This window comes from Sminthopsis crassicaudata, chromosome 2 (genome assembly GCF_048593235.1).
Source record: "Sminthopsis crassicaudata isolate SCR6 chromosome 2, ASM4859323v1, whole genome shotgun sequence".
Classification (NCBI taxonomy): Eukaryota; Metazoa; Chordata; class Mammalia; order Dasyuromorphia; family Dasyuridae; genus Sminthopsis; species Sminthopsis crassicaudata.
The window spans coordinates 534,215,933-534,360,111 of NC_133618.1; the positions used below are offsets into that span (position 1 = coordinate 534,215,933).

Below are 144,179 nucleotides of genomic sequence, written 5' to 3' on the forward strand. Positions count from 1 at the left end.
TGTTTGGTTCTCTACCATTAGCACATTAACACTGACTAGTTGACTAGAAATGTCTTCTGGTCCTTTAGGGTATCCCTGTAGAGATATAGTAAGGATAAGGGCTCCTAGGGAGGAGGCAGAGCAACCCCAAACTGAATATGGGGAATGAGAAGGGAAGAATCTATAACTCTGGGGACCTACCTAGACCAAAAACCTGTAGAGAGAAAAGAAGTCCTTAAAGAACACAATACAGGAAATATAGGGATTGTGTCAAAATGGGGAAGCCTGATAATACTCTGAAGTCTAACATATTTCTTTTTTCATTTTACCTGAGACTTTCTCAGCTTCTCATGTCTCCCTTCTCTCCCACTCCACCCCTTCAATGTTCCCTTAGAGCTGATGGGGTAACTGAAGTTGAAACACTGAGAACAGAGATAGTAATAGGGAGCCCTGGCAGCTTGGGAAAGCCACGTCCCAGCTTGAACATACATTTGTGTTTTTCTGGATCATGACCATCCTCTCCATCAAGTTAAGGCGCCTACGAGCACTTGAAATGCCTTGCTCAGAATAGCAACAGCCAAAGTGTTGAAGTGTCTCTGAAATCCATTACACTCAAGAAAACTGTTGACACCCGGCTGTTCAAATTATTATAGTTCAGGACATATGTTATATTTCTCTCTATTATCTAGCAGTCATCACTCCAGTCTGGTTCAGCAGTCGCTGAGAGTGTTCCAAGCCAGCTTCATGTCCTCGAGAGAGCAGTACCCTCTGAAAGGATCTGAGAGTCTTTGGATTAGACAGGAGCTGAGTCCAATGGCTCAGGTCTGGGTGGGTAACAAGTTATCATGGTGGTGGTGGAAGAAGAAGTACGTTTGTTTTATGTAGAATCATGGACTCAGAAATTCTGAGTTGGAGAGGAACCTAGAGGTCATGAAGTCCAGCCTCCCCCAAATCGTGAAATTTACTTACGATAGCGTGGTACAGTAGAAAGAGTAATTTTTGAATTTAAGGACCTGGGCTCAAATTCTAGTTTTGTTACTTATTCCTTATAAGCAAATCATTTAACCTTTCTGTGCCTCAATTTCCTTATCAGTAAAATGAAAGAGATGGATTAGTTAATCTGTAAATTTCCTCCAGCTCTAAACCTACGAAAAATATTTCTGACAAGTAACTATCTGGCTTCTGTCTGATAACACGCATCCTTGTACCCCAGATATCACTGGGACCAGTGTACTAAGGTTTATTTCTTCTCTATGGTTTCTCAATTGATTGCTTTTCTTTGGGTGTTATAGTCTGAAAGGAACAACTTTACCCCTAATTCTATATGATCTTATAAGAACTGATTCAATAGCCTTATTCTCTAATTAGGAGGAAGTGTGATATACAGGAAGGAATGCTGGACTTAAAGTCAGAAAATTTCTGGGTTCAACTCCCAGCTCTGCCACTTTCTGGGAAAGTCACTTCATTTTCCTCTGTTTCCTTACCTGTAAAATGAGGGGATTTGACTTGATTTTGTTTGATTCCTTTCAGTTTAAAATTCTTTAATTCTCTGATTCCAAATTTCATAACCTCAGGGGTCAGCTAATCCAATTCCATCATTCTACAGATAATGAAACTGAAAACTTTTAGAAGTAAAGTGATTTACCCAGGATAACACAGGCAGTAGGTATCAGAGGCAAGATTTAATCTAAAGTGTCTTATCCCACCACTAGAGTGAAAAAACACTTCAGGGCTGAGAGTTTCTCTTTTGTATATCCTACATGGACTAGCACATATTTAAAGTATGTGACATTCACTTGCTGATCAAGTGATGGGCATCTACAATCCACTTCTTTAGTTTGTGCCCCCTTTCCCTTTAGTTTCTGGTCTCTAGTGCCATATACTTTTCTCAGTCATATACTTTTTAAAAAAAAACATCATTTATTTATTTTAACATTATTTTTGAAAATAATTTTGAGTTTCAAATTTTCTCCCTTCCTTTAGCCCTTCCTTGACCCATTGAAAAGGAAAGCAATATGATATTAATCATACATATGAAATTATGCAAAAAAATCTATATTAGTGATGTTGCAGAACAAAACAAAAGCAAAAAGAAAGAAATAAAGCCAAAAAGCAAGTTCCAATCTACACTGAGAGTTTATCAGTTCTCTTTCTGGAAGTGCATAGCATTTTTTATCAGGAGTATCAATGGTCTTGGATCATCGTATTGATCAGTTTGGATTGTGATAGAGCAAGAACTCTATAATTTCACAGTTAGGACACTTTTATAGATCGATGGGAACCAAGGCATTACTGTTGAGAATGCCCCCTTTGCACACCTTGCATTTCTTATGGGGCAAGTTCTTCTGGGGAAGGTGATATGTCAAAGGCTGTGCAGTATAACAACAGTCTGGAAAGTGGCTGTGGACACAGGAAGGCAGTTGCCAATAGCCTCAACCACTCTCTGATTCCATGACTGTCAATTGTGTCACCTTAGCTTGACCCGTCTGGGAATGATGCAAGGAAAATAGAACCTATCTTTGTTTCCTTGGGAGAACTGGGACTCTTAGTTAGCTCACATCTTAGTCCATGTTCAGATTGCAGACCATAAGTAATAGGTTGGCCTGAGTTGGTCAGATTGCTATAGGGACTAGATGCTGATGATACTTGGCTCTTATTTATCCAGAGAAGAGGGCCATAACCTCTCATATTCTGCATCCTTCTTGGTGACTTTGCCATTATCCTTGGCTTTGTGGTAAGAGATACCCTCATTTCCATAAGAAGTTCAAGTTTTTCAAACTTGAAAAGTTGCTTCATGATATTCTGATTGCTCATGGAATCAGGGAATATTGAATGGAGCGTAGAGGGACCTTAGTGATCATTTAGTCACTTAAAAGATTTAAGGTTGATCAGTTAGTTATTATCCTCCACTCTCAAAGAGGACCAGAATGATATCAGTATATTAGAGTCGAGTTACAGTGTATCCAACTGTGGCTGATCAGACCATACAACTTCAGAATGCTCTGCCACAGGTGGGATACAAATAGTCCATGTGAACATTTGGGCTGGCTTCTGTAACTTTGCACATCTTGCGTTTCTTCTGGGTCAGATTCTCCTGGGGAAGGTGATATCTCAAAGATTAAGCAGTATAACAACTGTGTGGAAAATGTCTTTGGACACGGGAAGCTGCCAATAGCCTCAACCATTCTCCCATTTCATGACTGTCTTTGAGCAGGAGATAAAAGGAAACATGCAAAGTATGGACTAGAGTTCCTAGACTGTCTAGAGACTTGATTGTTTAGATTAAAAGTAAAGCAAGAGAGCTAGATGAGATCTGTTTGAGCAGAAAAGCATGGCTCTAGCATTCCCTAAGTTGGCTTTCCCCATGTATTTGTGTTCCTCTAATTATGTGAAGTCTTTTATCTTGTAAACTCTTGGTAGTCTTAGGCAAAGAGCACAACAAAGGACTGGTGGATGATGATTCTATGTCAAAGTCAGCAATGAATAGATCCCTTAAAGCACCATCTAAGCCTTTCCTTATTTCTTTGGCTATGCTTGTGTCTGAGAACATGGAACCCTTTCATGTTGTCAGTTAGAGATAGGGTCAACCCAGGACTAAAATTCAGGTGTTCTGGCTACCATTCTTGGCACACTAGTATGATGTTATAAGGATTACTAACTTTCCCTTCTTGACCCTTTATGCTATAGATTCCCAACCCTTATTTGGGGGTAGAAATCTCCAGTGACTTTAAAATAGCATCATGAAATCTTTGAAATGGAATTCTTGAAAACAAACCATATCAATTCACTTTTACTTAAACAGCAGCAAGAAAAGCTGTCAGAAGGGGGGTGGGGAAGCAGAAAGGCAGGGCTGCAAAACCAATTCTAAAAAATTCTGTCTCTAGTTATATAGTACTCCCTTCCCAACAGATTCTGATCCTTTACTCTCATTCTTCCTCCTGGAAGTGAAAGATGATGGTGATATAGATTTGCATTCTAATTGTCAATATTTACCAACCTGCTCACATAGACTTAGATCATATTCACAGTATTATATATTATATGTAGGATTATATATTATATATTATATATAGGATTATATATTATATATAGGATTATATTATATATTATATATAGGATTATATATAAACACCTGGAAGTGATTCAGCTCAGTCTTTGCCTACCAAGCCCAAGTCATAGTGTCATTCTCCAAACCTCAGAATTTCTAGAGAATTTAAAAATGAGAAAATCTAAAGTCTGATTCTTATACCATACCAAATGACATGGTATCATTTAGGGGAAATGTAGTAGAAAGAGCATAGGAGTAGGAATCAAAAGGTTCAGATTTAAAATTCAAAGTATAACATGTGACCTTGGACCAGGGGTTTGTTTTGTCATCAATAACTTGAGAGTGCTAGATCATATGATCTCTGAGGTTTCTTCCTATGGTTCTGTGAAATCTAATGAGACATCATATGGAAGCTCAGTTCCATGAAGTGGCCTTTGCTGAGGAGAGATAGAGAACTAGACATAGACCTTGTTCTCCTGCCTTGCATTGTAGACCTCCCATTCCTTTGTCCTTCAGTTTCCTCATATGCATAGCAGGTACTAAGTCCCAGTTACCCCTCCCTCCTTTAGGGAGTTGATGTAAGAACCAAGTTATTACATGTAGATAAACACTACATTTAAGTGAAACCTCATTAATTTGAAAGGCAAGGGACTGGAAAAACAATGTCCTTTGAATTAACAAGGTTTAGATTACGCAATATCTTAAAATTAAAGAATAGTATGGTGCCTTATCTGCTGGAACCTAGCAGCTGGGTTAGAATTACACATTATTCTGAATGGATAGATATTAGGTTATTAAGTTTCCTAGGATTAATATCTCTCCATTATGGCATTCAACATTACTGAGAAGGAAAGAGCTGAATTTTCAAGAACTGAAACAGTTGCATAAGGGATTGAGGTCAGGTATGATTATGACAGTGAAAATGGATATATCTTGAAGCAAGAAGCCAACAGAAATTGTAATCTTCTTCCCTGGAGTTTTTTTTTTTTTTTTTTAAACAGGATGTTATCGCAATCTGGGAGGCAGTACAGTAGGGTTGTTGAGAGTAGGAAAAAGGCAGCAGCTGCTGCCAATAGTCCTAATGAGGGCATTAGCTTTCACTCAGCAAATGCCTGTGGGCAGCTTATAAAAGTGAGGCGATCTGAGGCCTCTGGGTTCCCCTAAGGTGTTCCTTACATTATGACTACAAGATGGAAGTGTTTAGGGGACTAGTGGGGAAAAAAGGTAAATGGTGTTTCTATATGGAAAAGCAATGTAACAGGGAAAACTAAGAGAAAGGGGGAGAGAAAAGGGGAAACTCTACTGTGTTGGGCTGTTAGTTAAGTATCTTGAAGTTTTGAGCACTATAGAGATGGAATTCTTTTGGGGGCTAGAGAAAGAAAGCTAAGTGAAGCCTCTTTGTGGAAAACCAACATAGCTGGGGGAAAACTAAGCAGAAGGAGAAAGGTTGGGAAAACTAGTATGTTTGGACTATACTACAATTGTCTTGAAGTTTGGGGTATAATATCAAAAGGCTGAGCAGCCTTCAAGAGCAGTGAAAACTCTGTCCCCTAATTATTAATAGCTTTTGATTCTTTATAACACTTATCTGTCTCAAAAAGACATATTTATATCAGACATCTTAAGACCCTCAAAGCCAATAATGGGCCTGGGACTTTGGCCCAAAATAAGATCATGTATGTTCAAGTGTTCTTGGTGGCACTTTGCTTAAAGACTGGGAACAGGATGAATCATTAATACTTCCATCCAGTCTAAGGATTCTGTGAAAAGTCATATATATGAATCTGCAGGATAAAATTTACCCTCTTTAGTCTGTTATTGTTCATTTGACCTACAGCCTATTTTTCTAACCTACTTTCTACTTTCTAATATATTTCAGTCTATTTATCATTCCCTGAATTTCCCAGGTATATTTCCACAAATGTACATGGCTCATGCTGTCACTGAGAATTCTCTTATCTTCTTTTCTATATAAATCCTACTCTTTTATTAAGTCTTACATTCATTCCCATGCAGACTTCCTTTCCCTCTCCAACCCACAATGAGTTTTCTTCTGAACTCCTGTACCACAGACTGTCATCAGTAGTTAGCATATACAAGAGATATCTAACTCAAGAATGCCCAGTTGCTGTAAATAGCAGTGCCCCAGTTGATGAATCACTTTCTAGGTCAGTGTATCCATACATAGGTTGCTTAATGGATAGGAATAGTGTACTTAGAATCAAGAGCATCTTTTTTCAGATCCTCCCCTTAGACACTTAATAGATATGTGGCTTTGGGAAAATCACTTAACTTTGTGGCTCAGTTTCCCCATCTGCAAAATGAAGGGACTGAAGTAGGTTGGACTTAATTATCTTAAAGGTCCTTTTTACTTCTACTTCTATGAATCAATGAGCTCAGTCACTTTCTGAGGCTACTTGCCCCAGAGAAGAGTTCCATTCTCTCTTAACTATCACTAGGAATTGCCTTTTATTATTCCTTCACTTTTCCTGTGTTACTTGAGTCACATTTCAAACATTACCCTCTCCCCTACTTTTGAATGCAATTTTATATATACACATACCACTTTAAGTTACCCTCAGCAGCCATTGGAGTCTCTGTCTTTACCATCTTCCATCTAATGTTAGTTGGACTTTTTTTTTTTAGCTTTTTATTTTCATAATATATGTATAATTTTCAACATTCATCCTTGCAAAACCTTGTATTCCAAATTTTTTATCCTTCCCTTCTCCCTAACCCCTACTTTAGATAGCAAGTAATCCAGTATAAATTAAATATGTGCAATTCTTCTATACATATTTCCACAATTATTATGCTACACAAGAAAAAGCAGATCAAAAAGGAAAAAAAATGAGAAAGAAAACAAAACGCAAGCAAACAATAACAAAAGAGTGAAAATACTATGTTTTGTTCCACACTCAGTCCCCATATCCTTTCTCTGGGTGCAGATGGCTCTTCACCATCACAAGGCCTGTATCTCTGGTGTTGAAAAGAGTCACATCCATCAAAATTGATCATCACATAATCTTGTTGTTGCCATGTGCAATGTTCTCTTGGTTCTACTCACTTTACTTATTATCAGTTCATGTAAGTCTCTCCAGGTTTTTCTGAAATCATCATGCTGATTGTTTCTTATAGAACAATAATATTCTGTAACTTTCATGTATTGTAACATACAACTATTGCCCAATGATAGGCATCCACTCAGTTTCTAGTTTGTTTTTTGTTTTTTTTTTTTGCCACTATCCAACAGGCTGCTACAAACATTTTTGTACATATGGGACCTTTTTCCTTTTTTAATGATCTCTTTGAGATATAGGCTCAGTAGAGACACTGCTGGGTCAAAGGATAAGCACAGTTTGATAGCCCTTTGTACATAGTTCTTTCCAGAATGGGTTGGATCACTTCACAACTCCAACAATGTATTTGTGTCCCAGTTTTCCCACATCCCCTCCAACATTCATCATTATCTCTTCTAATCATCTTAGCCAATCTGAGGTATGTAGTGGTACCTCAGAGTTGTCTTAATGTGCATTTCTATGATCAATTGTGATTTAGAGCACCTTTTCATATAAATACAAATTGTTTCAATTTCTTTATCTAAAAATTGTCTTTTCATGGCCTTTGACCATTTATCAATTGGAGAATGGCTTGTATTGTTATAAATTTGAGATAATTCTCTATATATTTTAGAAATGAGGCCTTTATCAAAACCCTTGGATATAAAAAAAAAATTCCCCAGTTTTCACTTTTCCTTCTAATCTTGTCTGCATTGGTTTTGTTTGTACAAAAGCTTTTTAATTTAATATAATCAAAATTATTCATTTTGTATTTCATAATGTACTCTAGTTCTTCTTTGGGCAAGAATTCCTTCCTTCTCCATAGGTTTAAAAGTAGACTAATCCTTTGTCCTAATTTGTTTATAGTATCAGTCTTTAAGTCTAAATCATTTCAACCCTATTTTGGTATAGGGTGTTGGGTGTTGGTCATTACCTAATGACCATTAGGCCATTTTATTTTCTGGCCATCTTATTTTCTAATTTTCCCAGCAATTTTTGCCAAATAGTGAATTCTTATTCCAAAAGCTGAGGTCTTTGGGTTTATCAAACATTAGATAACTTTAGTCATTTACTATTGAATCTTGTGAACCTAACCTATTCCTCTGATTGACACTCTATTTCTTAGCCTGTATCAAATGATTTTGATGATCACTGCTTAATAATATGGTTTTGCGTCTGATATAGGTAGGCCACTTTCATTTAATTTTTTTCATTAATTCCATTGAAATGCTTGACCTTTTGTTCTTCCAGATTAACTTTGTTATTATTTTTTCTAGCTCTGTGATTTCTTGGCAGTTTGATTGGCATGGCACTGAATAAATAGCTTAATTTAGGTAAAATTGTCATTTTTATTATATTAGCTCAGCTTACCCATAAGTACCTTGGCTTAACTTTTGACCCTGGCCACAGGAGCACCTGCCAGTTTTTTGGAGTTAAAGTAATGTTTACTCACTAGAGTCATAATCAGGATGGGGAAGGCAGAGGTTTTCTCCATGATTATGAATTTAAAGGGCAAACACAGTACTTATTCTTTTAATACTTTTTCACTTTTTCATTCATTTGTATCTATGGAGCATTTATGATATGTGAGGAGCTGTGCTAAATACTAGGAATACAATTACAAGCAAGCAAGACAGTCCCTTCTTCCTGGAGTTTCCAATCTAATAGGGAAAGGTTACATATAAAGGAGAGTTCTGGCCAGGAAGAGGTATTTTAGACAGCAAAGTTAGTGAATGGTGATTGAATATCTAGAACAATTGATTGTCATCTCCTTAGCAAGGCTGGCACTGTTGATTACTCTCTTAAAACTGGAAAAGGATGAGGCAATGCACAGTGTAGAGAGGAGATGGTTAAGAAGTGATGTGGTCTTCGACCAGGCAAAATAAGGTGAATGAATGCTCACCAATCAAAGCCCAGGATCCCAGGAGTGGGCCCTTCAATAGAAACAAAAGAGCTTACCACCTGGTTAACAAAATGAATGACTTCATAAGAATAATAGCCAAAAAAATGGGAAGGCACCAGATGGTAGACTAAGGTCAACTTTTTCTCTTCTGCCATGTCTGGCACTCTCACAACAGTGGTCTTCATTTGGTATCCCAGTGAGTCTGCCTCCCCTTAGACCAGCCATCTGAGGGCCTGCTTGCCCTGGGGATAGCTTAAGGCATTTGCCTCAGCCACAAAAATCCCTTGTTTCTACTGTGCCACTTAAAGTGCCAAGGATGCAAGGTGAAGATAACAGAAATGTGGTTCTGGCACTTGAAACTAAAACTCTGAGGCATTGTTATAAATTGTGGTCAGGTTCCAAAGAAATGGGAGCTCAACTACAGCATGAATTAAATGGGCTTTTGTGGGACTGCCCCGGGGAACCTAACCGCCCTGGCAGCATTGTTTCTATGGTTCCAAGTTCCAAATAACTGACTACAAAGGAACTTTTGAAGAATGCCTGATTTGTCAACTGGGAACTGCCTGTACAAACTACTTTGTACCTTGTACTGAGTAGTTATTTTGTGTGTGCATGTTATTTCCCTACCTCATTTCTAAGCTATCTAAGGACAAGGGCTGACTTTCCTCCTGTTATCAGCCTAGCCTGGGGCATAGAAACTGGAGGTTCCTGATAAATATTTGTAGATTGACCAATTGATCCTATAGGACCTCCTACCATCAAAACTTCCTTGTGGCTCATTCTCTACTGGTAATTTTTGCAACCTAGCAAATGACTATTAGAATTGGAAAGCCTGTTACCATCTGGTCCAACCTTGTCATTTAGAAATTTCTTTTATAAGCATTTATTATCTCTTCCTCCTACTCCCCCCCATACACTGAAAATTGAAAAAGAAGAAAGCTTTTATAATATACATAATCTAGCAATATACTTGTATATAATGATGTATATTTATGTATAATGATTGATATATATGATATATGTATAACACTATATATATATATATACACATGCATATGTATACTCATTACATATGTATGTATATATATATACATATTCATATTTCTGCATTTTAATTCCATCATCTCTCTGTTAAAAGGTACTTTTATTCTCATTTGACAGATAAGGAAACTGAGCCCCTAAGAGTTTTTCAGTGACCTATTCAAGGTCACTTAGGTTATAAATAACAGAAATAGGATTTAAATCTAGAATGAAAAGCATGGGTTTTGTACTTTCTATATTTTAAACAATGTGCTAAGTACTAAGGATATAAGTAGAAAAATCAAGACAGTCCCTACCCTTGAGGAACTTAACATTTTAATAGAGGGAGACAGCACATCTAGGGGAGTAGTAACAGGCAGGAAAGAATATATTGGCCTTCTAAGTCACAGGGAAGGTAAAAAAAAAAGTAGATAGTTGGGGTAGATGACTACATGATTGGGTGGGCTAGATAGAGTAAGCAGTGTGCATGGTCATCTGAACACTAGGTCAGAAGTTTCAAAGCTGATTGCAATAAGTCTCCAGGGGATGATCTTTGGAGGTCCACTGGTCCAGAAGGTTTCAGCAAGAAGATATATATCAAGTTGGCCAAAATAGACAAAAAGTCTATTGTCCTTCACACAAATCCTTTTAAATTATTTTTAAAATAAAGGAAAACCTTTTTCATGTTAAAAAAAAAAAATGAGCTCCTCACATGATAATAATTACATTATTAGTATCCAAAGAAAATACATTATGACCATAACTACTGTGATTTGAACACTCTAACAACTCTAAGGATCTGTATTCTGTTCATCATTATCACATCTATATTCTTTTTAAAGTAATATCTAATACGTGAATGAGTGAAAAGGCATTTATTAAGCACCAACTGTGTTCTAGGAACTTATAGTGGGTGTTGGAGATAAAAATATACTAGTGGATTTTGGGTCCTTACTCTAAAGGACTTCATGTTCTAATGGGAACTATAACCTAGAGGAACAGTGGTAGCCATAGAAGGGAGTCTTAGGGATTATAATAGATCCATAGTTGACTTTCTAAATCTTTCCATGAACAATGATAGCATTGATTTCTTTACTAGTCTTAAAGTAAAATGGACAAACTAAAGGGGTGGGTGGTTGGAGCATGAAGTACAATTGCATATTATTGGGCTGAACAGATGAAAGAAGGCAGGGAGTCCCTGATTTCTTGAGGATGTTTGGATGAGATTGGAAATTTGGAGGGAGGGGGGAAGATGGTGAAATGAATGAATGATTTAATTAATAATTAAATTACTACATATAAAGAAAGCACTGAGCCTTGAGATATAAACAGAAAAAGAAAGTCAGTCCCTCTTCTCAAGTAGTTAATATTCCAACAGGAGACCATACTGACAAGAGATTTCAGCTGCAAACTAAATTGAAGGGCCCCTTGGCAAATCAAATTGCAATCATCTTCTTCAGTGTCATTTTTTTGTTGATGAAATCATGTTTCCAATGTTGAACCATTTGTTACTGCTTAGGACTTTTTGGGTCTGTTGAAGCTGCTGAGGTGGCTGGGTGAGTCACATTTCCCTAAAAGTCATTTTCCTGGATGAAAATCATAGAAGTTGGGCTAAAAGTGGGGTTAGTGATCTGGAGGGCTGCTGTTAATCCCAGGGATTCTGAGATTACTTGCCTATTTTTGGCAGTAACTGGTCTTTCTCTACAAATGTGTACACTTACCACCACCTCCCAAACAGAATAACTGAGATCCAGAAAAGAATTCTGGTTTAACTTAAGGGATATAGAACAGAGTCAACAGAGCCTCTAGATACCTGGTCCAGAGGATTATAATTCATATAAGGTATGCTTATTATTATTATTATTTGCTGAGGCAATTGGGTTAAGTGCCTTGCCCAGGGTCACACAGCCAGGAAGTATCTGAGGCCAGATTCAGTCCTTGTGATTTCAGGACTGGTGCTCTATCCACTGCACCACCTAGTTGTCCCAGCTATGCTTATTTCTTTATGGATTTGAAGATGAATTCTCAGAACCCTCACTTTAGCTTTGTTCATTCCTTCCACCCTCCACCCTTCTAAGTTAATGGACCATATTGGAAACTCTCCACCTCTATATCAGTGGGGTCATACTTAGCTAGAAATTAGAACCAATGAACTATATAGATAAAGATCTCTATTGGCTGCATATTAACTATGCTTATTTATAACTTTTTATTATTAATAATACATCAACATATTAAATTCAGATAGGAACTATATTTTAATCCGCTTTTTGCTGTCTCTGGAATGTTATGGACTCCATTCTATCCTACAGGCAGTATGTTTGACCCTCTGCTGCCTCAGTGAATCAGTTTGGGAAGCTGGATTTGCCAACCTGGTGAGTCTGTTGGGATCCATTTCTGTCATTTCCTTCCTACATGAGCTTGAGCCTTAGTTTCTTCATCTGTGAAATAAAAGGGTTAGACTAGATGACTTCTAAGGCTCTTTTCAGTTCTAAATCTATTATCCTTTTTTAGCAATGAACCTAATTTTACTCAGAGCTGGTTAAATAACCAGCATTTTCTGAGATTTGTAGTTGTTCTTAAGCAGTCTTTAAGTCTTTATCTGTGTTGGGCTTAGGGATCAGAGAGAGGCCTTAAGTTACTTTATCCCTAGGTACATTTTGTTGATTTCTGTACACTCCTTCTCAGACATAAATGGGACAAGTATCATTCCAGGAAACGTGTTCTTTTATCCAAATCCAGATTAGTGTTAGTCATTCATGATTATAAACATCACAGCTGAAAGACAAAAGTTGGCTAATGTCCTCAATTAGAATAAAAATGAGCAAATGTGTGGATTGTCTTTTTATTTACCCTTCTACTCTTAAGACTGGTTAGATATGATTACCTTGATTGTTGGTTGGTTGTAGATGAACATCTATCTTCACTAGTGTATTTGCATTACACAATTTTGTCATTTCAAGCCTTAATCAACGCTTTTATGTCCTCTTAAATTGGCCAAGGCAGAAGTTTTACAAATAAATAGGCTTTAGGCTATAAATATAAACAGAAGAAAAATGTGTGAATTGTTCTTCCTTCTGTGGATGGTACAACTAGTTTGGTCCTTAGGTCTTTTTTGGTATATGGACATTCAAGGCTGATTGATCCTTGGCAAAATTGTAACGGTTTGAGTTTCTTTGTTTCCTGAAAATTCCCTTTTTGCTAACCCAACTACTAATTTCCAAAAATCTGATAAAGCCATTTATACTTATTTATTAACTAATTGGAACAAGGGACATTGTGCTGGATGTAGAGTCAGGAAAACTTGAATTCAAATCCAACTTCAGAAACTTTACTGGCTAATCCAGAGGAAGTCACTTAATCACGGCCTCAATTTCCTAAACCATAAAATGAGATAACAATTGCACTTACTTTCCAGGGATCAAATGAAATAATATTTGTAAAGCATTTAGTATCTGGAACATAGTAGGTGCTTAATAAATATTAATGAATGACAGTCTAGGGTTAGCTGCCAATGAAAATTTATCAAGCAACCAAGATCTTTATTGATTTATCCTAGTCCTATGTAAGCAATGTATAAAGCTAAATATAGCTTATAAATGTATAAAGCTTATAAATGTATAAGCTATGTATACATATACATATCGTATATACACACAGACATAACCAATACGTGTCTCAGGGCAGGACCCCATCCAATCTTTCTTAATTCCAAGGCTTGTTCTCTATTCATAGGAAAATGCCTCATTATTTGCTAGATTAAAGAGGCTAGCCTGTCTTTTTGTTAACTCTGATTAGGATATCTCACAGTTATATATCACAGACAAATAATGCATATTTAATAAGCACTTAGAACCAGGTACTGTTCTGAGAATTATGATACAAATATAAACAAAAGGAAAAACAGTTCTTACCATCAAGGAGCTTAATTGTTGGGGGGTGGGTGGAACAAAAAATTACTGAAAAATTAGAGAGGGAATGAAAGTATCCTCAAGGGTGTGAAGTCCTGAAAGTCAGAAGCACAGTTGGAAGGGAAATGAAATTATGGCCTTTATGGAGCCCTGGGAGGAACTCATCAATGGAAGAAGGGGATCAACATGGTGGAAGATGTTACAGGGTGATGAGACCCCAGGTAAGGGAAGTTCTATCATGAGGTCTAGGTTAGACTATTTAAAAACAATTAATCTTAGTCTTCTCTACTACCTCTACTTCATGAAAGAATCAGAAGGGGACCACACAGAAGTAGGGAGCATTTTCTATCTTTCTTTATTTCAAGGATTGCCATAACAAAAGATTAATCACCAAATGGCCAGCCTGTTGATTATGCTTCTCTACTTTTCTACATGTCCAGTCCTCAAAAATTGTACTCGGATCTGAAAGCATCATGTAAGGATCTACCAGAGAGAGTTTGCCTTGATGACACAGACTTTAAGACCCCAAAGCCTTCATGCCATAAGAAGGATTTGCAATAAACTTTATGATGATAATAAATAACAAAGTTAACTCTCATATAATGCCAACAAAAGTTGTGACGACAGAAAGTATCTAAAGATTCTAGAAAGATTTATGTAATTCAATGGATAAAAATGACAGTTTATTAAAGAACTGACTTTGGAGTCCCTTTATGGCACATCCTTACTGTGGGATCCCAGGCCATTTAACTTCTCTATGAGTTGCAGAAAGGTATATACCTGCATTTTTAAAGGGATCTCCTTCAATAGAAGTTCTCTGTGCAATGACATTGCAGATTCACCTAACCTTAATCCTTGACCATTAAAATAATAATAACAATAATAAAAGATTGAGACAACTATAGATTCATAAATCATAAAGGATTATTAAGACAAGCTCAGGATCTTTAGAAAACATCCTTTACTTTTGAAGGTAGAATCAATCAATCCATAAACATATAGTAATTTCTTACTAGGGACAGAGAAGGGCAGTTAGGCCGCATAAATAAATAAAGCACAGGGCTTGGAGTCAGTTTAGTCTCATGCCCTGAAGAGATGAGACTCAGACTCTTACCAGCTGGGTGACTCTAAGCAAATCACTTAACCCTGATTGCCTCAGTTCCTCATCTATAAAAATGAGCTAAAGAAGGAAATGATTATTTACTCCAGGATCTTTGCCAAGAAAAAACCCCCAAAGTAGGTCACAAAACTGAAACAACTGAACAATGGCAAATGTGCCAGGCCTTGTGCTAAATGCTAAAAGCACAGGGTGTAAGAGCTAGAATGTACTTTAGAAATAATCCAGTCAAAACCTCTTATTTTACAGAAAAGAAAATTTAAAGCATGAAGTGATTTATCCAATTTCACATTATTATGTAGAGTCAGGATTTGAACCAGGCCTTGGGACAATTTCTATTGCAATATTAGCTCTTTAAAGCATACTGAAAACATCAAAGAGAGACATTACTATGTTTTCTCATCAAATTTCCCTTAGTGGTCTTGTCAGAGACAAAATACTGGGCTAGAGGGAAGGTGACAATGTTGTATCACTGTGTTCCTCAGAATCATGAATAACAGAATCTTAAAGTTGGAAGAGCACCCAGAGGCTGCCGAATGCAACCCATTAATGATAAAGAATGAACAAACATGTCATTCTTCTGATCACTTTTTTCTTCTTATGTAATGCTCTAATATATTTTCTCTCACCCACACCAAGATCACCCATTTGAAAAGACAACAATTGTCACCCACGAGGCAGAAGGCAAGGTGCTTTTAAAAATATTCTTCCTCCCTCCTTTCCTCCATCCCTTCCTCTCTCCCTCCCTCCCTCCTTCTCTGTCCCTCCCTCCTTCTCTCTTCTCTCTCTCTCTCTCTCTCTCTCTCTCTCCCTTCCTCCCTTCCTCCCTTCCTCCCTTCCTTCTGTCTCACTGTCTCTCTTTAGCATTTTAATTACTCTTTTTGATTACTCATCAGGCCTCATACCCTGAGAAATGTCTTGGGATTTGGGGCAAGTAAGAGTTTCCTGGTGATTATTTTTCTGTTGAAGCATCAGGTTTGCCCATTTTTTCCTTACATTTATCAGTCCCTGACCAAGCTGAGCTTGTCTTTTAAAGGCAGTGTGTTTGTTCACTAATTCCAGTACATGGTTCCTATTCTTGAGTCTTTGTTCAAAAGCAGGATCTCCAAACAATGAACTGAATTGCTTAAAAGAAAATAATTTATTAGAGGAAAATACTTTAAAATGTGATTACATATTAGATATATATCAAATAAATAATTGCACATGTACTACTTTGAATATAAAATGCTACAATTATGCAGATAGGACAGATAGTTCTTGGCAGCCAGAAATCGATGAGGGAAGAATAAAGAGACACAGCCTATGAAATTCCTTTTTATTTACCTGGTGCAATTGGGCATGGCCTTCTCAGAGAAGGGTACAGGCCTGGGAGTCAATGGAATGTTTGGCAAGACAAGGAGAACAAAAGCACAGGGCTGAGGAGTTGGTGCCTCAAGTCTTAGCAAGTCTAGATTTTGCCCACTGGGTGAGTGACTAATTCTACCAGATTAAAATAACTCTTTCTAAGCCATTTTCTTTTCTACAATAATATACATGTGAAGTGATGAGGGCTAAGACTTTGTTGATGGTATCTAAGTGGTCATTTTCCAGTCCATCTTGTATATATCTGCAAGACTCATTCAACTTTCAAAAACATGTGGTTCATGCTCAAAAAACTTTCAGTGACTCCTTATTTACTCTGCTGTCTGACCTGTTTTACTTTCAAGATATCCCATTATTAGACTCCCTGATCACACAGTTGACTCATTAACTCCATTTTATAGTTATCTCATTATTCTCCAACTCGCCACTCAATAGACAATTGATTTATTCCTGCATTGGTGTTATTACTCTATGTGATTGCCTTATCCTTCCTCTTCCTTTATCTACTTACTCCAGTCCTACCCATTTCAAGTCTACCATCTGCAGAAAGCTTCCTCTGATAGTTCCCTCATCCATTGCTGATGGCTTCCTTCTCTGGACTATAATAGGACTTATTTCCCTATTACATGGAAGGTAACACTTGCATATGTTATCTTGTCATAGAGCAATAAAGCATTATACCTAGAAAATACCTTAAAGGTTGTCTAGTCCAATGATGTCAAACTCAAATAAAAATGGATCCCTGCAGGTCCCAAATGGAGTTAGTAAACCACAAAATAATAGCATCAATATTTTATTGTATTTTTAAAATTATGTTAAGCATTTCCCAATTGCATTTTAATGTGCAGAGCTTTGTGGGTGAAAAGCTCCCTCCCTTCAGCCCCTTCCTTGCTCATTGAGAAGACAAATAATATGATACTAGTTATAAATATAAAGTCATGTAAACTTTAGAAAAAAGCAAGAAAAATAAAAAAGTGAAAATAATATGCTTCAGCCTCCACTCAAGTCATTAGTCCTCTCCCTGGATAGCATTTTCATCATCAGTTCTTTGGAATTGTCTTGTATGCTTGTATTGATCAAGATAGCTAAATCTGTCATTGTTGACCATCTTTACAAAATTGTTCTTATAATGTTCAATGGTCTCCTTGTTCTGTTCATTTGACTTTGCATCAGTTCAATAAGTCTTTTCCAGTTTTTCTAGAACCATTCTCCTTGTCATTTCTTAGAGCACAATAGTATTCTATCCCAATCATCTACCACAACTTGTTTAGCTGTTCCCCAATTGATGAACATCCCCTCAATTTCTAGTCTTTGCCATCATAAAAAATAACTGCTACAAATATTTTTTGTGCATCAAGGAATTTTTCTTTAGATTTCTTTGCAATACAGTCCTAGAGGCAAATCTTTAATATTTTTGAAGTGCTCCGAGTTCGTTCTTCCTGGGCAAATTTATGGATGCATAGAATTTAAGCTGGATAAAACCTGAGAGTTCGTATAGTCCCAACCCCCCATTTTACATCCACTTGCCCGATGTCATACCCCTCCCTTCCTCATGTGAATTTGTGTTTTCACAGGGGCCTTGTCTAGAATGCATTAACACAAAGGAGAAACTCTAATGGTAGGAATTTTCAGTTACTATTGAAGGCAGTAGGAGATATTTTTGTATTGGGTGAGGGAAGTATCTTTCATTCGTTCTGGGATTATAGCCTATTTACAAATGTCCTGATTTGTGGGGGATGTAGATTTCTATTTCTATGCCCTAGGCACTCTGAGTTGATCTTCATTCCTTTATCATTCTAAGAAAAATGTGGATGAAGAAATAAATAAAGAGCACATTTGAGCCTGAGGATAAGGACTTAATTAAATAGACTCAGCAAAAAAGGAGGTAAGTAGTGGGAAAAAAATTACAAAAACCCAGTTGATTGACTAGTTATTAGAAACAAGCTGAATTCTTGACCTGGTTCTGCTGCTATCTTACTATAAGTCATTAGTTTAGATATTTTATCTTTTAGGCTTCAGGTTCTTCATCCATAAAATGAGGGGGTTTGGACTATTCTATGATTCCACTCTCAATGATAGAAGAAAGATCAACTGTATAGCTTTAATATATCCACCATTGGAACATCATTACTGAGGGGTCTGCCATGTTCATCAAGACCTCATTTTGTGAAGAAGAAAAAACAGGCACCTTCCCATTCTACACTACTGTTGATTGCCATTATCTGATTGAAAATAATGCTATTTGCAGGAATCTAGTGATGACTTTAGATTAAATTTCAACTACCAGCTATCTTATAGGCATAATTATAATAACAACATTAACAATAACAATACTTTCATGTTTCCAAAGCACTTTACAAATATATCATTTTGTCCTCAAAACAACCTTGGAAGATAAATACTATTTTTAGCTTTATTTTATGGACAAGGCAATTGAAACAGACAGTGGTTAAGTTACTTGCCAAGAATCATAGATCGATGCTGGATTTGAATTCAGATCTTCCTGCTTCTAGGCCCAGTGATTAAAACTATATTTAACCAAACATCTCCTTTTATGCCTTTGTTAACCTGATCCTGTGTTACTGCACAAGGCACGTTGTGCTGAGCTGTTATGATGTCCTCCATTGGTTCTTTCATGATGTCTCTTGATTTTCCTTCCCAGGAGCATCAATTTGGTACATGGGTATAGGAAATGGGAGACCAGGAGAGTCAGGAAGAGGTCTGAGCTCAAGAAAGGCTACTTAAGAGATAAGAAATAGGAAAGAAGTACCCCAAGTCAGATTCTAGATGGTTAGGCCAAAGGCTTTCAAAACATGTGTATCTACTTTTGGTAAGAAATAGTAGAAGAGTTAGAAATCTCCATCATCTTAATGGTTGACACACAATCTCTTTATCTACACACGCCATTTTTGCCTCATAGCACTTCTGGTTCCAAGTAAGTCCAGCAGGTATTATTTCTCCCTATTTTGCAATTACAGAAGTAATAGGTTCAAGAAAGTAGAACCATATCAGTTTAGTGCTGGAAGTACTACAATTTAGAAATAATTTATTCCAATCCTTTCCCCTTTGGATATGAGAAAACAGAATCCCAAGAAGCAAAGACACTCATTCATGGTCATGTTGCTAATGACCAGAAGAAAAAGACTAGACATTGCATCTCCTGGCTCTTGTTTTCTGAGACTTAGTTTATTTTCCAAAGGCCTGCAAGTCAATCATGATACGAACAATTGGGGGTGAGGGTTTTTTCCACTGGGTATTTTATGTAAAGGAATAATAATAATAGGGGTGCCCCACAGCTACTTTTTTAGTGAAAAGAGTTGGCTTGACTTCCTCTGAATCCAGATTTCATTAGTTAAAACATCCCTTTGTATGAACTTCCCAGGGACCCACTGTCCCACAGATGGAAATAAATTAATGGCTCTTCTGAGGGATCTCCATCTCCCAAGAACACAAGGACATCTATTGGTCAACACAAAATTTAGTACATACCTCCCATGAGCTAGGTCCTGTGCTAGGTGATACATTTTTATATCTTTATTATCTTTATATTATATCATTACATCATATTATTATGTTATGTTATATTCTATTATTTATATCTGTATTCCCAATCTAGCATTCTGCCTACTATGCCTGCCCTTCTGCCAACTTTTCTCTGACCTTGTCAGTCCCTTCTTTCCCCCCATATTACAGGTATGTGCAGGCTCTCATCTGGTTAACCACAGACCCATCTGCCTCAGAAGTTAAACAGTTTAGGTTGGGACGCTGCTGCCCTCACAAGAAACAGCCCTTTATTGCTCAAAAGGACCTAATTCTAATAAGGGAAGTGATATAATCTTATGTAAGTGGATGCAAGGGCTGTGGTAGGTGGGGCAGTGGACAGAGTGCAGGTACAGATCCAGCCACAGACACTCATTTGCTGGGTGATCCTGGCCAAGTCACTTACCCCTGTTTACCTTAGTTCCCTCACCTATAAAATGAACTGGAGAAGGAAATGGCAAACCGCTCCAGCATAAGCCCCAGCACAGGTCATGTAGAGCTGCAGACATGACTGAAAAATGACTAAATAACAAAGTAGATTCAAAATATATGCAAACAAAATGTGTGTGTGTGGGGGTGAGGATCAGGAAATGGATCATGTAGGAGGTGGCATTTGAGCTTTGAAAGAGCCAAGGGATTTTTAAAAAAGTGTGAGATGGGTGTGTATTCTGGGTACGGGGGACAGACGGTGCAAAGGCACGGACATGGTGGGGTTTCTTCCTGACCCAGATTCAAATGGCAAGGTTTAAGACAGAAGTGACACAAAGGAACTGTGGGGGTGGCGACTGAATCTGAGAGGGGAACAGCAGGAGGGTCTCTGACCTTGGGCACCAGATGGCAATCCAAATCTGTCTGTGAGATCATGAGCCGGTCACTTAACAGATCTTGTCTGTAAAACAAGGAGGTTCAGCCGGACAGCTCCATAGCTGTGCTGCTGGGTCAACTTCATCCGGAGGCTGACTCATGAATGCTTTTTAATTGTTTGAAAATATTTCCACTGCGGAGCACAGCCCCATTTTAATAAATAATAGCTGCCCTGACAGAGCAGATTTAAATGTCCAGAGCAGACCACCAGCTCCAGAGCAAATTTTCATTTATAATAGAAGTCATCCAGGGATAGTGACTGGCTCCAGCCGGACGTTACTGCCTGTTCCACTCTTCTGTCCTGCTGACCCGGGGAATAATAATGACTAGCCTTCATACAGCTCTTTAAGACTTGCAAAACACTTTTGATCTCCACAACAAGCCTGTAAGTTGGATGATATTATTACTCCCCTTTCACAGAAGAAGCAGACTGAGAGAGTAGTCTTGTCCAGGGTCACACAACCAATATGAGTTTGAGGCAAGATTTGAACTTGAGTCTTTGACATTCCAAATCTAGCATTCCACCCAGCTGTCTCCCTTCTGCTGACCTTTCTCTGACTTTGGCAGCCCCCTCCTCAACCTTTATACCTGTGGATATTTTGCACTAGGAGTGGCTTTCACCTTTGTCAACCACACATCCTTCTGCCTCAGAGGTGAAGAAATTAAGGGTGGGACATTGCTGACCTCACAAATGTAAATCTATGATAGAAGGTGAAAAAATATTCTTTTGGTCTGATAACTTCCTTTTCATTTCCTGCCTGGGTGGGAACTATTGTTAGAGAACAGGCAGTTTTGGTTCTACAGGTGTAGGTAAAGGGGAGAAGTGGCAGCAGGTGGCTGAAAGGTAAGAATTACTGTAGAAAACTCTTTAGGGTGATAGTCTTGGATTTCTGGAGCTGTTGGCAAACTGTATCTGGGGGGCATTCACTGGGGGCAGAGAGAGAGGCGGGGAGAGGGGAGGGAGGAGACACAGAGAGAGAGGGAAGGAAGGAGGAAGAGGGAGGGAGAGACAGACAGAGAGACAAAGACAGACAGAGAAGAATGAAGAGGGAGGGAGAAAGAGACAGACTGAAGCAGAAACAGGAAGAGGAATAGGGAGACAGGGAAGAATGGGGAGAGAGAGAGAGGAGGGGGAGAAAAAGAGAGAGAGGAGAGAAGGGGAGGAGAGAGGGAGGGGAGGTGAAGGGAAGTTGGAAGGGAGAGGGGAGGGGAAAGAGGGGAAAGATTACTCACAAAAGTTCTGTTGGAAACCAACAGAAAATCCAGAGATATTCATCATTACATGACATCATTTACTGTGCTCCCATTCAGCATGTGCTGCTTAACATTGGTGTTGCAGTAGCAGAGACTTGCTTAGCAAGTAGGACCAAATGTGTTCAGGGTAAGCAGCAGAAAGGATACCCCAAGTTGAGGAGGTAGTTGTTGTCAGAGGATGCTGACCAAGAGTTCCCATGTGGGGGCAGGCAGGGGTAGCTTCCTATTTTAACTCACCATTCTTGCTAATTAGGTACCAAGTTCTGTTTTTATGGTCTTGAAAGACTACAAATACTAAACCTGACCTCCTGGGGCAAAAATCATGAATAGTCTACTCTTGTTAGAGGTGGCTAGGTAGTATAATGGGTAGAATAATGGGTAGAATACTGGAACTAGAATCAGAAAAACTCATTTTCTTCAGTTCAAATCTAGCCTAGGTGTGTGACCCTGGACAAGTCTCTTAATCCTGTTTGCCTCAGTTTCATCACCTGTAAAATGAGCTGGAGAAGAAAATGGCAAACCAGTCCACTGTCTTTCCAAGAAAAGTCCAGATGGGATTATGAAGTCAGACTCTGATCTAATCTTTCTCTCACTTGCTGACAGTTTTCCATAGTCAATGCTTCCATTTATTCACTGTCCACACACTTACCAGTTCCTCTCAGACTTCTGTCCTTACTACTCCCCAAACCTTCCCTCTATGACCTAAGAGAACCCTCATCTCTTCACAGCTTTTGATGCTTTTCATCATCTCCCCCTATCCTTCTCCTCTTATTTGGCTGCTTCCTGAACCTCTCTCATAAGAACGCTGTGGGGCAAGGATCATGTTTACCTTCTTGTGTGTGTTTATTCTCAACACTTAACACAATGCCTGGAACATAGCAGATACTCAATAAAGGCTTATTGACTAATTTCTGACCCCTTCACATGAGTGCTGCCCCTTGGCTTTTTTCTTTATTCTCTCCTCTATTTGTCTTTTGAAATTTTGAAATAATATCTGTGTAGATGACTCCTATGTGTGTGTGTTTCTCTCTCGCTCTTTCCTTTTCTCCCTCTATTACTTACAAGACACTTCCAGCTGGACACTCTACCAGCATCTCAAATTCAACATATCCAGAACTAAGCTTTTCATCTTTTCCCCAAATATGTTCCTCTTCAGGCCAGTTAATTAATTCTGTTTTGGCATTTCCATTCAGCTGATCTCCCATGTTTGTAATCTTGGATTTCTCTTTTGATTTTCCTTCTTTTCCTTTTAATATCTGATTGTTACCAGATACTGTTGATTTTAACTATGCAAAATCTCATGCATCATTCCTCTCATTTTTATTCCCCACAGCTGCTTCCCTAGATTGTCTTTGTTGCTATCTAACTTGTCTCTTTACAGTTTCCCAATGCCATTCTCCTGCTTGCTTCTAATCTATCCTCCATATTTTTGCCAGAATGATCATCCTTCTCTATAGACTAGATTATAATCTTCCATTAAAAAATCAGTTGGTTCTATATTGCTAATATTCCCCCCTTTGCTTAAGACCTTCCACAGCTTGCAGTTTGTAGCCTCTCCAGTCTTACCACCATTACCATCATCCCATTTCTTATCCCACCATATACTCTAGTCCAACTGGACAGCTCTTTACTCCTAACATGAACTGCAATCTCTTACCTCTGTGCTTTTTTCAGTCTATACCTTATGCCCCAAATCTCCTCCTTCTCCATCTGTCCTATTGAAATACCAGCCATCTCTTAAAGCATAAATTATCTGCTTCCTCTGTGAAGATTTCCCTGATCTTTCTGGCTGGTAAAAACTTTTCACCTTATATGTTGTATAGTAATTTGCTTTGTATACTTTTAATGCATTTATCACATAATATTTGTGTCATAGCTATCTATGCTTATCACATCCCCTATTCAAATGCAGGTTCCTTGAAAGAAGGAACCATGTCTTAGAGTAGACCATATCTTAATCTAATTTTTGCTTTCTCTCCCACCTCTAACCACTAACATTATTGTTGTTGCTATTGTTGTTCAGTCCTTTCCAATTCTTGTAGACCCTATTTGGAATTTTCTTGACAAAGATACTGGAGTGATTTGCCATTTCCTTTTTCAGCTCATTTTACAGAGGAGGAAACTGAGGCAGGCAGGGTGAAATCACTTGCTTAGAGTGACATAGCTCCTAAGTGTCTGCGGCTAAATTTGATCTCAAGAAGATGAGTTTTCTGATTCTAAATCCAGCACTCTATCACTGGGCCAGTAGCTGCCCCATAACATAAAGCTTTTCACAAAATAGGTTCTTAATAAATATTTTAATTTACCTTAAGATTTTTTACTACTCCTATTATGTTTTTTCTTCTTTATAGAAACTCTATTCCTAATTAAGTCTAAGGTATTGATTTACTCAAATCTGTCTATTAGGATTCTACTGTTATCCTCCTCTCCTGTGTTCTAGCTCTGGCCCATAGCTATGTCCTCTGTCCCTGATCCCTAGGCTCCAGTTAGACTAACCCCTACCGTGCATTGTGCCTTTTCCCACCTATGCTCCAAAGCTAGCTCTTCTTCCTAGCTATTCACACAAATGTCCTTTCTATGTCCTGTCCTCTCAGATGCCATGACCCTGTCCTGGAAGGTAACTGAAGCTATTCTGATCAATCCACAAAAATAAGAGGTGATAATGGCAAAAATGGACTCCTCCCAGAGTGTTAGAGTGAGAGTTAGGAGGGGCATCATCTACTCCATCCTCCATGTTTTACAAGTGAGAAAACAAAGTCTAGAAACACTAAAGGATTTGCTCAATGTCACTCAGATAATGGCCAGAGAAGTCCCCAGACTCCAAATGCAGCAAGCTTCTCTTCTATCTTTTAAAATTGTTTTATTTTGTTTTAATTTCAGATGCACATTCTCTTCCTTCTTCCCTCCTCTCCCTTCTCCCATTGAGAAAGCAATAAAACAGAGTCCTTTCATGTGGGTGTCGCCCAAGTTAAAGTTCTTGGACTTGTACAACATGTAGAGTCAAGCAAAACAAACTCTTGCTTTGACCATGTCAAAAACAGAACAAACAAAACAAAACATATGACTCAGTCAATATTCTGAATCCATCCACATTTCATCATCAGTCCTGTGGAATTGTGGGTTGTTACATTGATGAGAGTTTCTATCTCTTTCACAACAGATTCTGCTATTGTATTATATTACTGCCATTGTATGAATTGCTCTGGTTCTACTCACTTCACTCTGCATCAATTTAAACAAGTTTTCTCAGGTTTCTTTGAAACTATCCCCTTGGTATTTTTATAGCTCAATAGTATTCCATTAGATATATAAATACCACAACTTGGTCAGCCATTCCCAGTTGATGGGCAATCCCTTGATTTCTAGTTCTTTGCTGCTACATGCACACAGACAAAAAAAAAAAAAACCTACTGTAAATATTTTAAGGGTTGTACATTATGATTTATTTTTAAATTTAATTTTAAATTTTTTTAAAAAAGAAAATTTTTTATATAGAAGTCATTTTCCCTGATCCCTTTGACCTAAAGTAGCCATGGTGGATGGCTTAGGCTATCAGATATGGGGATGAAACAGGGAGAGGGACACTAAAAAGGTGAGGATGGGCAAGAAAAAGGAATAAAGACAGAGCAGTGAGGGCAAACTTCACCTTGAAGTTTAATAGCTTTTTGGATCTAGTTTCTAATTGCTTGTGCTAAGCGTTAGAGATACATAAAAAGGCATTCTTTCCAGAATGGACAGATCTCTGACTCTCTTTCCCTTGCATCATTCTGCCTCCTAGAAAATAGCATCTTTAAAAAAATAATATACTATGTGCCAAACACCAGGCTAAAGACTTTATTATTATTATCTCCTTTGATCCTCTCAACATGTCTGGGAAGTGCTATTTTACAGGTAGGGAAGTAGAGACAAACAGAGTTTAAGTTATTTGTTCAGAATCACACAGATAGTGTAAGAGTTTGAGGTTATATCTGAACTCGGGTCTTCCTGAGTTAACCTGAACATTTTATATCTTAAACCAAAGGCATGACTAATGGCAGGTAGATCAGAAAAGTTGGAAGAAGGAGGCAAATGTGAACATATGGGGCAGAATAGCATGTTTATACATTTTAACTTAGATTACACAGGTCAGCTTCTAGTCTGTCTTTGGAACCACTAGGTAGTTATAATAACATTTCCCAGAAGACTCAACCTTGCCCATTACTTACCTAATAACATAACCAGCATTTATTAAGCTCCTACTGTATGCCATGCATTTTGCTAAGTACCAAAATACATAAAGGGAAAAAGACAATCCCTTGCCTATTTATAAGAAAAAGATTAGGTGGAAGGAATGAAGGCTTTGGAAGAATGGAGGTAAGTCCAAGTATATAGAGGTATTTAAAGGGTAAAGATAGGAACATTACTTGTGATTTCATTGTGAAAGTGAAAGGATAATGAGTCAAAGCCTTCTTCCAATGTTAGGTTGTATCTTCTCTGCATTTACAATCTTAGAGAGTTACCTAGAGGATCGTATGCCTTGCCCACAATTATACAGCCAGCATGTAATCAGATAACTGCACTTGAACCCAGATTTTCCTGGCTCTCTAGTGACCACACCATGCTGCCTGCCTCTCATGCATTATTCATTAAACACTAAGTAGACAGACGTCTATTTTCTGTAGGTATTTTGTGTTAATGGATCTCAGACCTATATAAATGTAAATAAACTGGAGAAAGGGAAATTTCCATCTAGGATGTTGGGGGTCTCCTCATAGGGCAATTCCCTCAAATGTTGTACTGGGGTTAAACACCAGAGAGGCCATGGTGGATGACTTGGGCTATCAGATATGGGGATGAAACAGGGAGAGAAAAGATGAGAATGGGCAAGAAAAAGGAATAAAGACGGAGCACTGGGGGCAAACTTCACCTTGATAATTTTGCTAAGGGCTGGTCCTGGGCCCAAGTCCCCTCTACAGCTTCAGATCAAAAGCAAGGATCTGTTGCTTATAGCCCCCCTCCAGCCCTGCATCAATCCCTTCTCTTGGCTCCCCCCCTTTTTTTAAACCCCAGAGAAAGGAGAGGAGAGACCGCTGTTCTCCATCTGAGAGCATAACTTACAGGGAAACTTGTGAAAGGACATTGATTTATGATCAAAAAGGTGAAGGGAGGAGGGAAAGAATCAGGAAGAAGGGGGCCAAATAGAATAAAAGGAATACTTAAGCCTTAAAAACAGAGGCTTGTCTCATATTCCCACCTAGTTGTAGCTTTAGAACCTTTCATGTAAAACTGAAATGGAATCAGGAATGAGGCTAGATCACACTGGGGCTTGGGTGTGCCTCCTAGGCCTGGATTAAAATTAATAAGGGTATTGATCCAGACAATTTATTAATGGCCCCAGTGCTCTGAGAAAAAGAGCTGCCCTGGTAAGCAGCATGAGCCCCTAACTCCATTTGGCTCTGGCCTTCTCGGCTTCCCTCAATTCTTCTCGACTCTGAGCCCAGCAGTTTTATAATTGGTCTAACATGTTATGATTCAAACAGAGAAGATCCAATTAGCAGGCGTCTCCCCTGACCTTTGTTTTGGGGAGGTGGAAATGAAAATGAAGGACTTGAAATGGGAAGGGGGTGTTAAATTTTTTAAGTTTGGAAGGAAGGGAGGGAGAAAGGAAGATGGGAAGAAAGGAAAGAAGGAAGAGAGGGAAGAAGGAAGGGAGGAAAGAAAAGAGAGACATGGAGACAGAGAGGCAGACTGATAAAAAGAAACAGAGAGACATATGGACAGAGAGATGGACACAGATAGAGATACAGACAGAGACACTGACAGAGAGGCATATAGATAGACAGAAAGATATGAACAAACAGGCAGATAGACAGATGAACAGAGAAGCACAGACACAGAGAGACAGACAGAAACAGAGACACAGAGACAGACAGAAACAGAGATACAGAGACAGAAAGACAGAGACAGACAGAGAAAGAGAACACTTAAAGAAGAGACCTAAATCTTTTTGGCTCTCTGATTAATAACCTTGTCATGCCGATCACAGACTCTAAACAGTAATGCTGGTTGCAGCTGAATTTTTTATACTTTCTATTAATCTTTAATGATAGCTTGGTCACCTAGTCTCTTTTATCTTGTCAGATAAATGTATGGTTAACAGGATAATGAGATTTCTAAAGCTCCCTTCTAGCTTACAGCTATCTGGCACTGGCGGTGACCCTTGACCCCTGCGAGACAGCAACACCGGGGCGCTGGTAATTGGTAGGTGTGCTGGGAATGTATTGGAAGCTGACGGATGGTTTAAACTTTGATTTGAGGTCGGCTGGGTCACTCAGCTCTGGAAGGCAAACTCGGTTTTATTATCCGCTGCCTCTGATGGGGCTATAATTAGATTTAGCTATTGCTTTATTAATAAGTAATTGTTCCCCCCATTGCCGTAGGTTAGCAAATGTGTTCTGTGGATAATTTTAGGACACCACTCTGGCTTTATTAATAAATATACATCATCCACATTAGGCCGGGGGTGGGCGCCCGTCTGAGTTCCTGAATGTCCTGGGGATGGACTTGGCTTTTTTAGGAGTTCGGTTATTATATTGTTAGATAACACGGTGACCATGAAGCTCTACAATGGCTCTGGTGCCTTGTGATGACAACCAGCTCGGCTGTATAATATAACAACTTCTTATTTTTACTGATGGGTCAATGTCCTGAGGGAGTAAAGGGGAAAAGAAAGTATTTCTTAATTTTTCAACTTAATGAAAGACTATGAGATAGTCTTTCTATCAAATAGATAGATTTATTGGATAGAAAATTGGAGATATGAAGAACTTGGTCCTAGTCCCCTCTGACACACACTGGCTTTGTGACCCTGGGGAGCTCATTTAAACTTTTCAGTGATCTGGGCCAGTGATATCAGACTCAAACAGAATTGGGAGCCATCTAACTGTACATGGGGATCCCCACAGGCCACGTTTTGACTTGAAAAAAAACCACATATTAGTATGATCTATGCTCTATTGCATTTTTATTTATTTATATCCATCCATATTACTTCTGCTATTATGTTATTTGTTTATAGATAAATTGTATTTATTTGTATTATAAAAATGTTTTTGAAATATTTCCCAATTACATTTTAACTGGGTTTGGGCCATACTCTAGTGTTATGGGCCTCGTGTGGCCAGTAGACATTGTTTTTGACACGTTTAGACAACTCTTTGAGACTATAAGCCTCAGAGCAGCTCCCAGCTTGCAGTGGCAGAAGGAGTTTGCTTCTCTGGGAGTTCTCTATGTTGATGGAATCATAAGTGTGGTCACTATCTTTACTGATATAATCAGTGTTTTTTGGATACCTACTAAATGTGCTATGTGCTCTGGGAATATAAATTAAAAGTTCCATTAAGTTCAATTTCTATAATTACTGAAGGAGTATTTTCTAAACTTTATACCCATCCCTCATGTACCTGAAGGGCAACCAAACTGTACATACCCTTTGATCCATCATTACTAAGTCTTTATCCTAAAGAGATATTAAAAAGGGGGAAAGGATCCATAAGTACAAAAATCTCTTTGTAGTGTCAAAGAATTGGAAATTGAGGGGGTGCTCATCAATTGGGAATGGTTGAATAAGTTCTGATATATGAATGTAATGAAGTACTATTGTTCTATAAGGAAGGAGGAGAAGGTGGATTTCAGAAAAATCTGAAAAGATTTATATGAACTGATGATGAGTGAAGTGAGCAGAACCAGGAAAACACTGTACATAGTAACAGTTAATAGCAACATTTGTAGTGCTCAATTATGACTGATTTAACTCTTCTAAGAAATACAATGATTCAAGATAACTCCAACAGACTCATGATGGAAAATGCTGACCATATGCAGAAAAAGAATTATATAGTCTGAATGCAGATAAAATATACTAGTTTCAATTAAGATTTTTCCCTTTTGTTTTTATTCTTATTTTACAACATGAGTAATAGTTCTATAGTCATATGTTTAATTTGATTGTATATATATATATATATATATATATATATATATATATATATATATATATATATATATAAAACCTGAATCAGATTGCTTGCTGTTTTGGGGAGGAGGAGAAAAAGAGAAAAATATATGGAACTCAAAATCTTATAAAAGTGAATGTTGAAAACTATCTTTACATGTAATTTTTAAAAATAACATGCAATTAAGTGGAAAAAATAAATTTTGTATCCTTTTGTATTTAGAATTTGTAGTTTGTAGGTAAATGTATACTTGCTCTGCCTTTGTTTAGCTCCAAGAAAGGCATTAGTTTTCCAAATAAGCCCTATAATATTGACAAATGTACTGATCTTACTGTTCAGAATAATTTTCTTCTGCATGTGATATAGGCATGGTATTTATCATGGCACCTTTTCAAAGCAACCTAATTAATTCTGAATATACTTACCTCATCTACTGGTCATGTCCTCCTTCTTTTGTCTCTCTTTTAGTATCTGATATTTCATACCAGGGACAACTATGTGGTGTAATAGATAAAGCACTGGGCTTGAAATAAGGAAGATGAGTCTTCCTGGGTCCAAATCCAGCCTCAGATACTTACTAGCTATATGACTTTATGCAAGTCACTCAACTTTCTTTGTCTCAATTACTCAACTATAAAAAGAGCTGGAGAAGGAAATGGCAAACCTCTTCACTATCTTTGCCAAGAAAACCCCAAATGAAATCATGAAGAGTAAGACATGAGTGGAAATGACTGAACAAAATTGCAAACAGTGGGAAGCAAGGTAATATAGACAATAGACCTAGAATATAGTTCCAGTTCTACCTCTAAATTACTGTGTGGACTTTCATTTCCTCAACTGTACAATGGGTCCACTTGGCATTCAAGAAAAGTAATACCACTAGTAGCTTTGTACCCTAAGAGGTCAGTGACAGAAATGCCAGAGTAGTCATAGCAGTTATTTCTAATAACAAAAATCTAGAAACAAATTATATATCCAATGAACTGAACAAATCGTGGCACATGGCACATGAGTGTAATAGAACATTATTGTGCTCAAAGAAATAATGGAAATGAAAAGTTCAGAGCAAGTTGGGAAAACTTTATGAATTGCTACAGAACAAGAAAGCAGAACTATTTGTAGAATGAGGTGGTTAGCTGATAAATGACATTGTTGGATACCAACCTTAACTTTATGGGGAGGACTGGGATATAGTGGAAAGAGAGCTAGCTTTGGACTGCTACTGCCTGAATGATATTGGACAAGTCATGTAAACTCTTTGGACCTCAGTTTTCTCATCTATAAGACAAAGGGAATGGAACAGAGAGACAAGCTCTAAAATTTCTTCTGTGATTCATGAATATGCATAATGGTCACAATAATGTAAATGAAGAAAGCATTAAGGCAGCAAAACTCAGGTCAAATACACAGGACAATAATGTTTCCAAATCATTAAAGTCAGGGGACATATCTTTTCTGTTAACAAATGGCAAACTATACAAATGGATATTCACAAATATTCTACTTCACTTAACTTAGTTTTCTTTCTTTCTTTTTTTTTTAAGAGAAAGTATTATGAGGGGTTGGGAAGTAATTAATTTATTCAAGTTAAATACATCAATAAAATAAAATGTTTTATAAGCAAACAAAAAAGAAATGAATAGGTTGGATTAGAACTTCTAAATTTCCTTCTAGTTCTAATACACTATGGTTGTATAATTGTATAAGAAGGACAGTCAAAAAAAAAAAAAGAATCATTACTTACTCAAAATGAAATCCTTTTTTGAAACGAGCATGGGGGAAGGGGAAAAAGGAAACAGAATATGGTCTGCATAAGTGAATCTCATCACAAATTCCTCTGATCTGGATTCTTAGATTTATATAATTTTAGATCATTCAGTAGACAGTAGGCAGATGCCCCAGGGCTCCCAAGATCAGCGGGAGCTAATTTGTTGTGAGGTTCCTCTTCTTCTGTCTCTTTTATAGTCAAGAACAGCAGCATGGCATTGTTGATGGAGTTGTGAAATAATCCAACCATCCTGGAGAGCAATTTGGCTATAAAACCGCACACACCTTTTGGTCCAGCAGTGTCACCACAGGGTCTATATCCTAAAGAGATCATAAAAAAGGAAAGGACTTATGTATGCAAAAATATTTGTAGCAGTCTCTTTTTTTGGTAGTGAAAAGGAACTGCAAATTGAGTGGATGCCTATCAGTTAGAGAATGGCTGAACAAATTATGGCATATGAATGTAATGGAATACTATTATTCCAAAAGAAATGATCAGCAGGATTATTCAGGAAGTTCTGGAGAGGCTTACATGAACTGATGCTAAGTGAAGTGGATGGAGCCAAGAGAATATTGTGCACAAGGACAGCAAGATTATATGATGGTCAACTGTTGATTGACTTGTTTCTTTAGCAGTGGAGTCGTTTGGGACAGTTCCATTGGACTTGTGATGCTATTTGTGTTCAGAAAGAGAACTGTGGAGACTGAGTGTGAACCAAAGCATGGTATTTTCACCTTTTGTTGTTATTTGCTTGCTTTTTTTTTTCTTTCTCATGATTTTTTTCCTCACTTTTGGTTTGTTTTTTCTTGTGAAGCATGGTAAATATGGAAATTTGTTTGGAGGAACTGAACATGTTTAGCTTATGTCAGATTGAATAGGGAGGAAGAAAAGTTTGGAATACAGGGTTTTGCAGGGGTGAATGTTGAGAGCTGTTTTTGCATATTTTTGGAAAAATAAAATACTATTAAAAAAAAAAAGAACAGGAGCATGGGAAGCAAAGTGACAGCTCCCTTTCCTCATCTCTAACTCAGAGGCTAGGTCTGTTCAACGGGTGCACTTGGAGTACTTGAGTGGGATTTGAAAAGAGATATGAACCTTATCTATCAAGTGGCAAGACTGAGAGGAAAATGGTGGAGAAAGCGATAAAAAGAATCTTCATTTTCTAGTTTACCAATAGATATTTCTAATTAATACTAGGTATCAGGAAGAGCTTTTGCTTACTTTTATTGGCTATTTTAATTAAGCACATGATTTATCACAAAAAGGGAGAAACAGGGTTCATTGGTCCTATGTTCCATCCCATCAGGATCCATTAATTTTATTAAGAGAAACAGGTTCTATTTATTTTTTCAGAGCAGAAAAAAACATTGTGACACTGGAAAATCACATCAAATTAATTCTGTAAACATTTATTAAGTGCCAATACAATGGTAGGCTAGGGGTTACAAAAACAAAAAAATAAGGAAAAAACCCATATCTGCCTTTAATTCTATTAGAGAGGGAAAACAATATGTGCAATATAAATAAATACAAAATATCCTTATGTCACATCAGAACCCAACTTTTACAATGACTTTCTCTTAATTTCAGTCTCAATATTCAAAGACTAGGATATTCTCAATATCCAAGTTCAATATGGGAATGTAAAAATGGCTAGTACCCCCAAAAATCTCCCCCACTCCCAAAGAAAACCCCCTCATTTCATTCATTATCAGTGAAAGGAAGCCAAGAGAAGAAATAACTGTTCCAACCTTGTTTCCCAGTCCCTCCCAAGACATGTCTCCAGAACTAATCATGACCTGACATCTTTTTCCATGCTTGAGAGGCCAGGGAGAGAAGCCTCCGAGTGACTCTCCTCCATCCTTGTGAATGTTCTTTCCATTTCGGAGTGGGGCACCCCACATGAAAGGCTGTCATGACGGCTCCAAAGTCACAGATGTTGGTTTCATGAATGGCAAACCATAGCCTTAGGAGAAGGAATGACAGCAAAGAGCTTGAAAGAGCATACAGAGGCAAAGGCAAGAGCACAGATGTTCCCTTTCAGCTGGCACCCTTAAGGAACAACAATGAGGACCACACAGTGGCTTTGTGTTACACAATATACTCTGCCAAAGAACCTCAGTGGCAATAAAATGAGCAACCTCCTGACATAAAATAGACAGTAGGATGAGCCTTGGGACAAAGAATTATCCTGGCAAGAGAAGGCCCCACTCCATGATTTCTTTAATTAAAAAAAAAAGACTCATATTTACATTTTTATATATAGTTTGCATTCCATCCATCATCTGTGGGAATACTCAGAAGGAAAAAAGCCAAGACTGCAGAATAGAACTTGGGTTCAAGTTCTTCCTCGGAAGTTTACTTTCCTTAACCTAGCTGGGACAAAGCACAAAAAGTTCCTGAACCTTTATTTCCATATTGGCAAAATGAGTTTGGACCAGCCTGATGTCTACGACCCTCTGAACTAAAACTCAAATTATCCATGAATCTTCCTTACTTAAATTTAGATCTAGATTTGGACAGAAAATTAGCAATTGTTGCTCTGGAGGTAGAATGATCTAGAGCAATCGAGAGTGATCTGATCAAATTTCTTATTTTATCTGGGAGGGAATGGGCCCTAAATAGCGCAGGTGCAGATTCTAACTCTAGTCCCGTGACTGTAATTTTAGCACTATGTCTGCCCCATTGCATTGTCTAACTCCTTAATTTCACAGATAGAGGTGAGTCTTGACCCATGGGCACCCAACTAGTGCATAACAGAACTGCACTTTTTGACCTATGTCCTTAGTTTCTAACTCCACTGCTCTCTCCACCATTAAAAAGGAGTTAAACAAAGTGCTATGTCAAGTCCAAGAGGGAAGATTATTAGCAGTAAAGGAAAAATCCATGACAAAGAAGTAAAAACAATGGGAACCCACCAGTTTTCAGCAGCTCAGCTCTTTCCTGCTGTGATGTGTGGGGGTTAATTCATGAAAAAACGTCCCCATCCAACAAATCAAATGCTAACTAGTCACTCAATGAGGGTATTTCTAAGATGATATCCAATAAGGGAATAACAAGGGAGTGGGGAGGGGGAAATAATGTATTTTTGGAGCTTGTCTGAGGTAGGAAAGTCAGTGATTGCCCTCCCTATCTTCTGCATAGCTCTAGTGGCAAGGTAATGGGGACAATGAGGAGAACACATATCTCATCTTCTTCCCCATATTACCTTGCTTCTTCTGCTAAATGCATACAATTATAAATGCCCACTCATAGCAGTAATTACTATTAATAATTATATAGAGATAAAATTTTCAATTCCCCCTCTACACACCCTTGGGCTCCTATTATGATGAAGAATGAAAAAAATGGCACAGAGATACAAGAGGCAGAGTGTTAGCTGAAAAGAAGCCACTCTGGATGCAAACAATTGCTGGTTATGTCTCCATATTCCATAGTCTCAGAGAGAAGCTATCTCCTCTTTAGACCTATTTCCTGCTCTGTAAAATAAGGGATGTGTGAACCAAATAAACCTGCCATATTGACTTGGCTACCAATACATCTTTTGTTTTTCTTTCCATTCCCATCTTCCCCAAAATGTCCCTAGTTAGAAGACCTTCACTCTCCATCTCAGCTCCATGTTTCTAAGCTTTCTTTTTGATATTCAGCTCTGAGGACATTTTTCTTTTTCTTTCTACTTCTTTTATAGGAGGTCAAAGGTGCCATATCCAAAGTCAGACTGAACCATTGATTCAGTGAAACCATCTCCCAGATCAGTTTATTATCAAACTATGGCAAAATGTTGTCTTTATGTTCAATAAACAGTTCCTCAGCTCTACAAAATGAAATATTCCTTTCATTATGAAACTGAGATGCAATTTATCTTGTGTCTTAAGTAGTATAAATAGACTCCATGGCAGTCAGCAGAGGGATAATCACACTGTTTATATTCACTTGCTTGGCACAAGATGTGCTGGGGGTGAGCATGGCTCCAAATCAGACTCTAAAGGTATATATTACCACTGAGGGTGCCTGTGCTGGGTATCTGTTCTCAGATTTATGCTGCCAGGACTGAGGAAGAGGGGGCGTTTGGTGGTTCAAAGGCCTAAGAGGCAGAACTTAGGCAGAATGAACAGTCATCCACATGGTTTGATTTGACAGGGACCAGAAGGTCTGCCTGTCCCTAAATATCTCCCTTACCACCTGTCTCTGTGCTAGAAATTCTCACTGGTATGGTCTCTCTTGGAGACATAGACTGGCAAAATGAATAGAGCTCTGGTCTCAGAGTTAGGATGACCTGGGCTCAGGTCCTGTCTTTGTTATGTACTGACCAGATGATCCTGGGCAAGTCACTTAATTTCGCTTTATAATCTGTAAGACTGTAACATTCAGAACAACTTCATTTATTTGTGATTAGAGGTAATTTCCTCATTGAGAATCCCACACACAATAATCACTCTACAAAGAAAGATCACTCTTGCAAGGCAATGCAGTATGATTGATGGAGGGCTCACATTGGAGTTGGGAAAATGAAGATTTCATTCCTGCCTCTCACTTGCCTTAGCTCTGTGACCACATATAAGTTTCTTAACTTCTCAGAATCTTTAAGGCTCCAAGTTAGAGATAATAATAATAGCTACACTTAACATAAAGATTTAAGCTTTACCTTTATAAAGATAGGCCCTCGACATATTTTTCATAAAGATATGCCCTAGACATAATCTCACTGGATAAATTCTGCCTCACTGGAAGGACTGGCCATACTGGGAATTCCCAACATTGCCATTATAAAGACTTTGGATCATGTTTATACTTAAGATCATAGGAACTAAAAGGGACCTTGGGGATTAGTTAGTCTAACTTTCTCATTTTACAAATGAAGAAATTGAAGTCTAGATAGGTGAAATAATTCCTCCAATGTCACACAGAGGTCACACCTGGAATTTAGCCCAGGTTTCAGAAATGACCCCCCCCCCTTAAGATTACACAGGTATAAAGTATCAGGGCTGGGATTTAACCCAAGGCAAAGAAATGGGTCCCCCAAGTTTATACAAGTATAAAATGTCAGAGATGGGATTTAGTGTAGGCCAAAAGCCAGGACTCTCCCCTGGGCATTGTCTTTAAGGAAAACTCTATCCAAATAGTGCTAGGTTACTTAGTAGAAAGAATATGTTAATTTATTAGCACATTAGTCTATTATTTCCTTGATAGAGAAATCCTCTATGAAAGGATGAGGGATGGTTGTATAAATGTGTCTTGATTGTCCATTTGCATCAGTGAAAGGCGATTGTAGACTGGAAAATCACAAGTCCAGATCTCCTGTTCTCACCTCTCAACCCCCAATAATTAGCTAAAGAACATCTAGAGGAAGAAGACCAGGATTAGGAAATATATTGAGATAATCCTATAAGTGAATTGGTTGAAGGAAATGAGAAAATTTAGTCTGGAAAAGAAGACTTATAGAGTACATGATAGTCATCTTCAAATATCTGTAGGGTTGTCATAGGGGAGAAAAATTCGAGTTGTTCAGTTTGGCTCCAGAGGGAAAAATTAGAACCTGAATAGCAGCCAATTTGGGTGCAATTTAAAGAAAACTTTCCTAATAATTAGAACTAACCAAAATTGAAATGGCCTAACCTGTTTGGAAGTATATTTCTCTTCTCATTAGAAGAATTTAAGTGAAAGATGAATGACCACTTGCTGGGGATGTTGGAGAGGTGACTCTTCTATTGAATATATTATTGTGGGGATTCCTCTCTTATAAAGGTTAAAGTAGATGCCCAATTCTGAGATTCTATAAGTCTGTGATAGATGAATAATTTTACTTTAGTTTTGTTTCCAAACTTCTAGAAACATTTGATGATCCCTCCATCATTAACCTCATCCTTGTCCTTAAAACTTTAGTTTTAATCTTGAAGTCCCATTTCACCTTATACTTTTTCTAGTCTTCTCTCAGATTCTTTGGAGCTTTTTATGACATTTTTCATGTCTTTTCCTGCAATGGGGTATATAACATGAGCAAAAGCCATGGAGGAAAGGGTAGGAAGAAAAGATGTGGTAGAGGATTGAACCATTTGATTCAAATAAAAACAATGTGATGGAGAGTAGTGTGATATCATTGTTCTCATTTTACAAATCAAGACAATAAAGGTAACACATGAAAAGAGATAAGAACACTTAGCTGTTCGCAATTAGGTCAAGTGTACAGAGCCTGATTAACTATAATGTATTTTAAAATGATTGATATAAATCCTGATCAGCTATCAGTAATCTTTACAAAATGAGAGCAATAGGAGGTAGATAATTGTCTCAAATTTCAAAGGAAGAAGAAAGGAAGGAGGAATAGGTAAAGGAAAAGGAGGAAGAAAAAGGAAATAAAAAAGGAGGAGAAGGAGGTGGAAAGGGGGAGGAGTAGGAGGAGAAGAGGGGAAGGAGGAATAGAATTCTCCAAATTACGGCTCATTACCAAAGTTGGACCAAGGAAAGTAACAGGATATCTATGGAAAGTTGTAAAAACACCTACTAAGTATTGATACAATCTGAATTTGTGGTGAAATTTTCTGCAACAGTGAAATCAAGACTCTTTTGAGAAACATCCTGAATGTAGCATCATGCCTGTGGACTTAGCTCCCTCATCTATAAAATGAGGGGCTTCATTTGGAACTCCATCCCTTCCAGTTCTGTATTCTATGAGAAAAACTACTACAGTTTTAGGGATTTAGGGAGGGAAAGGTATAGGAGCATTTGAATGCTAGGACACATCTGGAAAGTGGGACTGAGTAGAACTTGGGTGGAGAGGGTCATGGAAAATAAGATAATAAGGCAAAGGAGCCCAGTGGTCTGATCTTCCAGATGGTGCTGGTACAACACAAACTTTGGTGTCTGCCAGTCCCTTTGTGAGCTGGGACATCAAAGGTGGCTCAGTACATTAATTGCATTACAGAACAGGGGATGTTGCCTGTCATGGATTTTCTTCCCCCCCTTCTCTCTTCCTAGCTCTGTTTTTCATAAAGTGGTCCTAAAATGACATAGAAAGCAGCTGCTTAAGCAATTTTGCCAATTAATGGGTCTCTGAAATTAAACCGCCTACACAGTCTCAATGAGCTTTCTCCAGGAGGGAATTCAGCAATTGTCTTCATGATAATCAGACTTGACTTGCCTTCACACACATTAATAAAAAAGCAAACGTGTTCAGAGAGATGCCCTTTCTTGGGGAATATCGACAATATCGTAATGAGGCGCCGCAAAAATGATATCGAGGCATGGCCGTGCATGTTCAAAACAATTTACTTCTATTAGAGGGAGCCGGCATTCGTGTCAGGCACCGGTGGGGAGATGCTCGGTGCCTGGTAACGGAATATAAATCCAAGGGGCCTATTAAGGCCAAGGAAGGAAGCAAGACAAATAAAAAGGTCAGGCTGGGTTTGCAGAGGCAATCTGTAAGGACTTTGCAAGAGGCAGTTCTGGGGGTGGGGTTCCTCAGTCCTTAAGCTTCCCTGAATCTGATGCAGCCTCTCAGCCTCACCTAAAGAGGGATTTAAGACCAAACGTGGGGCTTGGCTTCAAAGTCCAAGTCTTATTTGCAGCAGAAGGAAAAAGACCCAGGCTGATAATTAATCCCCATTTCCTCACTCTGGTTTCATGGGGTTCAAGGGGTGAAGATTTTTCAGGCCTTTCAGTGGGATCATAGACTCACAGGATTAAGTCTTTAATCTAACTGCATTTGGACACTCCCTCAAAAAACCACAGAGGATGGAGACACAGGGAAAGGAGATTCATAGCTATTGGCTTGGGCCAGCTTACACTAGTATCTTTGGGGGAAGAGTTTGCCTTGTCAGAGAAGGGGAAAAGTGAGAGGGATTATTTCTGGGCTAGGAGAGACTGAAGCAATGCTTTATAATTTAGGATAGTGCTTCCTTTGTACAGGTGAGCAACACAGGCTTAGGACTAAAATTGCATAACTGGACAATAGAGTGAGGCTTGCCTTCCCCACATGCAGCTTCCATTGTGTCCCTTGTCCCTTGGAGGGGATTCCCCCTTCTAGCCTTCTTCAGGCATCCTATGCTTTCATGTTGTTTTTTTCTCCTCTCAACTTTATTATGACAAATAAGGGAATTAAACAGGGTGATCTCCAAGGTCAGTTTCATTTCTAATGTTCCTATTGATAATGGTCAATCCCCAGCACAAGTTTCCCAGGATCTGGCAGCTAGAACAGAAAAAAGAAAAGAAAATTTATTTTTCAGAAAAGGCAAGTAAGATATCATATCATAGAAATTGCAACTGCGAGGAATCTTAGAGGCGATCTGAACCATGGCCGAGGAAATGGAGGTCTGGGGGGAAGTATGCTGCCCTTAACACTTTAAAATGCAATTTAGAAATATTTAACAAAATAAATAAAAATGCACTAGAACATAAATAATGTCAACATGGGGTTTTCTAAGTCAACATGCAGTCCATGGTGGTCCTTATATATAGTTCAGTTGCCCAGAATCCCATTTCTGTTTGGCTCTACTTCTCAAGAGAAATGATGAATCTGAGTGAAAATGGGAATTCACCTGAGGGTCTCAATCAGAGATAAGAGAAGAAGTTCTGGGTGATGTTCAAAGTCAGTGTTCTTGGAGCAGGGGATGAAACAGTGGTTGCCCTTAGGGGCATTATATCCACATCACCAGGATGTAAGGGAAATGTGACTTAGTTCAGTGACATCTTAGACATTGGTAGAGGCTAAAGCAGCCTTAGTAGACATCCTTGACCTGGAGACAAACCTTACATATCCAGGTGTAATAATATATACACCTTTAATCGCTAGAAGTTTTGGGGGTCCAGACTTCTGAGGGGACTGGAGATAGTTGAATGAATGAAAATAATGAATGAATGGCAAAAGCATTTATCAAATACTTGCTATGTGCTAATTTTATTATTGTGAATAGTTCTAAAACTGAGAGGATAAGTTCTGTTTTGTGTATGGGTATGTATGTAGGTGAAGTGAGTAAAGGATACTCCCCCGGGGATAGGTAGGCTAGTTGGGGAGAAGGAGATGACTAGAGAGGAAGAAGTCAAGTTTCCTCCTGAAAGCTGATTGCTTTAGGATTAAGTGATATAAAATATGTAAAATGCTTTGCAAACTTTGCAATGCCATTTAAATATATGTATGTATACACATATATATACATACATATGTATATAGGCATATAGACATGCATGTGTATGAATATATGTGTATATACACACATATGCCAATAGAAGTATGTTCCCATTGACAAACAAATGTATCCAGACAAAGGTGACTAGAATGGTTGGGGGCAAGAGATCACCCCACATGAGAATCTGGTGAAGGAACCAGGGATGTTTAGCTTGAAAAAAGTAAAGCCCAGAAAAGCTATTTTTCAAGTAATTGAAGAATTTCTATATAGAAGATACATGAAACTTGTTTTGTCTGACCTCAGGGGCAGAATTAAGAGTAATGGATAGAAGCTAAAGAGGAAGATTTTAGCTGAAAGCAAGGAAAAGCTTCCTACCAATTTGAGCTGTTTAAAAATGAGATGGGCTATGGTGCTTAGCTGCCCATGACAGAAGGTCCAGAAAAGCCGAATGGCCACTTGTCATATTGTAGAAGAGATTCTGGGGTTAGACAGGAGATGGATTAGAAAGTCTTAGAGATTCCTTCCAACTCAGATTCTATAAAGCCTTTAGGGGTTGGGATGGAGCACCAGGTGCTCAGTTGCATTTGGAATCTAACTTCTCTGATATAGATGATTTTCATTTACTAAGTTCAATCAGGACTGGGTAGGAAAGTTTTCTATTTGCAGAAGGGAGCAGAAATAATGTAGAAGTAGTAGAGAGCTGGTTGTGGGCTCTCCTGGCTAGCGTGTCCACTAAGTGCTCAAACTAAGTAAATAATAATAATAATGAAACTAAATCAGGTCCTATAATTTTAGCTTTAATTTCTCAAGATTTTTGTGATTACATCCAACAGAGACCACATACTGAGCTTCCCCTAAGAAGAATTGTCAGTCCTCAAGTGTCTGCTTTCTAGAGAGGAATCTCTTCTATTAATCCATGGGAATCTGTCACCCCCAAACTATATTCTGATAGATAGTCATTTGCCCCCAGAATGTGCCAATCATACTACTTTTGGCTTCTTAAAGCAGGTGTCACTATTTTTTTGGTTATATACATATATTTTTTAATAGCATGTGTTGATTTACATTCAATCTCCATAGTTCTCTCTCTGAATGTGGATGGCATTTTCCATCCAAAGTTTATTGGGATTGCCTTGGATCTCTGAACTACTGAGAAAAACCAAGTCTGTCAGAGTTGATCATCGTGTAATCTTGTTGTTACTGTGTACAATGTATTCCTGGTAACTATGTCCAATGGGCTATAAAACTGTGCATATCCTTTGACCCAACAGTGCCATTTTGGGGTCTTTATCCCAAGGAAATCTTAAAGGAGGGAAAAAGACCCACATGGGCAAAAATGTTTATAATAGCTCTTTTTGTGGTAGCAAAGAATTGGAAAATGAGTGGATGCCCATCAATCGGGGAATGGCTAAATAAGTTGTGGTACATGAAGGTTATGGAATATTATTGTTCTATAAAAATGACGAACAAGCTGATTGTAGAAAGGCCTGGAAAGATTTACATGAACTGATGCTGAGCAAAACAAGCAGAACCAGGAATATATTATACACAGTAACAGCAAGATTGTGTGATGATCATCTATGAAAGACTTGGTTCTTCTCAGTGATTCAGTGATCCAAAGTAATCCCAGTAGATTTTGTACAGAAAATGCCCCATCTGCATCCAGAAAAAAACTAAGGAGACTGAATGTAAATCAACACATGCTATGTTCACTTCCTTTTTCTGTGTTATTTTTTAAAATATCTACCATTGTTTTTCACTTTTGCTCTGATTTTTCTCTTTCAACATGATTCATAAAATAATGTATATTAAAAATAAATACATTTATTAGGAAAAAACAATATATTCCTGATTCTGATCCAATCTGAGAGGTATGAGGTGGTGGGAGGGCCACTATTGCCTAGATTAATCAATAATTCTATCTTTTACACATGATCTCGGATGCTGTTAACCAAATGAAAAAGTACTGAAGATCTCACTCCCAAAAAGTATGGAAAATAAGGTGAATGATGGGAATGTTACATCGTAGTGATGTGTAAATGTTTCAGGTTTGTCCTTCTACTATGGCCAAGTCACTAATTTCTTTTTTTTTTTTTAATTTTTTATTTTATTTTATAATTATAACATTTTTTGACAGTACATATGCATGGGTAATTTTTTACAACATTATCCCTTGCACTTACTTCTATTCAGATTTTTTCCCTTCCTCCCCCAACCCCCTCCCCCAGATGGCAAGCAGTCTTATATATGTTAAATATATTACAGTATATTCTAGATACAATATATGTGTGTAGAACCGAATTTTTTGTTGCACAGGAAGAATTGGATTCAGAAGGTAAAAATAACAGTTTACATTCATTTCCCAGTGTTCCTTTTCTGGATGTAGCTGGTTCTGTCCATCATTAATCAATTGGAATTGGATTAGCTCTTCTCTATGTTGAAGAAATCCACTTCCATCAGCATACATCCTCGTACAGTATCATTGTTGAAGTGTATAATGATCTTCTGGTTCTGCTCGTTTCACTCAGCATCAGTTGATGTAAGTCTCTCCAAGCCTCTCTGTATTTCTCCTGTTGGTCATTTCTTATAGAACAATAATATTCCATAACATTCATATACCATAGTTTACCCAACCATTCTCCAGTTGATGGACATCCATTCATTTTCCAGCTTCTAGCCACTATGAAAAGGGCTGCCACAAACATTTTGGCACATACAGGACCCTTTCTCTTCTCTAGTAGTTCCTTGGGGTATAAGCCCAGTAGTAGTATGGCTGGGTCAAAGGGTATGCACATTTTGATAACTTTTTGGGCATAATTCCAGATTGCTCTCCAGAATGGTTGGATTCTTTCACAACTCCACCAACAATGCATCAGTGTCCCAGTTTTCCCACAGCCCCTCCAACATTCATCGTTATTTGTTCCTGTCATCTTAGCCAATCTGACTGGTGTGTAATGATACCTCATAGTTGTCTTAATTTGCATTTCTCTGATCAATAGTGATTTGGAACACTCTTTCATATGAATGGAAATAGTTTTAATTTCATCATCTGAAAATTGTCTGTTCATATCCTTTGACCATTTATCAATTGGAGAATGGCTTGATTTCTTATAAATTAAAGTCAATTCTCTGTATATTTTGGAGATGAGGCTTTTATCAGAACCTTTAACTGTAAAATTTTTTTCCCAGTTTGTTACTTCCCTTCTAATCTTGTTTGCATTAGTTTTGTTTGTGCAGAAACTTTTTAATTTGGTGTAATCAAAATGTTCTATTTTGTGATCAATAATGGTCTCTAGTTCTCCCTTGGACACAAACTCCTTCCTCCTCCACAAGTCTGAGAGGTAAACCATCCCATGTTCCTCCAATTTATTTATGATTTCGTTCTTTATGCCTAAATCTTGGACCCATTTTGATCTAATCTTAGTATGTGGTGTTAAATGTGTGTCCATGCCTAGTTTCTGCCATACTAATTTCCAGTTTTCCCAGCAGTTTTTGTCAAATAATGAATTCTTATCCCAAAATTTGGGATCTTTGGGTTTGTCAAAGATTAGATTGCTATTTTTATTCACTATCTTGTCCTGTGAACCTAACCTATGCCACTGATCAACTAGTCTATTTCTTAGCCAATACCAAATGGTTTTGGTGACTGTTGCTTTATAATATAGCTTTAAATCAGGTACACTTAGACCACCTTCCTCTGACTTTTTTTTCATTAGTTCCCTTGCAATTCTTGACCTTTTATTCTTCCATATGAATTTTGTTGTTATTTTTTCTAGGTCATTAAAATAGTTTCTTGGGAGTCTGATTGGTATAGCACTAAATAAATAGATTAGTTTGGGGAGTATTGTCCCAAGTCACTAATTTCAGCTCAAAGGACAGGCTTGTCTCTTTTCTAGAAGAGAAGAGCAAAGGGATTCTAGAAAAATCTCTCCACTCTCCAGCCATCAAGTAGAAGGAAATATTGTTTAAAATAAAGAAGTTCATGGTAAAGAAAAAAAGCATCTGAAAAAGCAGCAGCAATCTGGGCCATAGCCACAGATTGGAGGGTAGAAGAATATGGCATAAAGGGAAAAAAGGGGTGGGGGCAGTATGGGGGAGCTGACTCACAGAAGAAATGGATTGATAGGACAGGTAGATGGTAAAGGGTAGAGACTGCTGAGCCTGGAGTCAGGAAGTCAACATCCTGAGTTTAAATCTGACATTCACTAGCTGTATGATCTTAGGCAAGTCACTAATCCTTTTTGCCTCAGTTTCCTCATCTGTAAAATGAGTTAGAGAAGGAAATGTAAAAAAATGGGTTCACGAAGAGTCAGACATGACTGAAATAACTGAACAACAAATGAATAGATATGAAGCTTTTAAAAGATGAACTAGGTAGACTGAAAAAGAAGAAGCTTTTTGTTCTTCACAGCTGCTGTCAGGTGTGAGATCATTCAATAAGGGCTAAAGGAGATGAAATAACAATAGAGTCAGTGACTGTAACCTGAGGGGAAGTGAAGCCGTGATGTGTTGACTATATGTGTTGACTGACCATTATCAGTAGAAAAGTATAATAAGTTTTCAGGGTACGTACCTAAGACATGATGGGGAACCTCCACTTGTCAATCTTACATCTTCCCACTTCTGATGATTCATGTGGATGCAAGTTATACTGCCAGAAGGAATCTAGAAAGCAGGGTTTAGGATTATCAGATCTTGGACAAAACTTAAAAAACCTTAAGAGCACAGATAGTTTTTTTGTTTTGTTTTGTTTTGTTTTGTTTTTTGTCACTGCTGCCTGCTGAAAGAAGTTGGCTAAGGGGATAAGGTCTTAGAATGGGAATTAAATTAAGCCTAGACCAAGGTTTAAGATATTAGGATGGTGGGCTATTGGATAGAAATGAAGGCCAGTAAATATATATTTTTGTGGGGTGCATTAATCAGACTCTGGGGCTTAAGTATATAAATGTAGTTATACCTAATTCTAATCTAACTACCAATTTTATTAATAACACAAACCACAAATGGAAAAAGGATGCAAAGAGACATGTGCTTTCTGCTTCACTGTTCAAATCATAGTTGTATCTGTGGCCTATTTCTAGACAAATGAAGCCACACCTATGATCCCAGCCTGGGAAATGAATTCTATCTAAACTTTGGACCAATTAGTCCAAGTAGTCTAAAGGAGATAGGATCTCTATAGTTTTATACTGAAATGAACAAAAGGAGCTGGAACTTTTAAATTAAATATACTCATGTAGGATAAGCAGAGCCCAGGATCATTTAACTATATCAATCATAAGTAGGTTTGATAAGAATAAACATAAAGTTTGAAAGAATTCCTTTTATGGATTCATCAGTCATTCTAGCTGTTTCTACCTACATATTTTTCTTCTACCTCTGGGACCAGGGACCTAGTCTAAAGAGTCTGCATCCTGCAAATCTATTCAAAAGAACTTCAAGGTAAAAAGCAAACTTTTATGCCTAAGTAAATCTACAAAGCTGAATACCATAGAGAGTAGCTGTACCATAGACATAAAATAGTTATGAAGATGCTCAGAAATTAATAGTAGAAAAGTAATCTGAGAAAGGAGCCAAAAATAAAACCATGGCCCCAGATATGTATGTTCAAATAACCATCACCACTACTACCACTATTATTATTATTATTATTACTACTACTTGTGTTCTTGTTGCTGTTACTGTACAATTATTACTACCACTTCTACTACTACAAAAGACTCAAATAGAACTGTGATCTCATAACTATGAGTATTTCTTCCAACAATTTGGACCTACTCATCCTTGAGACTGTCTCTATGTGTCCATAAGTATATCATGGACTTTCTAATCAGCATGCCACAGGTCTTGGTATTGCAGTGATCCCAATGATGCACATAGTCTTTCCTCATTTAACAGCTCATCTTCCTTTCACTCACACAGTTCTTTGCTGACAATTTTTATGGATCATTTCACTTTCACAAAACCTTGTTTGTAATATTTATAGCTTGTGCACACTCACACTGTGTCTCTCTGTTTTCTTTTGAGTAATCCTGTCTTTGAGTTTTTGGAAGATCCCAGTGTCTCCATAGCTACTTAATAGTACTCAAAGAATATTGGTACTAAAAACTTCTCTGAAATTAGAAAAACTTGAGGCTGTTAAAATAACTTAGTAAAAAAGGTGGCCTAGCTATATCAGTTCTAAAACTATATTATAAAGCAGTAATCATCCAATCATTTAGTACTGACTAAGAAATAGAGTAATCAATCAGTAGAATAAGTTAGGTACACAAAATACAATAATCTACGACTATAGTAATTTAGTGTTTGATGAACCCAAAGATTCCAATGATCATCCATGATGGACTTGGCTCTTCTCAACAATGAGGTGATTCAAGGCAATTCCAATAGACTTGGGATGGAAAATACCAATTATATCCAAAGAGGGACTGGATGTGGATTGAAGTACAGTATTTTTACCTTTGGTTTTTCTTCCTTTTGGTCTCGTTTTTCTTTATACAACATGACAAATATAGAAATATGTTTAAAAGGATTGTATATACTTACCCTATACCAATTAGTTTGCTGTACTGGGGAAGGTAGAAGGAAAAGGAAGGAGAAAATTAGAAGACAAAATTTTACAAAAATGTATGTTGAAAACTATCTTTACATACATTTTGAAAAATAAAATACTATTTAAAAATAACTTTCTAATTTAACAAAGACAATGCAGCCAGCTGTCTTGCTGCTCACTTCTAGGCCCAGTTCATTATTCATTTGCAGTTTGTCCAAGACATTGTTGGATGAGCTCTATGGGCTGTCCATCCAACTGCACATTTTAGTCTGGATTCTTCATCCTCTTAGTTTTTACTATTTGGATAGTAAATTTAATAATTAAATATTAAATTAAATCTAAATTAAATAATTTAGAACAATTATATGGTTCTGAAATGATCCAAGGTTTGATACAATTAGGAAAAAATTTGGAGAATTTCATCATCTATAGTAAATCTCTCCTTACTTGTATCTCCTATATAATAGCTAACACTTTTAACAAACATTCTTCTCCATGTTTTAACCTTTTTAATAATAATGAACCAAGGATAATAGGAAATCATTGTCTCTGTCAAAATTTTGGAGAAATCTTGTATTATTTTGATAAACTCATGAAATATTTTGTTAGAAGATAACATTTAAAGGAATGTTTTACTCTGTTGAATAAAATTTTAACAGTCAACAAATAATAAGTGAAATAGGATTTTACATCTGTTATGCTTTTTAGTTAATTATGATCCATAAAAACATGATTTTTTCATGTTGTTTGTGAATTTATCATTTCTAATTTTCTTTTCACTGATGTCTTCAATGCATCTATAGATTATTCAAATCAAGTTGAGTCTACTATGTTCCAGGTACTATGCTAAGAGCTGGGATGCAAAAAAATAAAAATTTAAAAAAATTTAAAAAAAAACATAAAACTTTAAAAATCTGTCCCTGATCTCAATGATTTCATAGCCTACTGAGTTTAGTTTTTTTCTTTTTTACATTGATAGGAACAACAAGTATATATACATGATTAATTATTGATTTTCTTTCAGTCATTATTGTTGAGAAGGGGCTAGATATGAGAAAGAGCAATAATAAAATCTGAGTTGTTCTTTTATGCTCTTAATATACTACCCTTCTTTATAAACTTTGAAAATTAATCCCTTAACACTCTTAAAATTGCATTGCATAGCACAAATCTCCTGTATACAAATCTCTTATCTAACTTAGCCTCTTTCTCCCTCTTTATTTTCTCCAGTGTCATTACCACTTCCTATTATCAACACATCTGGGACAATAATGTAATAAAAGTCTAAATGTGGTAGCTATATTGTCCTTGTTGGTGAAAAGAGTTTGTTATAAAAATCTTTGCAGATCTTTTCTATCTTTCATCTTTTTGTTGTCATCTATCTTACTTCATTACTAAATGCTCCCAGGATGATTCTTGTTTTGCTGGGTCTCCAGCCAAATTCTTTAAATTGGTTTTTATGGTGTACTTCTTTTTACTGTCTTATAAAGAGATACTGCTCATAATCTTCTACCATGATTCTCTTTAAATTTTTACAAATGGGCTTATAATCTAAACCAGCATTGCCCTTGGCTGCCATATCTATCCACTTGGCACATAAGTAGAGAATTTCCTGACTAAAGCAATTTCCAGGCTTTTTGGTCTTCTCTGTTTGGCTGTTTATCTAGATTGCTTACAGTTCTGTTTGAAATTGTGGTAATTAGTGTTGATGTCCTTTCCTCTCTCCAGTTCCCTTTTTCTCAGCACCAATAACTGACTTAAAAGGGCAGGTTGGAATAATTTAAATTGCATAACATATAATTTTCTTTTGTTTATTCTTCTAATTTTGTATTAGTTTTGATCTTAATTAAATTCAGCAAACATCTATTAAGGACCTTTTCTTTGTGCCAGGCACTGTACATGTTGCTAGGAATACAAAGACAAAAAACATAGTAATCCCTGCCCTCAAGGAACATACTGATCATTAAGCTAACAAAATTGTGGTTCAAGTATACACATAGCTGAAACAAGAGGTGGCTCCTACATCAAGAACAAATAGTTTTCTGTCAAAATATAATCAATTTCATTTCTGTGGGGGCAGCTAGGTGGCGCAGTGGATAGAGCCAGCCCTGAATTCAGGAGGACCCGAGTTCAAATCTGGTCTCAGACACTTAACACTTCCTAGCTGTGTGACCCTGGGCAAGTCACTTAACCCCAGCCTCATAAAAGGAAAAAAAAAAATTCATTTCTGTGATGTTATATAGGACAATGCCTTCTGATTCTTGAAAAAAATGTGCATGCTGAATATAGGTACAAGGCTATACTGCCCAGACTAAAAGATTTGAACATCTCTTTTTTCCTCAGTTATTGACATATATTTTTTAACATTTTGTTCCAACGTTGATATTCCCACCTTATGGATGAGGTTACCAAGTATCAATGAATATATTGATTTGTGGCATACTATCCATTTCTGCATAAAATACATCATTCCCATATTTCATGGGAATTCATCCCATTCTCAAATCTTTAGGCACTCTCTATTTCCTCTAGGATAAAATACAAAATGCAAACTTTTCTGTTTGGTATTTAAAACACTTCATCTGGTTCAATATTATCTTTCCAGACTTATGCACTTTGTATTCTAGCTCAGAAGTTCTCACACTTTTTGGTGTCAGGACCCCTTGAGGATCCCCAAAAAGCTTTTGTTTATGTAGGCTATATCAATTGATATTTATAATACTAGAAGTTAAATCATCTTAGCATTATGATGAAAACAAGTTTGATCTTTTGGAGATAGCCAGGATCTTAAGTATTTCCATGGGTTAATGGAGAACATTTTGAGAACCATTGTTCTAATGCAATTGATCTATTTGCTATTCAACATACATTATCCATCTCCCATCTCTGCATTTTTAAGTCTATTCAATGAGCCTAGAATGTTCCTCCTTTTAATTCTGATTCTTGGAAGCGCTAGCTCCTTTCAAATCTCAGCTCAAACACTACCTCTTACGTGAATACTTTCCTGTTTTCACCAACTCTTAGGGCTCATACACATACACTTAAATATAAATATGTATATGTCTTATGTTTGTTAACCTGATACCACAAAAGAATAAGTTGAGACACACAGAAGTTAAAGGCCTTGTCCAAGATCACAAAACTAGTAAGTTTCTGATGCAGAACTAAACTCTAGTCTTCCTATCTCCAGATACAATGTTCTAACTACCTAGATACTTGTTCATTAGTATGTCAACCAAAAAAAGCTAATTTATTGTTAGACTGCATTGAAAAGCATGCTTTGTAGTCTGACTGAGGTAATACTCCCACTGTACTTTGTCCTTATCAGACCATATCTAGAGTAGTGTTTATCTCTGGACAACACACAATATCAAGAAAAGATGTTACAGTGACTCTTAGAGTGATCAATTTGGTGAACAGTCTCAAAATTCCTGATATTTGAAGAATGGATAAAGGAACAGAGATGTTTAGCCTGAGTAATAGGAGGGGCAGGAGAACTATTTTCAAGTATTATAGTTATCATTTGTAAGAGAGATTATATTTGCTTTTCTTGGCCTCAGTCAATTAACTCACATTTAAATAGCTATTGTATCTCAGAGCATTGTGCAAAGTTCTAGGGATGCAAAAAAACCACAAAAGACAAGCAAAAAAAAATCAAATTTTTACTCTCAGGAATTCACATTCCAATGGGGAAGACATCAGGCAAACAACTATGTACTAACAAGTTATATTCAAGATAAATTTGGACATAATCAATAGATGGAAAGCCCTAACATTAATTGAGAAAGGTTTCTTATGGAAGATGAAATGTGAAAGATTCATGGGGAACAATAGACAGAGATCTAGAGCAGTTGTCCTCAAACTTTTTAAATAGGGGGCCAATTCACTGTCCCTCAGACTGTTGGAGGGCTGGACTATAGTAAAAACAAAAACTCACATTCTGTCTCCACCCCTCAGCCCATTTGCCATAACCCGGTGGGCCGTATAAACATCCTCAGTGGGCCACATCTGGCCCGTGGGCTGTAGTTTGAGAACTCTTGATCTAGAGAGAAAGCATAACAGACATGAGAGATAATCAGTAAAAATGGCCCTAGACAGGAGATGGAGTGTCATGTATAAGGAACAGCAAGGGAGCCAGAATCACTGGATTGCAGAATACATGGAGGAGTGAGGAATAAGGCGTAAGAAGACTGGGAAGGGAGGAGGGGTGATAGGAGATAATATAGTGTGTGGGATGGGTAAAAAAAATATCCACATAACATCGGGCGCCTTAACCCAGTGTTCGGTTCATCCCACAGCACCAGTTCTGCTTACCAAAAGTGGCCCACTAGGCACTCGCATTCCACGCCCAGCTCCAAGCCAGTGAGCCGGGCTTCTTACCCATTGAAAGTTTGAGAATAGGTTGAGATCATTTTGGCCCCAAGACCTCTAATTATTCGCTTGACCAGATAAAACTGTGTGCCGGCGGGTGCCAGGGGCGCCCTGCACCCCCCCCCCAACTGCCACCCTCCCCAGAGGAAGGGCACAAGCGCAAGGAGGGGGAAAACAGCCCCGCCCACCCAACTGCTGTGAGAGCGCCAGCTATCCTGAGGGAAACTTTGGAGGGAACCAGCTACTAGATGGTTCGATTAGTCTTTCGCCCCTATACCCAGGTCGGACGACCGATTTGCACGTCAGGACCACTATGGACCTCCACCAGAGTTTCCTCTGGCTTCGCCCTGCCCAGGCATAGTTCATAGTGTGGAAAGAAAGAACAATATATATGTATATGGAAGAAAATAGGATGAAGATAAATACAGTTAATGTGAATGGGATGAACTCTCCCATTAAATGAAAACAATTAGAGTGGATTAAAAAACAGAATCCTACAATATGTTGTTTACAAGAAACACATTTGACACAGAGAGACACACATACAGAGTAAAAATAAAAGACTGGAACGGTATTTATTATGCTTCAGTTGAAGTAAAAAAATAAAAGCAGGGGTAGCATTTCTGATCTCAGATAAAGCAAAAGTAAAAATAAATCTTATTAAAAGAAAAAAGGAAGAAAATACATCTTGATAAAGTATACCATAAATATTGAAGTAATAATGATACTAAATATGTATGCACCAATAGAGCAGGCAAATTTCTAGAGAAGATTTTAAGCCAGTTATAGGAAGAAATAGACAGCAAAACTATTCTAGTGGGGGACCTCAACCTTCCCCTCTCAGAATTAGACAAATCTAACCACAAAATAAACAGAAAGAAACCAGGGTGGTTAATAGGATTCTAGAAAACCTAGATATAATAGACCTTTAGAGAAAATGAAATAGGGACAGAAAGGAATACATATTTTTCTTGGCAGTTCATGGCATCTACACAAAAAATGACTATGTATTAGGGCATAAAAACATCACAATCAAATGCAAAAAGGCAGAAATAGTAAATATTTCCTTTTCAGATTACAATGCAATAAAAATTATATTCAATAAAAAGCCAGGGAAAGAGAATCTAAAAACCAATTGGAAATTAAATAATCTAATTCTGAAGAATGAGTGAGTCAAACAACAGATTGCAGAAACAATCCATAATTTCAAACAAGAAAATGACTAAATAAATAGATAGATAGATAGATGAATAAATGAATAAATAAATAAAAGACTGGGAAGGTAGGAAAGGACTGGCTTAAAAAGTCAAACAGAGATTTTTAAAAATTATTATTCTGGAGGAAATAAGGAGTCTCTGGACTTATTGAATAGGTGAGGTCAGGGAGCTATGATATAATCAGACCTGCATTTTAGGAAGATCAATATTATAGCAGAGAGGAGGATTAATTGGAGTTAGAAGATATTTGAGAGAAGGAGACCAACTAGCAGGCTAGTACAATAGTCCAGGGATGAAATACAGGCATATCTCATTCTATTGCACTTTGAAGATACTTCAATTTGGTTTTTTTTGTTTGTTTTATTTATGTTTTTTGTTTTGTTGTTTTCAAATTGTTGTGGCAACCCTATGTCAAGCAAATCTAAAAGCTCCATTTTCCCAACATGCACTCGCACCATGTCTATGCTTTTTGATAATTCTTGCAATATTTCAAACTTTTTCATTATTATACCTGTCAAGGTGATCTATGAGTAGTGACCTTTGATGTTACTATTGTAGTCATTTCGGGGGAGGGGGGTACAAACTGTGTCCATATAAGAGTGAATTTAATTGTTAAATGTGTGTGTGTCATACACTCCTCCCCTGACCAGCTGTTCCTCCATCTCTTTCCCTTTCCTTGGGCCTCTCTATTCCCTGAAATACAACAATCTTAAAGAGTATTACATAAACTTACTTAATAAAACAGTGGCACTTAACAAAGCAGTCACAGGATTTAAGAGGATTGTCTCTGATGTTGAAAGTTCTATTGTGGATAAAATGCTATCAAACAGTATCACAGGCTACAAAGAAATCTTTTGTGAAAGGCAGAGTCAATCTATGTGGCAAACTTTATTGTTATCTTATTTTAAGAAATTGCCACAGCTATTCCAATCTTCAACAGTCACCACCTTGATTAGTTAGGAGCCATCAACATTAAGGCAAGACTCTATACCAGCAAAAAGATTATAATTCACTAAAAACTCAAATGAAGGTGTATTTTAGCAATAAAGCATTTTTAATTAAAGTGTACACATTTTAGAAGACATAATGCTATTGCACACTTAATGGACTAGAGTATAGTATAAGTATAACTTTTATATGCACTGTGAAACCAAAAAAATTCATGTGACTGGCATGTCACTTTATTGCCGTGGTCTGGAACCAAACATGTAATATCTCTGAAGTGGGGGCCTGCACTAGGATGGTAGCAAACTCAGAAAAGAGAAGGAAGCATATATGAGAGATGACTTTTGTCTGTTTATCTTTTGTGGTTCTATGTGTTCCCAAAACTTTGCACAGTGCTTGGCCCATAATAAATATTTAAAGGCTAGTTGACTGAGACCAAAAAGAACAAATATAATCTCTCTTACAAATGATAATTCTATAATACTAGAGAACAGTTCTCATGCCCTCCTGTTACTCAGGTTAAACATCGCTGTTCCTTCAGCCATTCTTCATATACCAGGAATTAAGAGAATCTTCACCATCTAAGAGCCACCATAAAATCATTGCTTGATGATGTGTGTCATCCAGAGATGGACACTACTTTAGACATGGTCTGATGAGAAAAAGTTCAATGGAACTATCACCTCACTAAGAATACAGAGTGTGCCTTTCAGTGCAGTTCAAGATGGAATTGACTTCTTTTGGTTAACATATAAGTGAACAAGCACCTGGATAGATGGAGTTCTGCACTTGGAGACAGGAAAACTTGAGCTTACTTCTGCCTCAGACACTTATTGTATGACCCTGGGCATGTGTGAAGATGATCCTATATTCCTGGAGGTTACCTTAATAGCAAGAAGGCTTTGGCAGGTGCAACCCAGCTGAAAAGACTTTAATCAGAAACCCCTTAATGGAATAGCTCAGCTTGGAGATGCGGATTATCAGGCTGCCCATCACATCATTTTGACCAAAGCAACTCAGAAAAACCACCTATTTTTGTGATCTGTGTCTGTGGGGAGAAAGGAATGAAATCACAGATCTTTTGAAGTAATGGAGTTGAAGTAATAACATATTTATATTTATACTTTTCAAAGTGGATTTTTTTTTAAAACATACAAATCCTCATTTGCCAAATCCTTCTCCTGTTTCCTCCTTGGCTAGGCCATGCTCTAACAGAGCCAAAAGCTCTCAAAAGAAAGAGGCTGCGATTGCTCTGCAGCTTGTAGCTTGTGGCTCAAAAAACGCAGGGAGGAGCACAAGTATGTCGCCCACCCATCCAGCCGTCAAGGCCTGGCACGTGGCTGCCGGAGGCGGCACTGTGGCTTCCACCAGCCAGGAGAAGCTCAGACTTAAAGACATAAAGAAAGAAGGAAAGAAAGCACAATGTTTTATTAGCACTCAAGACATTTATTTTCTGAGTTAACAACAATAATAAACTCGTTTATGGCTGTAGCTTTTATTACCTTCTCCCAGTGGGGCTCACACCTGCTGCTTTATTCCCTAGCACCTTACAACTCCTGAGCAAAGATGCAGGCAGCTGCTTGGATATGCAGATGCTTCCTTTTAGCAGCTGGGAGTTGTTTTTCTGGTATTAGGGAATGACAGGTAGGTAAAGAACCAATGCTTGTATAACTGTGTCGTCTGGACAGAAATTACTCTGGTCCAGCTGGTCCACTGATACAAGGAAGGGTAAGACTATAAAGGTCTGAAGCTGCTACCTCCCACTAGCTGAATGCTTTTTTCTGTCCTTCTTATTCCACCACCATGTACGACCTTGGCTTATGCCATATTTACCTGTAAATACAGATGCATGTTGATATGCTGATTTATAAAATGCCCTATAGTCTTTCTTGAGTGTCCATCATTCTCCTGATTCTAGTCTTCCATGATCATTCCCACTTATATCATTATTACCACCATTATTGCTCCTACCAGCATAATATAGAACAGAGCTCTCAATTATGTGACCCAAGTATGGATGAAATCAGATTAAACTATAATTGGAAATACTTAACAAAATAAAATTGAAATACAATAAAATATAAATAACATTATATTTTAAAATTAAGTCAATATTCAACCCACAGGGATCCTTATGTATGGATAAAGGTGCCACTTTTGATCCACTGATACTTTGAACCAAGTTTGAATTCAGGTTCTGATACTTATTAGCTATTTGCCTTGGGGCAGTGAAATAGAGTGGTGATGGAGTGCTGGGCCTGCAGACATAAAGATTCACCCTCCTGAGTTCAAACCTGACCTCAGACACTTATTAGCTGTGAGATCCTGAGCAAGTCACTTACTGTGTGCCTAAGTTTTCTCATCTATCAAATGAACTGAAGAAGGAAATGGCAAAACACTGCAGTATCTTTGTCAAGGAACCCCCAAATGTATCAGAAATGACTCAACAAGAGCAAAAAAAAACAACAAAGTTGTGTGCCTTGGAAGACATATCACTTCACATTCCTCATCTTCTTCATCTGTCAAATAGGGATCACCATCCTTATGCTAGCTGACTCACAGGATTATCATAGGAGAGAAATTGTAATGAACTTTAAAATATTATAGAAAAGGAAATTGTTAATCAATATTGACAGCATAATCAGTGTAACTCATATCATCAGCACTATCATCATTGATCACTATTTCCATAACCATTATAGAAAGGTGTTGTAGTTTAGCGGCTACCATCATCTAGACTCGGAGGAGACCTTACACATCACCTAGTTTAAGTCTCTCTCATTTTATAGATGAGGAAGCTGAAGTCCCAAGAAATTAAATTGTGGAACAAGGTCAAAAAGGTAATAAACTTGTCAAAGGCAGGATTTGAATGTAGGTCTTGTGATTCTAAAGTGAATATCTTCCCACTGTCTCTCGAAGCAAGGATTAGAGATCTTAGGTCATCAGTCTCTGAAGCATACCCCCTATCTGTACTTAAGTAAATGACTTAATCTCTTGGGCCACATTTTAGGATTGTTAAATTGTAGAATAATTGAAATGTCCACATTGATAAAGGGAATTTCCTTACTCTGACTCTTAAAATAAAATATCTTCACTGAGTTGGTTTGAGACTTCTATGAGATAATATATTTGTAAGAGAGACTCTCTTGAGCCCCTTTTCCCACCTAAAGACCAAGTCTATTGCATCTCACCCTTCCCCCAGAGCTCTCTGAGACTGTTAAGGGGATTTGGACTGACTATATTCTACCTTTGGCTCCAACCCTCTGCTGATGTTCTCCTAATTGTACAGGGCCCATCCCTTCACACCCAGTTCCATTTAACCACTTAACAGATTAGTTTTTATAAAGAAATATTTACTTCAAAGGTATATATACAAACATACTTCCCTATATGTGGGACAGAATCTCTATTATAGCACCATCTTTATACTTGAGAAAGAGGAGAGCAATCAGGTTCATAACAATTTGTTTCCTATAGAGCACAGTGAAAAGCTCCAACTCCAAAGAGCTTCCCTGCCCTCTCCTCTTTGGGCTGGAATTATCCTGGATTCTCTGGGATTCCCTGTTAGGTCTGGCCCTATACTTACCTGGGAATCCTGCCTGGTTCTGAGGTCATCGTGGTTCATGTTCTGGAGTCCAATGGGGATTGCCATTTTTACCTAAAATTGAAAGGGATAATTAAAACAGACCAAAACAGAAACCCCAGGCCCATTTCTCAGGGCCACGAGACCTAAAAGGAAATAAGTGAAGAAGACTTCCCTCTGCACCAGCTTCTTCAGTCAAACACCTGCAATGTGTGTGAATTTCCAACTTCTCTAGAATTTAATCAGGAAAAAAAATATTGAGTATTCCAGTCTAGTCTGTTCTGGCCATACAACCAATGGAAAGAGGCTATTCTTACCCATGCAGTAGAGGAATACAGGATGTCTTTTCCCAGACTCAGGGTGCTCCATGTTAGGTAATCTGGAAATACTCCAAACCCATATTACATATTCAAAATATATTATAAGCCTTAAGAATGTCTGCTATTCTTATAGTGGTCATAAAAAGCACTTTATAAATAGCTTCAATGATAGTTTCATGATCATGAGTTTATTGTTGTGGTCATTCTTTTATTGTTTTTTTTTTCCATAATAACCATTCTTTCACATCCTATACTTGATATATTTTTAAAATTATGGCAAATTTAAAATTAGTGGAAATAGTGGAAGACAATCTGTACAGACTAAACAGGATGGAACCCCCTTTAAGGAATTATTTTTGCTAATGATTTACATCAATGTATTTAAGAAACATACAGATGATATGTTTGTACAGATACAAAAGAGTGAAGTTTTATACATAACTAGATCCTGTCAATAAGAACATTCTCTATATTTACTAGCTATGGTAAAGATAGTTTCCTTATTGCCTCATTTTCCTCATCTGTAAAAAAAAAAAAAAAAAAAAAAAACAAAAAAAAACATGAGCTGGAGAAAGAAATGGCAAGCCCCTCCAGTATCTTTGGCAAGAAAACTCCCAAAATGTGGTCACAAAGAATCAACTGAATGACTGAAAAACAATTGAACAACAACTACTTAATCTTAGGTGAATAGGTTCAAGAGATCCTCAAGGAATAAATGAAAGGAATTAAAATAAAATTCTTTATACTTCCATTTGCTGTTTATCTTCAAAGTACCCCCACCCTGCTGCCCCACAATGGTTTTTCAATGATTTTATTACATCTGAAGGAAAAATCTTAATCAATCATTGATATATCTTCCTCTCATTCATTAAAAGAACCAAGGATACGATCTAGCATCAGTTTCTCAGAGGTGAGGGTGCTAAAGGAAGCAATTTGTTACACTACACAGAGATTTGTTTTCTTAATTCAAGTACCCAAAGATGAAAACTCTCCAGAATTACATATATACCCATGTTATGTGTCTATCTAAAATATTTTAAATGATATAAATATAATCAATAATAATACCTCCCCAGGCCACGCATCTACTTCAAGTAGCCCTAATTATTAGAAAGTTTCTTCTTACCTCAAACTTAAATTTACTTCCCTGATACTTCTACCCATTGCTCTCAAATAGCCTGAAGACTTGTTGGCTAGTCCCCAAACTCCAAACCATGCATCCTTTAAAAAAAAAAAAAAAAAACATGATGAATAAAATATTGCTCTATTTAATTATTCCCTTCTTCCCTAGTCTCTCTAGGGAAGGAGCCCCCACTGTCTCTGCATCCCTCCAAGGGAAGCCAAAGTGTTGCCTTGACAACAGATGACTACTTTAGAACCTCTTCTGAACAGGTCCAAAAGAGAAAGAAAAATGGCTGAAGCCTGGGAATTGTGTGGAAATGACAGACCAAGAGGAGTACCCTTGGGAATCTATTCTGATATGCATGCACGCAGTCTTCATGGCCAATGACCCTAGCTAAGGAAGTAGCCAGTCAACATTTGATGCATGACTCTTGGGATAAAAGTGAGGAGAGCAGGTCATTTTAAGTCTGACCTCTTGTAGTTAATCACCTTAATTCAGCTTCACAGAGAGAATAGGAAAGAAGTAGAGGGAAAATTAACTTGCTGTTAAGGTGTTATTTGAAGAGTGACACTGAAAATAAGAAGGTACTAGGGACAGAAAAATGTCTGAAGAAGGTATTTCAGGAAGGAAAATTGTGGTTCTCATGGATCTTTGAAGGAGAAGGCAAACACTTATAATAACGGTCTGAACAAAAGTGTAAAAATGGACAATCATAATCTGCGTTTGATGGACAGTGGACTTACCAAGGATGGCATTGCTAATAAGTCAGTTTATTTGCCTTTCCTTTTACCATCAGAATATAAGAAGGGAGTAAGGAAGGATGGGAAGGAAGGAGAGGGTAAGGAAAGAAGAAAGGGAAGGAGGGAGGGAGGGAGGGAAGGAGGAAATGAAGGAAGGAAGCAATGAAGGAAAGGAAAAAGTCAGGAAGAAAGGACAGAAAGGAAGAAAAGAGAAAATGAAGGAAGGAGGGAAGGAAGAAAAGAAAGAAAGGAAGGAAGAAAAGCAGAAAGGAATGGAGGAGAGAAGGAAAGGAGGGAGAGAAGAAACATTTATTAAGTGCCTGCTAAATGCAAGGCACTGTGCTAAGTGCTTTACAATTATTGTCTCCTTTGATTCTCATAACAACTCTGAGAGGTAGATTCTATTGTTATCTCCTTTTTACAGTTAAAGAAACTGAAGCAAAGAGGTTAAAAACCTTGAGTTCAGAGGATTGAAGATGGATCATATGACCCACCACCTCCTGCCAGAGACGTGATAGCTTAAAATATAGAATGAAAAAGACATTTTTGTACATAACCAATGTAGAAATTTCTTTTGCTGGAAAATGAATATTTGTTATGAGGTTTTAAAATTTTAATGTTTGATTGTGGGGGACAGTTAGTAAAATAAATGAATATATGTATATTTTTTTTAAAAGACAAGATTTAGTATTCATCACGGTATAGCAGAAAGAATGAGCAGCTTAATGGAAAGACTGTCAGGCCTGGAGTCAGAAAACTCATCTTCCTGAGTTCAAATCTGGTCTCAGACATTTTGTAACTGTGTGATCCAGGAGCAAGTCATTTAACCCTATTTGCCTCAGTTTCCCCATATGCAAAATGATCTTGAGAAGGAAATGGCAAATCTCTCCATCATCTTTGCCAAGAAAACCCCAAATGGGGTCATGAAGCATCAGATGTGACTGAAAAATGACTGATCAAGAGCCACAAAGTAGAGAGAGCCCTGCGTTGTAGCCTTCTGAGGGAAAGGCGAGCCCCTGTGTCTGGAGCAGGTTAGTCCTGGGGAGTGTCCGGCAGCGGCTTTGCCTGCCTTTGCTTTGTGTCAGTACATTCCTTAGCATGGAAGGAGGGAGCCTGGAGGAGGGGAAGCAATCTGGTCCCAGACACCGAAATCAGAAAAGAAACGCGGATTGTTGGTTGAACATATTGCTGTCTGTGTGCAAAATGTTCACAGCAGTTACAACTTTGGATGAATATGCATTAGCTAGATGCTGCAATTTGCCTGAGCGCCATGCTGCACTCGGAGCCTTGGCAAGACGAGTAATTATCTCCACATTATGTGCCTTGTCTCTTTCTCTTCTTAATTAAGTAACTAATCTGGTGGAGTAGAGGCCTGTTTGTGTTTGTTTGGCAGGTGCAGCCTTGTGACAGTTGTCTGGAGAAGTTTCTTGGAAATTTATGAGACTTTCAAAAAAAAAAAAAAAAAAACAACACAAACTGCTCGGAACAGAGCCGACCCACTGGAGCCTGGAAAAGTCACAGTATGGCGGGCTGAAACCCCCCTGGAGCGGTAGACCCAGGCCGAAGGTGGAGGAAGGGCCGAGTACCGGAATGCCCCCAGGAAGAAAAGAAGCTTGAAAGAAACCTGGATAAATAAATCTGAGTGGGGTCAGGTTGCAGAAAATGAGGAGAAACAAGCCAGATTCGTCTGGGAAAGTTGGTAATGGGAATAGCTTCTTTATTGGCTTGGAGCATCCGGTTGACCAAAAGGTGATCAATAAAGCTGTAAAGTCAGTAGGATCTGCCATCATGTCATAAAACATGTCCAGGTGACAGGAGTCCCAGGGTGTCTTAGGAAGTGATGGGCTTGGGTGGCTACTCATAGAAAAGCCCGCTTTAGCCTCAACCACCTGTGCTAATTGGCTCCACTGACAACATATAAGGGCCAGCTTATTTTTCATAAGAGTCTGGCCATCAGGTTGTCTCCTGCCCAGTGGCCATCCCCCAGTGAAACCACCTCAGCAGACGGCTAAACCAGGCTGAGGGCGACTGCAGGCTTCCAGCCCATTAGTGAGTTAGGGGGTGTCTACTCCAAGCCTGGGAAGACTTCCCCTAGAGGAATGGGCAGCTCTGAGCAATTTGTTGTAACAGCTGGGAAGGCCACAAAAGCCGCTGCTGGAATGCTCAGCCCCTGGCTGAACAGCAGAGACTCCAAGGACATCCGCTGCATCCAGGGTCGTCCGTCACCCACCATCCGGACTGATGACTGGAAGAGTTAGTGAGACCAAGGAGTTTGTCCAATTCTACCCCTCTTAAATCCAATTCACATGCAAGTGAATACATCACCTTGTGATGTCATCGGTCCTCTTGGAAGGCAAAGAATGAATAACTACATGGTGGTAGGAATATGCTAAAAGCTTTTATAACTATCATGAGGTTTTGATCCAGCCCTGAAAGAATGGAGGCTATGAAGGCTCTAGTCAGTAGTAACAGATCAGTGCTTATTGTCTTACTGCTGCTACCTGGAAAGCAATGCCTGCTTTTGATCAGCCATGTCCTGCTCCTTAGATGAGGTATCTGCCAATCAACAAAAAGGCTGGAACATATGAGAAATGGCTGGAAATGCCAGACAGAAGCACTAAGATGCAGTCTTCATTCAAGTTTCCTGGACAGGATGTTATCATAGAGCTGAACTTTAGGAATGTCACAGGCAACTATGTGGAAGACAAATTGAAGAAGGAAAAGAATACAGGCAAGGAGACCCATCATGAAGTGATACACCACTGAGCGCTGACAAGGACCTGAACTAGAATGGTCTTCGTATGAGTAAAGAGTGGAGAGAAGGATAAGTAGGAGATAGTGGGGAGGTGGGATTTAAAGGACTTGACTTTGGATATGGGGGAGGAAAGGAGGGATGGAAGAATGGAGAGATTAAAGGATGATTCCAAGATTATAAACATGGATGAATGGCAGAATAGTAGTGTCCTCTACAGAAATAGGAATAATTTGGGGGGATGAGGGAGAGTAATGAGCTCCACTTTAAACATGTTGTTAGAAGTCCCTATAGGGCATAGGTAGAGATATTTATCAGGAAGTTAGTAATATGGGTTTAAAGCTCATGAGAGAGGTAAGGGCTGGATAAATGCATATTGATATCATTTTACATCAAGATGATAATTGAGCCCATAAGATGGATGGGATCACAGAAAAAGAAAGAATGTAAAGGGAAGAGAAGAGGGCCAGGAAAGCTCCCTGGTGTATGCTCTTGCAGAGAGGGCATGGCACTTGTAATTATCCAGCAAAAGATACAGATGGACAGACAGAAGGACAACATGAAACATACATTTTAATGAAACAATGAAACCCTAAGAGTGAAAAAGAAAAGGTCAAGAAGCATGATAGAAAAGGCCATCAGATCAAGCAATCAGGTCAATGATAAACTTGGAAAGAATTGTTTTTAATGACTTTTGTAGATGGGGGTCATATCACAAGGGAGTAGAAATAAAGGCAAGAAGTTTGGCAGCTCTTCCGAGTTCTGATCCTGAGTTCTGATATTGCTCATCACCTGCTAAACATCTTCCCCTGGATAGGCAGTGTTAACCAGACTGGAATACTTACTATCTTCCAAATACAATATACTTATTCCTTTCTTTACTTTTACTGATTACATTTTCTCCCCTAGAATGCCCTGCCCATTTAAATAATGCCATGCAAAGTCTGGCTCATGTTTTCCCTTGCCACCACATTTCATTGTACAGCATTTTTTCTCTGAGTTCCCATAGCTCTTATTATCTTCACCCCTCATTGTTATTTAGCATGGACTATCTTGTAGCGTGAGTACCATGGGATGGCTAGGTAGTGCAGTGGACAGACTGCTGTCTGGAGTCAGGAAGACACTTATTAGCTGTGGGATCCTGAGCCAATCACTTCCCAGTTTTTACTTTCCTTATCTGTTAGTTGAGCTGGAGATGAAAATGGCAAACCACTCCAGTGTCTTTGACAAGAAAACCCCAAATCATGGAAAGTCAGATGTTACTAAAAAGGAATAAGCAACCACACTTAAAACTCGAGTGACCTTTTCATGAATACGTTCCTTACTTCCCCAACTAGACTATAAGTAAGACCTCTGAGGGCAAAGGGCTGCATGGTCCCTAACAGAATGGTTCATTTATTATACATGTGTTCAATTAAAATTGTTTGATTCAGGCTGTATCCTGGGATCAGAATCTTCAACAGCTTTATTTCATAATGAGCTTCCATACCAGTGCTGCTCAGACCAAATCAGAAAAGGACAGAAAGTTTTGGGAAACATCGTATAACTTGTGTATAGATGTGGTAGATGATCAATTGGGGAACCTTTTCTTCTAGTATATGAATGAATGAGTGAATGGATGAATGAATGAAAAAACAATTATTAAGTGCTAACTATGTATAAAATATTGTGCTAGATTCTCAAAATGTAGAAAGTCAAGATGGTCTCAAGAAGTTAAGGGGGCACAGGGAAGACAACACATATGGCAAGTTTCAGCTGTATAGCAAATAAAAAAGCCCAATGGTCCCTTAGCCACAGCAAAGCATGTCATTATCTTCATCATCAATACACATTTATTAAATTATTACTGTGTCCCAGGCATTGTGTTAAGTGTTAAATATGAAAGAAAGAGGCAAAAGATAGTCCCTGACCTCAAGGAGTATATGAACTAATAAACCATATTCAGTTTTGATGTTGAACCATTTGAAAGGTCCAAGGACTTTGGTGTAAGAACTTATATAGATCTTCAGTACGTGTGGCTTCTGAGGAGCTAGGGGAGGCAGAGCCAGGAGCCAGATTTCACTCCCACCAGGATTACTGCCTTAGATAATGACTTTGGGGGTCCAGGCTGGGAGTGGGGTGGATGGCCTTGGAGGACACTGTTAGTCCCAGGTTTCTTAGGCTTCCCTGCTCATGGGTAGAAGTTGGTCAGTGTTTGATGGTAGCAGTGGTGAGGATGAAGAGTTCCTTTTCCATAAGAGTGTTTTAGATGCTATAGCTGTTGGGTTAGGCTGGAAACAGAATTAGTTATTTGTAGTGAACAGGAGGAAGAGAGAAATTTATGGGGATTTTTTACTCTGGGAGCTGGACTATTTCCACCTAAGTTCACAGAAAGCTTATATAATACTATATTTCAATTCCACCTGCCCTTAAAGCCTTTCTGATGTGTTCCTTGGATTCCCAAAGGATTTGTTTCTACCCATACTCTGCTGTCGATGTCTGACATCCCAAAGACCTCTTTCTCAGCCTTGGATTAATGGGACATCATTTGATCCAGACTCAAATATGATAAGGCCCAATACCGCCTCTTCAGTGTATAACAAAGGACCTATGGCAGAAATGAGAATTGTTGTACAGATACCTGATTTGCTTCTTGGTTTGCAGGAAAAGAAAAATCCATACTATAAGTAACTTCTCTAGTGACCCAGGAAACACAGAGAAGCTGGGAGCTTTGAAAAAATTTCTGCCCTGGTTTATTTATTTATTTATTTTTAAAATCTGGCTGCAACTTCCATGCACTCCATGGCCCCTGCTTAAAGATAAACGTGTCTGGGGATAGATTTTGGCTTTTGGCAGCTAGTACATGCTGAGCGCAAATTTCCAGCCTATTGTAGCTAAAATAAGCAAATGAGGCTGCAGTAATTTTAGGACAGCAAACGAATGATTGCAAAGTGTGGTAGGAGCATGGTGTTTTGAGGGAAAAGGCACAGCAACAGTTTGGCACAAGGTTTTGCTGGAGAAATGGGATTAGTCAAATGTTGAAGGATTTATTAGAAGGGAGAAATGCTCCTCGGTGCAATGTAGTAGAAAGGAGTGAGCAGGCTTGGGCTCTACCCTAACTCACTAATAAGTGGCATTGGGCTAATAGAAGGCAGCTGGGTGACACAGTAGGTAGAGCACTAGACCTGGAGTCAGAAAGATCAGAGTTCAAATTTGACCTCATATACTTACTAGCTGTGTGTCATCAGTCTACCTCAGTTTACTCAATTGTAAAGTAGAGATTGTAATAGCACCCACCTCATAGGGTTGTTGTAAGGATCAAATAAGATAATGTTTATAAGGCATTTAGCATAGTGCCTGGCACATAGTATGTGCTTAATAAATGACTGTTCCCTTCCATTCATTTCACTTAAGTGTCATCCTTGACTCTTCACTCTCCCACATATTTAATCACTTCATGTGTAGATTCGTGTGTATCTGTCACATTGAATCATCCCTGTAGTGTAGGCTCTTGTTTCTTTGCACCATTGTAATTGTAATAGCTTCCTGATTGTTTTCCTGCCTTTATTTTCTCCCTTCTTTAATCCATTCCCTACAACATTGCTTTAGGTATTCAGAGGCAGCTAGGTGGTTCATTGAATAGAGTACCGGACCTGGAGTCAGAAAGACTTCAGTTCAAATGCAGTCTTGATCCTGGGCAAGTCCCTTAACACTATTTTCCTAGTTTCCTCATCTGTAAACTGGAGAAGGAAATGACAAACTACTCTAGTATCCTTGTCATGAAAACCCCAATTAGAGTCATGAAGAGTCAGACATGACTGAAAAACAACTGAACAACTAAAGAGTTATTCTGACTCTTGTGCTCAATAAACTCCATTGGTTCTCTTGTCTTTGGGATGAAATACACACTCCTCTGTTTATCAATAATAGCCCTTCACTACCTGGCCACAGTTTCCAGACTTATAATACATCATTGCCCTTTTCACACACTTGAAGTTCTGGCCAATGTGGCCTACTCACTGTCCCTCACACTTGACATTCCTTCTCTCACCTGTTTCCTAGGCTTCAAATACACCTGCTCACCTCTATAGCTCTTAGAATCTCTAGCACCATTCAAATTTCAGCTGAAGTGCCACTTTTTGCTCAAGATCTTTCTTGCTCCTCTCAGATGTTCTTGTCTCTTCTCTGAAATTCCTTTGTATTTCACATAGTCTCCGCATCTAATTATTCATGTGTGTATGTATGTATATATATATATATATATATATATACATATATATATATACATATATATATATATGTATATATATATATACCTATCTATCATCTATGTACCTATGTATCTATCCATCTATCCATCCATCCATTTATCCCTAGGATTACTATAGTATCTAATACACAATAGATAATAAATGCTTGACTCATAGGACCATAGATTGAAAATTAGTTGGAAGGGACCTGAAGGAGTTAGTTTCTTTCACTGACAAATGAATGATTTAGACAAGATCTCAGAATCCAGGTTAAAAGGAAGCTCCAAGACCATCTAGTACAACCTGAAATTAGGCAAGAATAGGGACACTGTCTCTGATAAATGATCATCTAGCCTCTGATTAAAGACTTCCAGAGAATAGGAGCCCACTGAATTCCCATGAAACCCCTCCCCAATGTTTATATACTTCTGATTGTTAGGAAGGTGATTTTCCCCCTTACACTGAACCTAAAATACTTCTTTGCATTTTTCATCTACTGTTCCTCATTCTTCCCTCCCCAGCCAATAACAAATCTATTTTCTCCTCTTTATCACAGACTTTCAAATAGTTGGATGGCTATCATGCTCTTCAATCTCCATCTATGATGGATCATTTCTAATGTTCCTTCTAGGTCCAACCATCTATTATATATGAATACGGTCCTTTGCTATTCATTTGTTTTCATCATTATGAGAAATTAATCAAGAGAATAAAGAAAGGTGCAAGAAAATTTCCTGACAATGAATACTGATAATAACTCTTCATGCTTATATAATACTGTAACTCAAACAATCCTTTGAGGTAGGCATTATTATCTGCAACCTGAAAGGTTGCTTGAACTAGTGGATAAGGCACTGGATCTGCAGTCAGGAAGACCCGAGTTCAGATCATACCTCGGAGTTACCTGCTGTATGACTTTAGACAAGTCACTCAGCCATTGTCTTCCTCAATTTCCTCATTTGTTAAGTCCTAGCTTTACATCTATGATCTTTTAAGTGAATAACTTGAGTCTCTGGAAGATCAGGTGATTTCCTATGAGCATGTGTCATGTATCAGGTATCTGAGGTGGTGGGATTCCAAGCCAGATGGCCTGGTTCAAGGTTCCATATTCTGTCTTCTACTCCATGTTGCCTCTCAAGTTATTCAAAGAAAGTTTGGGGTGTTTGAGTCTGATCCCCAACTTTTGTTCTTAATGTCAAACTCTCCCTTTGATCCCTACCAGGGACAGAATCTTGGGCTGAGGAGTTAACGCAGTGGATACAGTTATGATGTATTTACATTGATGCAATTCAGCTGAACAGACTGAAGATGAGGAGTTTATAGTCTGAAGGAGTTTGACCTTTTAATGTTTGGACTTTCTTATTTATTTACTTGAAGGCCAAAATGTGAAGATCCACTATCCTCTGGTGTGGTGGTTTTGAAATCAAAGAGGATGAATTAACAACTCTCTCTTACTGACAAAATTAGCCAGAGCTGCCCTTATACTGAAGCCAAGTAGACCCCTGTTTACCTAATGTGATTTAAGGAATATTGCCTCCAAATAGCTTTCATTTAGACCTATCAGTATAATTAGGATTGCCACCATCAATTTGTCCTTTGATGAGAGTATTGTCTCTAGGAAGTCAATGATAAACTATGTTTGGGTATGAATCATGAGACTAGAGCCATAAAAGAATGGATGATAGTCATAGAATAGAAAGACTTTTGATGAGGAAAAAGGAGGGAAGTATAAATCATGGAGTGTTGCCACAATGTAGGTAGTAGTGAGTGATAGTCTTGGCAAAGAGATCAGCAGAATAAAGATACTGTATCTTGGTGGGGGTGGGGTGGGGTATTAGTGCGTGAAATGGTCCAGAATGATGAAATAAGTATATGAGAACATGGAAAATAAAGGTGGAAGAAACATGAAAAACAAACTTCATCAATTTCCTATAGGGAAGGAAGGAAGGAAGGAAGGAAGGAAGAAGGAAGGAAGGAAGGAAGGAAGGAAGGAAGGAAGGAAGGAAGGAAGGAAGGAAGGAAGGAAGGAAGGAAGGGAAGAAGGGAAGAAGGAAGGAAGGAAGGAAGGAAGGAAGGAAGGAAGGAAGGAAGGAAGGAAGGAAGGAAGGAAGGAAGGGAAGAAGGAAGGAAGGAAGGGAAGAAGGAAGGAAGGAAAGAAGGAAGGAAGGAAAGAAGGAAGGAAGGAAAGAAGGAAGGAAGGAAAGAAGGATAGAAGGAAGGAAGGAAAGAAGGATAGAAGGAAGGAAGGAAGGAAGGAAGGAAGGAAGGAAGGAAGGGAAGAAGGAAGGAAGGAAGGGAAGAAGGAAGGAAGGAAGGAAGGCAAGAAGGAAGGAAGGAAGGAAGGGAAGAAGGAAGGAAGGGAGGAAGGAAGGAAGGAAGGAAGGAAGGAAGGAAGGAAGGAAGGAAGGAAGGAAGGAAGCTTTTTAAAGTGTTTAATATGTATCAGGTACTTTATAAATATTATCTTATTTGATCCTCACAACAATCCTTAGAGGTTGGTGCTATTATTCCCCCATTTTATAGATGAGGAAACTGAGACAGTTGAACCCCTTCCCAGGGTCACACAGCTAGTATCTGAGGCTAGATTTAAACTCAGTTCTTCATTACTCCAGACCCAGTGTTCTTTTTGTGTGTTTTTTATTTTGTTTTAGTGAAGATCTGACCATGTTTCTCTCTTCTTTCAATTCCAGTGGTTGCCTAGAGCCTCTAGAATGAAATAGAAATTCTTCTGTTAAATTTGCTTTAAATTTAATGTTTTGTTAGGTTCTGAACTGCTTCCCTTCCTTCTTCCTTCCCCACCCTTCAATACAGAAAACTATCATTTAAAGTTGTTCATAATAAGACTAACTTATTTATCTAGTCTTCTTGGATATTAATCTCCCTCTAGCACTCTGCAGTTCATCCAGATTGATCTTTTCCCTGTTTCTCATACACCCACTCCAGGTCCCATCTCTCATCTTTTGCATTGAGTGACTCTCATTCCTGGAATTCCCTTCTTCTGTTCCTTAGAGATGGAATTCAAGTACCATCTTCTCCATAACATCTTTCCTGATGTCTTCAACTACTAGGGCCCTTTCTTTGAAACCATCTTGTATTTAACTACTCTGCATTTATTCATTTTATATCATATTATAATATATATATGTATGTGTATACATATATGTGTGTATAAATATGTGTACATCCTTGTATATAGTCTCCCCATTAGAATGCAAGCTCTTTACAAATGGGGCTTGTTTCATTCACTGTAGTTGCATTCCCAGCACCTAGCATAATAGATACTTCATAATTATTTGCTGATGTATTGATTATTTGGTGAACATCCTTGCTAGTAATATGATACAACTCCTTTAAACCCAAATATGTGTTTTATTGCCCTTTAGATCACCTGTAACTTTATTGCCTCATCTGTAATATGAGGGAGGTGGGATTTATCAACTTCTGAGAACCTTTCTCTCTCTAACTTTATGATCTATGATTTGTTATCCTAAGACATGTTCTGTTATAGAAAATCATCACTGAAAACTTATTTTTTCATTTCTGCTAATTTTTTTTAATCAAGGCTATCCTTAATATGTACAAAGATCATTCTTAAAAAAATTTTACAATTTTTTTTTTTTAAGTAGGCTCATGGGTCAACACACAAGTCTTCTTGGTGGCTTTTTAAAGGTGTTGTTCATAATTCTATTCATGCTCTTTTACATTCTTTTGAGATATTTCCACCTTTGAGGTATCTTAAAAATAAATTCAGATTCAACTCTGACAGGCAATTTAACTGCATTTCTTATAAAGCCCTTTTTACAAAGCACCTCCCATAACAAGTGGGAATGTCTATCTGTCCTGAATCAATGTGGAAGGATTTTGTGGAGAGCTTTTTGTCTAAACTTGCCTTGTAGCATAAATGATGGTTGAATCAGATATCATTCACAAATAAAATCTACAATTTAAAAACAAATCAGTAAGGTTAGTGGAAGGCTTTGGGGTCAGGTTGAAGAATGATCTCTTTTTTCACATATTTGAAGGGTTATCAGATGGAAGGAACTTATACTAGATCAATTCATAAAAATTACAGGGAGGTAAATCTTAGCTTAAAATAAGAAAGAATCCTCTTTCAATGAGAGCTCTTCAGGAAAGGTGTATGCTGTCTCAGAAGGTAACGTGTTCTGTGTCACTGGAGGTATTCAAGTAGGAGTTGAAAATGACTTGTCAGGGATGATCCAGTAGTTTATGCTTCAGATAAGAGTTGGAGGAGATCATCTTTTAGGTCTTTTCTATCTATTCTATGATCACAGTATTCAAATTCATGAATAGATTTGAGATTCCATTGATGTGAATATTGCCTCCAATGAAGCAGTTTACAACCCATTTATGTATGCCTATGCCATGGGACTCTTGTCTATGATCTCCCATAAATTCATCACAGGGGAATTGAGCCCATGTACTGAGAACTTGCTTCTCTTTCTTTATATTTCAAGGCTAGTTAGGAAGCACCATGGCTAGCTATTGGTTTTCCCTCACTTTCTCCACATAGCCAGCTTTTCTTTCTTGTTCATGCTTTTTTTTTTTCTTGGTAATATATATTTTTATTGCATTTATGGAAGTATAATATATAGAATAAAAATGGTGAGACTCTCTAAGTACTTTGGTCTAAGGCAGAACAAATCTGGGAATATTATATTCTGTTCTGGATATCACTTATTAATAACTACTACTGGTTAAAAAAAAAACATTTATATAGTACTTTAATATTTGCAAGGCATTGTACATATTACCTCGTTTGATCTTCACAACAGCCCTGTCAGGGAGATATCCCCATTTAACCATAGAGGAAACTAAAGCTGAGAGGTTAAATGCCTTGGCCATGGTCACCAAGATAAAACATTACCAAAGTAGGATTTGAACTTAAATCCATCAGTAAACATTTATTAAATGCCTTCTATATGCCAGGGACTGAGTTAAGCATTGGAAGTCTTCTTGACTTCATGGCCAAGGCGCTTTCCCATTGTGCCATCTTGGAGGGTGAACTTGAAAAACCATAACCCATGAGGATTGTTTGAAGGAGCTAGCCACATTAAGGATGTGAAAAAGTCCGAGGAAAGACATACTCTCAAGACTTCAAGCATTTGAAGAGTTAACACATGAAAGGGGCATTAGACGTGTTTTGATATGTCTCAGAAATGGGTAGAAGTTGTGGGGAGACAGAATTGTCCAAAAATACAATGGGCTGCATGGGGAGACAATGGGTCCCCCATCACTAAAGGCCTTTAAGTAGGGAGTAGATAGTCTTTGTTGGGGATCTTGTGGAAGATTCCTAAACCCAATGATCTCTTCCAGCTCAAAAGTTTAATGATTCTGTATTAAGTAGGAAACAACCTTCTCATATGCTTTTGGATTCTTGATAAGTTTGTTCTCTTAATCAGTAAAGACATTCCTGACTTCAGTCTTGTTCTAAGCTCATTACTTTATCAATCCCTTTATCTATTTTTTTTTTTTTTTTTTTTTTTTTTTTAAAGCAGATAGAGCTGAGTAAAAACTCTGGCTGGGCCCCTGTGGGTATGATCACAGATTTCAAACTCATACAGTATAATTTATTGTGCCAATCTCCTTTTTTTAAAAAGAGGTTGTCTTTTGTAGTTTTCTTGGTGTTTTTTCCTTATTTCAAGAAACTGACATCTTAGCTCTTCATATCCATCTTAGTTTAAACAAATGTTTTGATTACATCCAAGTGAGAATACAACAAAAGCTGTTGGAAGGAACTTGACGCATTTGCGATTAGTTTTAGACAATTTGTTCTAATATTGTCTTGAATCATCCGTTTATACACCCATAAAGATTGGATTACTTTACTTGTTTCATTAATCTTTATTTGTTTAATCATCTGTTTAATCTGTTTAATCATTGGTTTAAGTGGAAAGATTACATGAAGATGTTTAGCATTTGACGGTAGAGTCTTCCCGACACGTAGCCCAGCCTTTCTTTTTATAGCTGTTTATTATCCTCTTTTATAGAGCTCCCTGAACCACTTGGAAAGCCTGTAGGATGCTTCAGGGCATTCAATAATATAATACTTTTTCACCAGTGAGAACAGTATTTTGAAAAATTGTTATTTAAATAAACAATATTTGTAGAAAAATTCAACTTTCACTTGGGATCTGTAGTTTGCTTCTTCCAAACCAATGTCAAAATGTTGTTATCTCTGAAGCCTTTCTATAAAATGGTAGGAGGACATGGAAACTGAAAGTGGTCAGAGGGGTCAAATAATCATAGATCAGAGCTTAAAAAAAAAACCTTATTTTATATCATCTCATTTTACAAATGAGGAAACCGAGATTCCAAAAAGTTAAAGGCCCTGTCCAAAGTCACAAAGATAGCAGTAAAAGACAGTGGCAGTGGATAGTGGCTTTAGGAAGACTCATCTTGGTGAGTTCAAATCTAGCTGCAGATACTTGCTAGTTGTGTGATCCTTGACAAATTACTGCCCGGTTTCTTCATCTGTAAAAATGATCTGAAGAAGGAAATGGCAAACTACTCCATTATCTCTGCTAAAAAATGACTCTATAACAACCTCTGATTCCAAATCCAGTGATCTTGTCACTGTATCATGCTCATTCTTAGAAGAGCCATCCTCTCCCTTTGGCTTGCCAAATACTAAGATGCCCTACCCACCCAAACTGGTCGTTCCTTTTAATTTGGGAAGATACCCTGGGCTTGGCCAGGAAGCTGTACTAATTAAGAATGCTGAGAATCTTGCTTTCTCTTTCCAAGTTGGAAGCATTTCCAACTGGACCCAACATCACCAACCCAACCCTGGCATTCTGAAGCCTGCTTGTCAGCCCTGCCAGGAAAAAACCCTGGGCGAATATGAAAATCATATTTCTTCACTTTCCATGTGCTTAGTAAAAAGTGTTATGCCGTCTCTATGGTGACAGCTTCTAAGTGGAACTCTGGTTTTGCTTCAGGATGGTGTGTGAACACAATTTGGACATACTTGAGAAGTATAGTCACCACAAGGAGTATTATTATCTGCAGTGGGAGAGACAGTGGAAGTATTATAGGAGGGGAAACTAAGGAAATGATCCTATGCTTCCTCTAAGGTCATGTTAAACCTAATTCTTTTATCTCCTGGGTAAAGGGGAACCTCCTTGGTTTAAAGATATTAGGTACATTTCTGGCTTGGAATTTTATTTATGCTATTCCCATTTGCACTGATGCTACTTTTTACCTATTTGAATTGTACTTATACTTCACAATCTGCCCTTCACTATCAACCAATCAAATCAATAAACATTATTAACCTCCCAGGTACTGTGCTAAATGCTGGAAATACAAAAGGAAGCAAAAGATGGTCCCTGTCCTGAAGGAACTTACTGTCTAATCTAATCTATAAAGTCTTTCCTTCCTACCTCAGCCAGCTCTGATTTGTTGTACCTTCTCACAATTCCTATGAAATTGTGCTAGGTAGCACAATGAATAGAGTGCAGGGCCTGGAGTCAGGCCTTTCTAGAGTTCAAATCTGGCCTCAGACATTTACTAGCTGTGTGACCCTAGTCAAGTCACTAAATGTTTGCTTTAGTTTCTTCATCTGTAAAATGAACTGGAGAAGGAAATGGCAAACCAGTCTTGTACCACTGCTATGTTACCAAGGAAAACTCATACAACTGAAAATGGCTGACCAAGAACAAAATGGCTATAATGTCCGTTTTAGGAAGAATATTGATGTATTGTAACATATCCAGAAGAAGGGAGTTTTTTCCATAGTACCCTAATCTTGAGTGCATGACATGCAAGGATCAGTTAAAATTACTTAGAATTTTTAGCCTTTGAAAGAGAAAACTGGATTATAGTGGGGGGAGCCAAGGTTGAGGACATGATATTCATTTTCAAAAATTTGGAGGATATTATGTAGAAAATAGATTAGAATTTTTCACCTATCCACAGAATACAGAAGTAAAAGCAAAAGGGAGAAATTATGAAGTAATAAATTTAGGGTCAATATAAGTAAATTCTTCTTAAGGATTAGAGCCATCCCAAGATAGAAGCGGGTGCCTCTACATTTGAGATTTATAAAAACTGTCTGAGCATATGCTGGAAGGGGATTCTTGTTCAGGTATGAGTAGTACTAGATATATTCTGAGTTCCTTTTTCCAGATAGCATTCTATGGTTCTGTGACTATTCATTTGGTACTTATGCACTCCTGACTTTACTACTAACTTTATAGCCTTTGCTTCAGAGGCTTCTCTGACATTGGGGGACACTTTGGGTGACTTCACTTTGTTCCTTGCCCACATATAGACAATCTAGGAAACTCAATATCTGATACCCTCAGTCATAGTTATTGACTTATCTTGAAAGCACAAAGGTTCACAAGAATCAAGGCATGAACAGATTTATTTATCTGTTTAGAGAAGCAAATGGTACTCATAACAAACCCTATAGAAGATAATAATGTCCATCAAGAAGCAACCCTCCCCCAATGTTACTTAAAGTAAAGCTCCATTGGGGGTGCCCAAGTGTTACTTCAGTGATTTCCTCTATACCTTATATGGTCTGAACAGCAGCACCTTTCATGTACTTCATACCTCTTGAATGTCCCAGTAGATGTCACTGAGTAGTCACGCTCTATTCCAGCTCCTTGTCATAATCCTTTCCATCCATTTCCAATCCACTTCAACAGGGCTTCCTATAGCTTTCCAATTTCTTTATACATCAGAAACCTAGATCAATTCCCACCATCTTCTCTAAAACCTCTCTTGTCCATAGTTCTCAGCCCATAGTTACCTATTCTTTGTTAGAACTCTGTAGTATCCACACCCCCAAGATCTCTCCCCAATTCCATTTTTTGTCAAGGTGACTTCACAGTCTAATGTTCTCTCTTTCCCATCACCTGGGTTCTCGTCTCAAGCCGATGCCTCCCATGGGTCTATAGCCTTGGAAAAGCATCCTACTCTCTTCCCTGCTGCTTCTCAGTCCACTGTGATTCCTCCGGGGCCAGTTGATGGAATTATTCATATGATTTGAAGAACCCTTCTTCTTTAGATAAGAGGAGATAAAAATATTTCTCCTCAACCCTTCATTACTGAGTACCAGGATAAAAAAAGATTTATATTTCCTACATATTTCTATGTTCTTATGTTTGTATATCTTGCCTTCCTAGCTATATTATAATCACAAGAGCACATCATTTTAGAATGAATTAACCTTGTTCATCACCTAGTTGATACCGTCCTTTCCCTTTCCTAGTTTTGGTGATAAATTGAGATCCAAAGAAGTGGTAGAATTTCCATAGGTAAAACAAGCAGCAGAGGTAAAACTAAAGATAACTGACAGAATTAGAATGCAGGTATTTTAAGTTCTAATCCAGTCTTCTTTCCAGATTTCTGTCTGGGCAACAGAGAAGAAGGAGAAGGTTTAGAGAGAGTCGCCATGAGTGAGATGAAACACAGCTGGAATTCTTCCACAAAATGGCAGTCCTGAAAAGGATGGCCATAGGACAAAAGTTTCCCAAAGTGGTAATGTAGAACCTAAGGAGAAAAAGGGGTCCAGACAGAGTGCAGACATGAGTGAGTGAGACATATTAACTCATTTGATCCTTATAATAATCCTGGGAAGTAGCTGCTATTATTATCCCCATTTTACAGATCAGAGAAAGGAGACTGGGAAAGATTATGTGATCTCCTCAGGTCATTATAGCTACTAAGTGTCTAGGCCAGATCTTTATGACTCCAAGTCCAAGAGATAATATTTGCATCACTCCCTTATAAGGTGGTTGTGAGGAAAGCACTCTGTAAACTTAACAGCTCTATAGAAATGTGAGATAATTATAATGATAATAACAACCATGACAATCATGTTAACAGGAATAATTCAGGAACTATGGCTGGTTCTTTGCAGAGGGGAACAATTGGCTTAAATTTTCCTATTCAATTTCCCTTCTCTGGATAAGGAACTGAGTATATGTTAATAAATTAATTTTTAATATTAGATATAATTATGCTTCAGCATTTTCAATTTTTAATATTGGATTGTTATTCTATATTCTGTATTTCCAATTAACCCATTATATTTTTGGATGACTCTATTAGGAAGTTTTTTCAAAACAAAATTTCACATATTCAATTGATCATGATTTAAATGTCTGCTGTGGACTTTATGGTACTAGCAGTAGGCTGATTTTACTGAAATACTTAGCTGAGACTTTTCCTACTAAAGAACAGAACTTTTTATTGAAGTTAGGGAGGAATATGAATAATTGGACATGTGTAGTGTCAGTGAGGGTGAGAGAGAGATCAGGTTTTGTCTGGATGAAAGAGTAGACAACTTAGGGTTGTTGGAAGTCACTTTGGGGATAATAGTTGGCTTAGAGTGAACAGAGGGTCACAGAATTGGGACATGAGAGAGAACAAAGAAAAACTTGGCTAACCTCCTAAAGGTCCTGGAAGTTACAATCCTAATGCTGCTGAAAGTAATCTTTTAGTCTGCCATTTATACCCTTTTATTTTTAGATCATACATATAATTTCATTGGGAGGAAATGAGGAAAATCCTTCTCCCAATGCAGAGTAAGACCAGTTCTATAAGCTTTCTTTTCCTTAGGGTTTGAATTTTTCTTTTTCTTTCTCTCTTCTCTCCTCCTTCCTTCCTTCCTTCCTTCCTTCCTTCCTTCCTTCCTTCTTTCCTTCCTTCTTTCCTTCCTTCCTTCCTTCCTTCCTTCCTTCCTTCCTTCCTTCCTTCCTTCCTTCCTTCCTTCCTTCCTTCCTTCCTTCCTTCCTTCCTTCCTTCCTTCCTTCTTTCCTTCCTTCCTTCCTTCCTTCTTTTCAGACATATTTCCATATGAGTCATGTCGGGAAAGAAAATCAAAACAAAAGGGGAAAAAAAACTATGAGAAAGAAAAAAAAAACAATAAAAAAGTGAAAACAGTATGCTTCAATCTTTCTCTGAGAGCAGTTGGCATTTTCCATCCCAAGTCTATTGGAATTGTTTTGGATCATTGTATTGCTGAGAAGAGCTAAGTCTATCAAAGATGATACTGTTACTGAGTTACTTGCTTTTTTTCCTGGTTCTGCTTACTTTACTCAGCATCAATTCATTTAAGTCTTGCTAGGTTTTTCTGAAATTGGCCTGGTCATCAAGTCTTATAGAACAATAGTATTCCAATATACCATTACTATGTGACTCTAGCAATTCTGTTTGCCTCAATTTCCTCATCTGTAAAATGAGATGGAGAAGGAAATGGCAAATCACTCCAGTATATCTGCTGAGAAAGCCCCCAAATGGAGTCATGAAGAGTTGAATACAACTAAAAAATAACAACAATGTGTCAGGTACTCCACTATACTCTAGAGATACAAAGTCCTAAAAAGTTTATAATCTAACAGAGAATAAGAGCCTTAAAGTTGTACAAAGTGCTTTCCTCACAACTTTGTGAAAAAATAATGCAAAAATCATTGTCTCTATTTGAAATTTGGAGAAACTGAGGCTTACAAAGTGACTAAGCAATAGATACATAGTAACACACTTATAAATGTCAGATTGGTAAGCCTAATAGCTCTAAATCCGTATCCTTCCACTATATCACAATTGTTTCTATACAATTAGGTAGCCAACATGACAACCATGTGAATTATATTGGATGCCAATAAGTGGGAACCTTTTGGGAATAGGTCTGAAGGAATTTTAGGTCAGGTAACAAGCAAGTCCTGGCAGAGGAGATGCCTATGTCTTTTGTAAATTCTTAGAAATATGCCCTTTCTATTTTTCTATACTGGTTTCCTTTTTCTAGATCTTCTGGGAACCAGGATATCATTAATAACAAATCATGTCAATCAAACTTCATTTTCTTTTCTGGAAAGTTTACTAAAACTGGTAGATGAGTGAAATTCTGTAGATATAATTTACCTAGATTTTTAACAAATATTGATAAAGAGTAGCCTGTGTAATCTCCAGTGTCCTTATCCTAAGTCCTACTACCATAAGTTAAATCCTCAGAACTTGACTAGCTTTTTCAGCCCTCCCCACCACACACACACACACACACACACACACACACACACACACACACACACATAGGATACTTCTTAGTAAGTAGGAATGTCTCTTCAATCCCATTTGCTGGAGCCCCCACTGGTGGACCCCAAGGTTATCAGTTCAGAATCATTTCCTCAGTTAGCCTTACTTAGTTTTTAGAAAGGTTATATTAAGAATGGTTGCTATAAGAGAACATTTAAGACGTATTAAGAACATTCAGAAAGATGACACACTAAGAATAATTGGTATTAAACATCCCTTTCCCCCCAAAAAAAATCTGACACATTTTCCCACTGCTACATAGAATATGAGGGAAAATGAGCTCAAGCTTAGAGAGCACATAATAGAAAGGGCTAATAGTTTCTAGTTGATGAAACATACCTTCTTTTCTCTGGTAGATAGGGAACTCTAGAGACAAAATGTAGAAAAGGATGTCAGACTTGATGTCTATATAAGATGGCTTGGCTTTATCTTTTGTGTTACAAGACAGAGACTAAGTAAAGGCATTGGTACAATCATAAATGACTGTGATGTTTAAAAAAGTATCAGTAAAAAGAAGAAAGGAGAAGGAGTGAAGATGCCTCTTTAATTCACTTGGTCCTAAAGCTATCTACAATTGGTAGCTTCATAGCATACTATAGGGAAATTGCCATCAAAGCTAGAGGACATGGGGTGGAACTATAACCATTAGGAATGAAAATAAACTTCTGAAACAAAGAGCCACCTCAAGGTGTTTTTTTAGGCTTGAGACTTTGTATTGTCATTGGAATCCATTTAGAACCAAACAGCCAGGAGCATAAAAGTGTGCTCTGATAGAAAACTTGAGGTATAAATGGGTTAATAAACTTAATAGATGGCTTAAAGAAATTCATTTTTGCCTTTAACACCCACACAGTAAATCTCACCAAAGTTTGGGATATTATTGTTATTTTCTACATAGGCTCTACCATATTTCATCTATTTGTGCAAATTAGTATGTGTTTCCATGCCTAGGGCCAAAAATAAATTAGAAGATAGGCCTTAGAAACAAAAATAAGTCCTACTTCTTTCTACCCCAGATTTTAGAAAGGATTTATATAGGACTTTGAGTCTATTTGCTACAGGCTGATTTTTTTTTTTTTAATTTTCTCAACTGGCAGAAAAGATAGGGCTGCATTTATGGGACCTTAAGATGGAATTTTCAACCCTAAGTTATCTTAAAAGTCACTTGTTCCAACCTTTCATTTCTCTCAAAAAGTACACTCACTTTTCCAAGGAATAATATGTAATAATCAACAGAAATAGGATAGAAGGGGAGAAGGTGACCTTAAATAGGTCTAGATCTTCTCTGAAGCACTTACAAGTGGACCAGGTGTAGTCTTGGTTGTTGGTCTTTTGTTCTTGAGGAGGACCATAATAACAGGAAGATGATGCCATGACATCAAGTGAATTGGATTTGAGTAAAAAAAAAAAAGGATGAGCAAAATCATCTGCCTTTACTTTCTCTCCTGGAGCCATGTGGATCCAGTGGCAAGAAACGCATCAGGACTCATGATCCTAGAAAACCCCGAGCTCTTTCTCTGTCACTAACTAATTGGGTAGACTTAAACAAAGTCATTTCTTTTTTGCCTCCGTTTTATTATCTTTAAGATGGGGGTGTTCATATGCCAAAAGGGCTATAAAACTGTATGCTTTGATCCAGCAGTGCTACTATTGGGTCTGTATCCCAAAGAAATAATAAAAGAGGGAAAAGAACCCATATTTGCGATGTCAAAAAAAACAAAAATGAATGGATGTCTGAATAAGTTATGGTATATGAAAGCAATCTTACTATTCTACCAAAAAAAATGAACAGGATGACTTCAGAAAAGCCTGGAAAGATTTACATGAACTGATGCTGAATGAAGTGAGCAGAATCAGGAATACATTGTATTACACAATGACATGATTGTGTGATCAACTTGTGATACATGTGGCTCTTCTCACAATTCAGTGATCTAAAGTAATTCCAATAAACTCTGGATGAAAAATGCTATATGATTTAGAGAGAGAACTATGGAGACTGAATGCAGATTGAAACATATTTTTTTACTTTTCTCTTTCTTCTGTTTTTTCTTCTTCTTGAGGTTTTTCCCTTTCATTCTGATTTTTCTTTCCCAATATGACTCATATGGAAATATGTTAAAAATGAATGTACATATATAACCTAAAAAAAGCAAACAAATAAATAATGCTTGTTGGAAAAATAAAAGATGTGTATTCATGCTTTACCCATCTCCAAGGATTATTGGAAGGCTTTCTACAAATATCTCAGATCCATCTTCAGTCTAGCTAATGTGAAGTCAAAGTTATAATTTTTGTCCCAACCTTCCAACTTCAGAATTTCTGTCTGTGTCACCCTATCTCTCATGCTTGTGATCTTGGACTTTTCTGTGATTCTTCTCTCTTCCTCACCTCCCATATCTAATCAGTGGCAGGTCGTGCTATTGCTTCTGTTTCCTATTTCTACTAACAATATCTTAGCACTAGTATTCATTACCACCAGTCTAAATGATTGCAGTGTCTTCCTAACAGGTTTTCCCATTATTCTTCTCTCTCCTTCATATTGCTCACCAGATTAATCCACGATTAATACACAAATATGTAGTTATGTCATTCCTTCTCTGAAATCTTCAATGATTCCCTACTATCTTCCATGTAAAATCCAAATGCTTTTTGTTTAGCATTCAAAGCCACCCATAGCCTGGCACCAACTTACTCTTCCAGCCTTTTTCCCCTATTACTGTCTTCCATATACTCTGCTCTAACTAAAGCCTGCCCCAGAAGTCCTCACTTAATCACATTTAGCTTGTTTCTTCTAATGTAAAATTGGGGGGGATGCTAAATAATACCTAGACTTCTGATATTATAGAATTATTATAAGACTAGCACAGTGTAAATATATGGTTTTTTTCTGGCTCAGCCCCCTAATTAAACAGATGGGGAGGAAACTGATCCCTTAATTAAACAGACGGGGAAACTGAGGCTCAGGTGAAGTGGCAACTAATTAGTAGTAGATCCTGGCTTGAAGCCCAGGTTTCCAGGACTCATTTTGCAATAAAAGTCATTCTGAAAAGTATTAAAGGCAAAAGATGTATAAGGGATTATTAATAGGACCTCAAGGCAAAATAGAACTGTCCAGGGATGTGGGAAAAGATGAATCAGCACATTTAGTGGTTTTAACAGACTGAAAGAAGGGAACTTAAGTCAAAATCTCTTTGTCTAAACAGAACTGGGATTCATACTAGTGCCTCCCTTCTCTCCCTCCCCCACCAACTTCTGGTCTTCTGTGAAAGGATCAAAACTACCTTCTCTCCTCTTCAGAGAACCCAATTTAAAGCCCAGATTGGAGATTGTTTTTCCCCATGAATCACCTATTGAATTTTAACTGGGAGATGGGAGCAGAGCAATTTCTTTTAGCATTGCTCCAGCCTTAGCAAGGGAGATCACTGGGAGGCGGCCAAAATGGGAAGGAGGTACATTCCATGCCCCAGCCTCCATCCTGGCCTCCCTCATCTTCCCAGACAAGCTGGCTAGCCTGGCCCTGTCTGTTTGCCTTTGCAGCCCAAGGCCAGGGGAAAAGGGATGAATATTTCATGCAACGTCTGTGTTTTTACTCGAAGAGGCCCCGATTGGAGCCATGCAATATTTCACCAGCCCTTGTGTTTGTCGGCTCCGGTAATCATCAGCCTCAATCACTGGTGCGATATTTTATGAATTAATAAAAATGATCATGGGCAGTCCAGGGGGACCCTGGAAAGAAATGCGAGAAGTAGAATTTTAATGAGTACCATAGGGAATTTCAGCCTTTGCGAGCTTCCCCTCCTCCCTGAGTACCCCCACCCTGCCAAACAGCTTCATGCTTGGATCTTTCCTTTTCCTCCCCTTTCCCCTTTAGCAATATCATGGCGAGCTGCTCTAAATCACTGTCACGCAAATTAGGTGTTTCCCATCAGCCTGTTGTTTGGCCCACAACCGGGCTGCCATGTGCCACAAAGGCAGCCCCGGTGCACCTGCTCTCCTGTCCTAATTGAGCAGATGATCTGCCGATTTGTCATGCTTAGCTGTGGTCCCTCTCCCCAGCCCCCATCCAGAGAGTCCCAGCTCAGCCCCGGAACAGGGGTGAGACTACATCTGTAAAATCAATATGTGTGTGTGTGTGTGTGTGTGTGTGTGTGTGTGTGTGTGTGCATATGTGTGTGTATTCGAGTGAGAGCCAGTGTGCCAGGGATGTATTTGGTGATGTGTGTGATGTGTGTGCATGAGAACCTGTGTGCCAGGGGGTGTGCATTGGGGGGAGGGTTATATCAGGAGGGGTGAGAATGACAGATCCCCTACTCATTACTGAATAATTCATTGTGGCGTTAATGTCTTCAGATACCATCTCTCACTTCCTACCTCTTCTCTCATCTGGGCCCACTTGGGAAAACTTGATTATGGCCCCTGCTCTGACGACAGAGTATACAGATAAAAGATAATTGCTTGGCTTGACTCCTCCATTGATATGAAAATAAGATTTAAATTATTCACTCTCGGTTTAAAGGTTAGTTGAAGGTTATTACAGGGGATGAAAAAAAAAAAGATCACTCTTCATAACGGCGGGGTGGGGACGAGACAGGTTTGAAAAGGCCTAATTTGCACGGTAGGCAGAAGCAGGCTTGTTGTGAATAAACGGAGAGGCTCTCAAGAGATTTTGATCTGGGAGAAGTCAATTATTTATAAGCAAATTAGGGCTGGCTTTCCATATACATAAGACACTGTCCTCATCAATAAAGCCTGGATAGTGTATTTAGCCCATTGAGTTTCCCCACTTTCTTCCTTTATGATTGTTTCTGAAACTACCAAGGTGTGGGTTTTTACCCCTTCTCCAAGCAGCATTTTCATTTTAGTGACCTTATTTCAGTGATGTGCCTGCGTGGAGTGATCCTTTTTATATAGATTTTATTTTTTAACCTTCTTGCAGACTCCATTCTCCTTCTGACCCCTTAGCATCTCTGGAATAGCCACAGGGGGAAAGGTAGGCCAGAGATGGGCTCCCACTAGCAACAGCTCCAGGAGGGCTCTAGAAACCTAGCTATCCTGCCCAGCCAAGCATTCTACCCCCTAGCTCCCTTGATGCAACTTTACATATGAAAGTCTTTTCAGTGCCTCTTGTTTCTGAGCAGGCAAATCTCAGTCTGTGTTCAGTTCAATAATTAATGGCATTGCCTGTTCCTGGAAATCAGGCGGTGTTTCAAAAAGTATCCAGTGGCCTCCACCTCACCAACGCTTCATGCATTAATCATCAGCGGCCAATTTTATCAAAATAAATAGCAGGGAAAGTGAGATCGCTTATCTGCTGTAGGATTAGAAAACAGACTCCCTTGTTCCACAGCCTGGCCCAGTTATGCCGTTAAAGAGCATCTGGCTAAGTAGACAGCATGTTTCTGAGACTAGATTTCCCTGGGGTCTACTGTTATTGTGCATTTACACAAATTTTGCACCTATTTATACCTGTAAATGGTGTCCCTTCCAACCTAAATCCTGTAAGCCAACCAGAGGTTGATTATACAAATTGTGTCTGGGGGCAATGAGGGAAATCCATCCCAGAATATGTATACTCGTGTGTGTATGTATGGATATACATATATTGTGTTCATAAGCAAAAAGTATAGTTTTGCTTGTATTGTTTTCTTTCTAGCTAATGGTAGAAATCAGGGAGGGGGGGAATTTAGATGAAGTAGTGGATAGATGTAGTAGTGGTATAAGACATTTACTAACTCGTTACACTGGGCAAGGTGACTCATTGCCTCAGTTTCTCCATCTGTAAAAGAATGATGTGGAGAAGAAAATGGCTAATCACTCCAGTATTTTTGCCAGGAAAACTCAAAATGGACTCATCAAGAGTAGGACATGATTGAAAACTGCTGAACAATAACATGCAAAATAGAGTAAACCTTTTTTTTTTTTTTTTTTTCCTAGAAAAAAAATTCAAAAAAGGCAGAGATCTTGAAAGGAAATAGCTTGGAGTTTGAAAACTGACTTTCTTTCTAGTCTTGGTTTTGCCATGATTTTGCTGTGAGGCTTTGGGCAAACCATTGAAGTTCTTTAAGGCTGAGTTTCTTCATCTGAAAAATGAAAGTAATAATTCCTATCCTATCTAATATAACTTTTTGAGGATAATATGAAATCACAAGTTTTTCTCAAGATTGCAGTTTTCTCATCTATGTAATGGGTGGACTAGATGATCACTTTCTAAGATATCTTCCAGGTCTGACAATGACATGCTTTAAAATGTTCTGAAGAATTAAAATATATAAATGCAAGATTATAATTATGATACCTGGAAGTGAAGAGAGATCCAAATAAAGCTCTGATGCTTGGTAGTTATTTAATCCTGGGCAAATTACTTAACTTTAGTCCCGCCTCAATTTTTTCATCTATAAAATGGGAATAAAATTTGTTCCATCTACTTCATGGGGTTGCTGTTAGAAGAGCTTTTAAAACCTTAATGCTTTATAAATGTGAACCACTGTAGTCCTAGCTCCTCATGTGGAAATTCATCCAGGGATGCACATTGGTAGGAGGTCTGAAGGCTCTGAGAATGTCTAGGTGACTTGTCTACCATTACACAGATAAATATTGTGTATCAGCGAGGGTCAGCAAGAGGACACATTGGATATAAGCTGGACCCAAAGCCTCAAAGCCTCATCTTCCTGAGTTCAACTCAGCCTCAGATACTTATTAGCTTTAAAGTAGGTAAACATTAGCTCTTTATTATAAATCTGAAAGCGTTTGGTAATATATTTTGGAAACATATTTATGTATTGTTTTATGCATAAAATAATATATAAGTATATTATTATATATTGCACATATTTTGGTAATACATATTGTCTATAGCCAAGGAATCACAGAATAATTATGACAGGAAAGGAACTTGAAGGTCCTTTCCATGCATGATGGAAGATACACTGGATTGGAACCAACCACAGGACCTGAATTGGAATCCTAGCTCTGCCACTTTGGGCAGATGACTATTGACTATTGGGCCTCAGTCTCCTTATTGTAAACCAGAACATTTGAGCTAACAGCCTCTAATGTCCTATCCAGTACAAAACCAATGAATTTGGTTAATCCTTTCATTTTCCTTAGGAGGGGGAAAAAGGGATATTTTCTCAGCCATATTTTGGTGAAGAAGCTACAATGTTGCACATTGGGCAAATCACTCAACCCCATTTGCCTCAGTTTCCTCATCTGTAAAGTGAGATGTAGAAGGGAATGACAAACCACTCTAGTATCTTTGCCAGGAAAACCCCAAATGGGGTCATGAAGAGTTGAATATTACTGAAAACTACTGAACAACAACAATTATGTGTCAGAGACAGGATTTGAAGGTTTTCCTAGTATTCTGTCCATCATCACTATTCAATACTACTTCTATCACTCAAGTACATATCACATCTAGAACTTCAGAGGCCATAGCCTAATGCCCTCATTGTACAGATGAGGAAACTGAGACCCCCACGAGGATAAGTGGCTTGTTAAAGGAAATCACCAGAGGTGGGACTTGACTTCAGGACCTTTAACTCCAGAATCATTGTCCTTTCCCCTGTACCATACATACTCTCCAAGAAATTTTTAATTGGATAGCCTTCAGTGGCTCTGGAGAAAGAGGAAAGTTTCCTTTCTAGGAAGCCTGGATCCGAGTCTGTCACTTTTTTCCCTCTGTCATTTTTTCCCTTTTCTCTCTGTAAAGTGAAGAATCCTTTGGAGACAAGTGTGGCTTAGGGAGAGGAAAATATAAGCAGCCCTTTGGGCCACTCTGGAGTCAGGAGTAATAGATTCCACCCTCTCCTATAATGGGGAGGGGGAAGGAAAAGAGAATGGAACTTCTGACATGGTGGAAAAAAACCTCGACAATAATAACAACATTAAAGGAGTCTCTGTATTCCCTGTGGCCTTCCTGCTGAAAACCCCCTGGGCCTCAAGAGCATAGAGCAACAAGGGCAAGCAAGAGCCAGGAGCTGATTCCCCATGGACTTTCTAGTCAGGAAAACATGGGGGAAGCAGTTTGGGGATTTATGGGGAAGAGTTCCTGGTGCATTGTGGGCCATTACACCAAGGAGGTGGGGAAATGTGAGGAGGCTGAAGGGGAGGGGGAAGAACTTGTACTCCCTGGTTACGATCAATCAGGACAAGACTTTCTTGACATAATTACAAGGTCTCCAAGTTAAGAACTAATGTGATTTCTCTTTCTGTGTTTGGTTTGAAATGGGAGGTTGGCAAAGCTTGCCAGCTTCCATTCCATTTGTCTTTAGAGAAGAATATCAGAGAAAAAATTGGTCATTCCAAGTGAAGCCTGGCCTTCAGGTGGACAGGGGGTGTTTGGAAATACGGTGTAGGAAAGCAGAGCTGGGAGCTGCTGAGGCTGGAGGTGCAGACTTCTCAATTTAAATTCTCAAGTTTAACTCTCTTGAATGTCTAATTCACCAGAGCTTGCAAGGTAATCTTCCAGGTTACACCATTCTGCCAGTGCTCACCTACACCATGAAGCTTTGTGAATCCCCAAGCCATGAAAGCTCCAAGGATGGAGTTCTCACCCTCCGTTCTATCCACTTTTGGTACCTCCCTCTCCTCTGCTGCAGACCCCCTCTGCCAATTCTGTGCCAATTTTTCTCCTTTCTCTTTCTTTATCTTAGTAACAAATCCTAGGAAAAGCAACATTGTACCTTCCTCAACTAAGTATGTATGAGAAAGTATCCTTTTTTTCCCTCCTAAGGAAAATGGAAGCATCAACCTTAAATTCATTGGTTTAGTACTGGAAGGGATTTTAAAGGCTATCTAGCTTAGATCTTCTGGTTTACAGCTAAGGAAACAGGGGCCCAAACACCTTGCCCAAAGTCACTAACCAACCCCAATATGGCAGAGCTACGGTTCCTATTCAGGTCTTGTGAACTTCCCTATGGCTGAGATCTAGAACTCTGTCTCTTGATTGAGCTAAGTTATCTAGCTCCCAATGGGAAGAATCCCTCAACTGTAGTGTCTGGCATATATTCTTCTAGATACACTTTCTCTGATTTCTGTTTTGCTGTCAACTCGGGTAAATAGGTTTCTTTACTATGTGCTGTGTCCACTGGGAAACTGGCATTTGTGGGAAGAGTAAGTCTTAAGCATAAATCTTGGGGTCCTCCTTTCTTCCAATAATGAAAAGGGACAAAAAAGTTTAGTTGGAAAATGCAAATCATGTCCTTTAGATTAACAATCTTTAAGGGAATAAAAATAATTCCTCTCTCTGAGGAGAGCAGAGTGACTAAACTTCTAACCTCAACCTCCTGCTTTTTTGGTCTGTCAGGATAGAAAGTCTTCCTTGGAGAAGAGTGGGGGGAGAAGAAGCTATAGACATCCATTTTAGCTCCCTTCAAGCCATACAACAACACTCCCATATTGCCTATGAGGGAGGGTTTTCACTGCATTCATGTAACACCCATGAATGAACCAAAAAAGTATAAATTAAAAGTTTGTGATACAGAAGATAAGCAGAGAAGACAGATAAAGGTAAAGCTGAACATGTGGGATGAGAATAGGTTACCAAGGTTTTGATATTAAGCAGAGGATTTTGGACTTAATGAAGTAGAAATCCAGAGTCATTGCATGTTTAATTTAGCTGGATGAATTGGAGTTAGGAAGGCCAGCCAGGGGGCTGTTGTAATAATCTAAGTGTGAGGTAATGGGAACCTGGACTGAGGAAGGGATTGAAAGAAAGGACCTGTGAAGAGAAACCTTTCAAAGTGTAAAGGTGGGGTGGGGAGTGAGGTCAACTATCTTACAAAAGAAACAAACAATGGGACTTGGAGAAATAGCCAAAAAGGAGGAAAGAAGTGGAAGAGTTAAAGATGGCAATTAAGATTTCTTACCTGGGAGATTTGAAAGAAAGGTGGCAACACAAATAAAAATCTGTTAAATTGGGAAGGAGGCCCAATCTGAGGGGGAGAAGATAATGAGTTCACTTTGGGACATGTTGAGTTAGAAGTAACAACAGACTATCCAATTCAATTTGATTTAATTAAACAAATTATCTACCTAATACATAAAAGGTTTATATAATGTTGTGTGGTAGGGATACAATGATGACAAAAAAATAAAATAAAAAGGTGTTTATGTAGTACTTGCATGTTTGCAAATTTTTCTTACAGAATTTGAGTCCCTGCAATAACTTTTAAGGTAACTATTACATATTACTATTAATCCTATTTCACAGATGGGGAAACAGAAACCATGAAATTTAAATTAGCCCAGCTAGAAAGTTTCAGAGGAGTATGAACTCATCTGGACTTCAAACCAAGCATTTCATCTATTATTCCAATCCTTGCCTTGTCCTGGAAGCAATGTGACTTGTTTGCTATAAGGTAGGATTATTGTTTATCATTTTTTAAGGAGAATCAATTATGATAGGGAACAAAGAGAGATCCAGGCAAAATGCTCCAGGAATTTTTTAAGAGAAAATACTTTTAGGCACATATGTGCTGGGAGAGAGAGCTGCAAGGAAGGGGGTGGGAATCAAGCAAGATTTCTTAGAGGAAGTAGTACCTGGACTGAATCTAGAAAGAAAAGAACGATTTCATCAGGCAGAAATAGGCAGGGAATACATTCCAGATATGAGAGGCAGTGTTTATAAATGCATAAAACTAGGAAATGATAAGGGGTAATTCAAGAATTAACTAATATTCAATTTGCCTGAAACACTGAGTGTACATGGGTGAGTAATATGTTGTTGTTTGTCCTTTGTTCTAGAAGATAACCATAGCAATTAGGAAGATGACCATAATATATGAAAGAAGGCAGGAGATGGAAGCTAGAGTCAGATTACAGGTAACTCTAAATGCCAGAATAAGGGATTTATTTTTTATTCTTTAGACAAAAGGTCTGGGGGTAGAGGATTGACTTAGATGGAATGGTATAATAGAAAAACCATTGGACCTGAATTTAAAGCTCAGCTATAACATTAGCCATGTGACCTTGGGCAAATAACCCTTTGTGAAATTGAATTTCCTGATTTGTAAAATGAGGTTAATAATCCATACTCTACTTTTCTCACAGGATTATTTTCAGGAAATTATCTTTGCAGTCCTTAAAAATACTAGGAAAATATGAACTATTATTATTGGTTATTATTGTCATTATTAATGATAATGTATATTATTACTTATACATTAGTAAGATTACTTTGACAGTTATGTGCAAAATGGACTGAAGAGGATAAGAAAGGATTCTGGGAAATCACTATGGGGGCCAGAGTGAATAGAGAGCATGTAAAAAAGATAATAAAGTTTTGGAAATTAACAGAATTCCACAGGACTTAGTGGATGGAGGAGGAAGAGGAGAGATTTTTTAAAATGTGGTTTTTAAGACAAAATCATTAATAATATTGTGATAACTTCAATTTAAAATAAAAAGGTTAAAAGGGAGACAGTTTTAACGAAGAAGATGATAATTTCAGTTTGGGGTATTTTGAGCTTTGGAAAGATTTAATTTAGTGGTATCAAGTTCAAATAGAAATAGATTCTGCCTCTATGTATTGATTTTGTTGTTGTTATTTTTTTATTTAATTTTTTTTTAGTTGTTTTGGTCACGACCAACACCTTATGACTGCATTTGGGGTTTTCTTGGCAGAGATACTAGAATGGTTTGCTCCAATTTTTCTCTAGCTCATTTTAAAATTAGTAAACTGAAGCAAACAAGGTTAAGTAACTTGCCCAGGCTCACACTAATGAATGTGTGAGTGTCTGAGTTAGTGTCTAGTAAGTGTCTGAGTCTGGATTTGAACTCAGGAAGATGAGTCTCCCTGACTTTAGGCCAGTACTTTAATCACTGTCACCTATTAACTCTATCTATGTTAACTATTATATTTTTATCAATTATATTTAAACATTTCTGAATTACATTTTAATTTGATTCAGACCTTATTCAGGAATCTTGCAGGTCACTTGCTCCTGATGGGAAGCTAATTTGATACCTCTGCTTTAGATGGGAGATGTTTATCACGAAGTTGGAGAATATAGGCTTTAAACCCAGGGGAAAATATAAGTTCCTCTGGGTATTGGACTTGGAATCAATAGAGATTTGAATTTGAATCCTAGCCCTACCACTTATTAGTTGTGTTACCTTGGGGAAATTCCTTAAGCTGTTAGAACCTCAAAGGGTAAAATGAGATGATAATACTTTTAATATCAGTCTCATAGAGTGCTCCCCAAAAAGGCCCTTTTCAAATCTTAAAGAACTATATAAATGGAAGCTATTATTAATAATACTATCTATGCATTCCAAGCATCTAGCAACTGTCATTCAATTGAGTTGAATGCATGGATTTTAGAATCCTCTTTGAAGAAACAATAATCTAACCCCAGAGAATAAATAAATAAGGTCACCCAGGGAAGATTTTGTAGCCTGAAAAAAGAAGAAGGTCAAGGGCAAAACTATGAGTGACAGCAACACTTAGATAGGGAGAAGCAGTCAGGACAACACCCAAATAAATCACAAAAGTCACAGGGCTTTTGTTGTTGATCTTGCTGACAGATATACATTATAAAGATCAAAATGCATTCCAGGAGTATAGATGACAAGAAATCTTCTCCTTTGCCTAGGCTTTATTCTTGTTCAACTTCATTTGTCAACAAAAGAGGATTTGAAAAATGACAGGTCTTGGGTAACTCTAGCTAGTATATAGGTCTTGGGGGATTATTTTGGCCAGAGATACAAAAATGAGTTTTAGAGACATGGGATCCTCTCTAGTGGTTAAATAATCATTATAAATGGTTATAATTTATATAACTCTATATCAGGTTAATCATCTTATGACTTTTAATTAGCATCATATACAGGCATCCTAATAACAGCAACAATAATAATGGACTAAATCTTAGTTCAGGTTGATTTTTAAAAAAATTTCCCTTGGCTAAATGTGGTCGCTTATAGCCTCTATCACTGATTAAAGAAACTAACAAATTTGCCTTTGTCAGGGAGTGGCTTTCTAGTCACTACATCTTAGCAGATAGGAACTCTGAGCCCAAAGCCAAAGCCACAAGAATATAAATGGAGGAAAGCTCAGTAATAACTCATGGAGATTCTGAATAGAGCCAGTGCTATAACCAGAAGACAAGAGCATGATGACACCATTAAAGGTATTTAGCAAGCTTATAAAATCAGATTGTGATTTGCTTTGACTACATGTATTCCCTAACTACATTTTTCTCCATGTGTATGATCTCTATGCATGTGTCCTGGTCACATGGTTTCATGGAATGAATTCTTTCCCCATTTTTTTCACTGGCTACATATTTCTTAAATGTCTGTCTTCTATGTCTATTGCCTAGTCACAAATGTTCTATGTCTGTGTGCCCTTTGGTGAGTTAACCTGTTAAAGAATATACCCTATGAGTGCATGGGAGTATTTTTCTTATTCAATTCACTGTGATATTAGGTTAAATGTCTTTTTGTTTTGAATTTAGGTGTCCTACAGCCAAAGGAATGGTAGTAAATATTTTGAGAGGGCTTATGAACTATAGTTTTGAGTAGGCTCTGACTACTGTGGTTCATTCCTAGGTTAGTTCTTGGGAGGACATTCTTGTGAGAGGGACTGTCACCAGGTACTACAAATAGGGGATGAAAAAAGAATAATGAGAAAAAAGGCAACTGAAAAAGAGAATTTGGGCAGGAAGGAGAACCAAAAAGACCAAAGTCATGGAAATTCAAGAAAAGAATATCCAGGAAGGTATCAAAGATCATAAAAAAGTCAAGGGTGATAAGGATAAAGAAAAAATCCACAAGAATGAGCATTTATGAGGCTATTACTGACCTCTAAGAGAATGATTTCAGTAAAGTGGTGAGGGAATAAGCCAAATTACAAGGGAATGATAAAAAGAATGAGTGGTAGGGGCAGCTGGTTGGTATAGTGAATAGAACACTAGCCTTGAAGGAGGACCTGAGTTCAAAACTGGCCTCAGACACTTCTTAGCTATGTGACCCCAGGCAAGTCACTTAGCCCTAGTTGCCTCAGCAGGAAAAAAAAAGTACATACTTAGAATGAATGGTAAGAAAGTGGAGGCAATGATTGTAGATTCCTTTTTCTGAAATTTGAGCAGCAAAAACTGGAGGGGATAGTTAACTATGGAGAGGTTTTGAGATATAGGAGACAGAGGAGGAAGCAGTTCATGAAGACCTTCAGGAAGTATGATGTCAGAAGATCTGACCTTCAAAGAAAAAGAGATTTCAAAATGAAATTAATGACAAAAACAGGAGATGGGAGTTAAGGGTGAATATTAGATACTCTATGGTTAACTCTATTTTCCACTGAGAATGTATATGTAAGAAGGTTGCTTCTCAGACCTCTGTTCACCCTTAGGTGAAGTCCTGACACATTGATGTCTTATGGGCAGTTGGAAATACTGTGCTGGAACCCAGAGGAGAAGCCAGAGCTGAGGATCCACTCTTGACAGAATCCTTTTTCTCCAAAGCTTCTACAGATCTCTCTATGTTAGAGCCAAGAGGAGTATCTGTCTTTACCAAGGAAGTTCTGCCTCTCAGGCCTTTCAAGACTGTGTATAACAATCAAGAAAAGGCTTTGCATTTGGCCTGTATTCTTTGGTGTTAGGTTAGCATTCCTCAGATACTACATACAGAACTGTAGAATTCATAATATAGAATTAGGTCAAATATACACTCTGACTAATAGGGATAGACAATCTAAATCTGCGATGAATTTAAATTAGGCAATATTTTATTTTTTAAAAAAGTTTTATTGCTTTCAGGTCCACATAATGAGGTATATAAGCCAACTAAGTATTGTCATGTAGAGATGCTTGGACTTGTTTTAATGGATGAATAAGGACTGATAATTAGTACATTAAGTTGTCTTTATGTGTGTAAAGAAGAACACTGGAGGAGTTTGAAATAGTTTAAGGAGATCAAACAACTCCCTGACCCAACCTTGGCTACCCTTTATTCCCCTTCATTCCTTGAAATCTTACTGTTGCTATCAATTTGCATCCATATTTTTATTTTTCCCTCCTTCTTCCCCCCCCCCCCCCATTAATACAGCTATGAACTAAGTAAATTGTAATGAATGCTTATTTGTGAATATTCTTGAGGAAAAACTTCACTAATCTTTCAAATTAAAACAAAAGTAAACAGTACCTAATATAGGATTAGAAATATACTAAGGCTCTCAATAAATATTATTCTGGTCCAAATATAGGGGCATTGATATAGAATTATAAATGACTTTATAGATAACTAGTCCAGTGCACTTTATTTTCCAGCTGGAGATCTCTGGAAATTAAGTGATTTAAATTACACAGGTAGGATATGTCAGAGGTAAAATTGAATTCAGGTCCTCTTACTTGTGCTAATCAGTGCTCCTTCCACTGTCCCCCACCATTTTCCTGGCTGGCACTTTCCCCCAAAATTTGATTTGTTTAAAACCTTTGATATGTAATAGCTTCAGAAATTTAAAAAAGAAAAAAAAAAAAGAAAAAGATGGGGGGGTGGGGGATGAAGATAGAAAAAAAGGACCAAAATTTATTACAAATGTTTAAATTGAAAGAAACCTTTGTGATAAATATATTATGTGTGGTGATTTCACATAATTATTTGTGAGAATGTGAAAAAGGATGGGGTATTTTAGATAAAAATTAGGTTGACAGATAGAAACCCAATGTAAGGGTATGGAAGGCGCAGGTTTGGGTTGTTTCTGATGTGATGTAGGGGAAGGAAGCTGGATTTGGTTGGAGTCATAGGCCCTGGATGCAATTTCCAGCCCTGCTTACTTAGTGAGTAACTTAACTTCTCATGGCCTCGGTTTCCTCATCTTAAAATTAGGGCATTGAACTGAATGCCTTCTTTCATCCTTTGAAACTGCGATCCTAGGAATTACATGTTAGGTATACCCCACGCATTGCCTGTGTTTCTAAATTCCACATTGGGAATGTTGATGAAACCACAGCTCTGAACCATCTCCTTCCTCCCTAATCTGCGCATAATAATATCTATACTTCCATATCTAAACAAACACACACATGTATGTGTGCATGTAGGATGTATCAAGATATATGTGTGTATATACGCAATCAACATGTATAGGTACATATATACAGAGACATGAGTATATATATATTGTATGTATATATATATATATATATATATGTATAAGGATACATGTATATATACATACACATGCAATCAGTGTATCCATAGATACATAATACACAGATGTTACTATATACATACTATGTTTATTTGTGTGCATGTGTGCATATACCCATATTGTACTTATACATACAATATATGTACAATATACATACAATAAACATATATTTTATAACCAATACATGCATATATACATATATGTATATACACGTGTATACAAATGTGTATATATGTCTCCATAGAGGATACATACACAGGTGTGAGAGTATATGCATGTGTTTATGGACATCTGTGTATTCAATACAATAACATTGGTGTATATAAGCATGCATACACATATGAACATGTGTATTCCACCTGCATACAAAAATATGTATGTGCATACACATACATCTGTGTGTCTATGTCATATATATACATGAGTATATAAATATTGTATATGTGTGTATATATAAGCATATATGTATTTTACACATATAATAACCAATCATTTACAAGCATAAAATCAGTGTATACATGTGTATATACATATAAGTATATATGTATTATATGAGTATGTATATTTGTTTATAATCTGTATATATAGATTGCATACATACACATATATGTCTATATATATTGAAATGATTAATTTTGATTCAGTATTATTTTCTTATTGATATTGTTTATAGTTAATCGATTTTATTTTCTAACTACTTCTGCCCTGTAATTGCTTAAATCACAAATCTGTTTCTGAACTTAGTTCAGAATTCAGTTGGCTTGTAATGCTTTATGTTTAGAAATCTTGCTAATCACTGATCAATTCTTGCCTCAGGGAATTAGCTGACCTTGGGGTATATGTGTGAACATAACGGAGTCAGACCCAATATCTTTAGACCACCAAGCCATCTTTCAAGGATGTCTGGTTTGCTGTCCAAAAGTCTGAGCCATTATCAGTAACTCTGCAGGTGGATTCAAACAATGAATACTTCCTAATCACAGGGAAGGAAGGATGGGGTAGTTCCTAGTCCCCCATTATCAAACTTCCAACCAATCATGTTCCTGCACCTCACTCTATGACCATATTGTCCCTAAACCTCAATTATACCATGATATGTACCCTATTCTATTATTTCTTCTACACTCCTCAAACCTATAAAAGAAAACTGTTCCCCTTGTTTGTAGATAGATAGATAGATAGATAGATAGATAGATAGATAGATAGATGGATGGATGGATGGATGGATGGATGGATGGATGGATGGATAGGTATATGGATAGGTAGATAAATAGATACATCAACTTTTAGGGATATGTAGAAGCAAACTCATTTAAACTCGAGCGGGTTATTGTTTTCAGTATGAACATTTACACCTCTGTAATTGGCAAGAACTACAAATCAGGGCTTGATTTATTGTTTTGTTGATTGCCTAGACTGCTGTTGTCAAACTTTACTAGAAATGGGGATCATTAATCTGTATAGAAGGTTCTCTGCTGACTGCATATTGATTTATTTTTAAAATGCTATGCTATCTATGTTTTATTGTATTTTTATTTATTTGGATAAGTATTTCCCAATTATATTTTAATTTGATTAGGGAGCATGCCAAAAATAGCTCATTTGATATTTGCGGTCTTGACTTATGAAAGTGATGGAGAAAATAATGCAAATGAAATTTAAAACTGTTTCCTTCTTTTTAGAAATTCTGTTCTTTGAATAGACCTCTCTCCACCTGGGTCATCTTCTGCCTAGTAGGAGGTATTGAAGAGTCCCCTGGTATAACTAGCCTTTGCTTCTAAATGAACAATGAATTAATGAATGCAAACATTTATTAAGTGCATACTATATGCACTGAGGTAAATTTGGAATACAAGGACAAGGAAGAGATAGTTCTTAATCTCAAGACTCTTGCTTTCTAGTGGGGCAGAAAATACACATCAATTTTAGCGACAGGTTAGATGCAAAGACCCGCTGAAGTTCTAGGTATATAGGGCTACTTCAACCTGGTTACAGCTCTCCACATGGGGTTTTAATTATTCTGGATCTCTTGTTCTGGGCATAGGACAGGTATAGAGCGGGTGCTGATACAGCTTTTTAAAGGTTTATCTATTGATAAAGTTGCATCTATTTTTGATATTGGACAATTTGTATCAAGAACTTTGTTAGAGAATACACTAATTACTAGTAACTTTACGTGACTTATTTGTCTACTTCACGGCACAGGTAGGCAGAGTTAGGAAGACCTAAGACACTTATTAGTAGCATGAGGCTAGACATATGGTGTAATTTCCACTAGGGCTCACTTTCCTCAACAGTAAAACAGAGATAATAGTAATACCTACCATACAAGATGTTGTAAGACTCAAATAAGATAAAAGTGCAAAATATTATGTAATCCTTTAAGTGTTATATAAATATTACTTATGATGGGAAACTTAAATTTAAAATACTCCCAACACTGACTAGCTATTTGAACTTGAACAAAACACATAACCCTCTATAGACTCAATTTCTTCCTTTTACAGATTGGAGCTAGAAATGATCTTAGGGATTATAAAATCCAACCTCCTCATTTTATAAATGAAGAAAATTAAGTCAAGAGAGACTAAGTGACTTGCTTAAGATCACATTTGTCAAAAAGAAATAATAATACCAGTACTTCCTACCTTACTTAAAGATGAAATAAGATAATATATGTAACATAAAGTGCTTTGTAATTGTCAGCCATCTTCATCACTGCTACCACCACCACCACCACCATCATCATCTTCATCTTCATCATCATCATCATCATTATCATCATCATCATCACCATCATCATCATCATCATCTGTATTGTCACTGTTCCTGCCCTCAAGGGCAGGCCTTCTTCTGGCTGAAATATCAGCCAAGAGTCTGGACTTGCTATCACTTCTGATAATTCTGGATTGGTTGGTTGTCCACTTTCTGGGTTATCTTTACTATTTCCTCTCCTCTTCTTTCTCCCTCTTGCCTTGCCTTTAGCCATGTGTCTGTTCGTATTCATCTCCTATATTTGTGTACCATGTATTTCTCAGTGCACTTTCACATCCATTATTTCATTTTCTCCTCTGAGCTAGATCAGGTAGGTATCAGAATCCCTCATAAGTCTTCTTTTGCTTGGAGAAGAGACAACTTAGTCTCAACAGCTCTCTTCACCCGTTTGAAAAAATTTTATATAGAAGAGAGTTTCAATTTGTTTTACCTGGCCCCGGAGAATAGAAAGGACTGGTGCATAGAAATTGCAGAGGAGCAGATTTTGATCCAACTTTGAGGCATTTTTAGGTATAACTTGAAGCCTAACTCTTAGAAATTAAAGCTGTCTATAAAAGGAACAGGCTGTCTCAGGGATAGTGTGTTCCCCATAACTGGAGGTCATTGAATTAGGACTGAATGACTGTAAACAGAGATGTTATACTCAGAATTCAGGTTTCACTTAGTAGGAAGACTAGGTGATCTCTCTCTGAAGATCTCTTTCAACTATACAATTCTATGACTATGAATATCATCTCCATTTTGCAGAAGAAGAATCTGAGGTTCAGAGAAATTACATGATTCTCAGAGAAACATAAGTCTGTGGCAAAGCTGGGACAAGAATCTGGCTCTTTCTCTCCTCCCCACCCCTTCACCTCCAATCTGATGATTTTACCATTGTCATAAAGTGCTTCATATAAACACTCTAGAGAACAAGCTAGACTGTTTTCTCTTGATTCAAAGTTTGGTGTAGGGAGAAGAAGATTGAAGTCATTGGTTAAGTTGCAGTCTGGGGGATTTACTGTGGCTTTCAATTAACAGAGCTACTTCAAACTGGCTACATCTCTCCAAATGGGGTTTTAATTATTCTGGATCTCTTGTTCTGGGAGGTCCCAGGGGAGGTCTAGAATTAAGGCCACTGCTGCAGTACAAGTGATCAATTGCCTGAGTTGGACCATTAGGTTAATGAATACGAGGCATGCTGTTGGAAAAGTCATATCTGACCAAGCTATGGATATTATAGTTGTCCTAATAATTTTTGCAAGCTGACTCCCTAATGGGAGCTAGTGATGGGTTGGGATTTAAGCTCTCATTATCCATTTCCCCCTCAGGTAACAGGATTGACATATTCACCATGGGTAGCTGCCACATTACCTGTGAAATTCAGAGAGCAGCCTAGCCTGCTCTCGTGGAGAGGGAGCTCCTCTTTTCTTTCAATCACAGCATTCTGTCCTATCACCATGCACCCTGTGAGCATCTCATAGCTGACATTTAATGATGGGCAATGGATAATATTAGATAATGAATATGAGCATATTCTCAACTTGGTTCCCTAATGGTGAGATATGCATAGGATGTAAGACACTCAGTCCACCTTCCTAGCTTCATCTGCTAAGCATCTCTTTCAACTACACAACTAGATTTAAAAGTTGATGGGACCTCAGAGATCATCTAGCTTAACTCCTTCAGTTTACAACTGAGGGAAATGAGGTCTGGAGAAATTAAATGACTTACCCAGGATCACACAAACTGGTAAGTGTTTAAGGATGGATTTGAACTCAGGTCCTCCTGCCTCCCATGCCAGCATTCTATCTAGGGTGCCAACTGCCTCATTAAAAATTAAAGAGGGGGACCAACTCTATTTAGCACAGACTCTTTGCATCAGTCAGTGTGGTGAATAAGACTAAGAAGATAAATAATCTGGGAAATCAGACTATCCCAGCATGTTTTGTGAGCTGAGCCCAGAACAGAATAGAGGGTGAGCTTTTGGAATATGGTACAGCACTTTTAATAATCCAGAGCTATTTCCTAACACAAAAACCCACTTTAAAAGTACCAGTATTCTTTCGTTGCTATGAAACACAGCACAATTTAATGAATACAAAGTTTGCCTCAAAGTCAGGAAGATGTTTCAAGTCCTGCCTATGACACACATACAGCTTGAGTGACCCTAGCTGAGTCCTCAATTTCCTCAGTGTTCTAGGAAATTCTGTTAGACTATATATATATTACAAAAACAGTACCAACCTGCATAGGAAAGGGAATTTCTCCACCTGGGAGTTCCCAAATCCAATGAAATAATAGGTCTAGGCTCTCTTTCATTCTTTCAGTGATACTGTGTAGTTAATTTTGTTCATTTTCTATAGTTCTCTCATCTGTCCTTTTTCTACTCACATATCTACCGTCTTAGTATGGGCTTTCATCATCTCTTGCTTCATTTTAATTTTTTTATAGTTTTTATTTACCAGATATATGTATAAGTAATTTTTCAGCATTGACAATTGCCAAGCCTTTTGTTCCAATTTTTCCCCTCCTTCCTCCACTCCCCTCCCCCAGACAGCAGGTTGATCAATACATGTTACATATGTTAAAGTATAAATTAAATTCTTGTTTCATTTTAATTGCAGTAACCTTTGAATTCCATTTTTCTATCTCTCCTCTCTTCTCTGTTTGGTCCATTCTCCTCCATTCAGATAATAAAAGCAATATTCCTAAAGTTCAGGAATGATTATGTCTTTTATCTTTCAAAAAGTCCTGTCAGCTTACAAAAACACTTTAGAGGATCAAATATAAGTTCTTCTGTTTCGTATTTATGGCTCTTCACAACCTAGCTCCCACCTGAAGATTCTAAAAATCAGCTGGCAAGATAAGATACCAGACAATGAGGTCCCTTCTCAAGCATTCTCTCTACTGCAGAGAGCACCATTCTGATGGGTTGGCTACAGTGTTTGAAAGCCAAACATACATGTGCCTAAAATAATATTTTACAGAGAATTCACACAAGCCAAAGCTCACACAGAGGTCAGAAGTGATACACGGGCACTCTCAAGGTCTCTCTGAAGAATTTTGGAATCAATTGTGAGATATGGCAGACACTGGCACTGGATTGTCCAGCGTGTCTAGCCTGTGTCAAAAACTCAATATATTCTATGAGCAAAGCAGAATTGCTGTGATTCAAAAGAAACATGAGATGCACAAATTTAGACACCTCCACTCCGATTGTTCATACAGACTATTTGTGTCTGAGCTGCGGGAGAGCTTTCCGATCATATTGGTCTGATCAGCCACAGTCAGACACACTGTGCTTTGACCTCAATATAGTAAAGTCATTTTGGTCCTCTTAGACAAAGAAGGGCAATAATTGACCTGCCAACTCTCCTTTACCTACTCTGTGATCTAGACAAATTGGCCTTTTTGCTGGTTCTCCCACACAAAACATTGCACCTCCTATCTCTGTATCCTTACATAAGCATTCCCTTCTCCTTAAATCAAGTAGAGTACCACCTCCCACATAAGGCCTTTCTTGATATTCCCTGGTGTTAATACCTCCACACCTGCCTAGTATAGAACATCCCAAAAACCACTCTAAGTACAAACCTTTCTTCAGTAAACAATTGTATCTGTGACTCAATATAAACAAAACAATCAATTCTAAACACCTAGCAATAGTCTTATAGGAATCAAGCACTAAAGCATAAATCAGCTTCAGGATTGGATTAATAAGAACAGGAGAAATAACTATTCTTGTTCCTTCATCATGTAACCATGGGAGGTACAAGATATAATACCCAGTTTAAATTTGGGGAAGTGCAGTTCTGGGTTGTAACCACTACATTATATTCTAGTCTGGTCAGACCTTCTGGGATTAATGCATGTTAACTTGGCATTTAAGATCTTATACAATTTGCCTCCTGACTATTTTCAACCTTTTCTCATGTTGTCCTCCCTCACAAACTCTACATTCCAACAAATTGGATTACTAGCTGCTCCCTGAAATTGATTCTCTATCTCTTGCCTCCATGTATTCACACAATTTTTTTCCATATCTAGAAATTAATTTTTATTTTCTGTAAGACATGCATTGAACTGGGGAATCAGTAAGATCCAGTTTCAAATCCTGATGTAGATACTTATCAACTGTATGATGTTGGGAAAGATAAAAATTTCTCTGACTAAATTCACTTATTTGTGAAATGAGGGCAAGACAAGGCAACAAACATTCATTTAAAAGGCTTTCTGTTTTCCAGGTACTGTTTTAAATGCTGGAAATACAAATAAGAGCAAAAAGGAAAGAGCTTACATTCTAATGGAGGATGACAACTTACAAAAGGCCTTTAAAAACTGAGAAAGGTAGGTATTCCTAGATATAGCATCTTAGTCCACAGGTAAGGGCCCCCAACTAAGTCAGCTTATTTCAGCCAGTCTGGGAAAGCAGCCACGTAAAATAATAGCTCATTAGCTCCTACTGATGCTTACCCATTAGTGAAGGACATATTAGTTCAAAATCAAGATATTTACTCAAAAAGCATAAAAAATAAAGTTATAAGAAAAGAATCCCTCTTCCATCATGTACATAGACCATACTCTTCCACATGGAGCCATATCACCAGTGGAGAACATGTGGCCAAGCAGTGTGGTACCAAAAAAAGGGGAATTGACTTTGGAGTCAGAGGACCTGAATTCAAATCCCTCCTGATATATATTGTCCCAAAGCTCTGGGCAAGCCAATTAAACTTGCAGCAGCTTCTAAATAGTTCAGTGGATTAGTCTTTCTCTTTTTTATTCTTAATTGGTTTTTTTTAATTAAAGCTGTTTATTTTCAAAACATATGCATAGATAATTTTCAACATTCACCTTTGCAATATCTTGTGTTCCAAATTATTTTCCTTCCTTTCCCTCCCCCTTCTCCCTTAGATGGCAAGTAATCAAATATGTTAAACATGTACAATTGTTCTATACATATTTCCACAATTACCATAATACACAAGACAAATTGGATCAAAAAGGAAAAAAAAATGAGAAAACAATGCAAGCAAACAACAACAAAAAGGTGAAAATACTATGTTGTGATTCAGTCCATCATCATAGTCCTCTCTTGGATACAGATGGCTCTCTTCAGTGGGTTAGCCTTTTAATCCCTGTTTACTTGAGTTTTCTTAATTGAAAAATAGGATTAATAATGGCAATTATTGCTCCCAATATTGCTCTGTACAGAACAATGGGTTAATATTTATAAAATACTTAGGATAGTACTTGGCATTGTGCTATATTATAAATTCTTATTATAATAATGATTATATAATAATAATTCTTATCTCTGGACCTTATTTTCTCATCAGCAAAAGGAGAGGACTGGACTAGAAGGGTTTTGAGGTTGCTTCTAGCTCTCACTCTATGGTCTTATCATCTTAAAAATTGTGCTAACCTTAGTTATATCAGTTCCTCCAAATCCCATTTTTGGGACTCTGTACTCTACCCCCTCCCCAGAGAAATACAAGAGCTGTGAAAAAGCTAGGGTGCTAAGCCGCATTTTCCCCTTTGTTTTGAAGAGACCATAACAAAAGCCAGAAGAAACAGATGGTTTCTACATTTCTGCCTTTAATGGGCATATCAGCCTCACCCCCAAATTTCACTGATCTTCCCCTAGCACATCTCTGATGTACTTGCCAAGTGTTAATTTGTACTCTAGTTGTTTTAGGTAGATATCTTCTCTCCTTAATGGAACATAAGATCTATGAGGTCATGTCTTATCCAAACTTTGTGTCATTTTAACTCCTAGCATAGTGCTTAGCACACAGTAGGGACTCAGCGAAATGTTTGCTTGAGAGAATTGAGTGGTTGTAAAATGGAGATGATAACTCTACATCCTAGAGTTAGTATGAGAACAAAATGAATATTCATGGCTCTTGTAAACCCCAAAGCAGCCCAGCTGGGGGCATACTAGCTAGAGCACTGGTATTAGAATCCATAAGAGTCATCATCCTGACTTCAAATCCAGTCTCAGATAATTACTAACTGTGGGACTCTGGGCAAGTCACTTACCCTATTTGCCTCAGTTTCCTCATCTATAAAAATGAGTTGAAGAAGGAAATAGTAAACTGCAGCAGCATTCAAGAAAACTCCAAAATGAGGTCACAAACAGCTGGCTGTGACCGAGATGACTGAACAAACTCTCAGAGCACCATATAAACGCATAGTAGTCATTATAGCAGCAGTAGAAGCAAAAGCAGTAATAGTAGTAGTAGTAGCAGAGGTGCTGGTGGTGGCAGCAGCAGCTATAATAGTATTAGTAGTAGCAGCAGCAGCAGTAGTTGCAGAGGTGCTGGTGATGGCAGCAGCAGCTATAATAGTAGTAGTAGCAGCAGCAGCAGCAGTAGTTTCAGAGGTGCTGGTGATGGCAGCAGCAGCTATAATAGTAGTAGTAGCAGCAGCAGCAGCAGTAGTTGCAGAGATGCTGGTGATGGCAGCAGCAGCTATAATAGTAGTAGTAGCAGCAGCAGCAGCAGCAGTAGTTGCAGAGATGCTGGTGGTGGCAGCAGCAGCTATAATAGTATTAGTAGCAGCAGCAGCAGCAGTAGTTGCAGAGATGCTGGTGATGGCAGTAGCAGCTATAATAGTAGTAGCAGCAGCAGCAGCAGTAGTTTCAGAGGTGCTGGTGATGGCAGCAGCAGCTATAATAGTAGTAGCAGCAGCAGCAGTAGTTGCAGAGATGCTGGTGGTGGCAGCAGCAGCTATAATAGTATTAGTAGCAGCAGCAGCAGCAGTACTTGCAGAGATGCTGGTGATGGCAGCAGCAGCTATAATAGTAGTAGCAGCAGCAGCAGCAGTAGTTTCAGAGGTGCTGGTGATGGCAGTAGCAGCTATAATAGTAGTAGCAGCAGCAGCAGCAGTAGTTGCAGAGATGCTGGTGATGGCAGTAGCAGCTATAATAGTAGTAGCAGCAGCAGCAGCAGTAGTTTCAGAGGTGCTGGTGATGGCAGCAGCAGCTATAATAGTAGTAGTAGCAGCAGCAGCAGCAGTAGTTGCAGAGATGCTGGTGATGGCAGCAGCAGCTATAATAGTAGTAGTAGCAGCAGCAGCAGCAGCAGTAGTTGCAGAGATGCTGGTGGTGGCAGCAGCAGCTATAATAGTATTAGTAGCAGCAGCAGCAGCAGTAGTTGCAGAGATGCTGGTGATGGCAGCAGCAGCTATAATAGTAGTAGCAGCAGCAGCAGCAGCAGCAGCAGTTGCAGACATGCTGGTGGTGGAAGCAGCAGCAGCAGCAGCAGTAGTAGCAGAGGTAGTGGTGGTGGTAGCAGCAGCAATAGTACTAGCAGTAGCAACAGCACCAATAACAGTGGTAGGAGTGGTAATAGTAGTTGCAGAGGCAGCAGCCAAAGGTCACAAGCTAATAAGAAGTAGATTTCCTGGATTTGTCGCTAATTTTAGTTTAGGTTAGTCTGACTACCATCAAGGCTCTGCCTCCAGTCCCTGACTACCTCAGACTGATTTCTTGCTATAATATGATTGAATATCCCTACCCCGTGTTACTTTTATTCCTGTTCCGTAAGATGTAACTCACATGTTCTCTTTCCCCTCATCTGTGAAAGCAGGACTAAGGAAATCTTTAGGGCATGGATGACAGGGGTTTTGATGGGCTTGTTAGATTGTATTATCAAGGGGATGCTGCAGACTCAGTGTATCTGGATTTCAGGAAGATATTTGACAGTGTGTAATGACATACTTGTAGATAAGATGGAGAAAAGCAGAAAGGTTGATAATATAGCTGGGTAGTTTCATAATTGGTTTAGTGACCACACTTAAAGACTGTTGATTAATAGGTTGGTAATGGCCTCAGGGTGGGGGGAACTTTAAAGAAAGGCTCTGTCCTTTTCCTGATGCTTTTCAATATTTTTATTACTACTTTGAATGAAGAAATAGACAGCATAATGATCATGTTGGCAAATAGCACAATTTTGGGAATGATTGCTAATATGATGAGGGACAGGATTGAACTGACAAATGATGTCAGGTTGTAAGGAGGGACTGAAATCCACAAAATGAAATTGAACAGGGATAAATGCCAAGACTTGCATGTAAGCTCAAAAGAAAATCCATTATATGAGTTCAGAATAAGAAAGATCTGGCTTGGTATTATGTTCAATGGATTTTTGTTTTTTTTTAAAGAGCTGAAAATTTCAGATGACTGTGAATTTTGTATAAACTTCTACCAAAAGTTAATATAATGTTAGACTAAATTAATAAAAGTATAGGGAGATAATTGAATCATTATATTGTGATTTGGTCAGACCACATTCGGGATATTGTGTTTGGCTATGATGCTATCCATGAAGAGGAATAAACAAGAAAATACCCTTGAGAAATGCAATAAGCCCAGAGAGAAGATTGGAAACCATGTTATGTGAGGAACATTTGAAAACAGTTGGGATGACTAGCCTGTAGAAGAGAAGACTTAGAACGGCCATGGTAGTTACTTTTAAGTATTTGAAGTTCTAGGATATTGTGACCTAGTTTTAACTATAAAAGGAGCTATTCTAAGTCATCACAATTTGATCTTCTTTTTCTTTTCTTTCCTCCTTGCTACCATCTTCTACTATCAAAAACTTGATTTGTCTTCATCAATTGCCAAGCTGTGGGTGATCACAATGGATTTCAATATATTACTTTATCCTCTGGATCATGTCTAAAAGTCAGAATCAGAACTGTTCTGGCTACATGGCAGATTCCCCTGAGGGAATGAGACACAGCATCGATGTTTGGATCGGAAAGACTGGATTCAACTGATACTGGAAGGGAAGGACACTCGAGGGCACTGGGATTTCCAGCACCCCATCAAAGTGATTGATTGTAAGTTTTATTTGGTAGAGAACACCACAAGTAGACACGCACATTGAAATGAGAAGAATTAAGAAGACAGGTGCTGACCACATGTGTTGTCTATAAAAATTGGCTTCCAATATGTGCCTGAATTAGGAAAATAAAGTAATACATATGACTGCTCCCTGGAAATCAATTCTACTCAGGTGAATGAGAGGCAGGAAAGAATTTTGGATCTGAGTTCAAAAGAACTGTCTCTACTGTTTATTACCTGTGTGGCTGCAACTTAATCAGTCTTTCTAGGTTTCAACTTCTTTTTCATAAAACAAAGGAGTTGGACTAGATTGCTTCTAAGTACTCTTTCAATTCTAAATCTGTGATCCTATCACCTAGCAATGGCCTATAGATATTAGAGACAACAGAATTATATGCTGTCATGGACAAAGGGCACTGAGTGCTCCAATTTAGTGTAAGAAGACCCCAGCGACCTTTGAATATATTAGAATTGGTACTATTTCTTTGAAATGAAGGACTAACCTCATGAACAATTTTTAGTTACTTTTACAATTTCGGTTTGCATGTGTCTGGATGAAAGGGCCTAGTCTCACAGGCCTACACTGAAAAAAGATTGTAGATTATGGAGAATTAACTTTCCTTTGTTACTCCTCTTCTATATGGCAAAGAGACTCTCAGGGGGCTGGAAATGGAGCAATTCAGTCTCGCTTGAGGTGGGACCAGAGGAAAACCAGGTTGGAGAAAGGAACAGTGCTGAGACATGTCAAATCTCTTCCTCTAGAGGAAAGAGTGAGGATCTTAATCAGAACCAGAAGTACTGGAGTCAGCTTGCTTTTTCACATTCTTTCATGAACTCTTAGATTTGGGTCTCTTCTGCTTAAAATACAAGCTAAAAGGGTGTCTTAATTTGGTTGATTTATTGCAGGTTGGATATGATTAGTGTATGCTATAATGTACATATACATATGTACATATTAATATACATATTTACATAGAAATCCATAGGTATATATACATATATAATCATACTCCAGTAATAATAAAGTCTCATATTTTCATGGTTCTGTATAAGCTACTACTCACTTCTATATAATTTTATCTCATATAATCCTCACAAAAATCTTGTGAAGTTGGAAAAACAGGTATTAAAGTTAAGAAAACTAAGACTTTAAGATGGTAAAGTGATTTGCTAAAGATTACAAGCATAATAAATGGTGAAACCAGATCTAACATCTAGGATTTTTGCTTACTACTCCAGTGTTCTTACTGTTATATCATCTGCATGTATAGGACACATGCTAGTATGTTATAATACATGCATAATACATATAAGATTATATGTTATATAATATTATATAATCATAATATGTTTATGAAACCTTGCATATACATGTATTGTACATTATACATTAGTTATATATGAATATATTATAATATATAAGTTGAGGGTATAACTTATACCATTCTTGTTTGAATGAGCATTTTTACTTATGCTCTATGCCAGGGGTACTCAAACTACGGCCCGCAGGCCAGATGCTGCCCGCTGAGGACGTTTATGCAGCTCTTCTGGTTATGGCAAATGGGTTAAGGGGAGGAGACAGAGTGTGAGTTTTTGTTTTTACTGTAGTCCCACCCTTCAACAGTCTGAGGGGCAATGAACTGGCCCCTATTTAAAAAGTTTGAGGACCACTGGTCTATGCTATCAAATAAGCCTTATAATCAATCAGCTTGAGGTGGGTGCTTGAAATGTCAGCACATATACTATATATGTACATGTGATATATATATATAGATACACATATATTTATTATATGCTTATACCCATACCATATACTATATACATATGTAGTATACTATATGTATATATTATGCATACATATATTATATACTATATTAGCATGTGTTCTGTATATACATATACATATACATTTATTTAATGGGTACTTTGACATAGTACATAAAGTATTGGATTTTGAATAAGAAACAACTTTGGTTTAAATTGTGACTAACATAGCTATTAAGCTATGTCAACATGGACAAATCACATCTCCTCTAGGAGCCTCAACTTGCTCATCTATAAAATGGTAATAATGTCTATAGTATCTATTGCACAGGATTGATAGAAGCCCCAAATTAGATAATATAGAAGAAATTTTTTGCAAACCTCTAAGTTGTATGTGTATATGAATGTACACACACACACACACACACACACACACACACATATATTTCCATACAAATATTCATGTATCTCATGTGCCTATATAATGGTAAGCTACATATCATGTAGAGATTATAACTCTATAACAATATATAGTAATGATAGGTGACATATAGTTATATGTATTTATATACATTTATTCATATATATTCATTATTATTATTATTACTATAGTACACTTACTCCTGTGAACACTGGTAAATAGACCCACACATATGACCGAACACAGTCACATTCAAACACATACAGGGTCATAGATTTACAAAGGAACTAATAAGCCATCTACTCCAATCCCTCATTTCTTAGGGGAGGAAAGTGAGGAGATTAAATGCTTGTTTGAGATTGCAGAGGTAGTAAGCATCAAAACTGCTATTTTTAAAAATATATTCTAAAATTTTTCTCCAGTTACATGTAAAACTTTTTTTACATTTGTATTTAAAATTTTGAGTTCCCAATTCTCCCCTTCTCCCCCATTGAGAAGGTTCATGTGAAGATGTATAAAACATTTCCATATAAGTCACATTGCAAAAGAATACATAGATCTTCCCCTCCCCCCCCAAAAAAAAATCTCAAGAGAAAAAAAAATGGAAGTTAAAAAAAGAGAGAGAAAGGGAGAGTATGCCTCAATCCATATTCAGACATAGGCAATTGGGGTTAAGTGACTTGCCCAGGGTCACACAGCTAGGAAGTGTTAAGTGTCTGAGGGCAGATTTGATCTCAGGTCTTCCTGACCTCAGGACTGGTGCTCTATCCACTATACCAACTAGCTGCCCCACAATCAGTTCTTTCTCTGAATATGGATAGAATTTTTCATCATAAATTCTTCAGAGTAGTCTTGGGTCATAATATTGCTGAGAATAGCAAGTCATTCATAGTTGACTATTCAATAACATTACTTTCACTTTTCATGAGCTCATGATGGACTTTCCAAATTTTTCTGAGAGACTTGCACATCATTTTTTACAGAATAATAATATACCTTCACAATCACATACCACAATTTATTCAGCCATCATACATACACGTACATATAGACACCTATACACACACACACACCTATACATACACATACACACACACACACACACACACACAAACACACACACATTCTTTACCTTTTTAGTTTTTAAATATATTTTGGAATATTTATGCCTAGTAGTGACATTGTTAGGTCAAAGGATATGCATGATTTTATAACCCTTTGGACACAAATTGGAGAATGGCTTTTATTTTTTCTTTATAAATTTGACTCGGTTGCTTATACATTTGAGAAATGAGACCTTCATCAGAGAAACTTGCTTCAAAATTATTTTCAGAATCATCATTTCTAACTGTATATTCCCTTGTTTATTCTTACCTCTCTTTGCTTTCACTCTCTCCCTCCTCAAAAGTGCTTTTTTTCTGACCAGCTCCTCCTCAAAGTGCCCTCTCTTCTATCACCTTCCCCCCTTTTCCTATCCCTTTACCTCCTACTTTCCTGCAGGGTAGGTAAGATAAATTTCTATACCCATATTGAGTGTGTATGTTACTTCCTCTTTGAGCCAATTCTGATGAGAGTAAAGTTCACATACTCCCCTTTCCCTCCCCCTTCTTTCATCCATTGTAAAAGCTGTTTTTTGCCTCAGTTATGGCAGATAATTTACACCATCCCTCCCTTTCCCCTTTTCCCAGTCCATTCCTCTCACACTCTTTGATTTTATTTCATTTTTTGGATTTTATCTCATCATGTTCAATTCACACCTTTATGCCCTCTGTCTGTCTGTACTCCTTCTGGCTGCCATAAAAATGAGAAAGTTCTTATAAGTATCATCTTCTCTTGTAGGAATGTAAACAGATAAACCTCTTGTAGGAATGTAAACAGATAAACCTCATTAAATCTCTTATGATTTTCATTTTGTGATTAGTTCTTTATGTTTCTCCTGAGTCTTGGATTTGAAAATCAAATTTTCTTTTCAGCTCTGTTGGGTTTTTTTCATCACAAATGTTTGAAAATCCTCCATTTCATTGAATGTCTTATCTTTCCTACTGAAGGATTAAACTCTGTTTTGCAAGCTTCATTGCTTTCTGGAATATCATATTCCAAGCCTTCCCATCCTTTAATGTAGAATCTGTTAAATCTTGTGTTATCCTGATTGTGGCTCCACTATACTTGAATTGTTTCTTTCTGGGATGCTTACAATATCCCTGAACTGAAAGCTTTGAAATTTGACTGTAATCTGGGAGTTTTCATCTTGGGATCTCTTTCAGGAGGCTATTAGTGGATTCTTTCAATTTCTATTTCACCCTTTGGTTTTAGAATACCAGGATAGTTTTCCTTGATGATTTCTTAAAAGATGATGTCCATTGTGGCTGTTGTCAACGATGAGATGATTCAAACAAATTCCAATTGTTCAGTGATGAAGAGAACTATCTACACCCAGGGAAAGGACCTTGGGAACTGAGTGTGGAACACAGCATAGCATTTTCACTCTTTTTGTTATTGTTTGCTTACATTTTTGTTTTCCTTCTTGGTTTTTTTTTTTCTGGATCCAATTTTTCTTGTGTAGCAAGATAACTGTATAAATATGTATACATATATTGAATTTAACATATATTTTAACATATTTAAGATGTTTTGAACTACCTACATCATATAGGAGAGGGAGTGGGAGGAAGGAGGGGAAAATTTGTAATAGAAGGTTTTGCAGGGGTCAGTATTGAAAAATTACCCATGCATATGTTTTGTAAATAAAAAGCTTTAATAAAATTTAAAAACAAAACAAAAGAAAGATGATGTCCAGGCTGTTTTTTTCATGGCTTTCAGATAAACCAATAATTATTAAACTATCTCTCCTGTATCTATTTTCCATGTTAGTAGTTTTTCCAATGAGATATGTCACATTAATTTTTTTTCATTCTTTTGGTTTTGTTTTATTGTTTTTTGATTTCTCATAAAGTCATTAGCCTCCATTTGCGCAATTCTAATTTTTAAGAAATTATTTTCCTCAGTTAATTTTTGTACCTCTTTCCCCATTTGGCCAATTTTGCTTTTTAAGGCATTCTTCTCCTCACTAAAATTTTGTATTTCTTTTATATTCACTCTTATTTCTCTTCCTAGTTTTTCCTCCAACTCTCTTGTTTGATTTTCAAAATTCCTTTTGAGCTATTCCATGGCCTGAGACCAATTCTTATTTTCTTGGAGGCTTTGGATATAGAGTTTTGACTTTATTATCTTCAGAGTGTGTTTTTGTTGTTGGTTTTTTTTATCTTCCTTGTCACCATAGTAACTTTCTATGGTCAGAATCTTTTTCTGTTGTTTGCTTCTTTTCCTAGTCTATTTCTTGGCTTTTGATTCTTTGTTGAAGTAGGGCTCTGTTTCCAGGATGGAGAGTACACAGTCCCAAGCTTTTGTGCAGCTGTTTTCAGAAATCTTTCAAGGAACCTGTACTATGAGCCAGCACTGCTACCCAAATCTCAGTATAAGTAAAGCAGCAGAGTCCTGCCACAATGCCTCAAAGAGGCCCCTTCAGTTTCCCTCTGGCCAGCTATTTGCCCTACTCATCTATGGACTGAAATCTCTGGAAGCTGTTCCTGTCCCTGGCTGCAGTTGCTGCTGCTGCTACTGCCACAGTGATTCAGTGGCTTCCAAAACCTGATTTGGGGATGGGATTCCCTTTAAACCTTAATATGCCAAAGCTTTTCTGCTGAGTTGTCATCGGCCTCTGTGGGCTAGGAGGTCTAGAGATAGCAGTCACTGTGGTGATTCAGAGGCCCCACTGCCAGTTCCTGATTTCCTGGGGCCCAGACTGTGGCTTGGTCTGCTAATTGGTTGTGCTCCAGATCCACTCTGATGCAACAGACTCCTCTTGATGACCTTCCAAGCTGCCTTCACTGGAAAATTCTTCCACTCCATTTTGTGGATTCCATTGCTCTAAAATTTGTTTAGACTATTCACATCAGAAATGGATTAAATAGGAAAAACTACATATATACCATAAAAGATATAGCAGTCTCCAAAATCTATAAAGAAATAAGGAGGGAGGGATGGGCAGACAGGGAAGCAAAGGATGAGGTAGAAGACAAGGGTGGGGAGTGTTCTAAGTAATAGCAAAGCAAGTTAAGGAGCAGAATCAAAGCAAAGAGTCAGCAGGAATAGGAAAGATATGTGTGTATGGGGGGGGTAGTGTGTGTATGTATGTATATGTATATATCTACATATGTATACATAAATACATCCTTTCTTAACTATAACCTGCTTGGGACTTGGGGGAGATGAAAGGGAGTAAGAGAATAAAATAAAAAAAGCTGTGCAGCAAATAATAAAAGAACAATTTACAAAAAAGTAAAGAAAATATGGGCATTCATGAATATAATTTCTTCCATTTATATATATATACATATATACTTTCTTGATCTGGTAATTTGTTATATATTTTGAATCCTCCCTGATGGGCACATGACAAGATTCTCTTTTGTTTTGTTTTGTATTCCTTTTCTGTTTTTTTTTTTCTTTTTTAAAAAATAAAACCAAAGTTTAGAGTTATCATTTAATTAGAGTTAATTATTGGAGGGGTTGGGTGAGAACTTGGGTGACCCCTACTTTCACTCCATCATCTTATCTCTGTCCCCAGAACAGCTATTCTAACCCTGTTTCTCTAACTCCAAACTCACCATTCCTTCTATTGTTCTGGGCTGGGCTTTTAGAGCTGTTTATACCAACATATATGTATAATTCCTAATACATTCACATACTTAATGGCCTCACACCTTGGATGTATGAGTGTACACATTTAAGGACATATATATGTGTATAAGATTTTGAAAGCATATCACAAATACTAAACATCAGTCATAAATGTTGATTCTATTGGGAAGAAAATGCATGGAGCTGCCTAGCGTTTAAGCCCATTTCTTTTGCTGGTGTGTGCTCATTTCCCCAGCTCCCCAGCAGTGGTTTGGGGCTCTTTCCCTTCAAGCATTTCTTTCTCTCCAGATTGCTGTGAGGCTTTTGGGATCTGCTCTGAGGATTGTTTTTTGGTGGTCTTTGCAGCTGATTTTGGTGCACAAGCCTTGCAGGCAGACACAGATATAGAGCGGTTTCTCTGCCCAGCAGGATTCTTGTTGGAGACAATATAGTTTGACTGTTGCTATTGATTATAGCAGGATTGTGTGGGGCTAAGAGCTCCTCTGAGCCAACTGGTATATTAAGCAATCATTTCTATAGCAGATGACATAACTCCCCCGGCATCAGTTTGTCCTAATGGGCCTGGTATTACTCATGTGTTAATTGATTGGGCATGGAGAGAAGAAAAAAACTAAATTCACTCGCGAGGTGATTTTATGGCCAGGCTCATAACAGAGGCAATTTGCTGAAAATGTTCAGTCCCGCTTCAGTTATGTCATATAATCTGTGTTCTTGTATTTTATCTCTGCTCTGCGTTTCAGTCAGCAGACCTTGAGCTCTTTGTAGAGTTCAAGGTAGATTCCCTAAGGAATTGGGACAAGGGGCTGGTTTTTTCTTTGCTGTGTTCTGCTGAAGAGTACATGAGGGTCTAGTCCCTTGTGGCACAATCCAGAGCAAGAGTCCCCTGGGAAACTTTGACAATTAGAGCCTTATATACAACTTTCTCACTCTGAAGGGGGTGGGGGAGGGAATGGGGACAGACTGCTCAGCTTTTCCAGTTAAAATCTTATATGGGTGAAATAGTCTTTTGCAAGTATTTTTCAAAGCTTTTTTTTTTTTTTTTTTTTTTTTCAGGGAGTAGAAAGAGGGGAGGGAGGAAGGAAGGTGGAAAAGATGAATTAAAAAAGGAAAAGATGAAATTACAAAGGAAAATTTTCACCCCAAAGTAATATATGATAATAAAAGAAAATGAACTAGCATCTGGTAATGATAAGGGATAATCTATAGATCGAGACAGCCCATTGTGTTTTACTGTTAAAACTTCAAGTCTTCAAAATGTTTGAGACCTTGAGAAAGGCTCCCAGGTGGATCCACCTATGGTAAGGTATGGTAAGGGAGGAAGAGGTATGATTAGGTTCTGACCTGTATCACTGGATAGAATGGGAGCAATGATGAGCTCCATTGGACTTATAGGTTATTAGAGGTTGCCTGGAGGGGATAGGAAGGATTCTGGAGGCTTGATGAGACTGAAAGTTTAAGAGTTCAATAATTTTTAAAGGAAAAGAATAGTTTATAGAACTGGGCTATTGGTTTCTGGAAAAATTTATAATAATCATTTGAGATCATGGAGCTAGATGCGAGAAATCTTTTAAATCTTAATTATAGCCCTGTTGTTGTTGGTCTTTCATTCTCAAAGAGGACCAATGACTTGTACTGAAAACTAAAGAATATCAGGCATTCCACTGGTTGAGTATGGTGCTGACTCCCCAAGTTTCCAAGGGCAATACACATGCCTTATTAGGAATTTCTGAGCCAGTTACAGTCTCACAAATAACTGCTTAACTTCTATACATAAGGACTTAAGAGGGACATGTGAAATGGGCCCTTACGTCATAGATTTAAAGCTAAAAGGAATTTTAGAGGTTACTGAGCCTGACTCTCTCTTCTTACAAGTGAGGAAACAGGTCCCCCCCCAAAAAAAAAAGGTAAATAATTTCCACAGGGTTGCATAGTTAACAAATATCTGAGGCAAAATTCAAACCCAGGTTTTTCCTGACTTCTTCTCTAGTGTTCTATTATAACTGTAGGAACACTCTGAAGTATTCCCTCTAAAACAAAAACATTGTGTTCTTGGTAAACATAGCTGTGGCCCTTGAGTTGTTTTTTTTAGAAGTAGGGATGGGCTGCACTAATCTCCTTGCCTAATCTCCTTGCAAGATGACTGCCTGGGGTTAATAGTAATATCCCTGACCATTTTTTTCTCCTCTATAAGATGTTATCAGTTGGTTTGGGAGTCAAATTCAGTATCTTAGTCCTTTGCACTTCATAATGACCTGAGCCAAACAACCACAAACAAAATGATAGACAGGTTCTTGATCCTTGTGAGATTACTATGAGAAAGAAATTTTGTACTTTCTGAACCAGTCTATTCTAGTTTAACCAGGTAAAGGAAAGCTTGAACCACAGCCAAGATCAGATTTCTTATTTTAAATGCAAATAGCCTACCTACTCTTAGCCACAGCCATAACTTTCCTCCTATCAATCCTCTTCTGAAAACTTGCCAGTCCCTGAGTTAGCACAACACTATCCAAGAGGCCCATGGTGATGATAGAAAGGGTATTAGGCTATTAGTAGAGAATATTTTTTTAATTTCATTTTTTGTTATACATGTATATTCATTTAAAAAAAAAAAGGTAAAAATAATGTTTCAATCTTCATTCAATCTCCATTGTTCTCTTTCTGGTTGAGAATGGTATTTTCCATCCAAAGTTTATTGGAATTGCCTTAGATCACTGAATTGCTGAGAAGAATCATGTCTATCATAGTCTATCATATCATAACACAATTTTGTTGTTGCTGTGCACAATATTTTTCTTGGTTCTGCTTGCTTTAGTCATCCCCACTTGATGAGTATCCACTCATTTTCCAATTCTTTGCCATCACAAATAGAGTTGTTACTAATATTTTTGTACTTGTGGATCCTTTTCTTTCTTTTATGATCTCAATAGTAGCACTCCTAGATCAAAGGATATACTCTTTGGGCATAATTCCAAATTTCTCTCCAGAATGGCTGGATCAATTTATAATACCACCAAGAATGCATTAGTGTCCCAGTTTTTCCATATCTCCTGCAACATTTATCACTGTCTTTTTCTGCCATCTTAGCCAATCTGAGAGGTATGAAGGGATGTCTCAGAGTTGTTTTAATTTGCATTTCTCTAATCAATAGTGATTTAAAGCATTTTTTTCCTAGTCTATAGATGGCCTTAATTTTTCACCTGAAAATTGTCTGTTCATTTCCTTTGACCATTTATCAATTGGGAAATGACTTGTATCCTTATAAATTTGACTCAGTTCATATATATATATATATATATATATATATATGTGTGTGTGTGTGTGTGTGTGTGTGTATATGTGTGTGTGTGTACATATATATACCTCATTTCCAAAATTTATGAGTACTATTGTATGATGATGTAAAATATGTTGCATATAGTATACTTTATGAAATATTAAGTGTTGGGAAAAGTGGAAATTTATTCAGAATTACAGGGTATAAAGTTATGTTTTTGATCTTATCTTGTTCATTATTTTTATGAATGACTTTGAGGGAATACCCCTCTGAGTCTGTAAAGAAGGGCTAGAATTAATAAAACAAAAATTATTAGGGAAAAAAAGAAAAATCTAACATTTAGATTTTTAAAAAATTCTAGATATGTGGAAAGATATGATGACAACAATTTATGTGAAAAAGGCTTGGATGAATGGCCAAACAAAAACCATGTTTAGGGTATACCTGTGATTTCATTGATGAAGATCTTGAAGTCCATTATGTCTGAATTTTTCATTTTGTAATTGAGAAAATAGATCCAGAGAAGTTATGACTTTTCCAAATCCTGTATATACCCATAAGTGTCAGATACAGGATTAATCAGACTATATTAAAAGGAAATCTTATTTAAGAAGCCTAGAAGATTATTGAAGCCAATTGAAGTATGATATTCACTTCTGAAAACTGTATTTAGAGAGGAACAAGGTAAAAGCTGACTAGTCTGATGATAGTCTGAAAACCATGTCATATATGGAATACTTGAAAAAACTAGAGAAGTTTAGGATGGAGGAAAAAAAAGATTTAAAGGGAAGATATACTGTTTTAAAATATTTGGAAATTATCATATGGAAGAGCCATTCTTTGTGGATCCAGATTATATCACTAATTCCATTTAACAGAAGTTCTAAGGAGGCAGACTTTGACTCAATATTAAGAAATAATTTTACATATTGTCAGTGCTGTCCAACAACAAGGTGGACTTATATGGGAGCTAGTGAGTCACCATCATTGTATAGATTCAAGAAGAAACTATATGACCAACTCTCAAGAATATTGTAAGATGATGCTCTTGCCTTGAGGTCAGAACTCTGACTAGATTGTTGTTAAGGTATTTTCTGAGTCTATGATTCATTGATTTTTGTTAAATGTCAATTATCCAGGGGATATTTAGGTCAAATATCTAGGGAAATCAATTATTAGCATAATCCAGACTAAGATGAAGAAGATGGTAAAAATCCTTGATAAACCCCAACTGCTCCCCGTAGACTTTTACTATTTGAAGTTCTCCACACTTTCTCCTCTCTGACTCTCTCTCCTTTCCCCCATTAGAGAGAGTAATGGGGACAGCTAATGAAGAGAAACTAAACTTGGAGGGAGGCCATCCATCCAGAAGCTGTTTTAAGGCATAAATAAAATTAACAACCCAGAACCCGCCAAAGCGATTCATCGCAGGCATCCAATCTCAGTTCTAGTTCTGACTGAAAGCCTGGCTCTTACACATCATCTTCAGGTTGGATCCTCTCCTTGGCCCTGTACTTCAGGAACTCCAAGCCACTGTGGATTGTCACTCCCATAAGCAAAGTAAGAAGCCACCTGAGTTGTGTTGGGATAGGAGAGGCACTGGGAAGCTCCCTATGCTTTCAAATATCTTTTGCCATTTTCTGTCCATCATGTCTAAAATTTAATCATTAGAACTTTATTTCTTTGGAGTAGCTAGGTAGCAGATAGAGTGCTGAGCCTGGAATCAAGAAGATCCAAGGTGAATTCTAGCCTCAGATTCCAGCTGTTATTATCTTTTTCTGCCATCTTAGCCAATCTGATAGGTATGAAGTGATGTCTCAGAGTTGTTTTAATTTGTATTTCTCTAATCAATAGTGATTTAAACCATTTTTTTCCTAGTCTATAGATAGCTTTAATTTTTTACCTGAAAATTGTCTGTTCATGGACTTTTGCTATTTGAAGTTCTTCACACTTTCTCTTGGCAAGTTACTTCCCTTGTTTACCTCAGTTTCCCCATCTATAAAGTGGGGATAGTAATAGCAGTTACCTCCTAGAATTGTTTTGAGGATCAAATAAGATAATGCTTATAAACTCTTAGCATAATGATTGCCACATAGAAAGTGCTATATAAGTAAATACTCAGTAAATACTGAGAAATATGACACTTTAAGCCAGAAATTCTTAACCTTTTTTGTTTGTTTCATGGGCCTGTTTAGCAGTTTGGTGAAGATTTTTTCTGAGAATAATTTTTAAATGCAAAAATAAAATACACAGAATTATAAAAGAAAGTATATTGAAATGCAATTATTAATATATTATTAAAAACAAACAAGTTCATGGACTATAGGTTAAAGACCCTTCCAAAAAGCTGTGGTCACTTCTAACTTAAACATTGAATGTGAATTAGTTCATCAGATGTTTTTGGATTAGGATCAGGCAGCTGGGAGATTTCATTGGGAGAAGCAGGAGAGCTGGTGAGGGCACGGATGAGTGCTATTAAGAAGAGAAATCTGACTTTGATGACTTTACAAATTTGAGCCTCCGCCTCTGCCCACAGCACAGTACGACACCCCATCGTGTTGTCTTAAGGCTTAAGAGGGCAGGATCAGTCTTTGTCTAGGGGAGAGGGGAAGATGTAAGAGGGAAGAGGAGAGAGAGAGAGAGAGAGAGAGAGAGAGAGAGAGAGAGAGAGAGAGAGAGAGAGAGAGAGAGAGAGAGACAGAGAGAGACAGAGACAGAGACAGAGAGACAGAGACAGAGAGAGACAGACAGAGAGAGACAGACAGACAGACAGACAGAGAGAGAGAGAGACAGAGAGAGAGAGAGACAGAGAGAGAGAGAGAGAGAGAGAGAGAGAGAGAGAGAGAGAGAGAGAGAGAGAGAGAGAGAGAGAGAGAGAGAGAGTCTTGGCTCAGTTAGCTGTTTCAAGAAAGCAGTGTGGGTGGGAGAAAAGCTTTCCATTGGGAATTCAAAGACAGCTTACTGTAGTCTTAGCAGGCCTGAGCAGGGCCATCCTCCTCTGGGCATTTTGGCACTGGCCATTGTTAGAAGTTGGAAGGAGAGAAGAGGGGCAGAAGAAGAAAAAGTTGGGATGGGAGAGAAGGGGGCAGGAAGAAAATAGTTCTGATATTATCTGTGGCTGGATTTCCCCATCCCTAATTATATGTGTACTAATTAATAGTTACAGATCATTAGCCTTAGAGCCAAACAGTATAGCTAGTTAAATAGTAAAGGAGACAGTCTACTGGTTTAATTGTTAAACTTTCAGGGAGGGGGCCCCCCAGCAGGACCAGCTTTACAAGTAAGTGGAAGAGGCGGCTGCTTTCATAGTAGGATTTGGGGGTTCTGGGAAAATCCCTCTTGCCCCACCAAAAATTAACTGCATCATGTCTATCAAAGTACCTGGAATACTACCATCAGAGATTTATTCCTGGGGATCTTAGAGCCTTTAATGTCTCCTTAAAAGCATTTACCCTGGGAGGAGACAATACGCCAACATCAGCTTAAGACACAATAGGGGAGAAATCGCCAAGGATGGCAGGAAATAGTTCACTGAGGGACAAAGAATATGAGTGCCAAAGAGGAGTTTTGCTGACTTTTTGTCTCAGTTCCTAAAACTCTACACTCCCTATCTTTGAGCTGTCTTTTAGACATTTAGAATTGTCAAGTTATTTGTCTTGTTAGGAAGAATTCTGTCCTGTATTCTTGAGTGTACTGCCTGACCTAGAAGGTCAATTCAAACCCATCCTTCTCCAGAGTCCCCATCAAACTCAGACCTCCAATGATAAAGACAGAAGGATCAGGTGGATGATAATATTGTGGGCAATACAGCTAGTGATGATCTATTTTTTTCTCACTAGGGCCTGTAAAAGTAAATGAACAATGTGAGAGATTTGTTAGAGAATTTCCTGAAAAGATGGTTAGACAGTGGAATCAGAGGTCAGAGCATGTTCTCCCTCCTACTTGCTCTCCTCCTTTCTCTTCTAAGAAATAGCTCTCTGCACATCTGAAAGAAATTACGTCTGGTCCCACCTGAGGTCAAGAGGATGCTCAGACAATCTTCTCTGACATCTCCCAGTTGTGTGACCTTGAGTGTATCCTTGGGTCTCAGTTTTGTTCATCTGTAAAATGAGAGTTAGAGCAGATGACCTCTGAGATCCCTTAAAGCTCTTTATCTATGAAACTATGGTCCTTCCAGAACTCGATTCTATGAGGCTCCCATTCCATAGGTGCTACATTAGACACTTTTGAGACCTTAATGGATTTGGGTCATGATTCCTTTTGGATTTCCCTGGGCTTTGGGGAAACAGTGATGGAGTGCTGAGGAAAAAGCAGAGCCTTTGGAAACAGAAGACTTGGTTTGGATGCTGACTGTGCCATTTACTATTGATGGGACCCTGTGCAAGCGGCTTGAGTTTTCTGATTCTCATTTTCCTCACCTAGAGGATGAAGGGGAAAGATCTGATAAGGCTCCTTCCAGCTGTAAGTGTTTTGTTATCCTCCAATAAATGGTAACTTTCTGTAATAGGAGGTACTGAACTAGAGAGCCCCATTAAAGGTGTTCTGTCCTGGCCACATAATGGGGAAAGTTTCCCTTGCACTCTTGCCTGCTTGGATGAAGTGTCTTGGATGATCAAAAGCTTTGTGTTGACTCCACAGGTCAGGGCTTGATGATTTGCTCTTTCCCCAACCAGTCCTGGCACCAGTTGATCTATCAACCAACTCCAAGGAAAGGTGTGGAAAAATCTACCCACTTGTGCTCTCAGGGGCCGATGAGTGGCCTTTGCTAGCTCATAATTAGGAACCACAAACAGACAGAACAGGCAGGGGGGTGGATTATGGCAAATTCTGCCTCAGTCTAGCCTCTTCTCCCTACTAAGGGCATGCCAGGTTCTCTAATCACCCACCCACCCTGCAGTTTCTCCTTCTATGTCCCAGGAAGAATGTGCCCACTTGAACCACTGATACTTGGGGCTGACTTTCCTTAGATGAAGCATTAGAGCTTCTTCCTTCTGCCCCACTCTGTCTAAGGGACTTTCCCTCTCCTCTACACAGATGAACTCATTGCCTTCACATAAAGTGGTTTTGCTTGGGGGATCAAAGTCTCTGAACTGCCCAAGTGGCCTCTTTTTTATTGCTTTAGGAATGACTTTTCCCTCAGGAGCCTCCCAGACACATAGCAGTCTCTATATAAATAGGCATTTGTTCAATCAATATATTTACATCCTGCTTCTGGTTGCACTATAAGTATCTCCAGTCATCGGGGAGCTATTTGCTTGGGTCTGACCTCTGCACTGTTGGAAGAGGTTTTGGACAAGGTCGGCCCTAATAACAGCTCAACCTCCTCCTTTCTCCTCTTCCCCTCCACAAAAGGGCACTGGAGCCCCTGTTGGGAGAAGACATGGAAGCTGGAATCCAACAGCCTGGTGACAATAACGTTATGCCTTGGGGTGAATAAGCTGGGCAGTTGGCCAGGTGACTCAGCTGGTTGGTTAACCGCAGAAAGAGCTACCAGGTCTGCCCATTTCTCTCCTACTCTCCCTTCCCATCACTCTTCCCCTATACCTTTATAAATTGGAGCCCTCTCTACAGCAGTGTTTGCCCCATTCAGGCCATGGTATACTGTGCAAGGCTCTACCATTTCCTCTTTTGGCTGATTGTAGCCGTTCACTGTCTTTCCTCTTCCCCACTTTCCCATTATTGTGTTCTGGACCTCCAGCTCGACCTAGGAAGGATCTATGCTGCATATGGTTGGTTCCCTTTTTTGCCTTCTCTCATCAAAACTTAATAATCCTTGGTTCCATTCCTTAAGGATGCTTGCTCTCCAATATAATCTGATAAATCTTCCCTTGCTATGTATTCCCTCTACCAGATAGCATATCTGCATTTTAATCTTGGGTTACAATACCTTAACCCCGAAGTCACAATTTTGTTAGTAGGTATTTCAGGCACATGTCAGATTATTGGGGGATACATTTCTATTCAAAGCAACAAGCATTTATAAGTGTTTTCTATGTATAAAACACACTGAGCTAAGTGTACAAACTTGAAAAATCATTGGTTCATAGATTTAAGACTAGAAGGGAAGCCAGCTTCTTTTTTATATAGCTGAGGACACTGAACCTGAGAGAGAGAGCCAAATGATTTGAAAAGAGTAAGTATCTGAGGCAGGTTTTGCTTTCAGAGTACCAAGCATGGAGTCAGAAAGACTCATCTTCCTGAGTTCAAATCTAGTCTCAGACACTTATTAGCCATATGACCCTAGACAAGCTACTTAGTCCTGTTTGTCTCAGTTTCCTCTTTTGTAAAATGAGCTGGAAAAGGAAATGGCAAAACACTCCAGTATCTTCACCAAGGAAATCCCAAATGGCATCATGAAGAGTTGGACATGACTGAAAAACTGAAACACACATGGCTCTTTCGTCCCTGAAAAACATTTGCTTTTTCCTATTATGAATCAATCAACAAATATTTATTAAGCATTTTATATAGATCAGGCACTGTATTAGGTACTATACTATGAAGATAGCAATCCCTACTTATAAAGAGATAAGGGGACCTCTATTCTATTCTAGGGGACAGGTTATGGAATAGCTAAGAAGGATGGGGACCTCATTCAATATCGCACCACTATCATATTTTCATTAGATAATTGGTAGAAAGGTGGTATGACTATGAGTAGGTATGATATTGGTGAGAGAGGGTAGAAGGACACATCCTACAGTTGAGTGATGCTGGTAAGGGAGACAGAGATTTGCAAGTCATTTAAAATTCCTGAAATGATCATGATGCAAACCACAAACGATGCCAGAAAACCAAGCTCCAAGAGCTATTCACCAATCTCACTTTATGCTCACCCATGCAATATTGGGGTTTCCTACTTGTGAAATCTCCTCAGTCCCTTGGAAACCTCAGAAGGGAATTCACCATTCTCTGCAAATTTCTACTTTTGAATTAAGTGGGTTTATAAATTTGAAAACAAGTTTGTCTCCATGGAGTTTCCCTTTCCCTCTTGGGGGTGCTTTGTTAGCACTGGAATTTTTGTTGGAACCTTGATGGTTCTGGAACGGGACCCAGGTAGACAATAGGTGTAAGGGTTAAATCTGGGCTGGACTGTGTCACTGTAGGCCCACCTTAAGAAAGGGAATGGTCCTGGGAGTTAATTTTAGGTATGTGTTGGAGCAAGAAAGAGCCTCGGAGACCCTTTAATCCGATCCCTTCTCCTTCCAGAAGAGAGAACTTGTCATCAGCAACCCCTGGGTGTTCTAAGTGCCAGCCCTTCAGCAGCTCCTCCATGGGGGCACAGAGCAGACCATACAGGACATGACCTCCTGCTAGGCTGCCTTCCCCAGGTGGGAAGCGTGCCAGGAGACAGACGTGGAAGGGGAAGCACCTGCATGCTCCTGGCCACAGCGGCTTTCTTTTCTCATTCTACACAAGCCTTACATTTTTTGTTTCAGTTCACACAGGCAAAATTTTGAGGGCTGGTTTATATGTGGGCTTCTTGGGTTCTTCTCATTTCTAGTTCCCAGAGAGGGGGAGTTCATTTGGCCCTTCATTTCAGTTTGAAGAGCCATTTCCCCAAGGACAGAATGGGGATTCATGACTGGAAAACAGCTGATAAGACATATGAAGACTTTTGGTGGACTGCACACTCAACATGGGTCAATAGCTTGAATTGCCAACCCTGCCCTTACCCCCCACTAATATTTCTTTACTTGCACCAATCGGCTGCATAGAATTTAGAATAAGGGAGGTAAGAGTTCCCTGTATCCCACCCAAGTCAAATCATATCTGGAGGATTGTGTTCCATTCTTGGTGCAATATTTTTAAGAAGGATATGGACAAACTGGAGTACATCCAGGGAAAAATGTTCAGGTGGTGAAGACAGAAAACCATTTTATAACTAGATATATTTAGCCCAAAGCGGAGAAAACTTTGGGTTGAACATGATTTTTTCATTTTTTCTACTCAACTCAATGGAAGGATATATCGAAACTACAGAAAGGAAGATTAAGCCTCAGTGTCAGAAAAAACCCTCTAAAAATTAGAGGTGCCCTTAAAGTAAAATGTGCTGGTTTGCTAAGTGGTAGGTTTACCTCCCCAGGACGTCTGTCAATAGAGGCTGGATGAGGATATTATAGAGGGTAGATGAGCTTGGAGGCCCCTTCATCACCGAGCTTCTGTGACCCTTAGCAGTCTGTTGTCCCTCTATTCTTAAGCATATTGGCTGAATGAAACACAGAGACACATGAGTGTGGCTTGCATAGTGACTGCTCTTTCCCCATCCCCATGGGTCTGTGATGCTGATTGCCCTACTGTACTAACACAGTCAAGGTAAGACATTCAGCAGAGCATGGTAATTTTGCAAATTTATAACTATGGGGTTCATTTAACACTGAATGACAACCATTTGTTAACTTAAACAAAACCTTAGTCCTTGACATGGTTCTTACTACTAGAAAATTGACTGAGCTTCAATCCTTGCTGTGAATTTTTATACAGCAACAGGCACATAGTAGGTACTTAATAAATGCTCATTGCTGGTTTGAAATACAAGATATGACATTCAAGAATTATCATTTTATAATTTATAAAAATAGTACCATTGTCATTATTCATGGTGTGAGGGAGCAATAGATTGAAGTCAAACAGGAGAGACCAGCACTTGGAGTCCAGGGAAGGCCAGGGGAGTCTATGCACCATAGGATCAAAGGTATCTATTTACCCATCCACTGTACTACTGATTAGTTCCAATAAAGCAGCAGGAGCAGGTCGACAGGAAGTCTCCATTCCAGTTGATAAGTTCAATCAAAGAACCTAGGAGATCAATACAGACTGAGATTTACAGGAAGGTCAAAGAAATCCAAGACTTGTTCACAGTTTAGAAATGGAATCCCATGGACATAGAATCATAGGATTTCAGAATCGAAGGAAAGGGATCTTAGAGATCATATACTCCAGTTTCCTCATTTTATATGCAAGAAAACTAAGACTTGGAAAGGGTAAATAGCTTAGCAGAAGTAGCACAGTTAATTAAAGACCCATGCTTTCTGTTTTAATCCAGTTTTAAGTGCCACAGAACATAGAGCACTGGGTCTGGAGTCAGAAAAGACCTGACCTCAGACATTTACTGACTGTGTGATCCTGGTAAAGTCATAACATGTCTGTCTCAGTTTCCTCAACTGAAAAAATAAGAATTATACTTCCTACCTTCCAGGGCTGTTGGAACAATCAAATGAAAAAAAATATTTGTGAAGCACTTAGCATAGTGCCTGGAATTTGATGGGCAATAAATGCTTGTTTCCTTCTTGACTTATAATTTTAGAAATCCTTCCTTCCTTCTTTAATGTCTTCCCTCCTTTCTTTTCCCAAACAGAAATAGGAAATGGGGCTAGTTTTGTGGAGGAAGATGAGAAGTTTAGTTTTAAACATCTTGAGGCATTCAAATGGAAATGTCCTATAGGCAGTTGGAAATATATACTAGCTCTCAAGAAAGCTTGGAGGGATACCCATAAAAAGGATAGTTGAAATTGTAGAAGTTATTGAATGGTAGGGAAGAGAGCCAAGGAGTGAGCTTTGAAGCTCTCCATAGTTAGAAAGTGGTGGGAAGATGAAATTCTAACAGTAGATTGAGAGAAGAAGAGTTTAAAATGTAGGTGGAGAGGCAGGTTACTGTCGTACAATGAACGCCAAAGGCAGATTCAGGGAGTAGAGAGTGTCAGCCATAGCAAATACTGAAGAGAGGCCAGGTATAGTAATGTGCACCTATGGTCCCTGCTGCTCAGAAAGTCTGAGGCTTATAGACTTCTTGGCCTTAGGAGTTCTGAATTTCAGGAGAGCTGAAGCTCACCAAGTGTCTATAGTAAGCACTACTCCAGTATCCTGGAAGTGAGTCTCCACAGCCAAACAGCTGTGAAATTCCAACCTAGAAAATGGCTGCAGAACTTTCAACCTAGAAGAAATGGGGGGACCAGGTATCAAAAAATACTGTGTAGAATTCTAGTAAAATGAAGACTAAGGGTCTAGTTGAAAAAGTTATTGGCTACTCTAAGAGAGAAGAAGGTTCAGTAGACTGTCATTAGGTATGATGGAAGCTAGATTATTAGGAATCAGGAAGAAAAAGAACTAATAGGCATAGAACAATTGTTTAGTAATTTAAGGAATGAGGGGAATAAAGATGTCATTAGAGATCACATTAGAGTCAAGTTTTCTTGTTTTTTTTTTTGTTTGTTTGGGGTTTGGAGAATATTATTTGTTTTTAAGATAGGGGATCATTATATTGTACAGTGGGAGAAGAGAAGGAGCATGTGGAGAGAAAGACTGAAATTCTAGAGCTACAGGAATAATTAGGGGAGCAATAGACAAGAAGAAAAGAATAGCAGAGAACAGTTTGGTTAACAACAAAGACTATTGACTCTGATATGGAAATGATAAGAAAAGATAGATTTATACAATAAATGCTTAATAAATATACACCGTCTATAATTGAGTGAAAGGGGAAGGTGACATATTCTAGTAAGGATCCATTAAGAATTTTCAAATAATGGTCCAGTGAGTTAAACAGCATGATTGTGAATTGGGTGATTTTTAACAATTTCCTATTTTCTCTGGGGTGGGCTTAGCAGCCAGAGAGCAGAAGCACCATCTATGTGACTGTCAACATGCTAAGTGGAAGCCATGGCAAGTAAAGAAAATTAGGATTCATATTCCAGAAGTGCTGAACTAGGAAAAATCAGAGATGGACAATGCCTTGTGATAACAAGTTCCATAGTATGGTAATAGCGGTTGGCCATGGCATGATATTTCCCCAAAGAAGGGGTGGAGTCAGGAAGATGTAATAATTATCAGAACACCAGAGGGGTTGTGGGTATCAACCAGCCTGCCTATTCTTTTCTGTTGGGATATCAGAAGCTCTGGTTCCCAACCCTTCCTTAGCTCTGCCCCTTTGATGTATCTGGTTCCGTGCCAGTCTAGGGGTGTGTTTATATCTTCTCCAATTAAATTACTTAGCTTTAATGTCTCCATCTATTGAGCTACTCCCATGCCTCCCTTTGAGCTCACCTCATTGAATCAACTCCTCCATCATAATATTATTTTATCAAGACCTTTCATCAGCATGGTTACATAAGCATAGGTGAGGAGTAGGGTGGATCTGCGATTTTACCGGTTTAGAGAACTCCCCATGAGGAACCTACTAATGCAAGAGCAGTACCTTCTGTGAAACGACAGTCTTCAAGAGGTGCCCAGAACAGGGCGTCTTAAACTATTCTCCCTCTTGACCCCTTTTTGCTCAAGAAATTTTTATACAACTTCAGGTATATAGCTGTATAAAATAGATAAACAAATCAAACATTTACTGATAATAAATCACAAACAAATTTATTTTAAAACAATTCTTATGTACATATAATTTTACTATTTATTAAAGCAAATTTGCATACTAATGGAATGGATAAGCTTGTTTATTTTTACATTAAGAATTAAATCTTAGCAGAATATTTGATACCTTTCATTATTGCCAAATTTTTTATGACCTCCCACGTTCAGTTGTGGGTTGTGACCCACAGTTTAAAAACGTTGACCTAGAACACCGAGGAGTTAAACGATTGGTCCAGAGTCACAAGACCAGTGCTTGTCTGAAATAGAACACAACTGATCTGGCTCCAAGGCAGCTTTTCTCTGCTTATGGCATCATTCTGCCAAAGCGGTCCATATCCTATCTCAAGCCACGTTTTTTGCATTCTGGAACATGACTTCTCCTCTCTTTAGTGCTTCTTCTACCTCAGCAAATAAAAGAAGGGGAAAAATCCCAGAAATTATGTCCTTGGTTCAACTCCCAGGTGGGCGCTGAGTAAGAGTTTTCTCTCATGAACTGGGACCTCAGGGACTGCCAGTGATAAAGGAAGGAACCCACCAAACACCTGATCTCTTTCTCTTCATTGTCTCCTACATTGATACAAGAGGAAAAGCACCTTGAGCTAGTTTCTTTTCCCCTGGTTCCATGGAGGAAGGTAGTCTCTCTCACTTGAGATCAAGGGTATGCATTATTCTATATCTCTGTCAGGAATAGTTCAGGAAAAACAAATCTGGGGTTTTCCGCAGGGAAGTCAGAATCCCTCTAATGGCAAATGTCATGAGAGGGAGGAGTGGGCTGGCTCATCCCTTAGCACCATCAGTCTTCCCCAACCTCCTCCTTGAAAAGCCCCGGTGCCAGGGGTGGACCACGAGTGGAAGTGCGACAGCTGGGGAGGAGGGAGAATACTGCCCTGTCCTTCTCTCTTCTCCCCTCTGCCCATTAGAACAGTATTTTCAAAGATAAAAGCTGCCTATAAGGGAAATTGACAGTTAAAGATGTCAGAGAAAATCAGTTTTGCTGTAACTGGGCATGGTGGGATATGGCTTCCTCCCAGCTAGTTTCCAAAGTAATTAACAGAAATTAATGCCAGAAACTACTTAAAAAACCATTCCCTTGATTTGGGTACAGCCCAAGTTTCAAATATTGCAGAGAAGTCTTGTTAGCTTGTTGTTCAAAGAAGGATAGTCTATATCTTAGGAACAAATGTTCTTTTGATTTCAGTGGCATAGAAAACTCATTCTATCAAAAGCAGCTAAGTCTGCTCCCCGGAACTTAGTCTTACTGAATTGTCTAGAGTAGGTTAAATGGCTTGCCCAGGGTCATGCAGCCAGTACTTGTCTGAGATACACATGATCCCAGGCTTAGACACTGTTGTCTCCTATACCATTCTTCCTCAGGGCCAGGCCTACTAACATAAAGGCAGAGGTAATGCTTGCCATCTGCCACGATTTTACATTTTGGAAAAAGTTATTTCTTGCCCCAAAATAAAGATTTTCAGTGCCTGACATTTCTTTGCCAGGGGACATACTCTTTCATTCTTCGATAAGACATCAGGCTTAAAACTCTCCAGGAGAGGAATGAGGAACTGAAACTCATTTGTCCACAAGGTATAAAGTACTAATATCAGATTTTTATGAGAGATCCCAGTGTAGTTGAGAGAGAAAATCAGATCCTTACCTGAGAGCAAGCAGTTTTGATAAGGAAGAAACGGGAGAGAGACAGATAGAGACATACAGAGATAGACAGAGACATACAGACATATATAGAGAGACAGAGACAGAGACAGAAAAAGGAGAGAAAAAGAGAGAGAAAAAGGAGGGAGAGAAAGAAAGGAGAGAGAGAGGGGGGGGAGGAAGGAGAGAAACAGAGAGACAGAGAGAGACAGAGACAGAGAGAAAGAGACAGAGAGACAGAGAGAGAAAGAGAGAGATGGAGACAGAGACAGAGAGACAGAGACATAAACACATACCCCCACAGAGAGACATCGAGAGAGAGAAACAGACAGACATACAGAAAGACAGACTGACAGATAGACAAAGAGAGACAGAGATAAAGAGGAAAAGAAAGAGAGAGACAGAGAGATAGAGAGGATGATAGGTGCCTAAAGGTAGTATTAGAGTCAAGGAGGATACTACTGAGAAGGGGGAGCAGACACAGAAAAAGAAGGCTTGGGAGCATGAAGAAGAGTCAAGGAGCGCTGGCAAACGCGGTTGTCCTTAAGGAACATCTGCTGGATGGTTGCTTCCCTTGCTCCTGTGCCTGGAGGTGGGTTGTTTCATGGCTTCCTGCTTGCACTGCTAGCTCTCATAAGGAACAAAGTCTCTTTAGAGAATATCTTTATCTGGTATTCTATGTGCCAACATGGCAAGGTCTCTAAGCCACCACTTCACGGGGCTGTTTTTGCCCCTCTTCCTCTTCCCGGACCTCCCATAATTTCAGGTGTGAATCAGAATTCAGTCCTGGTCGCTGCTCACTTTCCTGAGAGTGCCTTAATCATTGCAAAGCTCATTCCTTAAAATGGCCCCAGTGTGGGCAGCTCAGCAGCACAGTGGGCAGTATCAGAGAAGACTCGACTTCCTCAGTTCAAATCAGATTTCAGATACTTCCTAGCTGGTGACCCTGGGCAAGCCACTATTCCTATTTGCCTCTATGTCCTCGTCTGTAAAATGCGCAGAGGAAGAAAATGGCAAACCGCTGCAGGATCTTTGCCAAGAAAACCCCAAATGGGCTCATGAAGAGTGGGACCCAGCGAGCATTCGCTTGTCATGCCTTTCCTTAGCAAGGTCCCCAGGGTGCCAAGGTCTTGGCCAGGGCTGCAGTCGTTCATGCTCTGTACCTCTGGTCAGGCGTCTCCTCCATCCGGCCCTAGAGCACTCTGGCAGAGCAGGAGCTGCCCAATTGGTCCTGCAAAACCCCTGACAACGATCCCTTCAGATGCGAGGAGTCCTGTCTTCCTGTCTGGCAAGCAGCCACTGCTGCTTAATAGGAGATGGCATAATCTTTCACCTAAATGTGAATGTATTTGTGAATTGATAGAAAGGAGCCCTCCTCCAGATGATCTAATACAGGGCAGCCCTGTTAGTCTGATGGTGACTTAAATGGATGGGGCCCATAAATAATTATTTTATTGAACAGCCACATAAAAATGATGCAGTGTTAAAGTAATCTCCTTGACAAAGGCCTGCTAATGCATTGCAAGGCAGAGTCCTGTCTTCCATTTTTCACCTTTTCAGTGCTGAGGTTTTAGCGAAGTGTTTTAACAGATGCTTCCTTCCCACTCCCTCCCCCACCCCCCCACAAGTCTTAATCAGAAAAGGCTTCTTTCTCTCTGTTTAATTCTGGAAACAGACACACAAAGAGATGATCATCTTCCCTTATATTCTTACAGTGCTTTCTGTGTATTAAAGAGCTCTAGCATTCATCTTCATCTCCTTGGAGATTCATCATCATTCTTTTGAGGAAAATGGAAAGAGCCATGAACTTGAACTATGAGATCTGAGTTCAAATTCTTCTTCTTCAACCTTTTATCTGTGGGATATCAGTTTCCTTATCTGTAAAATGAAAGATGTCAGAATAGATGACTTTGAAAGTTTCTTCCAGTTCAAGAGTGATGATCTTATGATCCTAGGTAGGACTAATAAGATTATTCCCACTTTCTAACAATCCTATTTTGCTTGATTCCATTTCCCAAACATCTGTTCTGAAGAACTATGCTAAGTTCTAGGGATACAAAAGATAAAAAAAAAAAAAAATACTACAGTTCCAGACCTCAAGCATCTTAAAAAAGCTTTCTTTAAATTTTTTTTTCTAAACTTAAAAAAAAATGCACAAAATTGAGAATTCCCACACATGTTACAGAATGCAAGGAAGTACATGACTCTGTGAATAGTATATGAACCTTAATTTTATTTTTAAAATATAGAAGAAATTCAGCAAGTAACTTGTAAAACTGCTCTGCTTATCCATGATTTCTTCTATATAATCTAAAGAAGGCTGGATAGCGATGAATGTAATCTGTTCCATATATGATCGAAGAACATGATAGGGATGGAAGGAAAAGTCTGGTGCACTTTGGGATAATACAATCAGACAGGAATAAATGTAGAGTACTAGAAAGAAAGTTGAATTTAAAGTCACAGAATCTAGATTCTAATCCTGATACTGCCATTTATTACCTATGTGACAAAGGACAAGGACCTTTATCTCTCTGGGACTCAGTTTTCCCACCCTATAAAGCGAGGGAGTTGTGCAAGATCATTTTTTTTAATGAAAGCTTTTTAATTTCTAAAAGATATGCATGGATAATTTTTCAACATTAACCCTTGCAAAACCTTGCATTCCAATTTCCTCTCCTTCCTCCCACTCCCTCCCCTAGATAGCAAATAATTTAATATATGTTACACATAGTAAATATATATATTAAATCTTATATATGTATACAATTTTTTTACACACAAAAAAATCAAATCAAAAAAGGAAAAAATGAGAAAGAAAATTAAAATGCAATCAAACAACAAAAAGAGTGAAAATGCTATGTTGGGATCCATACTCAGCTCCCACAGTCCTCTCTCTGGATGTAGATGATTCTCTTCATCACAAGCCCATTGGAACTAGTCTGAATCATTTTATTGTTGAAAATAGCCACGTCCATCAGAAGTGGATTCTACAAGATCATTTTTAAGGTTCCTTCCAGCTCTAAAACCTATGATCTAAAATCCTTACTTTCACCTAAAAGAAAGATTATAGTAGAAGAGAAACTAAAACCAAAACTTTAGGGAAGAGAAGGGTCTCAGTATCCTGAGATGAGTAGGAAGTAGAATGATCTGCGAACATGGATTGGAGGTAGGAGAATGCAGGTAAAAACTGTTAGACCAATGTAACTATAACAGGATATAGGAAGAGCAATAGGAATGAAAACTGGAAAGATAGCTTAAAGACAAGTTGTAAAGAGCCTTAAATGCCAGGCTGAGAAGTTTGCATTTGACTTCAAGTCAATAGGGAGTTCTGGAAGAACGGATCTGACCTGAACATTAGGAAGACCTCACACCCATGAGTCTCAATTTCTTTAATAGTAAAAGAAGAGAATTTGATTCATTGGTCTCTAAGCTTTTTTTGCTAGGCTAAATCTATGATCTATGACCTTATGATACACTGTGGTCAAAATCAGAAGCAGCTCAGTGGCTATTGCCATTGTAGAAAAGATAGCTCTATGGTTCTCTTAAAGCCATAGCAAGAAATGTCAGAAACTTTTCTCATCCTGGAAGAACAGGACCAAGCTAGCTATGTAGAGCTGAATTCCGAGTTCTTTAGTCACTGTCTGGACAGCTGGGGGGAACAGAAAAAAGACAGAGCTCATTTGTCACAATTCCAGCCTTTTATACTTCCTGACTGGAAACCTACAGACAAGTTTTCTCCATTCATCCTGGCATCGCATCTTCACAACACAAGGAATGGCTGTGGCTTGGAGCGGTCAGTGCATTTTTCCTACTTGGGGTCATGAATGAAGCCCTTGAACAAGAATGTGAAAATCTGAAGCACATGGGAAGCAAGCAGCAGGTGGCCCTTCAGCCCCCTGGACAGTCTCTGGGGGCTACTTTGGTTTTCTGAAGGTTTCAAAAGCAAAATTAATGGTTTCCTATGGCCCAGACTCACTCCGGCCAGAAACACAGTGATGCTAGAGATAAGCTCATGAATGACAGCCGACTTTATAAATAGGGTGCAGAGGGACTAACAGATACAAAAAAGCATATTTCTTTTGGATACATTTTCCTTCATTTACCACTCAAATATGGTTTCTTCATCACTTTTTTGTTTGTTCCCCCTCCCATTTCTCCCTTTCTTCTTCTGCATCTTGGTCTGATTACTTTTAAGTCAAGAGGAAGAACCAAATCTATGTATTGGGAAACCTAGCTTAGTTGTTATGGCAAGAGCCTGGGAGACAGAATAAGCTATGTTTTCCAAATCATGTCCAATTGAATAAAGATGTAGAGACTCTAAGACTATCTCTTCTTTCCCTTTTCCAACCTTCTGGTTTTCTGTCACTTAAGGGCTTATTTTAAACAGGAAGAAATGAAAGATATAGGCATTAATCAAGCACCTACTATGTGTCAGACATTAAGCTAAGCATCTTACAAATATCTCATTTAACTTTCCCAGCAATCTTGGGGGTAAGTGCTATATTATCCCCATTTTACCAATGGGACAGCCAGGAGTTAAGTGATTTGCCCAAGTCACACAGCTAGAACATATCTGTTGTCTAATGTGATCTCAGATCTATCTACCTCCAATTAGGGTACCTGATTGCCACCTTTATATATTTTATTGGAAAAGTGGGGGATTGGCAGAACCTGTGGTTTCATTTCTAAAGGAAACTCCCATTAAGGAAAATCCCTGTACTGATGAAGTTTGGCATCTGTTCTGCAGCTCATAGTCTTAGGAACCTTCCTGGGGCACTGAAGGGTGGTTACTTACTAGGTCATATAGCCAGTGTTTGTCAGAGATAAGATTTGAGCCCAAATTTTAGAAATTAAGCTCCTTGAGGATAGGGATTTTTCCATTCTTTGTGTTTATATTCCCAGTCCCTATCTGAGTGTCTGGCCCATGGATGATTAATAAATACATGATGATTAAATAATGGTTTGATTCTTTATTCCAAAACAACAGTAATAAAATAAAATAAAGGCATAAGGATAAGTAAGGAAGAGAGGAAACTATTCCTATTTGATGATATAATGGTTTACTTGGAAAATTCTAGCTAATCAACAAGATTCAAATTGAGACAATGCTTTCAGCAAAGCTGTAGATTACAAACTAAACCCTCAAAATCACAGCATTTCTATGTAATAATGACAAAACACATGAAGCAATAAGTAAAAGAAAATATTCCATTCTAAATAAGTACAAAATGCATAAAATACCTGGGGATCAACTATCAAAGCATACAAAAGACTTGTGCCAATAAATGTTATTATAATTAATTTATACTTTTAATATTATACTAATCAAATTATCACAGGAATAATTTTCAAAACTTGATAAATAACAAAATTCATTTTAAATATATGTATATATCTGGAATGTTAAGATAAATGAAAAAACATAGGGGAATTAAAACTTTTAGTCTTCAAACTGTTTTGCTAAGCAGCAATAATATAAAACATCTGATAGTGGTTAAAAATTAATGAAATAGTTCAATGGAACAGACTAGACAAAGGAGAATCAAAAATAATAAAACAAAATAAACCAGTGTTTGATATAATGGAAAATATGAGTTATCTAAAACAAAACTCATTATTTGTTAAAAATTGTTGGAAAACGTCAAAGTCGTAGGACAGAAATTAAGCTTAGACCAACATCTTGCATTGCATTCTACAATTTATTCTGATAGACATAGAACTTTATTATTAAAGCTCATACAATTTTTTAAAATATGAGAAATATATCACATAACTCTCATAGCTATGGGTATATTCTTAACCAAAAAGAGATAGAAACAATTTAAAAGTTAAAATAGATAACTTTGCTCAAAATTTAAAAGCTTCTGCACAGACAAAATTGATGCATCAAGGATGATAAGAAGAGAAGTAGTTAAATGAGGAAACATAACTTTGGATCATATTTCTCTGATAAGGGTTTTCCAACTAAGATATATAAACAATTATAAATTATATACATATATGTATGTAAATATATGACTAATAGTCATTCTGATCAAAGGATATTAAAAAAAAAACAGTTTTCAAAAGAAGAAATACAAAATGTTCACAATCATATGGAAGAATGTTCCAAATCACAAATACAAGAAATGCAAAATCCTGAGATTTCACCTAACATCTGAAAACTGGTCCACATGAACAAAAAAATTGCAACAGTCAGTATGAGAGAGATTATGGCAAGATACGCATCTTGAACAATTGTTGGTGAAGCTATGAAATGGTACATCCAGGGTAGAAAACAATTTTGAAGTTATCCAAATTAAATGACTAGAATGTCCACATCTTTTGAAATCAGAGGTTTCATTACTGAGATTAAACTCCAAGAAAGCCATTGATAAAAATAAAATATTTATAGTAGCATTTTATAGCTAAAGTGATTAGCAATAGCTAAGAATTTGAAACAAAGTATATGTTTTTTGAAAGAAGTAGCTAAACAAATTGTGGCACTTGAATGTAATGGAATGTTACTGTGCTGTAAAGAGTATAGAAAGATGTACATTAACTATTTAAAAATGAAGCTGGGCCAAAAAACCAAGATATACAAAAACTACAAAAATGTCAATAAAAAGAATGAATAACTCACCAAAAAAATCAAAAATAAATGTAACAAAAGTATAAAGATCAAGCAGGACTCCATTACAGATATATGAGGATATCTCCAACCCACTTGTTCATGAGCAGGTAGTAGATCCACATGTATTACCTATTGCACAGATTTTGGATTTTTTCCATGTTTTGATCAGTAGTGCTGATTTTTTTCCTCTTTAAAAAATATATGGGCTAGTTTTTTTTAGGGGAGGAAGAAGAGCAGAGGGTTATTTGAGATAACTCTGGTGGCATAAAAAACAGAAGACATCAATAAAAATTTATTTTTTTTTAAAGTACACAATACTTAATTGAAATAGGTTATTCAGAATCAAGAGTTCTGATTAAGGTTTCATTTCTAAATTATATAGAGAATTGACCCAAATTTATAAGAATACAAACCATTCCCCAATTGATAAAAGTCAAAAGATATGAACAATTTCCAAACAAAAAATTAAAATCATTTCTAATCATATGAAACAATGCTCTAAATCACTATTGATCAGAGAAATGCAAATTAAGACAACTCTGAGATACCACTACAAGATACCACTACACACTCTCAGATTGGCTAAGATGACAGGAAAAGATAATGATGAATGTTGGAGGGGACGTGGGAAATCTGGGATATTGATGCATTGTTGGTGGAATTGTGAAAGGATCCAACCATTCTGGAGAGCAATTTGGAACTATGACCCAAGGGCTATCATGAATATGTGTATACCCTTTGATCCATCAGTGTCTTTACTGGGCTTATATCCTGTAGAGATCACAAAAAAGGGAAAGGGACCCACATGTGCAAAAATGTTTGTGGCAGCCTTTTTTGTAGTGGCAAGAAACTGGAAACTGAGTGAATGCCCATCAATTGAGGAATGAATGTTTATGGTATATAAATGCAATGGAATATTATTGATCTATAAGAAATAATCATCAGGATGATTTCAAAAAGGACTGGATAGACTTACATGAACTGATGAGTGGAGTAGAACCAAAAGAACAATGTACTCAGCAACAATGATGATCAGTTTTGATGGACAAGGCTCTTTTCAACAACTGGTGAAGATGAAGGAGGGGGAACAAGGGCTGTGTATTATCAGTGCCACCTCTGTTGCTTTGTGCTTCATTTTTATTAACCATGTTAGTGTCCCAGCTTAAAAATCAATCAAATGGTGTCTCTGTTACAAGGCTCAGTGGCGTTTTATGACTTGTACAACCCAGCTATTTGTGAAGTACAGGCCGGCATCTGCTGGGGGATGGTTTTGCTTAATGCTGCTTTAGAAGACTGTGGGTAGATTGGGGAGCAATGACATTTCTTGGGTAACTTCAAAAGATGGAATCAGACTTTTTTTTCCCTCTCAACTTTATCATCTTCTCCCCTTAATGTCCCTCTTAACCTCCATAGCAAGTCTATGTGGTTATAGATCCCATATATATGCTTTTCATTTTGAACTAGAAACTTGAACTGATCCATATCTCATCCCACAAACTGGGAAAAATAGCACAGAAGTGTTTACTGTTCAAAGAAACCCCAATTTTTTTTTAATTGAACAACAGTTTTAAATTTTTGTTAGCCTGTTTGTGGTGGACAGAAGAAAAAAAAAGATATCAATTCTTCAAGAAAAATACTGCAAGTTTGGTTCTATTTCAATTACTTTTCAATATATCTGCCTTCCTTTTCATGGAATCCATAGGAAACCAGTTAAGTAAAACCTGAGAATAAAATTATATAGCAGTAGAGGCAACAATAATAATAGCTAAGAATTTTATATCATTTACAAAGAAGTTTATAAATACTATTTCATTTTATTCTCCCAATAATCCTGGGAAGTTGGAGATATTATTATTCCCATTTTAATGATAAATTAATTATCACAGAGAGGTTAAGTTACTTGCCTGAGGTCACACAGCTGGTAAATATCTGAGGTTGTATTTGAACTTGTCTTCTTGACACCAAGTATAGTGCTCCATCTCCTTCTAGACATCTAGAATTTGCCACTTCTCTAATCAAGAGGACATATGTTTGACCATATGATTTCTGGAGCCATTATTGATCATTTGCTTGAATTTATTTCAGCAAATATTTAGTAGGCACTTACTACATGCCAGATACTCGGGACATTAAGACAAAACTAAAGCAGTCTCTTCCCTTGAAGAATTTATATTTTATAGTCATTGTTTTTAATCTGAGTTCAACCATATGTTAGTGCTGTTTTTGGTTAAATTGTGTATATTGATCTCCTGGTTCTACTTTCCTCAGTCTTTAAGAAACCAGACAAATCAATCCTGTAATTCTCTGGGTTTCTCACACCCTTTAGTTTCTTATGGCTCAGTAACGATTCTTTTTTTTTTTTGCTACCATAATTTGTTGAGCGAGTCCCTGCCCAATGGGCACCCACTTTGTTCCTAACTTTCCCCTCTCCTCCAGCTACAGAAGGTCCTATACTATTTTGGTATATGTGAGAATTTTCTTTCTGAATTTGGCCTCCTTGGGGTACATGCCCAGTAGTGAACCTGACTATTTTCTCAAACCACTGAACCAGAACAAGATTCAAGCATCAAATCATTCTCCAAACGTGACCTGAGTCAATGTTTGGTTTGGTCCAATTCCCAGACTAAAACATAGGCTAAATTATGAGTGGTGGGAATGTAACTCTTGGAATGAAGGGAAAAAAGGGGGGCACCCATTCTAAACATGACTGAACCTCTCTCTGTGAGGTTCCATCCCTGGCCAGGAAGAAAGCAACTCTTTCCCCGCCTACCAGCCCCTGCAGAGTATGGAGAGCACATCTGTCATTTTGCCTTCTCCTAAACATCTGGTGTGTGATGCCAAAGTAGTATCCAGCAGACTAAATTGCTAGTGGGAGACCAAGGCCTCTCTGTGATTCAGTAGAAGTAACCACAAATGGTTTGCACTTGCGACTTCTGTGATCTGTAGCCAAGCCACCAGCCAGTGGGGTCTGCTCCCAGCAAGGATGTTAAGTGACTCTCAAGTCTGTGCCAGGGTGGAGTTTTACATCCAGACAGATTTCCATTTTCCTGCTCAGCATCTTCACCTTATGAAATGAATGGTCTAACCAGAGTTTTAAAATGGGGGGGGGGGGACAAAATAGGTGAACTAGAAGGAAGGGAATGGGGTGGGAAATACTATTTTGAGATCATGATGTAACAGTGTACTACAATTGTGGTTTTCTTGGCAAAAATACTGGGGTGGTTTGCCATTTTCTTCTCCAGCTCATTTTACAGATGGGGAAACTGAGTTTCCCCAGGGTTAAGTGACTTTCCCAGGGTCATAGAGCTAGTAAATGTCTGAGGCCAGAGTGGATTCAAAAAGATGACATGTCTTCCTGACTCTAGACCCAGCATTCTATCTACTGAGTCACCTAGCTGTTTGCTTGTATATATACACATCCATACAAATATGCATTGTGTACCTATCATATGTGGCACATACTGTTTTTACAACATTTTAGAAATACCTCTTTTGATCCCTGCAATAGTCCTGTGAAGTGGCTACTGTTGGTATTATTGCAGATGAGTAAAGTGGGTCTCAGGTTAAGTGGCTAAGCTGCTGAGAGGTGAAGGAAAATGAGAGAAAATAGGGAGGGAGGGAGGGAGGAAGGGAAGGAAGGAGGGGAAGGAAGGGAAGGAAGGGAAGGAAGGAAGGAAGGAAGGAAGGAAGGAAGGAAGGAAGGAAGGAAGGAAGGAAGGAAGGAAGGAAGGAAGGAAGGAAGGAAGGAAGGAAGGAAGGAAGGAACGGAGGAAGGAAGGAAGGAAGGAAGGAAGGAAGGAAGGAAGGAAGGAAGGAAGGAAGGAAGGAAGGAAGGAAGGAAGGAAGGAAGGAAGGAAGGAAGGAAGGAAGGAAGGAAGGAAGGAAGGAAGGAAGGAAAGGAAGGAAAGGAAGGAAAGGAAGGAAAGGAAGGAAAGGAAGGAAAGGAAGGAAGGAAGGAAGGAAGGAAGGAAGGAAGGAAGGAAGGAAGGAAGGAAGGAAGGAAGGAAGGAAGGAAGGAAGGAAGGAAGGAAGGAAGGGAAGGAAGGAGGAGGGAGAGGGGAAGAAGGGAGGGAGGAAAGAATGATTTTACAATGTTTTCTAGTATACTAATAGAAAAGAGAGACAATCCATATCCTCAAAAAGTTTATATTCTGTTAGGGAAGACACTAATGGTGGACACTTCATTTCCCAATCTGTGCCTCTGTTTCTGCATCTATAAAATGAGAACAATGAACTGGAATGATCTCTAAGCTCCTTCCATTTCTAATATTCTATTATTTAGTCCTCTCAGAAATAATAGGGTTGGAAGTGAAGGTAGATTTCTAGGATTAATGGACCTTCAAGGCCATGACAACTAGGTTTCTTTCTATTGTCTTTTAATAAAATATAAACTCCTATTTTTAGCTTTTAAAAATCCTTAACTACTTTGCTCCAACTTGTCTTTTCAGTTTCAGTGAACATCCTTGTCTGCACAAAACTGTGATCCAGCTAAGCTCTCCTCTCCGTCCCTCATGCGACATGCTGTGCCTTTGCCCTGACCCCCATTCCTGTAAAGCACTCCCTCATCACCTCTGCTCATAAAATCTCTCTTTTCCTTTAAAATCGAGTACAACCTTCATGAATCTTTCCTTATCTCCTCAAGTGCCATGACCCTTCCTTCTCAAATGTCCTTTTTATTTAACTACTTTGTAGTTATTTATATTCATTATCTTTTTTATTGCATAAGCCCTTGTATCCTCTGTTAGAATATGAACTCCTTTCCAGGAGGCATTATTTTATTAATTGTATTTGTAGCTCCAGTACCTAACACAATACTTTACATGTATTAGGTATTTAATAATTGCTGTTTAGTTGATTGCTGAAGATAATGGAATCTGAAAGGGTCAACTCATTCAGACTGCCCATAGATAACAGCAATTTTAGAGTTCCTCCCAAAAGGTAGAAAATCAACTCTCTTGGAGCCATAGATATGCTCATTTGTTAAGTCTCCTATTTGAGCCATTTAATATACCTCAGAAATTGGCAATGCTGCACAAATCAGGATTAGAGTTATGTTCTGTTGATTGTCTAGTTTTAAGGGAGTTTAATGAAAACGAAACTTAAAAATATGTTGAGGGAACATTTTTCTCCCTAGAAAGCTGGTTGTTAAACATTTACCAACATACTGCTGCCTGGATCCCAAAGCATTAACCCTTATTCCAACCTACTTACAAAGTTAAAAAAGTGCTGATGTGTACAATGAGACAGTCTTTTCAACTTGTGAAATTCACCAGGTCTGTCTTGTAGGTAAAGGTGATTTCCTCAATGGGAATTGTTGTGAAGTTGTCAACATTTCAGACCCTTATAGTAACCAGAGATTCATAGATCCAGAGTTAGAAGACACTTCAGAGGGCTTTTAGAACATTCCTTAATTATAAAGATGAGGAAACTGAGTCCCAAAATGTTAAGTGATTTTTCAAAGTCACATATGTAGTAGGCAGTAAAGGGATAATTTGGACACACTCCTGACTCCAGAATCAATGCTCTTTCTGTAGGTAATAATAAATTAAAAGGGAATTTTTTAAAAATTATTTTTAAATGATGCACAGTTGTTATTATGATTGCAAATTTTCAATGTTCTCCAATTCTCAAAATTCTCCAATGAGAGTTCACGTCTGTAAGCATATCAGAGAGAATTCTGGACCCATACAGTGGGTTCTACCTTCTAGACTCTCTCTTAGAGCATCTGGGATGGGACAAACATCTGACTCTAGCTCATCCCTTAACCCACATTTTTTCTTGCCTGTATCCTGTAACTACAGCAATGACAAAGGCTTTATGCTGTTTCTGCTCACAATTATGGGGCTTGAAAGATGGCAAAAGAATAGTTTGTATTAATATGATTATGAAACAACTTCCCTTGGGGATGATTCTTCACTCTAACTGGAAGGCCAACTGTGGTTGCCTGGCTGCTTCCGTGGAGACCATGCTAAGGGATTTGGAGAGCTGAGGAGGTGGTGACCAAATCAGGCAGAGGAAGTAAGCGGAAATAGTGTGTTTTGAAGCTGCAGCGGATGCGGTGTCCAGCCACCAAGCCCCGGGCCTCGTGAACAGGATCCTGAAATGTTTCACAATCGTACTGGGAGGAAGGAAGGAACCTCAGATTAAAAAGGAAGCTGGAAGGACCCAACCAGAGAAAGAACGTAGTCTGCGGGAGCAGCTGAGCGCATCCTATAATAAGCATTTGGATTAGGTTCTATCATTCTACCTCATTCTGTCACTGGATCCCTCACTGATACCAAAGAACCAAAGAAAGTCTGAAGGCATCCCATCTCATGGGTTGTTGTAAGAGGATTCCCAAGCCAGGATGCTCTGGCTTGGGAAAGTGTGGGACAATGGAAAGAATATCTAGTTTGTTTGGGTCAAAGATCCTGCATTCATCTCCAAGCTTTGTACTTAATACCTTTGTGACTTTAAGCCAAAAAGCACAAAAATCACTTGATATTTCTGGCCCTCAGTCTTCTCACCTATAAAATGAGAGGATCTCTACTAAACTATCTAGTTGACCTATAATGTTCAGGATTCATGTACTTTCCTGGTTGGTTTCCTGGTGGTTGGTTTCCTAGGCTAGCCCTTGGGATCTGTGGAACAGACCTCAGGACCTATTTGATCCATCCATTATGTAGGAATACAGTACCATTTTACCTAATATACTCATTGGGTGGGTTTTGGGGGCTGGTCTGGGGCCTAGATGACCACATGTAGAATCATTTCTATGGGAAAATGTGGCCTAAGTTTCAGACCACAAAGTTACAAGCTTGGAATACACCCTGTTTGTAATTTTCATGCTGTTTATATGAATATTTATAACAAATAAAAAAGAATAACTTGTCTCTCCTACTCATTAGTGGTAAGAAATAACAAATAAAAAGATTCATGCTAACAGGAAATGGAACTGGATTGAATTAAATGTTAGAAGGTACACTAGGCTGAGTAATTTGATTTGTTGATTTTAGTCAACTTTCCTAGGAAGTCCTAGAATTTTTAGACCATCTGCTTTGCCATTGTATACCTGCCCTCCTCCCCTGGCCTAATTTTAAGATGTCAATTAATCTCACTCACACTTTTTTGTGTACTTTAGATAAACATACTTCTTTGGTCTTTGGAGCTTAGAAATGTTCCCTTTCTATGACTAATTCTACCTACCTCAAAAGGAATAGATATAAAAAGCCTTTTTTCCCCTCATAGCTGGACTTCTTTTTTCCCTTCTCTTTTATTACCTCCTACAAAACAGATGGGTATTGTGTTCTTTCTCTCATGTTGTTACTTAATACTAATGACAGGGAGAACCTCAGAGCCACACTCCTACATAAACTTAATTAGCCTACCCTACAGACAATTCTTATCAATAGCAACACTCCTAGCAACGTGACTAACTCTGTCCATTCCTTGGGTCCTTTTCATTTCCCATAAATTGATACAGATAAACGATCACCTCCCTTCTGCCCTATCCCTAGGGTACATTCTCTTCTGGAAGTACAAATACAGGACATTGTGACAATCCTAGATGGCCGTTTCTAGAGGCATGTACACAGACTCACACAGATAAACTTCAGAAAGGAATTCTGGACACTGCTCAAGTATCCTAATCCCCCTTGCTCCCTTCCACACCCCTATACACTCATGTGCTATATACACAGACATGCAGTCCTGCATGGTTATTCTAAGTATTAAATAAAAAGAATCATTACTCTATAATAAATCCTCTAGTCCAGATAAGAAAAGAGGCTGACTGGGTCACCAGAATCA

The 144,179-nt window shown here is 38.0% G+C and overlaps 1 long non-coding RNA gene across 1 annotated transcript; it reads left to right on the top strand.

Moving 5' to 3' along the window:
* The first annotated feature begins 21,601 nt into the window (after positions 1 to 21,601).
* Positions 21,602 to 111,469, top strand: LOC141558051 (uncharacterized). The gene is made up of 7 exons (XR_012486940.1): positions 21,602 to 21,650; positions 89,060 to 89,207; positions 89,593 to 89,670; positions 91,818 to 91,979; positions 102,001 to 102,103; positions 106,384 to 108,318; positions 109,451 to 111,469. It is a non-coding gene; the product is annotated as an uncharacterized LOC141558051 (long non-coding RNA).
* The last annotated feature ends 32,710 nt before the right edge of the window (positions 111,470 to 144,179 follow it).